Source organism: Sorex fumeus, unplaced genomic scaffold (assembly GCF_029834395.1).
Source record: "Sorex fumeus unplaced genomic scaffold, SorFum_2.1 ptg000030l, whole genome shotgun sequence".
Lineage (NCBI taxonomy): Eukaryota > Metazoa > Chordata > Mammalia > Eulipotyphla > Soricidae > Sorex > Sorex fumeus.
In genome coordinates, this window is record NW_026606087.1 from 11152760 (window position 1) to 11296938 (window position 144179).

Here is a 144179-nt window from a genome sequence, read left to right on the forward strand (position 1 = left end):
TACCTATTAGTCAGTTGCTGGGTTGTTGGGGGAAGAAAAGAAGCTGTAATTGCCTGCAGTTTCTTTTGGAAATTTTTCTTTGTATTCTGGTCATTGTCAAAAGATTCATCCTTTTCTGCTTTCATAGTTTCTTTCTTGTTGCCTTACATCATAATGGTTTTAATGTCTGATAAAATTCTAAATTACAGGAACTTAAATGTACATTGAAAAGGCCTAAAAGAGTTTGTGAAGATCATAAAATGCTTTTCAGAAACCCACTGGTATTAATGTTGGAGAGTGCCAATTTTTGGTCTGTGATCCTAATGGTTTTTGGAGCTACTTATATATAGCAATCACAGAAGTCTCTTTCTTCTGGATGGAGGACGAGACACTTTTCATAGATTTCAACAATAATTTATGCTGACTATCAAATGTTAGGTGAGTCACCAAAACAATCCTTGCTGTGGTTGGGGCATAGTGATCAGTGCTAGCACACTTACCCTTCCGTGTGTGAGGTCCTGAGTTTGATCCATAACACTGCCAAAAAAAAAAAAATCCTTGAGCACAGACCCAGGTGTAAATCTGAGCTCAGCTTGGTGGGCTGGAGAAATAGCACAGCGGGTAAGACATTTGCCTTGCACGTGGCCAACCCAGGTTCAATTCCCATATGGTCTCCAGAGCACCTCCAGGGGTAATTCCTGAGTGCAGAGTCAGGAGTATCCCCTGTGCAATGCCGGGTATGGCCCAAAATGCAAAAAACAACAACAACAAAAAAAAACCCAAAAAACCACACAATCAAGTCCTTAATCTTCAGTTTCCTGATGATAGTTGAAAACATGCCTAGAACAAGCAAGGCCCTGTGTAGTTCCCCTGCATCAGAGTCCTTCTGAACACTAGAGTAACCCTGATGACCTGGTGCCTGAGTACTGCCAGGTGTGGCTACTAGGAAAATAAAAATAAACCAAAAAACAGACACCACTTTATTTTGAACAGGAATGTTATATAGGCCAGCTACTTTTGGATCAATAGATAATTTGTTTTTGTGGGCATAGCGAGAAATAAATCAATTACAGTCTCTACAAACTATAAAGTAAGACTTTCATGATGATCATGCAATTGAGATTTAGAGAGGGAGACGTGAACATGTAATTTTAACAGGCTAGGTAATATAACAACAGGAACTAAGGCAAGAAGTGTGAGAAATGAGATTAGGTAACAGAAGCAAGATATTTACAAAGAGAATCTACATGGTTTAATATGAGAGATAAAAGTAGAAAAATAATTTCACTTCATCTTTTTAAATAGCCTTATTGGGTAGACTTTAGCATTATGAACTAAGTTGGGAATGTAAATTGAGAAGTGAACATTATGGTTTGGGATATGTTCAGTTTAAGATATCTACGGTAAATCTCTGTGAAAAATTTCTCCAAAAAATCAAGGAAGAAATAAAAACTTGCTTTTAGAACTTGACAGGTTATTATGTAGTAACTGAAGCTATGAATGTGAATAGAGTCATTCAAGTTAAGTATTTTGAATAAGAACAAATGCAAAGTCAGGATGCTAGGGTTTGCACCAAAATATAGAGCTGAAGAAGCTGAAGAGCTGAATGAAGAAGGAGGAGCTAATAAAGAGGTAAAGAAAGAGGAAGTGACCTGGGAAAGTCAAACAAGAAAATGCAAGTACTATATTTCCCAGACATTCACTGGCAGTGTGTGGTTTATCAATAGTCATTTCAGCAAAATATTGTAAATTATTAATTATTATGATTTGAATCATGAATAGGAGGTTCAATAGAAAATAAAAGTAGCCTTCTCTTTAAGGAATTTATGTTGTGAGGACTATAACATAATAGAATATCTGCTAAATGAAAAAAACAATAGTTAAAGAAAATCTTGCTTTTATTGTTTGCTTTTATTTGAATTTTTATCTTTGTCACCACTGTGATTTATGATTTTGTAATAATGTCAATGACAAGGTTTCATGAATACATTTCAACACCAATACCTGTCCCAGCAGAGTGCCTGTTTCCCTGCACTATTGTCTCATAGTCCCCACTCACTCCCTGCAATTCCCCTGTAAAATTCCCCCAACACCTTTCTTCACTCTGTCACTCCTCCCATCTCACTGCTATGCTAAGTTCAGTTCTTTGGACCAGTTCTTAGACTCTTGTTGCTTTGGACTTTTTGGTATCTCCCTACTTTGCTTCTTTATAACCCATATATGAGAGAGATTGTTTTGTATTTATTTCTCTCCTCTGGCTGACTTCTCTCAGCATGATATACTCTCCAGCTCCATCCACATAGTGGCAAATCTATGAATCCATCATTTCTTATAGTTGAATAGTATTCCATTGTGAAAAATCTTGTTTTTATTTTCTATTTATTTATTTTTTAATTTTTATTAGCGAAACACCATGAGGTACAGTTGTGGACTTACAAGTTTTTGTGCTTGGGTTTCAGTTATACAATGATAGAGTTGTATCATCCCTCCACCAGTGCCCATTCTCCACCACCAATGATCCCAATATCCCTCTCACCCCCTCATCCCCCCATCCCATCCCGCCTCTGAGGCAGGGCATTCCCCTTTGTTCTCTCTCTCCTTTTGGGTGCTGAGATTTGCAAAAGAGGCATTGAGTGGCAATCATGTTTCAGTCTATACTCTACTCTCAGCATGCATCTCTCATCCTGGGAGGATCCTCCCAACACCCTTTACTTGGTGTTCCCTTCTCTATCTGAGCTGCCTTTTCCCCTAGCATGTGCGGCTGGCCTTCAAGCCATGGAGTGAAGCTCCTGGTACTTATCTCGACTATTCTTGGATGTTAGTCTGCTATTTTGTTACTTTATATTGCCCAGAAAATCTTGTTTTTAAGGTGAAAAATAACTAAGCATGATGAAAAATGTTCTGAGAGATAAAATCTCAGTACAATGATCACTTGATCACTTGACATCCTGTTACTTATTGATTTGCTCTAGGGGGCAACAGTAATGTCTCCATTTGTCTCTGTTGTGTGCTAGTGTAGCCCAATGGCATCTGCTTGCTCCAGGAACACAAAGAGCCTCAAACTGTTCATTCAGGGTCTTGATAAAAAAAGTCTGACAATCTCATAGGTGGGCAGCCATGCGATCTTATGATGTCCCACAAAATCCAGTCAGTAATGGCTCTAGTCCAGTGGTCATCTCCAAATCGTGTCCAGCTCATCTGATTTTTGAAATCTTGGCAAACGAGACAGTGTCCCTGATTCTCGATCGTCAATTGAGGTTGGAACTCTGAATTCCTTCTCTCACTTGAGTGGAGCATGATGCTCTAAGCATAGCTCTTTCGATTCCTCTTTGGGAGACCCAAATAGTGTTCTCATCCAGTTTTCATAGGGCTCAGGTCTCTGAGGGATATGTTAATGCAGGAAGAACAGTGGAAGATGGTTTTGCCTGATCGATGTTGCTGTTGTCCCATAATTCCAAATGGGATCGGACCACTATCTCCTTCGTGCAAAATTCTACTTCATGGAGTGGGGAGAAAGGACTTCAAAGTTTAAGAGAACTCCCAGAATGACCACCAACTGGGAGCTCTTTGGCACTATTGCAGCAACATGGGAAGATGCCGTTGTTGAAGACATTGATGAAGAATACTATCGACTGGTTCAGCACCTCCAATTGTGGAGGAATGCCTAGGGAGAGAAAGCCACAAAAAGATGCCTGTCTTCAGAAACTCTTGAGCTCACTCGCCAACACGACTTGGCATGGGCCTCAGGCAACCACAAGCTAAAGTTCAGTACAATGATAAATTTAAAACGTTAAGTTGTGGCAAAGACAATTCATAAAACAAGATGGAAGTCTCAAAGTCTAAAATGGTTTTAGCCTCGAACATGAAAAAGGATCTTCTTTCCCTGCTTCAGACAGAATGAACAGAGGTGAAGCACAGCAGAGGAAACAATTAACAGATTGAATTGATCATCTAAGAAACGGGAGAAAATAACCAGGTATACATGACCAACTAAGATTTGACAATATGAGTATCCAATGGAGAAAGAATAGACTGTACAATATGTGGTTTTGAAAAAAGTGAAATTATGTACAAAGGCATAAAAATTCTGAATCTTAATTCACTTGCAAAAATTAACCAAAAATATATTGAAGAAATGCAGTGGAAAAGTTCTAACATTAGCTGTAGCAAATACTTTTGTATATGGCACCAAAAGTCTAAGCAACAAAAGAAAAAATAAATATCAAGTTAAAAAGCTTCAAGGAAAATCAACAGAATAAAAATGTAAGCTACGGAATGGGAGAAAATATCTGAAAATTATGTATCTTCTAAGGATTAAATCTAAAACATATAGGGAACTTACACAGAAATTAACATGAAACAAGCAAATAATCTAATTTTTTAATATACAGTAAAGTAAGTAAAGGCCCTCCCGTTGATCATCGATTTGCTCGAGCAAGCCCAGTAACGTCTCCATTGGAGACTTTGTTGGTACTGTGTTTGGCATATCGAATACGTCACAGGGAGCTTGCCGGGCTCTGCCATGCGGGCGAGACTCTCGGTAGCTTGCTGGGCTCTCCGAGAGGGGTGGAGGAATGGAACTCGGTCGGCCATGTTGGCTGTGTGCAAGGCAAACGCCCTACCGCATAGGTACATAAAAATATGAGAAGCACTACAAATCAGGGAAATACCAGTCAAAAGCACAGTGAAGTATCACTCACAAAAGGAAACTGGGGACTATTAGAATGGTTCTCATATAAAAATCTGTGAATAAAAGGAAATTCATTAAAAATTTACTTTTATTGACTTTTATTGATTGAAGTTCTGTGATTTTCAATACTATTATTGGTGTTTTCCCATGCACAGAATTCCAACACCACACCTTTCATCAGATGAGTATTTATATCCCTCCCCCAAAACCCCAACGCCACTATGTTTCAATTACCCACCTCCAACAACTCAATTGTGTGGATCAGTACTTTCTTTTATAGCCTTTGTCCACTTGTTACTACCTTACTGTGCATCTTTAGGTACTGCATATGAGGGATATTATTTTGAATTTATCCCTTTTTGACTAAATTAACATGACATCTGCTAGTTTCATCCACATTGCTACAAAATATCATGGTTTTGTTGAGGAAAAGAAAATTTTTGTGGACTGTTAGGAGTGAAAATAACGTGAGCACCGTGAGAAAGAGTATACATATCTGAATATATATATCCGAAGGAAATGCAATCATTGTCTTAAGCAATGTTCTATTTTCATCAAAACAATATTCACAATTGCCAAGTGGATACAACATAAGTATCCTTACATGACTAAACAGACTTATAAAAACAGGTGACATATACTGTTAAATAACAAAAAGTAGATAAAGGGAGTATATTATAACCATTGAGTACCTGTATTGTAAACCATAATGGCCTGAATGAAGGAAAGAGAGTTAGAGCAAGGAGAGAGAGAGAAAGAGAGAGAGAGAGAGAGAGAGTAAATGAAGAAAAGTGCCTGCCACAGAGCAGAATGAGGCAGGAGTGGTGGGTGGAAGGAAACTGAGGACATTGGTGGTGGGAAATGTAAACTAGTGGAGGGACAGGTGTTGGAACATTGTATAACTGAAACTCAATCATGAACAACTCTGTAACTGTGTATCTCATGGTGATTCAATTAAAAAGATAATAAAATAAAATAATTTTATAAAAGATCAGCAATAGGTTTTAATATCTTCCTTTGGAGAACATAAAAAAATTGCTTAATTGGGGCTGATCAGAAAATTCCATGCTGACTAGTTAAACTATGCCCCAATGAAAGGAAGGGAGCTTAAAATTGCAGTTAGGTTAGTCTTGGTGAACTTAACACAAACATCTCAATTTTTTGTCTGTTATTTTCTTTCTGGGGTGGAGCGATGGCACAGCGGTAGGCGTTTGCCTTGCACGCAGCCGAACCGGCCGACCCAGTTCGATTCCTCCACCCCTCTCGGAGGGCCTGGCAAGCTACTGAGAGTATCTCACCTGCACGGCAAAGCCTGGCCAGCTCTCCATGATGTATTCGATATGCCAACAAGTAACAACAAGTCTCACAATGGAGATGTTACTGGATCCGCTCAAGCAAATCGATGAACAATGGGAAGACAGTGCTACAGTGCAGCGCTATTTTCTTTCTAACAACAAACACGATGTTGTATCATTCATTTTAAAAAAAGATCTACCATTTGTAATTTGACTAAAATTACAAGACTTTATGCTAAGTGAAATAAATTCTGATATGAAAGATTATTACATGATCTCGTTTATATCTATTTTTAAATAAAGCATCTTCAATTTTTAACAAAGCCTAATTCATAATAACAAACTATTATAAAGGTAACCATAAACTGCCATTAGTAAGAGAAAAGTGAAAAACAACTAAAGAAAGAAGAATGGTAGCTGACAGGATGAAGGGGAAGAGTTATGGGGAGTTGCTACTTACTGGGTACAGAGTTTTACAAGACAAATTCTAGAGATGTATGGTAATGGTGACAGTGAATTCAGTCCAAAATGAAGTGCTGGACTCAAAATTAAAATGGACAAACTTCTCTGGACTGGGACTTTGGAAAATATAATGAATATTTTCTTTACTTTGATCTTCCCCAAAAATCTTTTAAGGGAGATGACATGTAGGTTGAAGCCTTAGTCAGAAATATTTCTTAAGATCTATAGATTCATTGGAATATACCCTGAGGATTTGATAACAAAGAAGTTATTGATAAACCTAATGCTTACCAATTTGCCACTTGCCCCTTCTAAAAGACTTCCTTCATCTTTTCCTATATAAATGCTTCTAGGGATAATGCATATTCCAGATAGTTCTGTAAGACCTGAGACCACCATCTTTCAGCCTGTTGGCTTGTTGCTTAATAAAGTATTCTCTACCTGTTTTCCAGTCTCTTAACTGATTGGCTTCATCAAGCATCAGTGGAACTGGATCTTCCAATTCCAGCTCCCCAATGATATGAATACATGTAATAACACCAAACTGTACACTGACAAAGTTAGGATATAAATTTTCATTAGTTTATTTTCATGCCTACTTTGACACATAAAAAGTTGGGGGGAGAGGAAGAGGAGGAGGCGGAGGCGAGAAGAAGAAGGAAGAAGAAGAAGAAGAAGAAGAAGAAGAAGAAGAAGAAGAAGAAGAAGAAGAAGAAGAAGAAGAAGAAGAAGAAGAAGAAGAAGAAGAGGAAGAGGAAGAGGAAGAGGAAGAGGAGGAAGAGGAAGAGGAGGAGGAGGAAGAGGAAGAAGAAGAAGAAGAAGAAGAAGAAGAAGAAGAAGAAGAAGAGGAAGAGGAAGAGGAAGAGGAAGAAGAAGAAGAAGAAGAAGAAGAAGAGGAAGAAGAAGAGGAAGAGGAAGAGGAGGAAGAGGAAGAGGAGGAAGAGGAAGAAGAAGAAGAAGAAGAAGAAGAAGAAGAAGAAGAAAAGAAAGAAGAAGAGGAGGAGGAAGAAGAGGAAGTGGAGGAAGAGAAGGAAGAGAAAGAGGGAGAAGAAGAGGAAGAAGAGGAGGAAGAAGAGGAAGAAGACGACATGTAAGGGTGTGGGGGATGGGAGTAAAACTCTATTAAGCAGAACAGATCATTTTCCATGTTCCTCAGAGAAATCGTCAGTGGACTTCTCACGGCCTTCAAAGTATTGGTACTTTCTGCCTCATGGCCCTCCAATTTTCATTGTAAGGATTTTTTGCTTGCTCACTGTGCTCCTGCCCACCAAGCCCTTGATATTCTTAGCTCTGGCGGCCAAATTCTTTCTAAAAGATTTGTATTTGGATGCTGTGCTGTCTAAAACACACATGTGCTGTTGTCCATATTCCTCTACACCCTCAACAAATACTCCTTTAACATAGCTTAGAATACAGGGCAATTAGACAGTGTAGGAGTGTGTGTAGGGAGGTGGGGAGAATGCCATTAAATCTGTGAAACTATGACAATATGTCTGATCATTGTAAAGAAGACTCCATTGTTATAAATGACTGTGAATTTGAATGAGCCAGCCTCTCTATACATGTAAATTATATGCCTAAAATATGAATTTGAAGTAGAAAGACTTCCCAGTCAGAGGCAAACTCCTGTGGAGTAGCATTCTTCAGTCTGTTTCTGCAGATCTCTATTAACTGAGCTGAAAAATTAAGAAAGTCAGCAGGGATTTCTTTGGAATATTTCTTTCCAAATATGTTTCCTTGATAATAATTAACAAGGTATCCCTCAGATAAGAATTAGAAGGAAGAAGGTGTGGTTGCCATCTGAGAAATACAAGTAATGTATTTCATGACTGAGCCACAGACTGTAAGAACAAATTGAATATTCTAGGTAAAGTAGCCTGTAAGATCAATGCAGAAATTGAATGGATTAACACAGATACAGTGCTTCCAGCTGTGAACTTAGGCAGTAAGAGAAAGTATGAGGTTATCTTAGGGAGTACAAGAAAGTATGGGTTGGCTACTATGCCTCACCAAAACACTGTCCTCCCGTTGTTCATCGATTTGCTCGAGCAGGCCCAGTAACATCTCCATTGTGAGACTTCTTGTTACTGTGTTTGGCATATTGAATACTCTTGGTAGCCTGCCAGGCTCTCCGAGAGGGGCAGAGGAATCAAACCTGCCTCGGCCAGGCTGGCTGCGCACAAGGCAAACGCCCTACCGCTGTGCTATCACTCCAGCTCTCACCAACAGGTAACAAAGTGCTACATGATATTAGAAAAGACATGATTCCTATGAATACAAGGATGTTTTCTTCATTAATTTTATTTATGCAGCAAGATAGAATGAAAGTATATCCAAGCTTTAAAAAATATTACTCACAGGGGCTGAAGAGATAGTAGAGAAAGTAGGGTTCTTGCCTTGCACATGACTGACCCAGGTTCAATTTTCTTTTATAAGGGCTGCTTTTGGGGATGTTCTGACCTAGTTGTGCAGGCCATGTTGCTCAGGTAGCCAGGTGGTGCTGGGGATGAAACTTTGGCCCTTGCACATTCTAGGCCTGTGCTCAATGACTATTATCCCAGCCTGATGCTTACTTTTAAACAGAAAAATGTGCATTCTATTACTACCTGAAGATCTCTAGTCGAGAGGATATATGGAACTCAAATGATTTTATAATCATTTCTTTTGGTTTTGTTTTGTTTTGTGGGTCACACCAAGTGATGCTCAGGGGTTACTCCTGGTTTTTTACTCAGAAACTACTCCTGGAAATGCCTGGAGGACCATGTGGGATACTGGGGATTGAACCTGGTTCAGGCATGTGCAAGGCAAGCACCTTACTATCTCTCCGTCCTTAATAATTTTCAACTTCATAATTATTATAAGAATTCCTCTATGGGAAAAATTCACTTAATAATCCACTCAAAATTCTTAAAAATGGACCAGAAAGATAATATAGCAGAAAGGCCAACCCAGCTTGATCACTGGCCCTGCATATGATCCCCTGAGCACTACCAGTAATGATCCCTAAGAACAGAGCCAGAAGTAAGCCTCAGCACTGCTGTCTGTGGTACAAAAAGCAAAAGAGAAGCAGAAAACTACAGAGCATTACAAAAATCTAAAAGCAAAATAAAAATATGCAGATTTACCTACGAACACTCTCACTCTTTTCTTAGGTACAATGTATCCCACTTTTGTTTGTCTGGCAGTTGAACTAAGTGATAGTCTGAGTAAACCAAGTGAAAGTCCTTACACATTAATAAAAGAAATAGTCTAAAGATGACAGAATAGTAAAAATGGAAAATACATGTTCTTTTTTTATGTTTCTGAATTAACCAAACCTGGAACCGCCTAGGACTGAAGGGATAGCACAGCAGGTAGGGCGTTCGCCTTGCATGCGGATGACCCGGGTTCGATTACTCCATCCCTTTAGGAGAATATCGAGAGTATCCCACCCACACGGCAGAACCTGGAAAGTTCCCTGTGGCGTATTAGGTATGCCAAAAACAGTAACAAGTCTCACAATGGAGACATTACTGGTACCCGCTAGAGCAAATTAATGAACAACGGGAGGACAGTGCAGTGCTACAGTGGAAACATCTATCACCAGCTTATTCACCAAAATGGTAAATACTTAAAAAATTTTTTTCAGTACTGAGTACTGAACCCAGAATTTCACAATAAATCCCTAGATTCCTATTTTTTGGGGGAAGTGGGGACCTCATATCCAACAGGGCTGAGAGCTTACTCCTGGCTCTGTGCTCAGGGTTCACTCCTGATAATAATTAGGGGATCATATACAGTGTTAGGGTTTTGAACTCAGTCAGCCACATGCAAAGCAAGCACTTCACCTCCTGTACTATTGCTTTATCAATCCATATTTTTAAAGCCACATCACATTGAATTTTACCTGTCACTCAATGCATTTTAATGTATACTATGTCTTATGGCTTGTTTTACTTTCAATTTCAGTAGTCTAGCAACAGGTTTTGGGTAATTGAAGTTTTTAGTCATTCAAGTATCTGCCTAAATGGCAATTATCTTTCACTCCGACAATTCTTACCTACTTTTCCTAAATTACCATCATACTACCATGGGAGCGATAGCACAGTGGTAGGGTGTTTGCCTTACAAGCGGCCAACATGGCCGACCCGAGTTTGATTCCTCCACCCCTCTCGAAGAGCCCGGCAAGCTACTGAGAGTATCTCGCCCGCAAGGCAGAGCCTGGCAAGCTACCCGTGACGTATTCGATATGCCAAACACAGTAACAACAAGTCTCATGATGGAGATGTTACTGGGCCCGCTCGAGCAAATCGATGAACAATGGGAGGACCGTGACCGTGACCATGACTATCATACTACATTTGCTATGTTCTTCACAATTCTTATTTTCTAGAGCCAGAGAGATAGTATAGGTGCTAAGGAGCTTGCCTTCCTCCCATGTGACTCCAGTTCCATTCTTGGCACCACACAGCATTGATGAGCACTTCTAGGAGTAATTTCTGAGTACAGAACCCTGAGTACTACCAGGTGTGGCCCAAAAGAACAAACGTCAAAAAGAAAACAAAATATTTCCCGAAAAATTCTGATTTTTCTTCCCTTGTAATTTTTTTAATAGTTGACATATCTAGACTTCTTTCAAGATTAAGTTAAAGTCTTGATCTTCAAGGAGCCTTGCTTCTATGTCCCTGCCCAGGTTCCCTATATAATTCTGCAGTTCTTAGATCTCAGTTTGAAGCACCAGTTGTTTTACTCCTTCATCTTAAATCACTCTGAATGTTTGTAGGGAATAAGGATGGTGTCTTTATATTCTGAATCTCAAGTGCTCTACAACACACAGTAGATGCTTTATCAAATGATAGTTGAAAGAAAGAATATGGGGCTGGAGAGATGGGTCAGTGATTGTGTTTGTATCCATACAACAGGTGTAGCTCTGTAGACCCTGTAGAGCTTCAAACTGTACAGGCATAGTCTTTTTTGTTTCAGGATTCATTTCTTGGAAGTAAGAGTGTTAACAAAGTAAGTTTATTGGTAGAGTCTCTATGTTACTTTCCTATATAGCTGCTTCTATTCTGTCAAGCAACTGTTGGTCTGCAGTAATGTTTACAATAACCTTAAAAATGCCAGAGAAGTTTCACCATTTTCTACTGACATTTTCTTCTACTGCCTTTCTCATTTCATCAAATGCCTTGAACATCATAAACAATGCATTTTAAAATCCAGCATGAAAATATATTCCTTAATAATTCTCTATACTACAGACATTCTTTTGGTGCATCTTTTAGTGACCAGAAATGATTAAAAGTAGTTCTCAAAAATTAGTAACAGTAGAAACAAACAAAACTGAGTAGCAAGAACATGGATATTATGGGTCATCCAACTGCAAAGAATACAGACATGCACTTACTGGACAAACAGTACTACTATAAGACTAATGACTTACTATGACTAAGACCTTTTGAGAGTTTTCCTCATGTCTCCTATGCATTTTTATATGCTAATTCTAATCCTCAATCAATTTCTTACTTGGAAGTTATATTTTACTTGGGAAAAATGGAGAGAATAATTAACTTCAAGACAGTCTTCTGATGGCTTAAGGGACCGGTCGGGATGGGAGATGTGTGCTAAAAGTAGATAAAGGACCAAATATGATAACCTTTCAGTGTCTGTATTGCAAACCATAATGCCCAAAAGTGAGAGAGAGTATGGGGAATATTGTCTGCCATGGTAGCAGGGGGAGGGTGGGAAAGAGGGGATATACTGGGGACATTATTGGTGAGGGATGTACACTGGTAGAGGGAAGGGTGTTTGATCATTGTGTGATTATAAATCAAACATGAAAGCTTGTAACTATGTCATGGTGATTCAATAAAATTTAAAAAAAGACAGTCTTCTGAGCCCGTATCTGAGACACCTTGCTATACCATTCCCTTCTATCTCTCAACTTCACTGATTGATTGTTTACCAATAGACACAGCTATAAGTGTTCAATGTAGAAAACACATTATTTTAAGAAGATGGAGATTTAATGCTGGGAACTATGTGCTTACTAAATTGTTGCAAGGGTCCTAGTCTAGGTTTCCTGAGAAAAATCTCAGAACACTATAAAATTAACCTTCATACGAATGAATACACTATACCTATGATCCAGGGATCAGAAAATTAGAATGGGATTTTACATTCTAATTACATCTTTGTAATTACATCTTTGCAGATACAAAGTTGGTCACCAAGAACTTTTTTCCAGTAGAAAACAACAAAAAGGTCTAATTTTGCTCTTCCAAGTCTTACAAAAACAGCATCAGATTAGTGGAAAATAATTTATCCAAACCTCAGGTTATACCCTTATGCTTAGGAATTGGATATTACAGCTTTCCAGCCTTGCAGAAGCCAGACTTCAAGAAGAAAGCAAGCTGAAGCTTACTGGTCAGTTCATATCATTCACCACAACAACTTACAGTCTATATTTTTACTTATCTGCTCAGTGTGGATAGCAAAAATATTTTTGGGGGGTGGGGTAGGGAATTAGTTCACAGCTGATGGCTTTCACTATCTTGTGCCTAAAAGTCATTATTAAGTGTTGTTCAGAGGAACATGCAGTGTTCGGGGCCAACCACATGTAAGCTAAACACCTTAACTCCTATACTATATTGTCTCCAGTCCAAATGAAAATTTGAATTTTCTAATCCCAAATTCTTTGCTAAGAAGGAGTACCAATTGATATTTGTGGAATAAAGCTCCTGTTTGTTTTGTTAGTATGTTCAAAGAAAAATATGGGTCATGATGGAACCTTTTACTAAGCTGAGATATTCGACATATTCTGAGAAGTAAGCAGAGTTTGAAAAGCTGTTAAGAACTTATATCTACTTTACCCAATTCTAAAGCTTTTACTGCCTATATCAAGTACCTACTTCTCAAATGAAAAGCAAGCATCTTAATAACCTTCTATATTGAAATATGTCCAAACCACAAATGCATATATTTATGTATTTTCCTGAACTCATTTTAATCACAAAAGTTTAGAGAATGGGGGTGAGGGAGAGGGAAGCAAACTAGACAGAAGAATGAACTCGGGGTGGGGGGGCTGGAGTGATAGCACAGTGGGTAGGGCGTTCACCTTGCATGCGGCTGACTGGGTTCAATTCCCAGCATCCCATATGGCCCCCTGAGCACCACCAGGAGTAATTCCTGAGTGTATGAGCCAAGAGTAACCCCTGTGCATCATCAGGTGTGATCCTAAAAGCAAAATTAAAGAAAAGAATGAACTCTGGGTTTTAGGAGGAATATTTTAGTGTAACTGCTAAGCAGTAGACTTTGAAACAGTTATATTTTTTTTCACAAAATCTTTATAAATGTTATAGTCTTAGTACAAATATTCAATGGCTTTAAGTGCATGGATTATTAGAAGATTACCTAGAGGATATTTTTCCCGTCTGGCCTCTGCCTCCAACAATATTGTATCAACCTATCATAGTACTTAAATCCACTAAGAAACCATCACCAAACCTCAGTGGCTTAATATTACAATCATTTTTTCATGACTCAATGGGACCTGAGTTGTTCAGGATCATCCTAGATGGTTAAATCCTGCTTAAAGTAGTTGCTGGGTTTAAGCATGGAAAGATGGTTAGAATAGCACAACCTCTCTCACTCCACTTGAGCCCAGGTCCTCAACGAGGCTTGCCCTGACTTGTTCTTATGTTGCAAAGTCCCAAGAGTGTGAGAGCATTTGCTTCCGAATTTCACACATACCATTTCTACTACATTTTGCTGGAAAAGCTCATCACAGCGCAATGAGCCACATTCAAGAAACAGGGGAACAGACTTCACCTTTTAATGAAAGGAGTTACAAAGAATTAATGGGAATTTTTATCTACCATGTCCACTGTATTCTACCTACTTACTTATAGGAAAAGGAGAGTCAAAAAGTAAGGGATTATTATTTTGTTTGGGGGCCACCCCTTGTGAGGCTCAGAGCTTACATTTAGCTCTCTGCAAAGAGATCTCTCCTAGCTGAGCTTGGGGAATCCTGTGGAGTGCTGGGGAATGAACCCAGGTCGTCTGTGCAAGGCAAATGCCTCACCTACTGTTATCAATCTAGCCTGAGGTGGATTCTTTCTTCCCAAAGAACTGAAGGAAAGCTTTATAAAGGAGTTAAACCTTTATAAAGGTGAGATCTACATATGGATAAGATAGATAAAGATAGATAAATGCCCTCCGGTTGTTCGTTGGTGGATTTGCTCGAGCGGGCCCAATAATGTCTCCATTGGAGAATTTGTTGTTACTGTGTTTGGCATATCGAATACGTCACGGGAAGCTTGCCAGGCTCTGCTGTGCAGGCGAAATACTCTCGGTAGCTTGCCGGGCTCTCCGAGAGGGGCGGAGGAATGGAACTCGGGTGGGCCATGTTGGCTGTGTGCAAGGCAAACGCCCTACCACTGTGCTATCAGATCAGTTAGAAGAAGGCTACTCAGCCAAAGTGGATAAGGAAGCTGTGACTAGAAGAAGGCTACTCAGCCAAAGCGGATAAGGAAGCTGTGACTAGCGTGGAGGATGCAAAGCAGGTGTGGAGAATGCAACATCGAACAAAATAAGACCAGAGTCACAAGTAAAATGAAAGGTGGGAGTAGATCCCATGAGATAGTTTAATTGGAGACCATAAAAAGCAATAGGCAGTAAGGCCGTAGGGTAAATACTAGAGTCAAACTTTTAGACTTCAATTCCCAGTGTACAACCATCCCCTGTTTGTCTTTCATACAGTTGTTCATAGGGTCTGGACGATAATCCAAAGGACTGGGAGTACATACTTTGCACACAGGAATCTTGGGTTCAATGCTCAACACTGCCTCCTCCTCTGAGAATCTAGAAGGGCAGTAAAAGGTGTGGCTCAGAAAAATAAAACCAATCATTCATACTTTTTAAGCTTGAATTTCATCTGTAAAATGGAAATGATAACACCTTTCTCACTTCTTTCTTCTGACTTCTAACCCAATGAGGAATAGATAGGTGCCACATAGACATGAACAAAGTTTCAAACTGATAAAACTGGAGCAGGTGACTGAGGTGAACATGTGCTTTCTAATAGTTGCTCTCAATTCTAGAATTTGAGCTTGATGCACTATGAGAGCAAGAACTGCTAAGAAACAGAAAGAATCAAAGCATTCATCACACCCCACAGATTCTTGCTACTCAGAGTATGATTCAAGACCAGCAGGGTCAGCATTACCTGAGAGTTTAATAAAAATGAAGAACCTCCAGTCCCCACAAAGAATTCTTTGACTAAGGATCCCAGATGATCAAGGGCATATTTAAATGTTAGAATTGCTGCAAAAGAGGTCACTAGAGAAAATGAACCAGGAGATGAGAGATTTTATACACCAAACCTATTAGATACATCACCTTTTTACCCATGAGGTAAAGTCAATGAGAGAAAGAGGAAGAAATTCTAGCTGATATTTCTGTGAAGGTCTAAGTTCCTAACTGGGACTATCAAGAATTCAGAATGGATGAAATGCAAGTGCCCTAACTTTCTCCTGCAAAGTTGGGGTAGTAAGATCACTCTATACTTGTGATTCCAGTGATCAGCTTTAACATTCTCAAGAATGCAAGTGCAGAATAAAGGGGATAGTGGAAAGGAAAGGCAGACAAGCTAGAACCCTATTTATCTTTTTTATGGTCAGTCATTTGAGCCATCTCTTTAGTCTGGAATTTTTTACTATTCTTAGATCCATCCAGACTGGAAAGATAGCACAGCAGTAGGGCGTTCGCCTTGTGCACAGCCGTCCTGGCAGAACCAGATTCAATTCCTTTGCCCCTCTTGGAGAGCAGGGCAAGCTACTGAGAGTATCTTGCCTGCACGGCAAAGCCTGGCAAGCTCCCTGTGACATTCAATAAGCCAAACACAGTAATAACAAGTATCATGATGGAGACGTTACTGGGCCCGCTTGAGCAAATCAATGAACAACGGGAGCACCGTGCTACAGTCATCTAATAGGCTGAAGTGATAGCACAGCGAGTAGGGCATTTGCCTTGCACACGGCCCACCCAGGTTCGATTTCTCCATCCCTCTCGGAGAGCCAGGCAAGCTACTGAGAGTATTCCGCCCACGCGGCAAAGCCTGGCAAGCTCCTCGTGGCGTATTTGATATGCCAAAAACAGTAACAAGTCTCACAATGGAAATGTTACTGGTTCCCGCTAGAGCAAATCGATGAGCAAAGGGATGACAGTGACAGTGACAGTCATCTAATAGGATGCTCCCTGAGAACCTTACAGAAATTCCATGACTGCCACCACCATCTCTAGCACTCTACTCCCTACTCCCTTTCTTTGTCTTAAATTATTTATCTCTTCTCCTAACAATAATACCAGTTCAATAAGGACCTACACTTATTTCATTCACTATTGCTTCTCCAGCACCTATAACCACGTTCAATGACAGGTTCACACTGTCATTGAACAAATAAATTAAATGAATAGGAGTCTGAGCTTTCAGTTGTCTAATAATAACTGAAAATCTGAGTTTGAGGTATATTAAGAGGCATCACTATTGGTAAAAACTGAAGCTCAGAAGCTGAATAAAAGTGTTGGTGGGAATACTACATTTAAGGAAAAGACAGTTTGATTATTTGGTTGTGGTAATACCAGATTCCAAAAGAAAAGATGGTAGCCTTACTGCAAGGCATAAACAAGTTACCAGGAACACTTTCTGAATGCGATAATCTCTTCCTGTTTTCCTTAGAGAAAGTTGGAAAGTTCTTGGAAAGAACTTTTTTTTGTATCACCAGATACAAAAAGTCAACAACAACATTTATCATTTATGGGAAAACACTTTAATAATTCACTGCTTCAATTAACATTTACTGTTAATCAAGATTGCATGTCTGAAACCATCATACCCAAGCTCAGCAGGTCAGTTTAGAATCAAACCCCATCTGTCTATGGTGGAACCCAGTGGGACAGATACAAGGAGACAAATGCCAGGCCTACTTAAAGCTGGAGGTGGGGACCACCTCCTATAGAAAGATGCTCCAGGGGTCTGGAAACCCATGGAGTTAGATAAAGAAACTTCTGCCTCCAAAATAACCCAAACTCTCTAAAGAAAACAACAGTGTTTTATTTACTGAGAGAAAAAGATTAATTAGTTTAACGTCTTTCACATGTGCCCTTTAACATAAAATTTTTTACTTCTATTTTTCATTCCCACAAGATGAACATGCAATCTAAAATGGAGTAAACAAGAGTCTGATTCTCAATTTGATCATTTGTTCTCTGGTCTTTTATTGTCATACGCAAAAAAGTAGCATTTCTCAACTGAAAGGGAAATAAGCAGGGAAGGATTTTTTTTTAAATTTTTATTAGTGAGACACCATGAGGCACAGTTTTAGACTTACAAATTTTATTACTACTGTTTCTAGTAAAAGAAGCATCGTATAAAATGGTATCTTAATAAATTCTGAGTTTGGAGCTTGTGAGATAGCTCAATGGCTTGGAGTACATGTTTTGAATTCAGGTTTGTTTAATTCCTGCTTCCACGTGGTCCCTGAGCATTGCCAAGAAAAAAAACCCTGAGCACTGATCCAGTAGTAGTCACCAACCACTGCTTGGTGCCAAGTACACACACACACACACACACACACACACACACACCACACAGAACCCAAAAAAACTGACATATATGTATGACTCATTGCAATGAAACTCAATGCAATAATATCTGGTAATTAAAACATTTACCAGATATTATTAATCAGATTCTGCTCTTTGACTTATTTAGTTACTCAGTCTCTTTGAGTTTCAATTTCTTTACATATTAAATGGAAATAAAATAATATGTAGCTCAGAAAGTTCTATATTAAACAAAGTACTGAAATAAAGCATTTTTCACATTACTTGATGAAGCAGGTAGGTAGCTTGGGTGTCTGTGTGGGTGGAGGGCTGTAAATTAATTCTTGGCACAAAATAAAATCAAGGTGGGATTTGACATTACACTCTTGTGTAATTTCTTTTTCCTTTAGTTGGTCATTCGGGCCCGCACCCAGGGACATCAGCTGTGTAAAAAAATTCTCACACACGTGCTATGAAATTCCCCACACCTCAGGGCTGTGTAAGCCCCTTACCCGTGTGGGGAGGATTTGTGAAAGGATCTTCGAGGATCTTCCGCCTGCGTTGGGTGCTCTTGAGCTGCTTCTCCACCTGGGAAGGCTGTTGCCTTGGACAGACAAAGAAAGAATGAGGACCAAGCTGGTTACTGATTAATTGCCATTTATTCAATCTCTCGACTCTCCCAGTTCTCTCCAACCCTCTCTGTGTGTGTCTCTCTCTAACCGCACAATTCTTTCTCCATGTTGTATCCATCTCCTCTCTCTCTCTTTCTCTCTCTCTCTCTCTGCTGTCTCTCCTTCAATCAATCCATCCATCCAACAATCCCTTTCTCCAATCCATCCATCAATCCATCCAACAATCCCCATCTTCTCCTCACAGCCTCTCACCACGCCTCCCCAACCACGCCTCCCCACAGGAAGTGTGATCAAAAATGATTTTCCAGACTTCCTCACCATGAGGGCAAAACAGCCCTTAATGTGTGTTTCTCCTCTCCTTAATTAGCATCTTTAGTTTTCCTTCCTAATACTTACCATTCTGTATGGACACAGTAATAGATACTTTTAGGCTTGTAGGGTAACTCTCCTAGGGACATCTTACCACAGACTCAGACTATAGTGCTCAGACTGGATCAATCATTCCTAACCACAGCAGGGTCCAAATCTAGTTATTTTTAAATCATGACAAAACTTGTCCATGACTAAGTTCTTAACTCATTGTTAAGCATTAGGATACTTTGGCCAGGCCCATTTCGATGCCAGGGTAGCTAATAACTCACCGCTTGCCCTGGGTCCATCCAGTCCCTCATTGGGAACCTGCTTTGGGAGATCTAGGGGATCTTGGAAGTAAGGGCAATTGAGGCTTAAATCGAGAGACAGATGTCCAGGAGGTAATACTATCTGGAGCCAATCAACTCCTAAGCCACAGGCTTGTATTTTTAACTGTCTTCCTATATCCTTACAAAAAGCAATTGCTCTGAAATAATAACCATGCAAAAGACATTAAGGAGAAAAGAAAGACAATATTTACAAGTCAGAGTCTGATCAGGAGACAAAGATAATTGACAGGTTGGGGGGCAATCAACAAACACAAACTCCCAGAGGCCAGGGAGAAAGGGCAAACCAATGTTATCCTACACTCTCTCACTAGCCCTAAAGAAGTTAAAAGCATTATTGCTAGACCCACTTTGTAGACACAAGAACTGAGGTCTGATTAAATTCTAACTGGCCCCAGCACAGGCCCAGAGAAAGCTATTCTTACCATCTCTAGAGAGAAGCTGCAGCAGGAACAATGGGTTGTGGTAAGGACATGGAGGTGGACCATCAAAAGTTTCAAGCTTTTCTCCATGACAACACTGTGGTAATAGATTCTTATCTATGTAGAATGCCCTATGTGGGTGGGGGGGTCATTTGGGAGAAAACCTATAAAACCAACTTTGCAAAGGCAAGCAGCGTGCCCTTCCCATTTTGGGTGATGGCCCACATCTCCACCTGAGATGTGTACTCTCAGCTCTCTCTGTCTCTAGAGAAGCCCACATTCAATATCTTAGAAATGTCTCTCTGTCTCTGTCTGTCTGTCTGTCTGTCTGTCTCTCTCTCTCTCTTCCTCCCTCCCTAATATCTAAATAAATCTGTGTGACCTCACTATTCGTATCCTCCCAAAATTCTTTTCTGTGAGGGAAAACTGATGGGTCCAAAGGACCTGGGTAAGTTATAGGACTGACTTACCTTTCCCACAAAGAGAAATTCCTTCCTCCAGCCTGAGTGCATGGCTTCCTGAGAAATCAGGTGGTAGTGATCATTTCCTATACCATGAAGAAGAAATAGACTTTATTTATGGGGCTGGTGAGATGATAACAAATAAGATCTGTAACCAAACAAGGGCTCATAGCAGACTTTCATCCGTCTTAGATTTCCCTAGTCACTTCCCAGGTCACAAATCACCTGCAACACCTGCTTCTTAGGAAACATTCAAACATTTTAACTGTGTGTAACAGATTAAGATGCACTTCATATCCTCAGGGACTAAAGCCTATCTCCCTTATATTCTGAGTGACTCATTTCTGTTGTTTCAGTTATCCAACTTATACTCATTGAATAACTTCTATGTACTAGACACTGATCCAGGAGCTGAGTAGTAAACTCCTACTCCCATGGAGACTACAGTATAATTCTGGAAGAAATACTAAATGAATGAATTCGTAGAGAGCAACTAATGCATTGGTTTACCCATTGGTAATAACTCTATTCTCATTACTCGCTCCAAAATCAGACTATAAACTAGTGCTAGGTCAAAACAAACAAGAAAATTTTAGGTAGTGGTAAATAGTAACTTGATAACATCAGATGAGGGAAGTGGATGTCATATGAACTTGAGATACATGAAAGATTTCTCAGATGCTGTGACATGGAAGACAAGGATTCAGAAGCACAGAGCAGACAGAGGGACTATCTAGGTAGTCCCCAGGTTCTGGGATTTCTTGTTCTTTGAACATTCCTATTCTATGGATTTTCCTGTTTCAGAAAATAAAGTGTTATGTGGTTGGAACATATAGGACAAGAGAATAGCAAGGAATTGGAGTGGGGGCCAGAAGTTTTGGTGCCTTATAGGCTAGTGTGGAAATCTTTCATTTTATAACAAGCAAGACAACAAATCATTAGAGAGTTTCAGAAGGAGAGTGTCAAGATTTATTTATATATTTTTAAAATTAACACTATTCAGAGTGAATCGTATAGGGACAGATGCTCAAACAAGAATTAGCAGGCTAGCAAACCAGGAAAGCAACATCAGTGACCCAAAGTAGCGCTACAGACATAGAAAGAAAGAAAAGCAGATGGACTCATTAAGATTTTAGAGGTAGAGCCATTAAGGATGATTGACAGATTGGAAATGCAAACTAGAAACCCAAGATTTCTGGTTGAACAATTTAAAGAAATCTAGTCTTTTGACTTGAAATTTCCATCATGTCCAAATTCAAGTAATACTAGAAACTCAATTTAAAGGAATCTATTCTGCTTCCAAGAATTATAAAAAGAAAACTGGAAAACATATTCATCCCTTAACCTCCATTGCTTGCAAAGCTATCCAAATATCTCAAAATCTTACTAGTCCCAGAACATCCTATTGCTGACACAGAAAAACCTTATCTTGAATCTCATTTATATCTTGGAAGCCAGGGAGATGGCTCAAAATGTTAGTGTTCATACGTTGCATGCATGTGTTCAAACTTGCACTACATGTCACCTGAGAAATAAGCCAGAAATAGTCCATAAGCACTGCTTGGTTTTCCCCCTACCCTCCATATAAAATGAATAAATATATTTTGGCCAGTACACAAGTACATGCTTAGCCTTTTCCCTAAAAATACCACATCCTAGGCCAACAGATGGGATAGAGCTCAAGTGTTTGCCTTGCATGAACCCTGGCTTGATTGCATATGCTTCCCAAAGCAACTGCAAAAATGACCCCTGAGCACAGAAACAAGAGTAAGTCCAGAGCACTACTGGGTACAGACCAAACACCAAAACAATACAAACAAACAAAAATCCCATACCCTGTTGGGATGGCTGTGCCTTCCTCAAGCACAGGTAGAAGCAGAGTCCATATCCCACTTTAGGCCCCATAGGCTATGCTGTTGCCATAACCTTGTTCACCCAGAAAAAACTGATATTTGGGACTTTTCCACCATTTTTGGCCTGTTTTTTGTTCTCAGATTTGCCATGTAGATGGGCTTCAGCAGATTTTTCCATCAAATTTTATGCAAATTATTCATGTGCCTCTCTGGACTCACAGTGTGAGGACAGGTTCATAGCTTTTTCATAGATATGCATAAAATAAAATGCCATTCATTTGTAAATTTCTGCACAAAATTATTTTCATCCCTCTCTTTATCTTTTTTGTTTTGTTTGTTTTGCTTTGTTTTGAAGCACTGTGAATTACAATACTGTCAATGGAAGAGTCTCATGCATACAGTGTTCTAACACCACACCTTCCACCAGAGTGTCAGCCTCCCTCCACCATATTGACCCAGACCATAGTTTCAGGGTCCCCACAAGCCCCTAGTCTCCAGAATCCACTCTTTGAGAACAGTAAGCTCAGTTTTATATATCAGTCTCATGTTTTGTTGCCTTTGGCCCATATGTTATTTTCTTGTGTTTCTTTATATTCCACATGTGCAGGAGATGACTGTATCTGTCTCTCTACTTCTGGAAGATTTCACTTAGCATGATACCCTCTAGTTTCACCCACATAGAGTAAAATACCTTTCAAACCTAGCCCAAAACAAGATAAGTCTAGTATCCGTACATTAAAATAAATTCACATTTTTGGTCAGAGTGAAGAAAATATTACTAATTGTTATATTCAGCAGCAAACCTAGAAAATTATTATAAACCCAAGTTTTCTATTGTGAAAGTCATTCCCTTATACTAGTAATTCAAATAAACTTATACTTCCAAAAAATTATAGAATTACTGATTTAAGGGGAAAAAATGGGATTTTTTTGTTTTATTTGTTTTGTTTTGTAGAATTGCATCCCAAGCCCCTCAATTTACCCTGAAAAAAATATGAGTAGCAGATAAGACAAATAGGTATGGAAACCAACAGTGACCCAGGAATATAATATAATTTGATGACAGATAGGTACCATGCCATTTTGAGGTGATAGAAACTGATTTTAAAATCAGTGTGCATAATTCATCCTGAGAGCAAAGATAGGGCCTTTTAGAACTATTTGGTTCCTCTGAACAGCAGGTCAAGCTCCAAGATAGCCAAATGCTTCTTAATTCAATAACAATGAGGTTTATTGTTCCAAGATAAGCACAGTCCAGAATCAGCCAATTACAAATTATTTCTCTCTTGGCAGGTATTAAACTTTATTGTCTTTAACAGGAATAATATTCACTCTAACGGGATGTGTTTACACATTAGGTTACATCTTTGAAATCTAGCTTTCCATTTTCTCTTTAGTGGAATTTAAATTAAAGCTAATCAGCCTTCCACACAACCCAGCAATAAACCGAGCAGAAGAAATGTTCAATGAGAACATAGTGGAGTTTGAAAATTACAAAGGATAAAACTCCATGAGGGGTGTGTGTGTGTGTGTGTGTGTGTTTGTGGTGTGTGTGTGTGTGTGTGTGTGTGTGTGTGTGTGTGTGTGCGCGCCTGCGCGCTGGGGATTAAAAGGCAAGTACTCTGCCACTAAGTCACATTCCTTGTCCAGAAAAGACAAAATTTTTCGTTGTAGGTGCAAAAGACTATTTCTGAGTAAAGAGAGGGGCACATTTTTTTTCTTTTTATTTTGGGTCACACCCTGTGGTGCACAGGGGTTACTCCTGGCTCTGCACTCAGAAATTACCCCTGGCGTTGCTCAGGGGACCATATGGGATGTTTTGAATTGAACCCGGGTCAGCCACGTGCAAGGCAAAAGCCCTACCCGCTGTGCTATTGCTCCAGCCCGTTTTGCTTTTTTTTAATGAGAGCAGTAAGGCTCTGGCAGAAGGCCCAGAAGAAGGATTTGCAGCATCCATCTCTATCACAGGGTTCTGTGACACAAAGACAATTTTTTAAAAAAAATTTTATTAGTGAATCACTGTGAGGTACACTTACAGATTTACATATTTTCGTGTTTGTATTTCAGTCATACAATGCTCGAGTACCCATCTCGACACCAGTGCCCACCCTCCACCTCCAAAGATCCAGGCATCCTTCCAACCCCTCCCCCACCTCATTTCCCCCCACACACCCCGCCTCTGCGACAGGGCATTCCCTTTTGTTCTCTCTCTCCCTTTGGGTGTTGTGGTTTGCAATAGAGATACTGAGTGGCCTTTGTGTTAGATCTATAGTCTACTTTCAGCATGCATCTCACATCCCAAGTGGGTCCTCCAACCACACTTTACTTGGTTTTCCTTTATCTGAGCTGCCCTCTCCCCCATCATGTGAGGCCGGCTTCCAAGTCGTGGAGCAAACCTCCTGGTACTTATCTCTGCTGTTCTTGGGACACAAAGACAATGTTTATGAGTTTTACAATACCCATCAGATAATGGGTTAATATCCAAGATATTAAGGCACTGGTAGAACTTTACAAGAAAAAAATTTCAACCGCTCAAAAAATGTGAAGAAGTAATGAACAGAAACTTCAAAGAAGAAATGCAAAAGACAAAAAGATACATGAAAAAATTTTCTACATTGCTATTCATCAGGAAGATACAAATCAAAGCAACAAGGAGATATCATTTTACACCACAATGACTGGGACACATAAAAAAGAACAAGAGGAGCAAGTACTGGTGGGGATTCAGGGAGAAAGGGACTCTCCTTCATTGTTGGTGGAAATGCTGACTGGGTCCAGTCTTTTTGGAAAATTTATGCAGCTGTTAGGAAAAATTAAGTTATGAAATATACTTATAAATGGATGGACACAGAGAGTGTCATGTTGAGTAAAACCAGTAGGAAGGAGAGGAACAGACATAGAAAGATTGCACTCACTTGTGGGTTACAAAAAAAAACATAATATGAGACTAATACCCAAAGACTATAGGAACAAGAATCAAGACCAGTGTTCCACTGTTGGAAGTCTGTCCCAAGTGCTGGGGAAGAAAGGAGAAGGCGGTTGGGATAGAGAAGGAACCACTGTGACAAAAATAATTGGAAATGATCGCTCTGGATAATAATTGCATGCTAAAAGTAGGTAAAGAAACAAACATGATAACTTTTCAGTATCTGTATTGCAAACCATAATGCCCAAAAGGAGAGAGAGAAAGAGAGGGAGAGAGAGAAAAAGAAAAAGAGAGAGAGATTGGGGCAGGGGGGTGGCTTGATGGGAAATAAACTGGGGACATTGGTGGTGGAGAATGTACACTGGTGGAGAGATGGGTGTTATGACTGAAATCCTACTGTGAATAGCTTTGTAACTATGTATTTCAAGGTGATTCAATTTAAAAAAATAATTTAAAAATATTTTTATAGGTTTAGCCCCCATAGATTAATAAATGCCAGCTAGTATCCAGCATTGGCCATCTCAATAAAAATGACCCCAATCAAATATGAAAGTCTTAATTGCCTTCCACAGTCAAACTAAGCTGGGAAGAAAGGACCTATCATATCTGGATGCAAACACAAGATCCAGTATTCCGTTCATTTATGGTCACATGATGGACTGTCCTTTATACTCTTATTTATAGCTTGATAAAACACATGTACTCTAGTAAAATCAGTGTTACAGTTAATTTTTGCAAACTGAATATAAACATTTCTTTTATTTTTGTTATTAATGTAGACCACTATAAATCCAATGGGAAAAGTTTCCAAAGAAGATACTAGCAGGTAAGAATAGAAGGCTTCTGTACATCAAAAATTAATCCAAGACTGAGACAGATGATAAACTTGAGGAAATATGTGTAATCTCACAACTGATCAAGTATTAATATATTTATAGAATAAAAACTCAAATGAAAACAATGATAGTAATTGTTTCCACCACACACTAGCAAAGATTTTAAAATGAAAGTGCTCAAAACTAGCGAGAACATACAATATGATCGTCTCTGGATAGCAATTTGGTAATAAGTCTCAAGAGTTTAAATAGGTTCAAAGTCTCTGATCCATAAATTCACTTCTGGAAAAGATTTTTAGAAACAATACAAAAAGGGTCTAAGATTTAAACATCCAGCCTTCCTTTGAAGCATAACTTTTTTTAAAGTCAATTTGTATTTTATTTTTTTAATTTATTTTTTTAAATTTTTTTATTAGTGAAACACCATGAGGTACAGTTATAGACTTACAAATTTTTGTGCTTGGGTTTCAATTGTACAATGATCAAATACCCATCCCTCCACCAGTGCCCATTTTCCACCACCACTGATCTCAGTATCCCTCCCACCCACCATCCCCCCCATCCCACCCAGCCTCTGAGGCAGGGCACTCCCCTCTGTTCTCTCTCTCCTTTTGGGTGTTGTGGTTTGCAAAAGAGGCATTGAGTGGCAATCATGTTTGGTCTATGTCTACTTTCAGCATGCTTCTCCCACTCTGGGAGGATCCTCTCAACACCCTTTATTTGGTGCTCTCTTCTCTATCTGAGCTTTCTTTTCCCCTAGCACGTGTGTGACTGGCCTCCAAGTCATGGAGCAAAAGTCCTGGTACTAATCTCGGCCACTCCTGAGCATTAGTGTCCCATTTTGTTGCTTTATGTTCCCCAGATGAATGCAATCTTTCTGTGTCTATCCCGCTCTTTCTGACTCATTTAGCTTAACATGATGCTTTCCATGTAGAACCACTTGTATGTGAATTTCATAACTTCATCTTTTCTAACGGCTACATAGTACCCCATTGTGTAAATGTACCAAAGTTTCTTTAACCAGTCATCTTTTCTTGGGCACTCAGTTTTTTTCCAAATTCTGGCTATTGTAAAGAGTGCTGCAATGAATAAACAACTGCAGATGTCACTTCGACTATACTTTTTTGCCTCTCTGGGATATATTCCCGGGAGTGGTATTGCTGGGTCAAATGGGAGCTCAAATTCTGATTTTTTGAGAATCGTCCATACTGTTTTCCAAAAGGGTTGGACCAGTCGGCATTCCCACCAGCAGTGAAGGAGGGTCCCTTTCTCACCACATCTGCGCCAGCACCAGTTGCTTTTGTTCTTTTGGATGTGAGCCAGTCTCTGTGGTGTGAAGTGATATCTCATTGTTGTTTTGATCTGCATCTCCCTGATGATTAGTGATGTAGAGAATTTTCTCATGTGCCTTTTAGCCATTCGAATTTCTTCTTTGTGAAAGTTTCTGTTCATTTCCTCGCTCCATTTTTTGATGGGGTTGGGTGTTTTCTTCTTGTGGAGTTCAACCAGTACCTTTTATATCCTTGATATCAACCCCTTGTTAGATGTGTATTTGGAGAATATCCTTTCCCATTCTGTAGACTGTCTTTGTATTTTGGTCACTGTTTCTTTTTTTTTTTTCATTATTATTATTATTAGTGAAACACCATGAGGTACAGTTGTAGATTTACAATTTTTTGTGCTTGGGTTTCGATTATACAATGATCAAATACCCATCCCTCCACCAGTGCCCATTTTCCACCACCACTGATCCCAGTATCCCTCCCACCCACCATCCCCCCCATCCCACCCTGCCTCTGAGGCAGGGCAATCCCTTGTGTTCTCTCTCTCCTTTTGGGTGTTGTGGTCTGCAAAAGAGGCTTTGAGTGGCAAACATGTTCAGTCCATAGTCTACTTTCAACATGCATCTCCCCTCCTGGGAGGATCCTCCAAACATCCTTTATTTGGTGCCCCCTTCTCTATCTAAGCTGCCCTTTCCCCTAGAATGCCCAGCTGGCCTCTAAGCTATGGAGTAATCCTCCTGGTGCTGATCTCAGCTATTCTTGGGTATCAATCTCATATTTTGTTACTTTATATTCCCCAGATGAATGTAATCTTTCTATGTCTATCCCTCTCTTTCTGACTCATTTCGCTTAGCATGATACTTTTCATGTTGTGCCACTTGTATATAAATTTCATGACTTCATCTTTTCTAACAGCTACATAGTACTCAATTGTGTAGATGTACCAAAGTTTCTTTAACCAGTCATCTGTTCTTGGGCATTCAGGTTTCTTCCAGTTTCTGGCTATTGTAAAGAGTGCTGCAATGAACAAACAAGTGCAGATGTCACTTTGACTATACATTTCTGCCTCTCTGGGATATATTCCCAGGAGTGCTATTGCTGGGTCAAATGGGAGATCAATTTCTAATTTTTTGAGCATCGTCCATACTGTTTTCCAGAAGGGCTGAACCAGTCGACATTCCCACCAACAGTGAAGGAGTGTCCCTTTCTCGCCACATCCGCGTCAGCATCAGTTGCTTTTGTTCTTTTGGATGTGGGCCAGTCTCTGAGGTGTGAGATGGTATCTCATTGTGGTTTTGATCTGCATCTCCCTGATGATTAATGATGTGGAGCATTTTCTCATGTGCTTTTTTGCCATTCGGATTTCTACTCTGAGAAAGTTTCTGTTCATTTCATTGCCCCATTTTTGGATGGGGTTGGATGTTTTCTTCTTGTGGAGTTCAACCAGTATTTTGTATATTCTTGATATCAACCCCTTGTCAGATGTGTATTCGGCGAATATCCTTTCCCATTCTGTAGACTGTCTTTGTATTTTGGTCACTGTTTCTTTTGAGGTGCAGAAACTTCTTAGTTTAAGATAGTCCCATTTATCTATCTCTGTTTTCACTTGCTCGGCCAGTGGCGTGGCATCTTTGAAGATACCATTAGCTTCAATGTCATGGAGGGTTTTGCCAACTTTGTATTCAATGAACTTTATGGATTCTGGTCTGATGTTGAGGTCATAAATCCATTTTGATCTTACTTTCGTGCATTGCGTTAGGCAGAGATCTGAGCCCACATTTTTGCATGTAGCCGTCCAGTTTTGCCAGCACAATTTATTAAAGAGGCTTTTTCTCCTCCCAAGCACATGATCATCTAATCTTCGATAAGGAGGCAAGAAAAGTGAAATGAAGCATAACTTTTAAGAGCAAACTATATGTCCAATATCTGGAGAATGATTAGAGAAATCACAGCAAGTTCATATAGTAGACACGATACAACATACTGTTCAGATGACATTGAATAACATTTATGGAATTTTTTTGGTATGGGAAAATTTATATGAATGTTTTTTCTACAATAAAAATGCAAGACATTACTTAACATTTAACATGTCTTCAACTATGTAGAATTTCATTGCAAAATGTTGAGAAAGGACTATATTAAAATGTTATTAACAATTGCTTTAAAATGGCAAAATATCCACCATCCTCATCCCCACTGCTTCTTTAGACTGTTATGCTATGTCTGCATTTCTATGATAATTTATTAAAATGATAAAAAATAGCATAAATATAGGAATGCAAATTTACAAAAAAAACTATTTTTTGGATAAATGCTAAATTCAAATTTGGGTTATGAGCTTAAAAGTTAGGTCTACAGCATTCTGCTGGTACCAGGAAACAAGAAATATTTCAAAGACTGTTGGAATGGGTCAGACCAAAAGAATAAGAGACCAATTTCAAGAGTCTCCCAGAGCCCAAATATGAGTTTCAAAAGGAAAGTAGTTGAAAGAGATCAGATATGCTAAAAACAATCCTTAAGCCCATAATATTAAGAAAATTTTCTGATCAATTTTGGTGGCTTCTAGAAAACTAAAATGCTATTCAGAATACTGGAAAATAAAGAGAAATTATGAGGCTCTTATTCTATTTTTTTTCTGTTTGTTTTTGTCTGAGGACCATACCTTCTGGTGCTGAAGACTATCCTGGGTTCTCTGCTCCAGGATTGCTCATGGTGGTACACCATGGAACGTGTGGGGTTGAGGATTAAACCCAGGGCTCCAGCATGTAAAGCATGTGCTCCAGCCCTTTGAACTATCTCCCAAGCACATATGCATTTCCTCCCTCCCTTTCTCCTTCCCGTCTTCCTTCCTTTCTCTTTCCCTCTCCCCTCCTTCTCTCCCTTCTTCCTCTTTTCTTTCCTTGTACCTTAAGGCACAACTTCTCAACATTACTGAATGAGAAACATTACTTATGAAGCAAAATTCTAGGAATAAGCCTGAACCTGTCTGTTCTCTATTACTAAGCCACATCCCTTTCCCCTTTTGACCTTTCCCCTACCTCCACTCTACTTACCCATTCTTACCCCCACTCACCAGCATAAAAAAAGTATGCTGCTGGTTTAGGTTTTTTCCTTCATTTTTGCACCAGACTCTGGTGTAACCTTTCCTTATCAAAGAAAAAAATTCCTTGATTCTTGTGTGAGTTCAAAGGCAAGAGATTCTGCTATAATTTCAGTCTGTTTTCTACAAGGACAAGTTGGTCAATCTGGCAGAGGTGAGAATTCTGAAATCTGTCATTCCTTAACTGGGGATTACATTGCAATATGGGGATCAAATTATTGGCTCCACTCATGAATACTATCTCAGTGCATATAACTCCTCCAAAATAGTACCAGGACTATCTAAATTCAAAGGCTATTTATTTTAAAACACATAAATAATTCCAATCCCTTTCCAAATATTCTGGAGTTTAGATAAAGGCTATACATATAATATAACTGTATAAAATCGACAAAAATATTAATCTACTAACAATAACTAGTACTGTGTACTTAGTTTGGGGAACATACTTGGTGTTACTCAGGGGTCCTCAGGGCTGCCAGAAATAGAATCTGGCCTCCTACTTGCAAAGCATACAGTAAGCAATTGAGTTATCTTTCTGGCCCCAGTAACTATTTACTATTTACTTACTGTTTATAATGGAGGTGGGGAAGGGCTGGAGTTTGGGCCACACTGAGCTGTGCTCAGGGCTTACTCCTCATCTATGTTCAGGGATCTCTCCTGGTGGTGCTCAGGGAACTATAAGCAGTGTCAGAAACTGACCCATGGTCGGCCATATGTAAGGCAAGCACTTTACTCTCTGTCCCATTATATGATTTTTAATGATCTACAAGACTTACATTTAGAAAAATGGGGAAAACCTAAATAAACTGTGGAGTTTAGTTAATAATAGTTTAGCAATATTGATTCCTAAACTGTGATAACATAACTTAATGCAAGATATTTATTCTAGAGGAATATGGAAGATATCTTTTTGTTGTTGATTTGTTTGGGGGTCAGCACTGCTCAGTGCTTATTCTTAGTTCTTATTCCTTATTTATCACTTCTGGTGATGCCAGGGATCAAACCCTGGTCATCCACGTGCAAGGCAAATACCCTATCTATTTTACCATCATTTCAGCCTAATCTAGAGGAAATATGGATGAGGGGCACATGGGAACTTCCTATATCTCTGAAACTTTTCTTTAATTCTAGAGTTAGAACATAATTTTTTAAAATTTAAAGTATAGATCATTGGTATCTAATTATAAAGCACACCTGAAACCTATAAAATGCTCTAAATTAACATTATTTTATAAAATTTAAGAAAGTGTGATCAGAAGGGGAAATGTAACTCATGAAAAATAGGAAAATAACAATCTTCCCCATTTGCTTGAATTCAAGTTCATGCTCAGACACACACTAAAAGGATCCTTAGAACAGTGGCTCTTACTTATTCATCATATCTACTTGACTTCTTGGTTAACCATGTCTGAAATTAAGAGACATATACCTTTGACATTTCTTTCCTGAATTTCTAACTACTGGCAGTAACTTCTAATCATTTCTTAAGACAAATAATAGAGTGGGTAATAAGAAATTAGAATATTGCACTTTGAAATGGGAGATATTTCCTCAAAGAATCACACATCTCTTTATAGCAAGTTCTGAATCATTAGTGTCAGATAACTAAGGATAATCAGTTTCCCAGAGAGTAAAGTTCTACCTTCTAGGTAACCAGATCCAAGGACCTGATACCAGGCCTCATGAATCAGAAAACTGGAATGATAAAGGTCATCTTGCTTGATTCGTCAGCCAAATTAATTTCCCCCTGACTCTGACTGCTGAATATTATCAGGTAGGAATAACAGAGCCTATGACTGTAGGGTAGAACTCCTGTTTCAAGAAGTAGCTGCAGAGGCTGGCGTGATAGCACGGAGAATAGGGCATTTGCCTTACACGTGGCCAACCCGGGTTCAATTCCCAGCATATGGGAATATGGCCCTCTGAGTAGCACCAGGAATAATTACTGAGTTTATGAGCCAGGAGTAACCCCTGTGCATCGCCAGGTGTAACTCAAAAAGAAAAAAAAAGTAGCTGTATCCTCCACTTACAGTGTCTCAGTTACTACATTATCCTATGAACCAGCCCAGCTCAGATAGTACAAAATTCTAGGATGTGTATGCCTGCAAATCTTGCCTAGAGCCCTACAATTCATTTCTACTTATGGCATACATGCTGGAGTTAAAAATGGAACAACGCTTGAAACGTTTTAGGATAACGTGGGTTGGATAATGGACCCACCCACCACACTAACCACAGGACTGGAAAATAGAGACAAACCTTCAACAATTTCGACCACATTGTAGAATTGGATGCCAAAAACAGTGTCTTAATTCTTTATCATCACTAAATCCTCAAAGCTGGCAAGATTCATAACACATAATATGTGTTGAATAAATATCATTAAATGCATTGTTTAATTACCTTTTAGTTGGTTAGTTACTAATTAGTTTGCGTATCTTGGTGTATGAATGCACTAACATAGAGGTATCATCAGAGTTGAGTAAGCTAGTCTTCACAAAGTCTTGGTCTCCTTATATCTGATATACAGGATATGTAAGACCTAAAGCCTTACCTATCTGCAGATCATCTTTAGAGTAATTTTCAAGGGATCTTGGCCTGAAATTAGCCAAATTTCAATGTTTAACATCTTCTACTTGAAATACAGTGGAAAAGGGTGAATTTCCTCACTCATCTACTTTTCAGATGGTTAGTAGCCCCAGAAGTTGTGTTTTCATACAGAAAAAGATCAAAGTTTGGAGAGATGAGTGTATCAATTAGGACCGAAGATTCCTGTACACTGAAATGATTATAAATAGGTGTAATTGGTTTCTTGAAAAGACAGAATTTGGATCATACATTGCTCCTTTATCTACTCTACCATTGTGTTAGCCCAAAGGCTTCAAAGATATGAGTAGGGAACTTCCTTCAAACAGCCACTGAAGTCAGTGTGACAACCTGCCACCCTTCATTGTTCTATCATATGCAAGCTGCATTTATTCTGGGCCTGCTCATTTAATCCTCTGTGAGCCATCCACATGTGTAAGGCCTCTGGTCTATTATCGGAGTGTAATCTTTTCACTTTTCAAAATAGCCTCTCTCTGGAGCCAGAAAGCTTAAATAGGGCAGTGGAGTGCTAATCATCTCCTGTCTGTGTGTAGGAATGGCAGGCCATTTGCGTAACAGCCAAAACAGAAGCAAAAGTGGATTCCCTATGTCTGACTCAAGAATGCAGCAATGACACCTTCAGCTTATATTCCAAAAATACTGGTGTGGGTTCCAATTAGTGTAAAAGGGGAGAAAGCAGTGGTAGGATAGGTGATATGTACTTCAACTGTGGATAAATGGAAGAGTCCTCAACACAACTTTCTTTTTTTTATAGTCATTAGACTATTGGTGGCAGAAATCACTTAAAAGTTTCTGGTCTAAAAACATACTTCAACATGAAAGAAAATATTTATTTTGAAATGTTCACTTTTAAAAATTTGATATAGAAATAAATTCATTTCCTTAAATATTTTCCTCCTTAATGAGTACTTATGTTTCTATTTTTATTTTATAATCACCACATCTCTTAAAAATGGATTTTTTAATCAAGAAAAGTCATTAGAATGCTGCAGTTTTATACAGTTAATCCCATTTTCCTTAGATAAACAGTTTCAGGATACGTTAGAAGATATTTCAATAACTTACAATAAGATAACACCTGTTCAATTCTCCTCTAGGGACAGAGTAAGCCTACTAAGGGCCCTGGCAAGGGTACATGCTTCTCAAGTAGAGTCAGCCACGGCAAGTGTCTTAAAAGTGGGTAACATCTAAAGTGATGTTTTTCAGAGTTATTTAATCAAAAATCAGGTTTCTCAGAGTGCTAATGTCCAAAAGCTAAAACATTCCATCTCTCATATTCCACATGTACCACATTCAGTCCAACAGGAAATTTATTTAGTTATACCCTCAAAATATATTCTGAATTATATTGCTTCTTCTTTTAATGTTACTGTATCATACAAGTCATCATTAAATCCTTCCTGGATAATGCTGCTATACTACTAATTGCTTTCTCATCTTCTATTTTTTTTTCCCATCAGCCCCAAGCCATAAACTCAATTATCCTTTAAAGTATTTCAAGATGGGCCAAGAGATAGTACACCAGTTAGGGTGCATGCTTAGCAAGCTCCAGCCCAAGTTCAATTCCCAGTACATAGGGTCCCCTGAGTATTGCTGGGTGTAGCTCCTAAGGCCTCTGAGCTCCACTGGGTATGGCCCTGGATTTCCCTTAGCACAAAGGAATACCCTGAGTAACCCCAGTTCTACATGGCCTGAGTAGCAGCTATAAATCTTTGGTCCCTTGCATTAAAACTGATGGCTTGGTTGGCAGAGGATAACCAGTAGGGGTCCCAGGGTCTCCTGATCATTTCCCAAGAGTCACCCCACAAAATAAAAGCTCAAGATGGTTCTCTACTCAAAACCCTTAAGAGCTCTATTTTCTCATTGAAGTCAGTCCCTATCAAGACATAGAAGACATTATCTATAACATCCTCTCCTTGCCCTCACTCCTGTGATTTCACCTCTTATTGGTATTGTTCCAGTCTTTACACTGTAGTGTATACCCCCTCTACAGTCTGCTCACTAGACAGAAAATTGACTCTTCCTTTCCCTTCCTCCAACACACCTTTGGGTCACCTTATTTGAGCAATCATACTTTATGAAATAGCAAACCCTAGAATTCCAATCCTTCTTATGCCAATTTTCATTTGTAGCAGTCTTGTAAAGTTTATCTATTTAATTTGTGAATACATATTTTTCATGTTTTTCCTCTACTATCCCAACTAACACTAGAAATTAACTATTAGAGGAATTCAAGAGATGTATACCCTATCACAATTTGTTGAATAAGTGAGTGAATGAAAGTTAATTTGGTATTTTATTAGGAGAGGAGGGAAGAATAATAACTAAGAGACAAAACTTAATACTGGACATATAACTAGCAACAAAAGAAGAACCAACCAAAGGCTAGAGGAGAATAAAAACTACAAAGTTCATGGTTCAGAAGCCTGAATCTGGGACCTGAGAGAGAATATAATGGTAAGGCACTTGCTTTTTATTGTGCCAACCCTGGTGACCCTACACGTGATATCTTGAGCTCCATAAGGAGTAACCCCTAAGCACAGAGTCAGGAGAAAGCCAGTTAAGTCCAATACTCCCACACCTCAACCCAGACGCCACAAAACAAAAGTCTGAAGCTCACATTTTTATTATTATTATTGAATCACTGTGATACCCACAGGTTGTTAATGTTTGGGTTTCAGTCATACAATGTTCCTTTCCTTCACCAGAGTATATTTCCCACCATCGATGTCCTCAGTTTCCTTCCCACCACCCTCCCCACCTGCATCACCTCCTGCCCCACTTTACTTCTCTCTCTCTCTTGCTCTCTCTCTCTCTCTCTCTCATTCTCTCTCCCCCTCTATCTCTCTTTCTCTCCTTCTGGGCTTTGGTTTGCTATATCGATACTAAGATTATCATATATATCCCTTTACCTACTTTCAGTACTCAGTTCATGTTCAGAGTGATCCTTTCCAATGATCATTGTCTTACAGATCCCTTCTCTATTCTAACCGCCCGCTCTCCACCCTTCCACTTTTGGCAAACTTCCATCCATAGACCAGTGCTCCTTGTTTAACTGTCCATGGTTATTAGTCTCATATTATACCTTTTATTTTTTATATCCCGTGGGTGAGTACAATCATTCAATGTCTGTCTCTCTCCTTCTGACTCATTTCATTCAGCATGATACTCTCCATGTCCCTCCATCGATAAGCAAATTTCATGACTTTGTTTTCCCCAGTGGCTGCGTAGTATTCCATTGATTCCAGTGCGTAGATGTACCATAGTTTCTTTAACCAGTTTGTTCTGAAACTCTCTTTCATTCTCTACCAGATTTTTTGTACATGGAGTGTACATTTGTTTAAAGTCTGGCTATATGAGAAGTGGGAAGCTCCTAGTTTGGGGAATCTACTTCATTTGCCTTAGGGAAAATAGAACACTTTCTGATTTCCAGCACCTGTCTTGTTTTCTGGATTTTCTCAAGCTCCTGGAAGACTATGTTATGTTGTCTTCATTTTGGTGTTTTCAGTGTTTGAGTTGGTACCAGCCACAAGACACAGTATGATAAATGATTGTTGATATGACTGATCTGTGACTACATTAAAGAAATTCCCTTTCAAACTCTTGGAAGATGGTCTGGTGTTTTTAATGCTCCTCTATCACCATCTGCACTCCTCTCTCTAAGTTCTTGTAACTCTTTAAAACTCAATGCAATCTTGAAAGACAGACAAAAAGCAGGCCTGAGACATCTGCTTTCCCATGAGCCCCAGAAACACAAGTATATGACCTTCAAACAGGGCTCATTCTTCCTCTGAATAAGATATGTGATTTTGTAGCCTGCAGATGAAAACAATGTCTCTTTCACTATTCCCAACAACACTTGTGTAATTCTGGCATATTTGGTTGTACATTTTCCTGGATCTAAGCTTACATGTTATTCAGAATTGTTATTTATTTAATTCATATTTATTTCACTTATATTTATTATCTTTAATTAAATATTTAAAATAAAATTAGATAAAATTTAAAATTAAAACTATAGTTTTAATTACTATAGCTATAAAATAGCACAGTGGGTAGGGCATTTGCCTTGCACACAGCTGACCCGGGTTCGAATCCTCCATCCCTCTCAGAGAGCCCAGCAAGCTACTAAGAGTATCCTACACGCACAGCAGAGCCTGGCAAGCTCTGCGAGGCATATTCAGTATTCTAAAAACAGTAACAACGTCTCACAATGGAGACATTACTGGTACCCACTCCAGCAAATCGATGAAGAATGGGATGGCAGTGCTATATTTATTATCATTCTTATTTATCATTATTATTATTAATATTATTTCTTTCCATTTAATTCATACAGTTGTTATTTAGTTAAACAGTTACTGTCATTGTCACTGTCATTCTATTGTTCATCGATCACCTCAAGCAGACACCAGTAACATCTCTATTCGTCCCAGCCCTGAGATTTTAGCAGCCTCTCCTTACTCACCCTTCCCAATGCTGCCGTATTGGAGGCTCAATCAGGGTCAGGGGAATGAAGCCCATTATTGTTACTATTTTTGGCTATATCGAATACGTCACGGGTAGTTTTCCAGGTTCTGCCATGGGGGCAGGATACCCTGGGTAGCTTGCCAGGCTCTCCAAGAGGGATGGAAATACTGCGTTGCTCTCTTCCAGGAGCTCTGTTTTATAGTCTCTGGATCTTAGCCATTGATGAGATTACACAATGGTAGGGGCACCTTGTGAATGTGGCTGCCAAACTACTGGAAAACTGGGGATCTGGGTGGAGGCGGCCCAGTCCAGATCACAGGCTTGGAGATCCCAGCCACGGGTCCCGTATACCTGGGTCCCTCTGACGGTTCCTTCATGGGTGAGGGTCATTCGAGCATGTGGAGAATGGCCTTGAACATAGCTGTGGCTGGGTTCTGGAGATTTTCAGCTGCTGGGGCTCTGCTTGCTTGTGGGGAGGGAAGCTCAACCCGCCCCCCTCCTAAGGGGCCCCAGTGAAGACAGCCTGGCATGGGGGCAGGAGACTCTGCAGTTAAACAGTAAAGAGTTCATTTAAGGCAGTCTTTGGTCACTCTCTTTCTTGCTTTTGGATCACCCCAGGACTTTTCCTGGAACAGTGCTCATAGCCACTGCTCCGTATGAGGGGTCTAACCTGGGCCTCTTGCATGTGAAGCATGTGCTCCAGATCTTAACCTAGCTATCTGGTGCATGCCCCTCCCCCGCACTATGTGTGTGTGTGTGTGTGTGTGTGTGTGTGTGTGTGTGTGTCTTTCTCTCACTATTTTTTTCTTAAATTTTTATTAGTAAAACACCATGAGGTACAGTTGTAGACTTACAAATTTTTGTGCTTGGGTTTCAGTTATACAATGATCGAATACACATCCCTCCACCAGTGCCATTCTCCACCACCACCAGTCCCAGTGTCCCTACCACCACCCTTCCCGCCATCCCACCCTACCTCTGTGGCAGGGCATTCCCTTTTGTTATCTCTCTTCTTTTGAGTGCTGTGGTTTGCAAAAGAGGCATTGAGTAGCAATCTTGTTTGGTCTATAGTCTACTCTCCTCACGCATTTACCATCCTGAGAGGAACCTCCCAACACCCTTTATTTGGTGCTCCCTTCTCTATCTGAGCTGCCTTTTCCACTAGCGTGTGCGGCTGTCCTCAAAGCCATGGAGTAATCCTCCTGGTACTTATCTCGGCTATTCTTGGGTGTTAGTCTCCTATTTTGCTACTTTATGTACCCCAGATGAATGCAATAGTTCTATGTCTATCCCTCTCTTTCAGACTCATTTTGCTTAGCATGATACTTTCCATGTAGTATCACTTGTATGTAAATTTCATGACTTCGTCTTTTCAAACATCTACATAGTACTCCATTGTGTAGATGTACCAAAGTTTCTTTAACCAGTCATCTGTTCTTGGGCACTCAGATTTTTCCAGATTCTGGCTATTGTAAAGAGTGCTACAATGAACAAACAAGTGCAGATGTCACTTCGACTATGCTTTTTTGCTTCTCTGGGATATATTCCCAGTAGTGGTATTGCTGGGTCAAATGGGAGATCAAATTCTAATTTTTTGAGAATCATCCATACTGTTTTCCAAAAGGGCTGAACCAATCGGCATTCCCACCAGCAGTGAAGGAGGGTCCTTTTCTCACCACATCTGCACCAGCATCAGTTGCTTTGGTTCTTTTGGATGTGAGCCAGTCTCTGTGGCGTGAAATGATATGTCATTGTGGTTTTGATCTGCATCTCCCTGATGATTAATGATGTAGAGCATTTTCTCATGTGTCTTTTAGCCATTCGGATTTCACCTTTGAGGAAGTTTCTGTTCATTTCATCGCCCAATTTTCTGGTAGGGTTGGTTGTTTTCTTCTTGTGGAGTTCAACCAGTACTTTGTATATCCTTGATATCAACCCCTTTTCGTATGTGCATTTGGCGAATATCCTTTCCCATTCTGTGGACTGTCTTTGTATTTTGGTCACTGTTTTTTTGAGGTGCAGAAGCTACTTAGTTTAAGATAGTCCCATTTGTCTATCTCTGTTTTCACTTGCTTAGCCAATCTTTGAAGACACCATTAGCTTCAATGTCATGGAGGGTTTTGCCGATTTTGTATTCAATGTACCTTATGGATTCCGGTCTGATGTTGAGGTCTTTAATCTATTTTGATCTTACTTTTGTACATGGTGTTAGGCAGAGATCTGAGCCCACGTTTTTGCATGTAGCCGTCCAGTTTTGCCAGCACCATTTGTTAAAAAGGCTTTTCTTACTCTACTTCACATTTCTTGCTCCTTTATCAAAGATTAGGTGATCACATGTTTGAGGGGAGATGTCAGTATATTCAACTCTATTCCATTAGTCTGCTGTTCTAATTTTGTTCCAGTACCATGCTGTTTCAATTATTACTGCTTTGTAGTAGAGTTTGAAGTTAGGGAGGTTGATTCCTCCCATTTTATTTTTCCCAAGAATTGCTTTAGCTATTCGTGGAGGCTTATTGTTCCATATCAATTTCAGGAGTGTTTGCTCCAGTTCATTGAAGAATGTCATGAGTATCCTAATAGGGATCGTGTTGAATTTGTACAGTGCTTTATGAAGTATTGCCATTTTGACAATGTTAATTCTCCCGATCCATGAACAGGGGATATTTTTCCATTTCCTTATGTTCTCTTTTATTTCCTGAAGCAGCATTTTGTAGTTTTCTTTGTACAGGTCCTTTACTTCTTAAGTTAAGCTAATTCCTAGGTAGTTGAATTTCTGGGGCACAGTTGTGAAGGGGATTGTTTTCTTCATGTCGTTTTCTTCTCTCTCACTATTTGCATAGAGGAAAGCCATGGACTTTTGGGTATTGATTTTATAGCCTGCAACTTTACTGTACAAGCCCATTTTTTTCTAGGAGTTTCTTGGTAGAGGTTTTAGGGTACTTTAAGTATAGTATCATATCATCTGCGAATAGTGAGAGCTTGATTTCTTCCTTTCCTACTTGGATGCCCTTAATATCTTTTTCTTGTCTAATCGCTATTGCAAGTATTTCCAGTATTATATTGAACAGTTGTGGATAGAGTGGGCATCCTTGTCTCATCCCTGATCTTAAGGGGAAGGCGCTTAATTTTTCCCCATTGAGGATGATGCTTGCTGTAGGCTTGTGATAGATGGCTTTAATTATATTGAGGAAAGTCCCCTCTATCCCCAATTTGGCGAGGGTTTTCATCATAAATGGGTGCTGGATCTTGTCAAATGCTTTCTCTGCATCTATTGTATGATCATATGATTTTTATCTTTTCTTTTGTTGATATGATGGATTATGTTGATTGATTTCCAAATGTTAAACCATCCTTACATCCCCGGGATGAATCCCACTTGGTCATGGTGTATGATCTTTTTGATGAGTTGTTGAATTCTATTTGCTAGGATTTTGTTGAGAATCTTTGCATCCGTGTTGATCAGGGATATAGGCCTCTAGTTTTCTTTTTTTGTGGTGTCTTTGTTTCCTTTTGGTATTAGGGAGATATGGGCTTCATAGAAACTGTTTGGAAGGATTTCTGTTTTTACAATTTCCTGGAAAAGCTTGAGCAGAACTGGCAATAGGTCTTCTTTAAATGTTTGGAAAAATTCGCTAGTGAATCCATCTGGACCTGGGCTTTTGTTTTTGGGAAGACTTTTGATTACAGTTTCAATTTCCTTGATGTTAATAGGTCTATCAGGTACTCTAGATCTTCTTGATTCAGCTTTGGGAGATTATAGGAATCCAGGAATTCATCCATTTCTTCTAGGTTCTCTTGTTTCGTGGAATATAGACTTTCAAAGTAGTCTCTGATTATCTTTTGAATTTCTTTGGTTTCTGTTATTATATCTTCCTTCTTATTTCTGATTCGGTTTATTAGGGTTCTCTCTCTCTCTGTTTCTTTGTGAGTGTTGCTACTGGTTTATCTATATTATTTATTTTCTCAAAGAACCAATTCTTAGTTTCATTGATCTTTCGGATTGTTTCTTTGCTTTCCATGTCGTTGATTTCTGCTGTAACTTTTATGATCTGTTTCCTTCTGCCCGATTTGGGCTCCTTCTGTTGATCCTTTTCTAAGATCTTGAGCTGTGAAGTCAAGTTGTTTATGTGCATCCTTTCTTCCATCTCGGGATATGTTTGCAGAGCTATAAATTTTTCCCTTAATACAGCTTTCACTGCATCCCATAAGTTCTGGTAGCTCATGTCTTCATTCTCATTTGTTTCCAGGTATCTTTTGATTTCGTCCTTGACTTCGTTCCTGACCCACTCGTTGCTTAGCATTGAGTTGTTTAATTTCCAGGCGTTTAATTTGGTTCTCCGTGTCTGTGTGTGATTAATTTCTATTCTCAATGCATTGTGGTCTGAAAAGATTGTTGGTAGTATTTCTATCTTCCTGATTCTATTGAGGTATTTCTTGTGGCCTATCACATGGTCTATATTGGAAAATGTTCCACGCTGGAGAAGAATGTGTATTCTTTCTTTTTGGGGTATAAAGCCCTGTACAGGTCTATAAGTCCTTTCTCTTCTATTTCATCTTTCAAAGCCAATGTTTCCTTGCTGAGTTTTGTTCTTGTTGATCTATCCACAGGTGATAGGGCGATGTTGAAGTCTCCAGCTACTATTGTGTTGCTAGCAATGCCCTCCTTAAAATCTGTTAGCAGTTCTTTTAAGTACTTAACTGTTCCCTCCTTAGGTGCGTTTACATTTACATTTCTTCCTGTTGTAGTATCCCTTGATGAAGAGAAAGTGCCCTTTGCTGTCCCTTCTAATCTTTTTCAACGTGAAATTAATGTTGTCGGATTCTAGTATGGCCACTCCAGCTTTTTTGAGGGAGTTGTTTGCTTGCAGGATTGTTTTCCATCCTTTTACTTTGAGTCTGTTTTTGCTCTGATTGTTCAGATGAGTTTCTTGTAGACAGCAGAAAGTTGGTTTCTATTTCTGGGTCCATTTTGCCACTCTGTGTCTCTTGATTGGTGCATTTAGGCCATTGACATTAAGAGAGATTATTGTCATGGGATTTTGTGCCATGTTTCTGTAGGGGTTGGTTGTGTTTCTAAGTGTTTTCCTTCTTTGTGTAAGCACACAAAAAATAAAAGGGCCGGCGGTCAGGCCGTTTCCCCACTCCACAGAGGTCGATGGCGATGGTCAGGCGAAGGAAGGAAACGAGGCCAAGCTGGTTGGTCTTAGCAGCCGTTTATTACATGGAAGAGATGTATGTCATGGAGGCCTCAGGAATCCTCAAGCACGTGCGCCTTTGTTCTCTCAGCTTCTGTCCTCAGCCCCATCTTCCCAGGTTCTCTGATGCACATGTCCCCCAGAAAGCCCTGAAATCTCCCTTAAATAGATCATAGTACCTCCAAAGGGCACAATATAGTGATGTCATCAAAAGGAGTTACAGAAAGAACATTGAGGGGCAAACCATACATTGTTTCTTTACGTCCACATTGTTTCTTTACATCAGCAGGCCAGGAATCCTGGCCTCACCTTTATAAGCACTTGGATTTGCATCCCAAAGACCAGCGTGGCTAGAGCTGGGAATCCACATCCCAAAGATCAATCCTGGCTAGCACCTGAGATCTGCATATCTAAGACCAGCTAGGTTTCTGGGAGAAAAGGGAAACTGTCTCAATATACTGAAATTATTTACAGAAGACAGTTTGAAGGGGAGAAAGCAGTCTCATCCAAGCTAGTCAGGACACACAGGAAACTGCTTCTAGGACGTGTTTCTCCTCTCCTTGTCCAACCAACATATAAGCATACATAATATTAATCATTTTGTATGGACACAGTAAGAAATACTTTGAGCTTATAGAATTGCTCTCCTAGGGCCATCTCGATCTCAGACCGCAGTGCTCAGGCCAGATATCTTTCCTATTCCTACTCAGCAGGGTCCTAGTCTCGTCGTTACTTTTGGATCATGACATCATTTGCCTATGATAAACCTCTTAACTTATAGTTAAGAATCGTGGCACCTTGGCCTGGCCCATCGCGATGCCAGGATAGCACATAACTTACCGGCTTGCCCTGGTTCCATCCAGTCCCATGTCGGGACCCTGCCCTTGGGGTGCTAGGAAGTGAGGGCAACTGAGGCTTAAGTTGAGAAGACAGATGCCCAGGAGTGAATAATATTCAAAGCCAATCAATTCCTAAGTTACCGAGCATATTAATTAATTGTCTTCCTGTATCTATACAAAAGGACATTGCATTAAAGTAAACTGCTCAAAAGACATAAGGAGAGGAGAAAGGCAATATTAACTTACAGTACAGCTTCAGTGTCTAAGCAGGATGAGACCTTACAAATTGGTTGGGGAAGAGAGCATTAGAAGAGGTTACAGAAAGACAAAGTAATGGGAGTGACTCGGGAGCACTGTGATGGGTGCAACCAGATAAACCTAAGCTCCGTGTACTCCAACACATTTTATCCTACAGGAGCCCCTTTAACCCTTTTTTTAGTTTTGGTTTTGAGTCTATGAAGTTCCTGAGCTGTTGTTTATCTACAAAATGGTGTATAGTTCCATTGAGTTTGAGTGAGAGTTTAGCTGGATAAAGTATTCTTGGTGAGGCATTCATTTAATTGAATTTTTTCACTATATCCCACCATTGGGCTGGAGCGATAGCACAACGGTAGGGAGTTTGCCTTGCACATAGCCAATATGGCTGACCCGAGTTCGATTACTCTGCCCCTCTCGGAGACCCTGGCAAGCTACTGAGAGTATCTCGCCTGCACGGCAGAGCCTGGCAAACTGCCCATGACGTATTCGATATGCCAAACACAGTAACAACAAGTCTCACGATGGAGACGTTACTGGGCCCGCTCGAGCAAATCAATGAACAACGGGAGACCGTGAACGAACCCACCATTGCCTTCAGGCTTGGAGGGTTTCCTCTGATAGGTCTGCTATAAATCTAAGGGGTGCTCCTTTGAACGTGATTTCCTTCTTTGACCTTGCTGCTTGTAGTATTGTGTCTCTGTCCACAGCATCCATCGTTCTGACTATGATATGCCTTGGAGTGTTTTTATTAGGGTCTCTTTTTGCTGGCACCCTTCTGGCTCCTTGGATCTGTATGTCTGCATTCTTTAACTCTGGGAACTTTTCAGCAATGATTTCTTTGACTGTGGCTCTTTCGTTGGGATTGCCTCCCTGCCCTTCTGGTACTCCAATGATTCTAATGTTGTTCCTCTTGGCGTCATCTCCTAGGTCTCTGATTCTCCTAAGAGCCATTTTGAGATCTTTTGCCATTGCTTGTTTTTCCCTATGGGATTTCTGTTGCTCATCTTCAAGCTCGCTGATCCTCTCTTCAGCTGCACTTATCCTACTGCTAAGAGTGAAAGAATCCATATTAGGGCATCAAATTTTTGTGTACTTTAGCTAACTTGCAACATTGCTTTCTGTAAAACTGCTTGGCTGTTTTGCACCTGGGGGAGAGGGGACTTGGAAAGTGAACAGGGCATAACTTCTTTCTAAACCAAGTGTGACAGGATTCAGGTGTATTTACTGTCCCTGAAATGCATTGTCTCAGTAAAGCACCCTGCAGACTTGGGTAAAGGATAACTCAGGATGTGGGTGGTTGGGGGAAATTGCCCTTTCCTGGAATGTATTGTCTCACTAAAGCACCCTGCAGACTTGGGTAACTCAAAATGTGGATGGTCAAGGGGGATTACCTAAGGCTTAATGATTCCGGCTATAACCTTGCTTGTGCTGACAATCGATGTAAGTAAATGCTGATCTTTGAATCTATAGGCTAAGGAGTGAGGTATTTTTAAATGGATTGGTTAAGAAAGTATATGTTGTTACAAATCTATTGGCTATGAAATGCGCGGGCTTTGCTGTAACGGCCAGTGAAGGCCTATATAAGATCCCCTTTGAGGAAGTTCGGGGCTCTCAGCCACTGCCCATTTTTGGGGTATGCTGCGGAGCCCCAACATGCTGGTCTAAATAAACCCCGTTTTTACTCCTGCAGGAATTGTGTCTATCTGGTCTCTCCACGCCTCCCAGGGCTAGGGAACTCCCGATCCCAACAAGAGCACTTACTGAGCTTTTAATTACATCTACCGAGTCATTTATCTGTGACACTTCTTTCTGTAGCTTTTTGGTTTCTGCTCTCATTTCTTCCTGTATTTTCTCGACTAACCTTTCTATTGTTTCTTTCATTTCTTCTTTTAGTTTTCTGGATATCTCTTCCATTGATTCTTTGAGTAGGTCCTTGAACATCCTCTGCATTTCTTCCCGGAGTTCTTTATCGGAGAGAGCATATTTGTAGGTGACCCCGGTTGAGGGTTCAGGAATCTTTTCTTCGTCTTCACCTTGTAGTGGAGATCTATGTTGTTTCTTTATGTTGTTTTGTTTGTCTAGTGGTAAAACCCTGGAATTCACTAGCACTGTTCACTCTTATTGTGGGAAAGGATTCTGGATAAGGCCAGTTGATGGTGGACACCCTTCTCTCTTTCTAGGGTCTGAGCATCTTTTCTGGCATTTTTTCTCTGGCTTATGACGAACATCTAGTGAAGGTTTGTAGGTGGTGTTCTTTTAGTATTGGGTTTATACAGCTTCTATTGCGTATTGGTCTTTTGTTAGAATTAGAGTAGGCCAGTGGATTATTACTGTATTGTAGTGTAGGTGGCTGGAATTTTTTCCCACAGAATTAGATGGCAAGGGCTGGGGTGAGGGTCCAGAGCGCTGGGGGGTGGGAAATATAACTGTGGCCACGTAAGGGGCGGACAGCCCTGGAGAAGGCCACGCCCACTTTGGGGAGGCCATGCCCACTTGCAATGGAGGCCACGCCCCCAGCCAGTCCAGATGCTAGTCCACAGACCTGTTGGGTGGGGGGGCGTGGCGATTACATGGACCAGCGATCCCTGCAGAAGTGGCTGGAGCTGCTGCAGGGGCCCCTCCTCGGGGCCCAGCGGCGGCAGCTGGGTTTCTGGGTCCCAAGTTGAGTTGGGGTGGGGAGTACGCGCCCGCGGTACCTCTCTTTCTCTCTCTTTCATTAATTTATTATCTTTTTTGTGATAGGGAAACACCTGGCTAAGTCAGAGCTTACTCCTGGCTTTGCACTCAGGGATCACTGCTGGTGTGTCTCTGTCTTGAAGTAGTCTGGAGCTGTTACTTCATCTTTGAGTTGGTCTTTAGTATCTGATTGGAAGGCTCCCTCTGCAGCCTCCCTGGTAGCTTGTCTCTTCCTATACATCTTGTTATTACATCTTTCATCTCTTTTCTTTCTGTCCTCCTCTCCGTCTTTCTCTTTCTCTTTCTCTCTCTTTCTTTTCCGCCTAACCAGGTATTGAATATGGTTTGCTGTGCTCAAAGCAAGTGCCTTCCCCACTTTACTATCTCTCTGGTCTCTATAATGAACAAATTGAACAACAAATATGCCAAATATACATATGCAACAAATATACAAAGACTCTCTTTTGATCTACTCTGAAAAAAGTTTTGTTTGTTTTATGTTGAGACCACATCCAGCAGTGCTTAGGGAACCATGTGGTGCCAAAGATTGAACCCAGGTCTCCAGCATGAAAAATATATACAGTAGCCCTTAAGCTATTTCTCTAGCCCTATAGCAGTTTTTATCTAGTTCATTAATGATGTATAGTAATCAGTAGAAACTAGGAAGGAACATGGATAGAATTTCAATAAATTGGGGCCAAATATATAAGATATGAGTTTGGATATTTGGGTTTTGTTAAATGAAATGCCTTAACATTTCTTTTATTAACTAATTCTTTTTCTATGCTTCCCCCCATATATAACAAAAAACTTCTGGAGTTTCAGTCTGTATTTGACCTGTTAATAAGAAGGACCTTGTGATTCCCAGCGTCAGGAGAGTACACTTAAATTAAAGCTACATTAAGAAAGACTTTCAGAAACCATAATGGCCAAAAGTAGATAGAATATGGGGGAAATTGTCTGCCATGGAAGCAGGGGGAGGGTTGGGATGGGGGAAGTACTGGGAACATTAGTGATGGAAAGTACACTGGTAGAGGGATGGGTCATTGTATGACCGAAATTGATAGAAAGTGTGCTGCTGGAAAATTGTATGCATGAAACTATCATTACCAACTTTTCAAAAAACAGTACCTTGACAAAAATTGTGGTGGGTGAAAGTGTCCTCCAAGGAGTAAATAAAATTCAAGGCATATAGTCCATAGGGTTTTAAAGCACTCCTTCACAGCTAGCAATTCTAGCATAGATAAACCATAATAAATACAGATTCTGTTTAAGTGAATGTAGTTAAGCTATTTAAAACTTTGTTTACTCGAAAATAAAAACAAAACATGTATGTTTCATATGACCTTATTTTGGAATTTGCCAAGGTCTCTGGTAAACTTTAGGTCTTTGCATTCTTAAGCTCCTGACACATGACCTGCCTTTCTCCTCCTAGAACTGAGGCTCTGCTGTCTTCTTGTTAAATTAATTATAGGAGATAACTTACCTTGTTAAGTTCATTACAAACTTAACTTATAATTAAGTCCAATATAATGAGCTTGTTAGTTAATTTAGTTAATTCCTAACTAAATTAATCCTCGAACTTGAAGCTTATTTCTGTGACAAGAATTTCCAAATGTCAAAAGCTTGCCCATATACCTCCAATAGTTTTTTATATTTTTCATCACAACACTGCCAACATGCTTAGATACCATGCCTTGCTCTTGGATTTCTTTGTCATTAGATGTTTGGAAGAAATATATCTTTTTGATGTCAATACTATGATGATAAAGGACATAAACTAAAATGTCTAAAGTGTGACTCAGTTGTCAATAAATACTCTATGCAGATAAGAAAAACAACAAAACATAACATATGGACAGTACCACTGTAATGAATTTAAAATATCAAGCTCCAATTATTACTATAATTCTTGATCTGAAATAAATGTACAGGGATAATTTAGCAAACAGGAGAACTACCAAAAATATTTTCCCCCAGAACTGACTTTTATTCATGTTTTAGGGAGACAGTTCTTTTGTCTAGAATATGATTTATTTTTCTAAAGTTAAAGATTTATTGGGATACAGCCATCTACAAGATGGAGTATCTTGTAGATCTAGGGAAATTATAAATACTTCTAACAAAAAATATGTGAATGGAATTTTTAACCCTCATTATACAAGATTTTTAATCTACCCTCGTAGAGATTGCTACCCCCATCCCATCTGCTTATAAATATTTTAAGGGAGGCCAGGAATCAACTAAAAGTTTATGTGAACAGATCATTCCCAGCCAGAATCTATATAACTCCAGTCAGGAGAAGGTCATTATCTAGAATTCTAGGGTTACACACAATATCTATGATTATTTCATAGCATGAGAGAAAATGTTGGAGCGAGTGAGAGGATGACATAGAGAGAAGCCAATGCCAAATGAAGAGTCCATGTTTCAATACCCATCCCTCCACCAGTGTACATTTCCCAGCACCAATATCCCCAGTTACCCTCTCACCATCACCCAAAGTTTCCCATTGATCTTATAATAAAAACAAATTCATTAATATGAGCCCACGCCATGCCTTTCTTTCTACCTTATCTGAACTGAGCAAGTAGCTCCACCATTGCTTTAAGTGGCATTAGTACTTTGCATCCTTGCAACTGTTTTTTTTATATGTATACAAATTTCCTCCTGAACTCACTTTCCTTTTCCTTCTTTGTGTTTTTAACTTTTTGTCTTTAATTATATCTCTACTCAGTTTTTCTCAAAGCTTTGATTTTTGAGACAGAAATTTATTTTTAATTATGAAATTAATCATAAAATCAATAAGTTTCTTTTGGTATTGGAAGGCTGGGGTTACTCCTGTTAGTATTGAGTCCATGCAGTGCTGAGGATCAATCTGGGACTTTATAATGTACATAAAGCATATGCTCCACCCATTTGAACTACCTACCCAACCCCCAAAAGTTGTCAGTGAACAACTAAATAGGAAAAAAATTCTCTGTCCTATCTCAATCTGAGAAAATTTTAATTATCTTCCAAAATATAGAATAATTTGAACTAAATTATTAGATAAGTAAGAGATAAGTTAATTTTAGTATATCTGGCCAGAAGAATTACAGCTTCCTTAAAGATAATATATAATTCTTCAAATACAGCACCTACAAGAGAACATCTACTGAAAGAGGGAAAGCTGTACCTCATAACCCAACTTCCAACCTTTTAATCATTACTATTTGTTCAACACTCCTAAACTTGGTGACAAAAATATAGAATAACCTCACTTTCTTCACTATCTAATATATTTAACTTCTCTTTCTACTTCCTAAAGTTTAGGCTATAGTGGTGACATAAGCTTTTTTAGCTTTTATTTCCTGAAGAGGAAGAAGCTTTTTTTTCTAGGAAAGGAACCAACTCTCAGTTTGTGTTGTCGATATTTCTAATCTTAGTAGGTAATTTATAAGGAGGATGACATGATTTCCTAAAAAAAAAAAAAACTGGGAATAAAAAGTGTGAATAAGAAGTTGAGTTCTAAACTCTCTTTTTTAAATGGTAATTTGCATTAGATATACAAAGTCATAAAACAGAAACTGGATTATCTGGCCAAAACTCTAAAAAAAAAATCAAGATTTGATCTGATGTGCTTTTAAAGATAAGAACATGATAGTCTTTGAAATTTAATCAGTAATAGAAGTTTAGAAAAAGGAAAGTGAAACATTGGTAGTATTCTATTTCAAGGCCAGAAAAGAGAGGACATAATGATTAATTAGGTAATGTATCACATATGTCTTTGGGTGACGATACACTTAGAAATTTTCACAGCTTTTATGGTGAGCACATTAAAATCCCCAACTAACTGCTCTTTTCAAGTTTAGTAAACTCACTAAAAAGACTTCTAATTAATTAAGTTGTCTCCAGAGAAACCATTTGCTTTAAGTTCATATGTTGACTAAATGATTTTAATTAATTGGCAGTCTAGACATTAATCATTGACCTTTTGAACTTGTTTAAAGTAACTCCACTTTGACAATCGAATATAATTCACGTCATACTGGCAATCATATCTTCCAGATCCTGTCCTCACAGCATTTGCAGGTTTTCATGAATTTGCGAAGGAAATGCCCCAAAGCAGGATCTGCCGATATAATCAGACAACTTTTCAAGGTACCAGACCTTATTCTAAGGGATTTTTGTATTGATAAAGGCCCTCCCGTTGATCATCGATTTGCTCGAGCAGGCCCAGTAACGTCTCCATTGGAGACTTTGTTGTTACTGTGTTTGGCATATCGAATACATCACGGGTGGCTTGCCAGGCTCTGCCGTGTGGGCGAGATACTCTCCGTAGCTTGCCGGACTCTCCAAGAGGGGCAGAGGAATCGAACTCGGGTCAGCCTTGTTGGCTGCGTGCAAGGCAAACGCCCTACCGCTGTGTTATCGCTCCAGCGACGAACAATTCCTATGGGATGCTGGCACTTTTGCCCCTTTCTATCACTAACAAGTTATTTCCAGAGAGCTTGGAAAAATTTAATAAACTTAAAAAAGATAATCAAAATTACCTAAATGAAGAGACCTGGTAAGGTGCTTGCTTTGCAAGTGGCAAACATGAATTTGATTCCCAGCCCCTCATACGATACCCTTGCAGGAGTAACTCCTAAGCACAGAGCCAGAAGTAAGCCCTGAACACTGCCGGGTATTGCTCAAATACCCGACCCCTGCCCCCCAAAAGAAGAAAAACAAATACTTAAATAGAACAACAAATGAAACAAAAATAGCCTTAAAAAGCCCACCAAACCAAGCCAAACCAACAAAACATCTGTAGTCTTAGGAAGAGAGGAGATGAGATGAAGGAGAGACTACAAAAACCACTCAATGAAGTAATCAGTGAAATCTTTCCAAATTAGAAAGAGAAATCAACTATAGATTCCCTTGGGATATATTCCAAGGAGGAACATTGCTGGATCACTATATAATTACAATAATCAAAACTGTATGATATTGGAAAAAGGATGAACAAATATAACAATGGAAGGAAATTTAAAAAGTGGAAAATAACTCAACAATACATCTGGTAGGTTTCTGAGAAAATGTCAAAGGTAATAAAGGTCATTCAATAGAGGAAAAGATAACCTTTTCAAGACATATTCTGGAGCAATTAGACACCTATATGCAAAAACCTGGACCCAAGTTTCACACCATTCTATAAAACTACCAGGAAAAAAAATCTTGTATTTGAATTTAAAATGTAAAATTGCAGTAAAAAATTAGAAGAAAAATCTTAAGGCACCATATCTAAGTAAAGAATTCTTAGATTTGTTTTCATGAATTAAAAAAATGAAAATTTTTTGCTGAATTTCACCAAACTTTGAAGTTTTTCTCTGAAAAAAAAAGCCTATTAAAAGGATAAAAATACAAGCTACATAAAAAGAAAATATTAAAAACACATATTTGACAAGTAACAAGCATGTAAACATATAAAGAATTTTCAAAATTTACCAGCAATATTACCAACAATCCAATTATAAATGGAGAGGGGGAGCAGGAATGTGGTTCATCAGTAGCATGCCTTGAATGTGTGAGGCTCTGTTTTCAATTTCTGGCACATGAATAAAGCAGGGTCTCCTGCCCCCGTGTCTGGCTGTCCTCGCTGGGGCCCCTTGGAGGGCAGTGGGTTGAGTTTCCTTTCCCGCTCCGACCAGGGCTCCGGCAGCCGAAGACCTCCAGAACCAGCCACCACCATGCTGAGACCACTCTCCACATGCATGAAGGTACCGGCAGAGGAACAAAGGCATGCGGGTCCCGGGGCTGAAATCTCCAAGCCTGCTCGTATCAGGGCTGAGCATCCTCCACCCAGATCCTCCAAATTCCAGTAGGCAGGGGTCACACCCACCAACTGGCCCCCTGGTGCCATGTAATCCCATCAACGGCCAAGACTCAGAGACTATAAAACCCAGCTCCCGGAACCGTATGGCTGTATTCACAGCTGCGCAACATCTTATTATTTCATTCCTACTTTGGACAAACTGGCAGGCTACCGAATGTAACCTGCCCACATGGCCGAGTCTGGCAAACTCCCCGTGGCATACCCAATATGCCAAATACCAGTAACAATGATGGGTCTCATTCTCCTAAACCTGAAAGAGCCTTGAATATGGCACTTTTTAAAAAAATCACAGGGCTAGGATGAAGGAGACGTTACTGGGGCCTGCTTGAGGCAATCGACGAACAACAGGATGATCGTGATCGTGATCGTGAATAAAGAAAAAAGACAAAGGGCATGAAAACATATTTCACCAAAGAGAACATACAGATGACAAATAAGAGCATGAGAAATGGTCTACAAAATTAGCAGTAGAAAATGAAAATTCTAAGCAAGATATTATAACTCACCTTTCAATGGCTACCAGTATGGCTAAAATTTAAACTATACACCAAAATGGAAGAGAAATAGAATCAGTCTTTTATTGCTGGTGTGAATAAATGATAACTCCTACTTGAAAGATAACTCCTTTGGAGAACAATTTGACAGTGTTTTATAAATCTTATCGGCCAGGCAAGAAGATAGTTCAAAGGGGTGGAGCACATGACGTGATGTCAAGACCTTGAGTTTGATCCCAAGCACTGCATAACCTCTGAATACCAATGTTTATATCATCTGGAATAGCTCTATGAGCTCTGCTATGGAAGGCTCCCAAGTCCCAATATACAACTATCATAAGATTTTGTAATTACAATAACACAAAAGCAATAATACAAAGTCTTTGGCATTTTAGTTGTGATGAAGATGAAGTATATTTGTACACCAAAAAATAAATATTAGCTGTATTGTAATCCTATTACCCATAAACAATCAAAATCGGGTAAAAGGATGTGACAATTGTACTTCTGGGCATTTATCCCAGAAAAATACTATGTACACAAAAACTGTGAAGAAATATTTATATTACTTTATTCTTAAGTATAACAACCTAAAAGCCATTTAATGATGGTTATCTACAATACATTCATATCTTGGAATACTTAGTAATAAACAGGAATAAAATATTAAGAGACAAAAATCTAAAGAATTATGTTGAATAAAAATAACTATCCCTAAAGGATTCCGTATGTGTAACATTCTTTAAGATCACAAAATTACAGAAATGGAAAATTTATTAATTAGCCAGAGGTTATGGAAAGAGTGCTCTAAATGAGTAAACTAATAAAGTAGTTTATACATAATATCTATTATCTTATATAACTGCACATTAATCTGAAATTACCTCAAAGTAGAACGTTTTTAAAAAATAAAATGTTAACTTCATCATCAAAGACAAGTGGAACTTTTTCTCTGTCTTCCTTGCAATTATTTTATGTCTCTTATCAGAGTAAGAACAGTAACATTAATTGAACACATTATGTGACATGAATTTTAATATTATCTCACTTGATGTTCACATAACACCATGAGGCAGGTAATATTACCTTCATTTTATGTTGTGCGTCCCGCTCAGGATTAGGGATGTTAAATAATTTATCCAAAATCATACTTTTGATTATCAAATGACAGTCATTTGCATATTTGCATATTTGACTGGATCTGAAACTAGTATTTCTACACATCATAATATTCTTCAAAGATTATGTTGAGTATCACTTGCGCAGGAATGGAGAAATTGAAGCAAGAGGTTTTTACTGTGCTTTACACTCACCCAGTGTTTTTTCCTTTATCTTCTTTCCTGCACTGTTTCTCTATGCTCTAATGCAAACACAGTTCTTGTATTCCAGGAGCATCACAGGCAAGCTGAGCTTTTTCTGCTTCACTGACTGACCTGATAAAATCCAGTATTTCTTAAAATAAGCTTCTAAATAGCTCATGGAATCATTGTCAGGCATTGCCTGTAGCATGCCGAGTTTGTTCTGCGCTTCTGACCTCTATCACTCTTCCCTCCATCTTCCTGTTCTTGTTGAGAGGTGAAAGAATGGCTTTTAAACTGTACCAAGAAGTAGATTCACCTATAATTATAAAGAATTTTGAGATTGCATGTTCTTCTCTCCTGGAAGGAAGCAACATGAGATGCTCGCCATAGACACACTAAGCTGTTTCACTCCAGGCGCCCCAGAGAGGGGCGAGAGCCCTCCCCACCCCAATGACCCAGCCCCGGCAGCCAAAAACCTCCAGAACCCAACGACTGACATGCTCAAGGCCTCTCCAGACAAGCTCACTTCAAGCCGCACTCACGAGTGAACCTATTTCTGGACCGCATCAAAAGACACTCCCTACTTATTCTTCAAGAGTAACATACCACATTTGATGGGGTTCGAATAGTAGGCAAGCAATCATAAAGGGAAATATATATACACACATATATATATTTACAAATATATATATACAAAAGTTCACAATGCTCAACTTTTTTTTTTAAATTTTCATTAGTGAAACACCATGAGGTACAGTTGTAGATTTACAAATTTTTGTGCTTGGGTTTCGATTATACAATGATCAAATACTCATCCGCCAGTGCCCATTTTCTACCACCATGGATCCCAGTATCCCTCCCACACCCATCCCCCCCATCCCACCCTGCCTCTGTGGCAGGGCATTCCCTTTTGTTCTCTCTCTCCTTTTGGGTGTTGTGGTCTGCAAGAGAGGCATTGAGTGGCAATCATGTTAAGTCCATAGTCTACTTACAACATGCATCTCCCCTCCTGGGAGGATCCTCCAAACACCCTTTATTTGGTGCTCCCTTCTCTATCTGAGCTGCCCTTTCCCCTAGAATTCCCGGCTGGCCTCTAAGCTATGGAGTAATTCTCCTGGTACTGATCTCGGCTATTCTTTGATATTAATCTCCTATTTTGTTACTTTATATTCCCCAGATGAAAGCAATCTTTCTATGTCTATCCCTCTCTTTCTGACTCATTTCGCTTAGCATGATACTTTCCATGTTGTACCACTTGTATGTAAATTTCATGACTTCATCTTTTCTAACAGCTACATAGTACTCCATTGTGTAGATGTACCAAAGTTTCTTTAACCAGTCATCTGTTCTTGGGCACTCAGATTTTTTCCAGATTCTGGCTATTGTAAAGAGTGCTGCAATAAACAGGCACTTGCAGATGTCACTTCGACTATACATTTTTGCCTCTCTGGGATGTATTCCCAGGAGTGGTATTGCTGGGTCAAATGGGAGCTCAATTTCTAATTTTTTGAGAATCATCCATACTGTTTTCCAAAAGGGCTGAACCAGTTGGCATTCCCACCAATAGTGAAGGAGTATCCCTTTCTCGCCACATCCGCGCCATCAATGCTCAACTTTTAATGACATATTACTGATATCTTAAAGTTCTTAATGGCCTTTGCCAAAATTGAACAATCTTCACACTGATTCCTCTATGAACACCTTTTTTGTAGCATTTTCAGCGGTTTTTCATAACAAACAATGCAAAATATATTATTTCGGTTCTGCTTTGGGATAGGAATTGGGGCTTGGGGTGGAAACATCCCAAATATGGTGATGGGAAAGTGTAATGGTGGTAGGATTGGTGTTTGAATATTAAATGCAATCAAATATTGTAAACTACCTTATAAAGTTAAAAAAAAAACTTAAAAAAAGAATTTCACACAGATTCCTCAGCCTTTGATATCAAACAGTTTGTGTATTCATGGTATGGAGTTATTTGATTCATTCAATATTCTATGAAAAGGGGAGGTTCTTTATGCCAGCAATATAAGGTTGTATAGAAATGCCAGTAAACAAAATGTCACACAAACCAGGTATTCCTCGGCAGTAAATTCTCTCAATAAGTCATTTGGAAAAAGTAGAGCACAGCTTAGTTTAGTTATTTACTACACTGTGCTATTCAAAGTGTACAGAATGATTTCATCAAGATGTTGAGTTACTCTATCATCCTCATTGAAGACAGGAAAACAGACTCGGAGAAGTGACTTAAAATCACACATGGGATTGGGTCTTTATATTCATAATCCTAATTGTATTTTGCTACTTTTTCACTTCATAAATTTATCTATTTATTTTTTTATTACTAGTTTGACACAGTGGATTTTGAGGGAATTTTAGAAAGAAGCTGGAGTCAGAAAAGAAAATGGAAGTAAAGAAAGTCTCAGAAAAATTGTGATTTAAATCCCTGTTAAAAAATGTTTCCGGGGGGTATGGTGCCACCAGCAGGTCAATCTGTACCTGTGAGGCGAGTGCATCAGCAGCCTCATGGCGCCTTCAGACTTCCAGATACCCAAAAATTGCTGCTGTGCCTTTGGCCAGACCCCAAAAACTTGGGGAAAAGTTTACCAAGAAAGTAAACGGCCAAAAGTTAGGTATGTGGGAAACACACCCACAAACCACCTCCAGCTCAGCTATATAATTGGAGGCAAGGCCTCTTTGGTTCCTGATTGAACTGCTTAATGGCCATGATCCCAGAGACTCAGAAACGAATCTCGGAATCAAGCGGCCTTAGGTAGAAATGCGTCTGGTCCCTGCAGTAGGCTTACCAGTGCTGGGCCAACCCAGGTGGGAATAGGTTTTGTGCCTTGGCCTGTTTCCCCTGGTGGCCCAGTGGCCGCCATCCTTCAGAGGCCACTGGATAGTCACATTTGGGTCCCCAGTCACAAGACACACAGGGCCTCACAGGATGGAAGTGGAGCCGGGCTTGTCCTCCCCACTCCAACCAAGACCCCAAGTCATCGCCCACAAATGACCTCTCTGGCTTCTGATCATGATGCTTAACAGCCATGATCCCAGAGACTCAGAAACAAATCTCAAAACTCAGTGGCTTTTGGCAGAAATGCGTCCAGACCCCACAGTATGTTACTGACGCTGAGCCACCCCAGGGAGGAAAGGGTGTTGTCCCTCTGCCTGCTCCCTCTTGGCGGCTTGGTGGCTGTCATCCTCCAGAGGCCATTGGACAGTCAGGCTTGGGCCCGCAGTGACGAAACTTGTTGGGCCTCATGGGATCGGGGGTAGCCGGGCCTGTCCTCCCCACCCCAACGAGACCCCAAGTCATCGCCCACGAATGGCCTCTCTGGCTCCTGATCAAGCTGCTTAACGGCCATGATCCCAGAGACTCAGAAACAAATCTTGAAACCCAGCGGCTTTGGGCAGAAATGTGTCCAGACCCCGCAGTAGGTTACTGTCGCCGGGCCACTCCAGGGGGGAAAGGGTGCTGTCCCTTCGCCTGTTTCCTTCTGGTGGCTCAGTGGCCGTCATCCTCCAGAGACCACTGGACAGTCAGGCTTGGGCCCGCAGTGACGAAACTTATTAGGCCTCACAGGATGGGGTGGAGCCGGACCTGTCCTCCTTACCCCAATGAGACCCAAAGTCATTGCCCATGAACGGTTTCTGTGGCTCCTCATCAAGCTGCTCAACAGGCATGATCTCAGAGACTCAGGAGCAGATCTCAAAACCCAGTGGCTTTGGGCAGAAATCCCTCCAGATTTAAGTGTTAAAATTTCAGAATTTCAAAACCACATGGCCCTACTGCAGCCACGCAACATCATATGTTATTCATAACCAGCAATAGAACACAAATTGTCTATTGTTGCCTTTTCAGCAGATCTGAGTGTTGGAGTAAAATCTCAAATAATAATGGTGGGTTTGGTGTTGAAATATTGAATGTGATCAAAGTAGAGAGAGAGTAATATGGAAATCATCTGCCCCACAGGTAGGGGGAGGGTGTGGGATTGGGGTATACTGGGGGTTTTGGTGGTGGAGAATGGGCACTGGTGAAGGTACGGGTGTTTCATTGTTAGACCCAAAAGCTTTGTAACTGCTCTCTCGGTGATTCAATAAATAAAATTATAAAAAATGAAAAAAAAAGTAAGGTCGAGTTCATACACAATTCAATCAGCTAATCAGTGGCTGAATAAATAGCAGTACTCCTACAAAAAAAAATGATTCTGAAGTTACAGAAAGATTGCAAGAATAGTAAAAAGAACTCCAAAATGCCTTCAGGCAGTTTGCACAATTATACACGTACACACACACACACACACACACACACTCACGTACACATGCACACACGCACACATGTGCACATTTTCTCCAAACATTTACTTAAGAATAAGTTTCAGGTGTGATGACCTATTAACTATTATTTCCTAAAATAATCACTGTCACTGTCCTCCCGTTGTTCATCGATTTTCTTGAGCAGGCCCAGTAAACATTGTGAGACTTTTACTGTGTTTGGCATATCGAATAAGTCACGTCACGGGTAGCTTGCCAGGCTTTGCTGTGCGGGCGAGATGCTCTCGGTAGCTTGCCAGGCTCTCCTCTTCTATAATAACTACAAAATTGAGAACATTAACATTGAGACCGTGTGATTTACAAATCTCGTTCAAATTTAACAAATTGTGCCAATAATGATTTATAGTCTTTTTTGATTTGCTTTTGTTTGTTTGGGGGCCACTCTTTGTTGTGCTGAGGCTTGCTCCTGGCTCAGGTACTGAACCTATGTAGCTGTTATAAAAGGATCTTCTAAAAAAAAAAACCCAGGAAATTAATAATAAAATAAAAATGAATAAAACTAATTAAAAAATCTTCTAGTTCAAGATCTAGCTGAAATAAAGTGTTACAATTTAATTGCTACTTATTTTTATCTTTTCAAGTCCAAAACAATTATTCAGTCTTTCTTGGATAATAAACTACATTTTGAGGAGTAAAAATGTTATTTTATAGAATTTTTCTCAATTTAGTTTTACTCATTTTCCCTTAATATTAGGTTCAGGACATGCATTTTTTTGTGCAGAAATTTCCACAGAAATGAGGCTGTGTTCTCCATAGTGTATCTTCTCAAGAACTCAATATTGATTTGTACCATTCCCAGTGATATTAATTTTCATCACTGGATCAAAGTATTATCTATCAAATTTCTTTAGTAAGAAGTTAATTTTTATTTTGTGTTTTCTAAATATCTTGTGTAGAGATCCTTAGACATTACTACCCTTTCCTAAACAAATTTTTACCCACCATTTACCAATATACAGATGATTTTTGATTAAGTAATTACTCTGATTCTGTGAGTCCCATGAAACTCAGATAATAAGAAACTTTATGACCTTGAACTCTGGACTCAACGGGATCCAAGAGCAGAGATCATCTGCCTGTTGCCCCCAGTCTCTGGCGACCCAGGGTCACACCCATCTGCCGACGCCAGATAATCTCCTCATATGGCGACCCTCCAGAACTCATAACTGCTTCTCCCAGAAGGGAACATAAAATGAGGCTCCCATAACCATGCCATCAGACTCTGAGCCAGGTTGTTTCTCTAGGGGTGACCCAGAGGGGGAATGGTGAGAGCCCTCCCCGACCCAAGGGACCCAGTCCTGTCAGCCAACCTCCACTGCTGCCACACTCCAGGCCACTCTCCACACGCTTGGGCCGAGCTTCACATATGAGTGAACATATTCCTGGACCACACGGCCATGTTTGCAGTTGTGCAACACATAATAAGACCCTCCTTACCCATTTTCCATAATTACTACATCATATTTAATGGGATTTAGGCAGTAAGCAACAAATCATAGATAATATATATATACACATGTATATATATATGCATGTAAAAGCTATTAGAGTTCACCCCAAAAGCCTCAATTCCTCTCAGAGAGCCTGGCAAGCTACATAGAGTATCCCACCGGCACAGCAGAGCCTGGCAAGCTACCTGTGGCATATTTGATATGCCAAAAAACAGTAACAATAATGGGTCTCATTCTCCTGACCTTGAAAGAGCCTCCAATATGGCAGTGTTGGGAAGGATGAGCAAGGAAAAGCTGCTAAAATCTCCAGGTTGGGATGAATGGAGACGTTACTGCCTCCCACTCAAGCAAATCGATGAACAACGGGACAACAGTGATACAGTAATACAGTAAATTACTCTGATGTTTATTAATGATGACTTTCTCATCCTATTATTCTTATTATTCTTTTTACATCTATGTGTTGGTATTATACTGACAGAAGAAATATTTTTCCTATATTTTTAATCAGTTATTTCTAGATAACTGATTATCTTATCGCTGGAGCGATAGCACAGAGGTAGGGTGTTTGCCTTGCATGCAGCCAACATGGCCAACCCAAGTTCGATTCCTCCGTTCCTCTCGGAGAGCCTGGCAAGCTACCGAGAGTATCTCGCCTGCACGGCAGAGCCTGGCAAGCTCCTCGTGACGTATTCGATATGCCAAACACAGTAACAACAAAGTCTCCAATGGAGACGTTACTGGGCCCGCTTGAGCAAATCGATGATCAACGGGAGGGCATTTACCTTACCTTTTACCTTATTTTTAGATATTGATCCTTATTTCAATCACAGGATTATATATTCTAATGTAATTACCACTTTTATGTTCAAATTGCTTAATTGTCCTTCAAGCTTTTATCTCTTCCTTGCTTTATAAAAAATAAGATATTCTAAACGCAACTTGTGTATTCCCTTCTTCACCCCTATAATTAAGCAGTTCAAAGAAGCTCTCATTTCATAGAACAGAGAAATAGAACAGGGGTTAGTGCTTTGCATGTGTCTGACTCTAGTTTGATGCACATGTGGTCCCTCTGCACTACCAGGAGTCATTCCTGAGGACGAAGCTAAGAGTAAGCCTGGTGGTACATAGCCAAAAAGTCTCATTTATCTTTAAAACAAAAGCATTGAAGTTGCATAGAAAACCACGAACCAACCTCAATGAGTGAAAACAATAGCACAAGAGGGTTCAGCTAGCACCAACCTGTCCAGTAAATCCTCAGACAAAGAATGAAATCAGGAACACCATTGTGAGATATAAAAAAAATACACATTGACTTTTATTGAACTACACTTTGATAATTCTATTTGCCTTTGTGTAATCACTTGATCACTTGTTCCCCCATTATTCATCGATTTACTCGAGCGGGTGCCAATAAAGTCTCCATTCATCCCTGTTGCGTGCTAGCATAGCCCAGTGGAATCTGTTCATTCTAGGAACATGCAGAGCCTCAAACCGATCATTCAGAGTCTTGATGAAAAAGTCTGACCATCTTGTAGATGGGCGTCCATGCGATCTTTTTAGTCCCGTGGAATCCAGTCAGTAATGGCTCTAGTCCAGCGGTTATCTGTAAACCTCATTATGTGTCCAGCCCATCTAATTTTTGATGCCTTGGCAAATGAGACAGCGTCCCTGATTCTTGAGCGTTGATGGAGATCAGAACTCCGGATCCTATCTCTCATTTGAGTGAATCGTGATATTCCAAGCATAGCTCTTTCGATTTCTCTTTGAGAGACCCAAATAGCATTCTCATCCTGTTTTCGTAGGGCTCAGGTCTCTGAGGCATATGATAATGCAGGAAGAACATTGGAAAAATGGATCTCATTCACCTGACCCTGAATACGGCAGAGCCAAGAAGGATGTGGAAGGAGAGGCTGATAAAATCCCAAGGCAGAAATAGGCTGCCAAAACGAAGACAGACAAAAATGATTGTCTGTACTTTTAATGCACATACGCTGGCATCTGATGCATCTATTGAGGAGCTGATGGTACAAGCGCAAAAGATCAATTATGACATCATTGGTCTGATCGAAATGGGAAGACATCAATCATATCACGCCGATTTCGACACTGACGAACTGTTCCTTGGAACATATGACAAAAGAGGCATCGGTGGTGTCGGTATCCTTGTCAACACAAACTTACCATGAGCATTGATTCATTTGAATGCCTAACAACCCGAATAGGATGATTACACTTGAATAGATGTGGCTCACTGCCGGCAGTTTCTATCTTTGTTGTCTATGCACCAACATCCAATTATGGTGAAAGAGAAATTGAGAAGTCCTACATGGAGCTGGAGAAGTTCTATAAAGAAGATCACACCTTCTTCAAGATCATTGTCGGTGATTTTAATGCCAAGATAGGACCAAGAAGATCAGCCGATGAACTCCTCATTGGGACCCATGGCCTAGAATGGAACGAACAGGGTGAGAGACTGTCTGAGTTCCTCATGTCAACCAAGACCTTCCGTGGTAACTCACAGTTCCGAAAGGCTGAATCTAAATGTAGGACATGGGAGTCTCCCGGTGGACGATTCCACAATGAAATAGACCACATCATATTCAATTGGCGGTTTTGCCTAACCTATGTTGCTGTTGTCCCAAAATTCCAAACGGGATCGGACCACCGTCTCCTTTGTGCAAAATTCTATCTCACAGAACGGGGAGAAAAGAATGCAAAGTTTAAGAAAAGAACTCCCAGAATGACCACCAACTGGGAGCTCTTGGGCTCTGTTGCGGCAACATGGGAAGATGCCGTCATTGACAACATTGATGAGGAATACGATCGAATGATTCAGCACCTCCATGATTGTGCGAGGAATGCCAAGAGAGAGATAACCACAAAAAACCGCCTTTCTTCGAACACTCTTGAACTTATTTGCCAACGTGTCTTGGCACATGCCTTAGGCAACCGCAAGCGAACATCCGAGCTGGCAAAACAATTCAGAGAAGCCATCAAGGATGACCTCAAAGACAGGAGAGCAGCAGTGCTTGTAGATGCGGCAGAAGCCAGGAAAAGCATTCGTAATGCCCGCCTGTCCTTCACCAACTACAAAACCAAGATGACTGCCCTCCGACATCATGATGGATCTATCACATTTTCCAGAAGGGCAATGGAGAAGATTATTCATGATTTCTACTCAGATCTCTTTAATAGCCACATCCACTTGCCCACATACCACATTCCGCATGATGGATATGTCGTTCCCAATGTTCTCCCTTCTGAAGTCCAACATGCCATCTCGTCGGTGAAGAAACAAAGAGCAACTGGCCCAGACAATATCAGACCTGAACACCTGAGGAACTTACCATCAGTACTCATCAATACATTGGCTTGGCTCTTCACACGCTACCTGTCTGAATGCAAGGTTCCATCCCAATGGAAAACCAGCTGGACTGTACTACTATACAAGAAGAGAGACATCCACGACATTGGCAACTATCGCCCAATCTGCTATTGCTGTCATCTACAAACTGTTCACTCGAGTCATCCTGAATAGGATTAGCAGAACACTAGATGAAGGACAACCATGTGAACAAGCTGGATTCCGAAAAGGATTCAGTACCATCGACCATATCCACACGATTACTAAGCTCATTGAGGTTTCTCAGGAGCTCAAGATGCCGCTCTGTCTAACGTTCATTGATTTATAAAAGGCCTTTGATTCTGTTGAGACGGAAGCGGTCATAGAAGTCCTAGCCAATCAGGGCATACAAACTCAATACATCAGGATACTTTGTGAGCTCTATTACGGATTCACTACCAGGATCTCACCATTATACAAAGAAGTAATCATCCATGTCAAGAGAGGGTTTCGGCATGGTGATACCATTTCACCAAAACTCTTCAGTGCCACCCTCGAGAAAGAACATCATGCGACAACTGGAATGGGAAAGAATGGGAGTGAAGATAGATGGTCAGCAACTACACCACCTCCACTTTGCTGATGACATCGTTCTAATAACACCAAACATCAGCCAAGCGGCACAAATGCTGACCGACTTCGACCGTGAGTGTGGAAAGGTCAGACTACAGCTGAATCTTACGAAGACAATGTTTATGAGAAACAGCCTCGTTCCTGATGCTCCATTCGTTCTCAATGGAACGACCATCTCCGAATGCAACAGTTATATATACCTAGGTCGAGAAATCAACATGATGAATGACCTGGCACCTGAGTTGCGCAGGAGGAAGAGAGCGGCTTGGAATGCCTTCAAGAGTGTTGAAGAAGTAACTAAGAGGACAAAGAACCTCCAGCTATAAGCACATCTCTTTGATTCCTCTTTGATTCTTCCTGCATTAACATATGCCTCAGAGACCTGAGCCCTACGAAAACAGGATGAGAACACTATTCGGGTCTCTCAAAGAGGAATCGAAAGAACTATGCTTGGAATATCACGATTCACTCAAATGAGAGATAGGATCCAGAGTTCTGATCTCCATCAACGCTCAAGAATCAGGGATGCTGTCTCATTTGCCAAGGCATCAAAAATTAGATGGGCTGGACACATAATGAAGTTTACAGATAACCGCTGGACTAGAGCCATTACTGACTGGATTCCATGGGACGTAAAAAGATCGCGTGGACGCCCACCTACAAGATGGTCAGACTTCTTCGTCAAGACTCTGAATGATCGGTTTGAGGCTCTGCATGTTCCTAGAACGAACAGATTCCACTGGGCTATGCTAGCACGCAACAGGGATGAATGGAGACGTTACTGGCACCCGCTCGAGTAAGTCGATGGATAACGGGGGATCAAGTGATCAAGTGATACAGAAATATCAGATACATATCATCTGATATTTCCAATTTCAATCTACCAACACTCATTTATTTTTTTCACCCTTCCAATAAAGTATTCTTTCCCCAGCAGTGAGAATCCTGGCCCCATTATTCTATCTAGATATAGAGGTTCCCAAACTTTTTTATCCTATCAGCCCCCTTTCAGAAAAAAAAATCATTCAGTACTCATCTGGAGCACTCACCTGGAAATCTATTTTCTTTAAGCAAACACACAATGTGCTCCTTGATTGCACCAGGGCTACTATTATTACTACAAGCATCCCAAGGCCTCAAGTGTGGGTTATTCTCTACTTTGGGAAACACTATTTTAGATATATTTGCTTATTTGGTAATTACCCCTGTTTACAATGTTTCCTCTACTTCGGTTTAGGATTCAATACTAAACCATCTCTTTAGCTTAGCTATTCAGGTCCCAAAGGAGTAGATACTTCTACAATGAAGCTTTAAAAGAATAATTGTAACATTGTAAATAAATGAGGTCCTAGAACTACTTGTTAGCTAAATAATTTTTTCCCATTTCAGGGGCTGTTTCTGATAAGGGGTTAATATTCAAGATTGAGCCACTGGTAGATCTTTACAAGAAAAAACATCCAACCAATCAAAAATTGGGTGGAAGGGAATAAACAGAAACTTCCTCAGAAAAGAAATACAAATGATCAAAAGACATGTGAAAAAGTGCTCTTCATCGCTAGTCATCAAGGAGATGCAAATTAAAACAACAATGAGATATCACCTTACACCACAGAGACTGGCACACATTAAAAATAACAAGGACAACCAGTGCTGGCACAGATGCAAGGAGAAAGGGACTCTCTGTTGGCAGAAATGCCAACTAGTCCAGCCTGTTTGGAAAACAATATGGGCATTCCTCAAAAACTAGAAATTAAGTTCTATTTGACCCAGCAATACCACTTCTGGGAATATACCCTGGGAGTCCAAAAACAGCAGAAAAGTCATTTGCACGATTATGTTCATTGCAGCACTGTTTACAATAGCCAGAATTTGGAAACAACCCAAGTGCCTGAGAACAGATGACTAGATAAATAGACTATGGTACACCTACACAATTAAATACTATGCCATTATTAGGAAAAATGAAGTCGTTAAATTCATATGTCAATAGATGGACATAGGATCATGCTGAGTGAAATGAGTCAGAAGAGAGGGACAGATATAGAATGACTGAACTCAATTGTGGGATATTAAGAAACATAGTATGCGAGCAATACCAAGGGGCTGGAGCAATAGCACAGCGGTATGGCGTTTGCCTTGCACGCAGCCAACATAGCTGACCCGAGTTAGATTCCTCCGCCCCTCTCGGAGAGCCTGGCAAGTTACCGAGAGTATCTCGCCCGCACGGCAGAGCCTGGCAAGCTACCCGTGATGTATTCGATATGCCAAACACAGTAACAACAAAGTCTCCAATGGAGACGTTACTGGGCGCGCTCAAGCAAATTGATGAACAATGGGAGGACAGTGGCAGTGACAGTGACCCAAGGACAGTTGAAACAAGGGTCAGGAGAAATGGTCCAAATTGCCACAACTGGTGGTAGGGGAAGGAAAGCTAGGATAGACAAGGGACCACTATGCCATGATAGTTGGAAGTGATCACTATGGACAAGAGTTGAGTGCTGAAAGTAGGTAAAGGAACAGACATGATAACCTTTCAATTTCTGTATTGCAAAACATAATGCCTAAAAGGGGAGAGAGAGAAAAAGAGAGAGAAGGAGAAGGAGAAGGAGAAGGAGGAGGAGGAGGAGGAGGAGGAGGAGGAGGAGGAGGAGGAGGAGGAGAAGAAGAAGAAGAAGAAGAAGAAGAAGAAGAAGAAGAAGAAGAAGAAGAAGAAGAAGAAGAAGAAGAAGAAGAAGAAAGAAAGAAAGAAAGAAAGAAAGAAAGAAAGAAAGAAGAACAAGAACAAGAAGAACAAGAACAAGAAGAACAAGAACAATAACAAGAAGAACAGTGTCTGCGGGAGGGAAACTGGGGACATAGGTGGTAGGAAATGTACACTGGTGAAAGGATGGGTGATGGAACATTGTGTGACTGAAATCCAATCATTAACAACTTTGTAACTGTTTATCTCATGGTGATTCTCTCTCTCTGTGTATATATATATATATATATATATATATATATATATATAACTCAAAATGCAATGCAAAACAATTTTAGAATGAGTCATAATCTAAGACTATATATATATACATATATATATATACAATATATATTTACAAGTACTGGAGCACTGTCCTCCCATTGTTCATCGATTTGCTCGAGCGGGCACCAGTAACGTCTCCATTGTGAGACTTGTTGTTACTCTTTTTGGCATATCGAATACATCACGGGGAGTTTGCCAGACTCTGCCTTGCAGGTGGGATACTCTCAGGAGGTTGCCGGCCTCTCCGAGAGGGGTGGAGGAATCGAATCTGGGTTGGCTGTGTGCAAAGCAAACGCCCTACCCACTGTGCTAATGCTCCAGCCCTATACACATATATAATGGAAAAAATGGTCAGAAAAGAGTTTATGTGTAAAGTGATCACTGATGCAACCCTAGAAATTATGGCACGGAGATAATTCAGTGGGTAAGATACTTGCCTTGTAACAGCCAAATCTTTTTCAATCCCCAGCACCACACACAGTCCATTACATAACTTCAGGATTGATTTCTGAGCACAGAGTCCAAGTACAGCTGGGTGTGCCCTCCTCTCCCCTCCTTTTCAAAAAAGGTAAAAAAAGAAAGAAAGAAATTATAGCTGAGAGGAGAGGAAAGGGATGCACATGTCTGGAGATATCAATAGATTTTTTTCTAGTTAGAAAATTGTAAGAAAACTACATCTGCAGTGATAGTTCCAGTAAGATAGAAAGTCATAAAGGTGTATTTTTACATGCTCTGTAAAGAAGTTTAAAAACCAATGGGACAGGGAAACTATTGTCTAGTTTTAACATGGAGAACTAAGATATCCTTAACATTTTCGAAATGTCACCCTGTCTGCAGTGTTGAGATTACAATTTAAATAAGGCTACATTGAAGATGGGAGGCAGTTAAGATACTAGCAAATGCTCCAGGGAAGAAATCATAAAGGTGGGAATGAAAAACGTTCAAGAAATCAAAATCAGTATTTCACCAGTGATTAAAGGTGAAGTATAGAAAAAGAACGGGAGAGACCCTATGATTCAAGCACGGGAGACTGAATTCATGGTAGTGACATTTGTTGAGAATAGTGGGAAGAAATATTTTAGAGGAAAGATGATGAATTCAGTCTAAGGTATGTTGAGTCTGAATCAACTATTAGATATTCAGAAAGACACTGAACAGTAGGTCTAGTGTTCTGAAGACTGAACAAGATTGAAATCTCTAAGACACACCAGGGTATTGATCAAAGTGGAACATACAATAGATTGTACAAACTACAGATATTGGCCTGATCAAAACAAAAAAGAGGACAGTGACAGAACCTGGAAACAAAAATATCTAAAAAGTTCTCAGAAGAGCACCTTGTAAACGGTCCTTTGTAAAAAAGTCTTTCAAAGGAATGATTTGAGAATAAGTCTCAGAAGCAAGTATGACCAAAAGCCAAACTGACGAGAATGATTTCCTGATTTAAATTATTTCTGGACAAACCCCCAAAATGTAGTTTGCCAAACTAAAATAACTGAAGCCAAAAAAGTAAATTAAAATATACAAAAGATTACAATTAAAACCAATACCAGAATTTGTAAGAATCACCAATAAATTTTGTTTATAAGAACCTTCCAGAGTTATTTCATACCACTGGGGCTCAGAGTCAGGGTGCAAGATAATATTTTATTCACAATGAGCTCAACTTCTCAGGAACTTTTCTATTATCTCTGCTCTCATAAATATGAACTTTTCTTTCTGTTTTTCTTTTGTGGATCACACCTGGATGTGTTCAGGACTTACTCCTGGCCCTGATCCTAGGGATCACTCTTGGCCATGCTGGGAATTGAACCTGGGTCAGCCACAAGCAAAGAAAGCACCTTATCCACTCTACTATCTCTCTATCCCCATCTTACAAAAGAGTTTTGTGTTCATATATAATAATATATGTATCTCCATACATAATAATATATGTATCTCCAACTCATCCATTAGTTTGCTCTTTTCTACCAAATACCTGCAGGTTTCTCTCCTCATCACATATGGTACCTTTCATTTCCCCTTCTCAAAGTTTAATATGCATTCAAGTCATTTGGAATCTTGTTTAAAATGAAGGTTCTAACTATGGATACAGTTTGAAGTGCTGCATTTCTAATAAGCCCACAAGTGATATGTTTTAACAAATCTGAGGAAGATACTTTAAGTAGCAATAGTTTTGAGTATTGTGTATGTAACACCCTTGTCTACATGCTTTCCCTCAATCTCTGTACCAGCCCCCCCAATCCCGTATTTTCAATTGCTATTTATGTAAACCTCACTATATTATGCCTTCTTTACCTCTGATCGGCTATGTATCCAGAATTTTTATGCTAGAATTCCATAGAGTCACTATTTTCCTTGAGAGAGGTCCCCAGATTTCCTGTGGACGGCTGGAGAGACAAAAAATAATATCAATAATAAAAATTAAATTAAAAGTTCAGAAATTGCCAGTTTTAATACACAAATTCTTAGTAAGATTGGAGTTCCTACTAAAGAAGTCTGTGATTTGCTCTAATTATTCCTTAAAAGCATGCAGCTTATTATAATAAAACATATGCTTTTGGCCTTATTCTGTCTTATTACTCTAGAAAAAAATGGAAGATGATTTGAAGGAATTGACACTTTCTTTTTATGTAGTTCTAAAAATATGCTAGGATAGCATAATGTAAAAGCAACCAAAAAAATGTCCTATCATCAAATCCTGTCTGAGGCCTATGGGACCTGACACATCACTTCCAGAACAATGCAAGCACCGATTAGGTGATGTTTCTGAAAAAATTTAAATTACAATCATTTGATCAGTTAACTATGTACTCTATGGTGATATGGTGACATTTCTTTCATTTCATCTACAGTGTGAAGAGTTAGAGGTAAGCAATCAATCAACACAGTAGAATTTTGCAACATGGATTCTAGAATATATCACTCTAATTTTCCATAAGCCCAGGAGGTCTACAAAACACTAATTCTGACTTTCTTAATTTATATAAATTATAGTATAGGGACTCAGAAATAGTAATAAGATTTAGGTAGATTATTATGTGTAATACAGTTAAACTTATCTTCTGTTTTCAGAATTAGCAATTTTCAAGAATATCTACCTTGTCCGTGATTCTGGCATTCCGCAAATATCTGTCAAATTATAATTTTTGATTCATATCTAATAATATGAAAGTAAAACTGACTGGAAGATGAGTATATGTGAGTGAAATTTAGCATTGCCTGACTTACAGGTGTGAGGCTGTGAGTTTGGTTCCCAATACTGCTCTAAACACTGAGTGTGATCCTGGTAACACTGCCATTTGTGATCCCCAAGGCCACAACAACAAAATGTGTGACCCCTTGTGCACATAACCAAATGTATATAAGCACTGCTTCTAAGGGGAGTCACTTCAGAGAGAACTACAACTAAAATGTGCAAGTACTGAAGACAAGTGTTTCAACACACAACAAAAGAGAAAGTGGAGGGAAAGAAAATTGGAGGTTAACTTTTCATAAAGATTTCAAATAAGGAAACAAACTATCATCTGGAAGTTATTTGCAACATCTAAAACTGGGAATATATATATTTATATGCATATAATAAAAATTTATATATGCAAGTTATTAAAAAACAGGTGCTAGAGAGGTTTCAGAGTGATAGTACAATGACTAGGGTGCTTGCCTTGCACACGACTGACACTGGTTCAATATCTGTATCCAATATTGTCCCCTGAACCCATCAGGAGTGATTCATGAATGCTAAATCAGGATGAGTAACTGTGACCTCAAAACAACAACTAAAACCCCATAGAGAGAATATTTGCTCAAGTTGTATCTTATTTCTGTGTTAGTATGTAAAGGATTTTAACTTCCACAATGTTCATTAAAAAGTCAGTACTCCTGGAAACAGGCCATTTGAAGATTTTTTTATTCAGTCCTTATATAGTTTTAAACATTTTTCTACTTCAAGTTCTATATTACTGCAACTAATCATAGAACGATAGTACATAACTCATAAACATTAAAACACATAAATTCATATTAAAAAACTGCATTGACACTCCAAAAACAATACTACATCATTACTATGTAGAACTTATTTAAAGTTGCTTCTACATTATCAGTTTAAAGGAGAATATACAAACTTATAGAATCCCATCAGTACTTGTTAATAATAAAGAACCACTCATTTTAAAAACAAATAAACTGAATTCCTACTGCTTATAGCATACTACAAATAAAGTAAAACTATGTTTTTTAAAAAAAAGCCCACAGCAAATACCAGGCATCATCTTATATATTAGAAGCATATCTACTAACTAACAATGGCAAAATTATGTCACTTGTCACTTGTCATCCCATTGTTCATCGATTTACTTGAGTGGGAACCAGTAACAGCTCCATTCACCCCTGTCGCATGATAGTGTAGCACAATGGCATATTGGGGGGATCTTTCAGCATCAGGGGAATGAGACCCATTATTGTTACTGTTTTTGGCAAAATTATATGTATTGTCATTATGGTAGCTGCTAGTTAAAATGAGTCCCATACCCATTCTAGTAAAGAAACAAAGAATAAAAACACACAAAATTTGGTGGGGAAAAAATAGGTCATTTGTACATTGTTTTTGTATTCTCATATATATAAATGGAAAACTGAAAAACTACTGGAAATTTGAGTGCTGAGTAAGTTGGACTTATATATAAAAGAAGTCCACAAAGATTTGCACAGGTAGGTCCCTCTGTGGGTCCCTGTCCTGCCCCAAGCTCCTGATCGCCTGCCACCTGGATAGCTCCCTGAGTTCCACCCCGCACATCTACTCAGCCCCTGCCATTTCTCCAGGTCTGTGGAGTAGCATCAGGACCGGCTGGGGGTGTGGCCTCCACTGTAGGGGCGTGGCCTCCTCAAAAGTGGGCGTGGCCTTCTGTGAGGCCAGCAATGACTCACTCAGCCACAATTATATTTCCCACTCCCAGCACTCTCTACTCACATCCCAACTTTTATCACCTAATTCTGGGGGGAAGTCCTGGCGGCCTCAAACACAATACGACAACAATCCACCAGCCTACTCCAATTCAAACAAAAGACCACTGTACACAAGAAGCTATACAAGCCCAATATAAAAGGGCACTTCCTCTATCCCTTCACTAGATGCCTATCATAAGCCACAGAATAATGTCTAAAAGGAAGGACACATTTTAGAAGGGGAGAAGGGTGACCGCCATCGGCCAACCCTATTCAGAATCCTTTCCCGCAATAAGAGGGAACAGTCCTAGTGAATATGAAGGTTTTACCTCTATATAACCACAATGGCATGAGAAAACAGTGGAAATCTCCACTACAAGGAGAGGATGAAGAAAAAAGTCCCGAACCCTCAACAGTGGTTACCTACAAATATGATCTGTCCAATAAAGAATTCCAGATGAAATGCTGTGGATGTTCAAGGAACTCAAAGAATCAAAGGAGTAGACATCCAGAAAATTAAAGGAGGAAATGAAAGAAACAGTGGAACGGATAGTCGAGAAAATACAGGAAGAAATGAGAGCAGAAATTAAGAACCCTACAAAAAGAAGCGTCACAAATAAAGGATTCGGTAGATGAAATTAAAAACTCAGTGGGTGCCCTTAGCAGTAGAATGTCTATAGCTGAAGACAAAAGTAGTGATCTTGAAGATGAGCAACAGAAATCATATAGGCAACAACAAACAATGTGAAAATATCAAAATAGCTCTAAGACGAATCAGAGAACTAGGTGATGAATCCAAGAGGAACAACATTATAATCATCGAAGTACCAGAAGGACAGAGAGGCAACTCCAATGAAAAAGCCACTGTTAAAGAAACCATTGCTGAATTGTTTCCAGAGTTAGAGAATGCAGGCATCCAGATCCAAGGAACCAGAAGGGTGCCAGCTGAAAGAGACCCTAATAAAAAACACTCCAAGGCATATCATAGTCAGAATGATGAATGCTGTGGGTAAAGACACAATACTGCAAGCAGCAAGGTCAAAGAAGGAAATCACCACATACAAAGTAGCATCCCTTAGACTTACTGCTGACTTATCAGAGGAAACCCTCCAAGCCTGAAGACAGTGATGCTACCAAGAGTATCTCGCCCGCACAGCAGAGCCTGGCAAGCTCCCCGTGACGTATTGGATATGACAGACACAGTAAGAACAAAGTCTCCAATGGAGACGTTACTGGGCCCACTCGAGCAAATGATGGAATAATCGAAAAAAATCAATAAAATGAATGCCTCACCAAGAATACTTTATCCAGCTAAACTCTCACTCAAACTTGATGGAACGATACACCATTTTATTGATAAACAACAACTCAGAAACTTCATAGACTCAAAACCAAACCTAAAAGAAGGACTAAAAAGGCTCCTGTAATTCAAGAAGGAAAACACCCATAAACACAACAAGCCCTAAAGAAAGATGGCACAAAACCCCATGACAATAATCTCTCTCAATGTCAATGGTTTAAATGCACCAATCAAGAGACACAGAGTGGCAAAATAAATCGAGAAACTGAAACCAACATTCTGCTGCCTACAAGAAAGATGAGTAGCTTGTGTCTTCATTCTCATTTGTTGATGAGTGAACAGTCAGAGCAAACACAGACTCAAAGTTAAGGAATAGAAAACAATCCTGCAAGCAAACAACTCCCTTAAAGGAGCTGGGGTGGCCATACTAGTATCCTACAACATAGATTTCAGGTTGAAAAAGATTAGAAGGGACAGCGAAGGCCATTTTCGATTTATCAGGGGATATGTACAACAGGAAGAAATCACACTCTTAAATGTATATGCAACTAATGAGGGACCAGCTAAATACTTAAAACAACTGCGAACAGATTTTAAGGAGGACATTGTCGGCAAAACAATACTAGTCGGAGACTTCTACATCGCCTTATCACCATAGGATAGATCAACAAGAACAAAACCAGCAAGGAAACACTGGCTTTGAAGGAAGAAATAGAAGAGAGAGGGTTAACAGACCTATACAGGGCTTTACACACCAAAAAGAAGGAATACACATTCTTTTCCAGTGCGCACAAAACATTTTCTAAAATAGACCACGTGCTGGGTCACAAAACAAACCTCAATAGAATCAGGAATATAGAAATTGTATCAACTCTCTTTCAGACCATGATGCACTGAAGATAGAAACAAATCACACACAGACGAGGATAACAAAATCGAACATCTAGAAATTAAAAAACTCTTTGTTGAACAATGAGTGGGTCAGGAAGGAATTCAAGGAAGAAATCAAAAGATATCTGGAAACAAATGAGAATGAAGACACAAGCTACCAGAACCTATGGGATGCAGCTAAAGCCACGTTAAGAGGAACATTTATAGCTTTGCAAGCATTACTCAGGAAGAAAGAAAGGGCCTACATAGGCAACTTGACTTCACAGCACAAGTCTTAGAAAAAAGACAAACAAAAGGAAACCAAACCCGGTCAAAGGAAAGAAATAATAAAACTTAGAGCAGAAATTAACGACATTGAAACCCAAAAAACAATCCGAAAGTTCAATGAAACCAAGAGGTAGTTCTTTGAGAAAATAAACAAGATTGAATAAATAAATAAAATAAAATAAAATAAAATAGAAATACTCACAAAGAAAGAGAGAGAAACTGTAATAAACCAAAGCAGAAATGAAAAAGGGAATATTACAACAGAAACCAATGAAATTCAAAAGAACATCAGAGAACTACTTTGAGAGTCTGTATGCCATGAAACAATAGAACCTAGAAGAAATGGATAAATTCCTGGATCCCTGCAATCTCTCAAGACTGAGCCAAGAAGACTAGGAATACATGAATATACCCATTCATATCAAGGAAATCAAAACCATAATCAAAAGTCTTCCCTAAAACAAAAGTCGAGGCTCAGATGGATTAACTGGCAAATTCTTCCAAACATTTAAAGAAGACCTACCTGTTGGCAGTTCTCCTCAAACTTTTCCAGGAAATTGAAAAAACAGGAACTCTCCCAGTTTCTATGAGGCACATATCTCCCTAATACCAAATGCAAACAAAAACATCAATAACTAAAAAAATTACAGGCCAATATCTCTGATGAACATGGATGCGAAGATCCTCAACAAAATATTAGCAAATAGAATCCAACAACTCATCAAAAAGATCATGCACCACAACCAAGTGGGATTCATCCCGGAGATCCAAGGATGGTTTAACATTTGGAAATCAATCAACATAATTCATCATATCAACAAAAGTAAAGATAAAAACCATATGATCATATTAATAGATGCAGAGAAAGCATTTGACAAGATCCAATACCCATTTATGTTGAAAATTCTCACCAAAATAGTCTTAGAAGGAACTTTCCTCAAGATAAAGCCATCTATGACAAACCTGTGGCAAGTATTATCCTCAGTGGGGAAAAACTAAGAGCCTTTCCTCTAAGATCAGGGACAAGACAAGGATGCCCACTATCACCACTTCTGTTCAGTAAAGTACTGGAAGTACTTGTACTTGCAATAGCGATTAAGCAAAAAAAAGACATTAAAGGCATCCAGATAGGAAAGGAAGAAATCAATTTCTCACTATTTGCAGATAGGACTGTCTTAAGAAGCTTCTTTACCTCAAAAGATACAGTGACCAGAATACAAAGACAATCTACAGAATGGGAAAGGATATTCACCCAATACTCATCTGCTAAGGGGTTGATATCAAGGATATACAAAGCACTGGTTGAACTCCACAAGAAGAAAACATCAAACCCCATCAAAAAATGGGGTGATAAAATGAACCAAAACTTTGTCGAAGAAGAAATCTGAATGGCTAAAAGGCACGTGAGAAAATGCTCTACATCACTAATCATCAGGGAGATGCAGATCAAAACAACAATGAGATATCATCTCATACCACAGAGACTGGCCCACATCCAAAAGAACAAAAGCAACTGGTGCTGGCGCGGATGTGGCGAGAAAGGGACTCTCCTTCACTACTGGTGGGAATGCTAACTGGTTCGGCCCTTTTGGAAAACAGTATGGACGATTCTCAAAAAATCAGAATTTGAGCTCCCATTTGACCCAGCAATACCATTCCTGGGAATATATCCCAGAGAGGCAAAAAAGTATAGTCGAAATGACATCTGCACTTGTATGTTCTTTGCTGCACTCTTCACAGTAGCCAGAATCTGGAAAAAATCTGAGAGCCCGAGAACAGATGACTGGTTAAAGAAACTTTGGTACATCTACACAATGGAATACTATGCAGTTGTTAGAAATGATGAAGTCATGAAATTTGCAAACAAGTGGTTCTACATGGAAAGTATCATGCTGAGTGAAATGAGTCTGAAAGAGAGGAACAGACATAGAAAGACTGCACCCATATGGGGAATATAAAGTAACAGAATAGGAGACTAACACCCAAGAATAGTTGAGATACGTACCAGGAGGTCTGCTCCACGGCTTGGAAGCCGTCAGCACATGCTGGGGAAAAGGTAACTCAGATAGAGAAGGGAACACCAACTAAAGGGTGTTTGGATGTGAGATGGGCGCTGAAAGTTGACTATAGAGCAAACACGATAGCCAATCAATACCTCTATTGCAAACCACAACACCCTAAAGGAGAGAGCAAAAGGTGCTACAAAGGTGGTTCAGGGTGGGGGGGTGGGGAGGTGGGAGGGCTCATTGGTGTTCATTGGTGGTGGAGAATGGGCACTGGTGGAGGGATGGGTACTTGATCATTGTATAACTGAAACCCAAGCATGACAGTTTGTAAGTCTACAACTGTATGTCATGGTGTTTCAATAATAATAATAATAATAATAATAATAATAATAGAATTCCACAAAGATAATGATTTCTGTCCTTAGTAATAATGATCAGAAAGGAAAGTGTGAGAAGGTAAACATTCATTGCAGGAAACAAATTTATTAGACAATTAAAATAAAACTTAAAATTGGACACAGAAAATGACTCAATTTCACCTACCCATATGAAAGAAATGCCACTGCAATCTTGGAAGGGGAATAATTAAGAATATCAATTCATTCAAATTTTTCTATAATCTTAAAATAATCTGTTAAAATATAGAACTTGACAAGAATTTGTCATTTCATCACTCAAGAGAAAGGCCACAAGATTTGAGAGATAAGAAAATTTAGACAAATTTGGTTATGCAGAGAAGTCATTGATAGCCAGAGAAAACTTACAGACCAAAACACATTTTTAGACTTCTTTAAGTGACCATATTTATTTTTTTATGTAGGAGTACTGCTATTTATTCAGCCACTTATTAGCTGATTGAATTGTGTATGAACTCCACTTTACTCTTTTTTTTTCGTTTTTTATAATTTTATTTATTGAATCAGCGAGAGAGCAATTACAAAGCTTTCGGGTCTAAGTCTCAGTCATACAATGAAACACCCGTACCTTCACCAGTGCCCATTCTCCACCACCAAAAACCCCAGTATGCCCCCATCCCACACCCTCCCCCTATCTGTGGGGCAGATGATTTCCACATTACTCTCTCTCTACTTTGATCACATTCAATATTTCAACACCAGACCCACCATTATTATTTTAGATTTTACCCCAACACTCAGATCTGCTGAAAAGACAACAGTAGACAATTTGTATTCTATTGCTGGTTATGAATAACATATGATGTTGCATGGCTGCAGTAGGGCCATGTGATTTTAAAATTCCGAAATTTTAACACTTAAATCTGGAGGGATTTCTGCCAAAACCTGCTGGGTTCCGAGATTTGCTCCTGAGTCTCTGGGATCATGGCCAATAAGCAGCTTGATCAGGAGCCAGAAAGGCAATTCGTGGATGATGACTGGGGTCTCATTGGGGTGGGGAGGAAAGGACCAGCTCCACCCCCATCCCATGAGGTCCTGCATGTCTTGTCACTGCGGGCCCAAACCTGACTGTCCAATGGCCTCTGGAAGATTACGGCCACCGAGCCGCCAGGGGGAAGCAGGTGGAGGGACAACACCCTTTCCCCCCTGGGGTGGCCTGGCAACAGTAACCTACTGCGTGGTCTGGACGCATTTCTGCCCAAAGCCGCTGGGTTTCGAGATTTGTTTCTGAGTCTCTGGGATCATGGCTATTAAGTAACTTGATCAGGAGCCAGAGAGGCCGCTTGTGGGCGATGACTTGGGGTCTCTTTGAGTCGGGAAGGACAGGACCAGCTCCACCTCCATCCCATGAGGCCCAACAAGTTTCGTCACTGCGGGCCCAAGCCTGACTGTCCAGTGACCTCTGGAGAATGGCGGCCACTGAGCCATCAAGGGGATGCAGGCAGTGGGACAGCACCCTTTCCCTCCTGGGGTGGCCTGGTGGCAGTAAACTACCACGGAGTCCAGACACATTTCTGGCAAAAGCCACTGGATTTCGAGATTTGTTTCTGAGTCTCTGGGATCATGGCCATTAAGCAGGTTGATCAGGAGCCAGAGAGGCCGTTCGTGGGCAATGACTTGAGATCTTGTTGGGGTAAGTGACCGTATTTAAATGTTGATGGAAAATGTCATAAACTGGGAGAAGATAAAATTTTTTAAAAGTTGAACAGTTTCTTGAACATCTGAAGGGCATTATACACTCACAATAAAGTTAAAATGAATTGAAATTTTCTACACAGATTAACACTCTTTTAATTCTAGCTGAGGGTGGCATAGCAAACATAGTTATTAACTCTAACTCACATTCATCTCCTAATTCTTATAGAAAGCACCAGATGAATATAATGAAGGGGAAAATATCAGTAAAAATGACTAGAGCATTTTATTTTACATGTCAGTAAAATATATTCTCATATAGAGGGGATATGTTGAAAGGTATAATGACTATAAACAGGAAAAGGTGATGTCAAATTGTAATTTTCAGTTAAAGTCAATAAAACCTCTGTGGGAATAAATAAAAAGTAATGCCATAGTAATTCCTAGTTAATCAAAGTTAGTTCCCAGTTGTTTTCACTGTGCCTTTATTTGATACTGAGAAGAAAGCAGACAGCAGTATTTCTGGGAAAGGAGGCCTTTTTAAAATCCTAGTGAAATCTAAAGGGAAATTAGTTTGTTCAAAGAAAGAATCCAGTTCCATAGTATAGATTAATATTGAATTACGGTGGGGGTCTTACTGTATTGATATGTTAAAAAAGGCAATCTGGTCAAGTATCAAAGGGAAAAATGACAAGATAATTTGGAGGAAAATAGGGCCACAACTGGCAACTTTCCATCTCAGTGCTGGTGGGGGGGGGAGGGAGATGTTGCTTTTGCACTAGGGATCCAATCTGGGTCATCTCTCTCCACTCCTGGCTTAAGGGCTATTTGAACCAATCCATTCTTTGGAAAAATTTTTTAAAAAACACAAATTATAAAGACATATGTATTCCATAAAAAGAAATATTAAATATATCAAATATCACCTAAAATAGTAAAAAAAATAATTAGGCAAGATGCAAGTGAAGAATTGTTTAATGTGGTAATATACACCAAATTCTCTGAAGTTTAACTAATTCCTAAGAACTTCTTTGGCTTAAAAATAGAAGAAAAAAACAGAGTACACCTATGTAAGAATTATAAAGAGGATAACTTGTCTACATAAAGCTGGGACACCGAAGAGCTATAGTTTCAGAAATGGTAAGACAGATATAAACTGCCATGCTTTTCTCACATATGAGGAAAAATATTCTTATTGAGCTGATACCATCAAATTTATTGGAAAATGGATATATGAAGAGATAAAGAATTGGAGACAAATGCAAAATAGGAACATCCACAAACATTTTTTGTTGACCAGCTTAAACACCTGTCAAGGCCACCAAATGGGAAAAGCATCTTTGTATGATTCAGTATGATTAAGTACTCTAGATCCAAAGATACAGGATATTGAGAGTGGCATTGGTCCAAAGTGGACATAATGTGGTATTTACAATTGAAAATTATGACAAATTATCATATGCTCATACAATGAAGTACTAGACAGTAATGGAAGTTAACAACTACCTCATTCAAAGCGAGAACAAATTTTTCCAATGAACTGTTGACCTAAAAATGTCCCTAAAGAAAACATATAGTACAATTTTATTCATGTAAAATTATAAGATATTAGACTATAGCTAGATTATCAAAATATAAAGAAAAATCAAAACTATGACTATACAAAAGTCAAAAATAGTTATCTACCAAAGAAGAGAAGATACATTTGTGGAGAGACAATGTGTGTTGGTTTGCGTTAATTAGTGATTGTGTGTTCACTTAACAAGTTTTCCTAGCTACACAAAAAGCTTTACAGATAATTTTACCTGTATTTTTGCAATAAACACTAAAATGGAAACCAGAACGATGATAAAAATAAGAGGAGGAGGAAGATGGCAGGGAAGGTAGAAGAAAATGAATAAAGATGAAGGCAGATGGTTCTCAAGCTTGACTTGTTGCCATAAACATGGAAATCTAAGCTTTGAGCACCTAGACTATGTTTTTACTTTGGCTACTCGTATCTCCATACTACTCAAGCACTGCTAAAATACCGAAGAAGCAGGAATCCTTGCTAACGGCTTCTATGAAGCAAATACTACTCAGAACAGAAAAAGACATTACTAAAAAGAAAATTTCAGAAAACTTTCAAACCAATTTCTCTGATGCACATTAATATTGATAGGAAAATCCTAAACAAAATCCTAGAGACTAAATTACATATCATAATCAAGAATTTAAAAACTGGAAGGTACCCCATTACCTATCTTGGCACCATACTATAAAGCAATAGTGACCAAAAGAGCATGGTACTGGAATACGTAGACTTTTTGACCAACAGATTATAATAGGAGTACCCAAAGATAAATTCCCAGATCTATGGTGAACTAATTTTGACAAAGAAGCTAAATACATAAAGTGGAGTAAAGATAGTCTCTTCAACAAATGGTACTGGGAAAACTGCATATGTGAAAATAAAAAACTGCATCCCTATATTTCATCATATACAAAAGTCAATTAAAAGTTGATACATAGCCACCCCCAGCGCCATCTTAAAGCACACAGCAGCAAAGAAATCTGGCTAGCGGGTTCCACAACTCCCGGAGAATTCTCTGGGCCCCATACTGAGCCTATATCACCGGGAGGTCCCAGATGGGGTAAATGCTATCTCCCCGCCTTCTCCAGATGGAATCCCAGTGACCATGAGCTTCTACAAGCATGGCTCTGGTATGCGGGTACCAGGACTATTCTCCTGAACTGCTCTGCTGCGTTCCTGATATGCAAAGTGATCAACAGAAGGTAAATGAACTAGCGTTTGTCCCTGAAAGACAGACTTGAATGGTGGTGGGAAAATCTGAGCAAAACATAATGCCCAACCAAAATGCATCTGGACTGTGCATTTAACTATGGTTCTATGCTGCCCTTGGAGGGAAAAGATGTCTGTCCCTCCGCCTGCCCCCCCTTGCGGCAGCGGCATGGTGGCCTCCATCTTTAGAGCCTAATGAACATCCAGGTAGGTATGAGACTGCATTGAGGAGGCACGGGGGGCCTCGTGGGATGCAGGGATGGAATCGACCCTGCTCCCCACTATGACAATGCCCCGGGTTGCCACCCACAAACGCCTCCTCTGGCTCCTGAACGACCATGATCCCAGAGGCACACAAACCAATCTCAGAACTCAGGGGCTTTTGGCAGTAATCCCTCTAGGCTTATTACTAAAATATCAGAAATCCAAATTCACGTGGCCTCTATTCTGGCCACACGACATCATATGCTCTTCATAATCAGCAACAGAAAACAAATTATTTAATGATGTCTTTTTGGCAGGTCTGAATGTTGGGGAAAATTCCAAATAATAATGTTGGGTCTTTTGTCATAATATTGAATGTGATCAACGTAGAGAGAGAAAGTGGAAATCTGCCACACAGGTGGGGGGGGTGGGAGGGGGGATATACTGGGGTTCTTGGTGGTGGAAAATTTGCACTAGTGAAGGGATGGGTGTTTGATCATTGTATGATCTACTGAGACTTAAACTGAAAGGCTTTGTGACTGTTCTCACGGTGATCAATTAAAAAAAAGTGGATACATATATCACGTCTACACCACTGTTGTGGTTGAGGCCCCTGATCCCGACCCCTGTTATCTCCCATCTATTGCTTCTGTCTCCCCTCTTGTTTTCTTTCCTTCCCTGTTTTCATTTATATAAATAGCGTCAAGGATAATCTAGGTATCCCTCCTTTAATATCTTGCATTGCTTTCCCTATTATTCTGTATACCACAAATAAGTTATATCATCCGGTATTCATCATTCCCACTTTACTTAACATATCCTCCAGTTCCATGTAATTTGCAGCAAATTGCATGATTTCATCATTTCTTGCAGTTATATAGTATTCTATTGTGTATATATACCATACTTTCACTATCCGCTCATCTGTTACTGGGCACTGTATTGATTCCATATCCTAGCTAACGTGCTGAGTGCTGCAATGAATAATAGTGTGCATATATTTTTTTGAATGAATGTTTTTGTGTCTTCGGTGTATATACCAAGAAGTGGAATTGCTGGATCATATGGCAACTATATTCTTATTTTTCTGAGAAACCTTATTACTGTTTACCACATAAGTTGAACTTATTCACTGCTAGTGAGAAGAATATATATATATGCTACATATAAACATATTTATATATATAACATATTTATGCACGTCTACTACAGATCTAACAAAACTATAAGCATGAAATACAAGATAAACAACCGAACTTAAAAATATGCCTCTAAAGGGGATAAGCTTGTAGGATTGAACTTTGGGGCATTGGTTAAGGGAAGTTGGCACTGGTGGTGGGATTGGTGTTAGGACACTGTATGCTGAAACTAAAAAAAATTAATGATAAAAATAAATACATGTATAGTTACAAAATATTTTCTTTCAAGCTCATTCTATCAACTTTTTCTATTTTTTCTATTTACTTTTTAAACTTAATTGCTAAAAATAAAGACACAAACACACTAATCTAGGTCTACACAGGATTATCATGATTTGTATGACTGTATTCCACCTCCCCAATTCACCCAATTATTGTAGGCAATAATTTGCATTGCGTCATCATCTCCTATGATAACAATGTCTTCTGTTGACTACATCATTAATAACCTGAATGAAAATCTTCTGGAGAAGATATCACTCTTTTCAGAAAGTTGTTTCTTCTTTTCATCATAGTTTAACTTCTAAATAAAAAATAATCACCATACACATTCCTCTTGATTTATAGAACACTTTCAGTGTTGGGGCTCATAGTTTAATTTTTTTAAAGAAACCTGCAGAGACGATGTTTCTAACAAACCCTTTATTATAAATTTCCTTTGGGGCTCTTCTTTTCTTCTCCCACAGGCTCCCATTTTAATTTTTTTTTATTGAGATGCTGTGGTTTACAATATTGTTAATGGTTTAGTGTATACATCATTTCAGAAGCACCATTTTGATATTGGGATAATTACCAGGATTGCTTACAGCAAGAAAAATCTTGAAAGGTATGTTATTCTCCAAATGTTATTTCCCCATTTTGCTGGCATAGCAATTCAGAAGGGCATTTTGGAAAAGGAGCTGGGTCGTCTATATCTTCTGATGAGAAGTGCACTGGCATTTTGTGTTATTCACATACTTTAGCGGGTTCTCATTGTTCCAGGCAACACAGGGTCTTAGTTTGTAGCCTGCAACACTGCCTCCCCAGGAAGATGGTTATCCTGTCCTTGAAAACCAGGCATCAGCTTGTTCCCTTTTTGAATAAAGCCAGACATCAGTGCTAGAATAGAAAGATTTCATCTATATTTGGAAAGTAATTTTCTACTACAATCATCTCATATAGTGTCTTCATATTTTTCAGCTGCCTTTACATTACCATTTACAGATTCAACCCTCACACTTACATTATGTAATAAAAAAAAATGTTTCCACAATCCCTGTACGGCAATCACCTATACGCAGCAGCAAATTCAACATTGTAGTTGGAATCATCTTTTCTTCAAACTGGATAAAAATGCTTGTTTTGGTGTGAGTGTTACGATACTTTAAAAGATACCGTCTGTGTCTTGCCTTCATTTATTAGATTATTACGCAATTATTAGGTTTTCTCCTTAGTAGGTAAGCCCTTTCCAGCTGTGACAGTCTTGCTGCATACAATGCTTCCAACCACTTTGCTCTTATTCTTTAATATTGCAGTTCCACAACTGAATGAAACATATCTGACTGTGAGCATCACTGTCTGGCCGCTGCAGCCGCCTCAGCCCCCACCACCGCGGGCCGGCTCCGCGGTCCATCAGCTCCGCCGCCTTCCTGCCCTCCAGTGCTGCCAGGCCAGCTGCCAAGATGAACGTGGCCAATACGAAGCTGCACGACATTCTGGGCGTCCCTCCTGGCGCCAGCGAAAACAAGCTGAAGAAGGCTTACAGAAAGTTAGCCCAGGAATACCATCCTGATAAGAATCCAAATGCTGGAGACAAATTTAAAGAAATAAGCTTTGCAGATGAAGTACTATCAAATCCAGAAAATCGGGAGTTATATGGCAGATATGGAGAACAAGGTCTTCGGGAAAACAGTGGCGGAGGAGGTGGAATGAATGACATTTTATCTCACAGTTTTGGTGGGGGATTATTTGGCTTCATGGGCAATCAAAGTAGAAATCGGAACAGCAGAAGAAGAGAAGACATGATGTAGCCACTCAAAGTATCTTTAGAAGATCTGTATAATGGCAAGACAACCAAACTACAACTTAGCAAGAATGCACTCTGTAGTGCATGCAATGGCCAAGGCGGAAAGTCTGGAGCTGTGCAGCAGTGTAGTGCTTGTGGGGGTGGAGGTGTAAGCATCATGATCAGATAGCTGGGTCCAGGAATGATAAAACAGATGCAGTCTGTGTATTCTGACTGTAATGGAGAAGGACAAGTAATTAATGAAAAAGACCATTGTAAAAAAATGTGAAGGGAAGAAGGTGATTAAAGAAGTCAGATTCTTTAAGTTCATGTAGACAAGGGCATGAAACATGGACAGAGAATTACATTTACTGGGGAGGCAGACTAGGCCCCAGGAGTGGAACCAGGAGACATTGTTCTTTTGCTTCAGGAAAAAGAGCATGAGGTGTTCCAGAGAGATTGGAATGATTTGCACATGACATATAAGACAGGACTTGTTGAAGCACTGTGTGGGTTTTAGTTCACATTTAAACACCTTGATGGACGTTAAATTGTGGTAAAATATCCACCTGGCAAAATAATTGAACCAGGATGTGTTCATGTAGTTGGAGCTGAAGGTATGCCACAGTACCATAATCCTTCTGAAAAAGGTGATCTTTACATAAAATTCAATGGGCAGTTTCCTGAAAACAACTGGATCAACCCAGACAAACTTTCTGAACTAGAAGATCTTCTGCAATCTAGACCAGAAGTTCCAAACAAAATTGGAGAAAGAGAGGAGGTAGAGCTTCAGGAATTTGATAGCATTAGGGGCTCAGGAGATGGTCAGAGGCGTGAAGCATATAATGATAGCTCTGATGAAGAAAGCAGCAGTCACCATGGACCAGGAGTACAGTGTGTCCATCAGTAAACTCTGAAAATTGCACAGGTGGATTTTCTTGATTCGTTTTCAGTGACCCAGCTGGAGTGTCCAGTCAATTCAGATGAACTGATGGACATCTGTTGGTCTATGTGTAATTTTTAAAATTGGTATAGTATCTACAGAGTGTATAATTTAAACTAACCTCAAAGCTTTGCCGTTTTCATTTTGACTATTCTGTAGCAGAATAAAGCACTTGAAACAAGACTCCCTTTCACATTTGGTTATATATAGGTTGCAGTCCTGATATCTGTTGATTTTTTTTTCAGTTTTGAGTAGATTTTGTGTTTCATATTTTAATTTCAAATCCCACATTGTAAAGTCTGTGTAAAATTTGTCCTGAAGCTTTGTGTTTGGCTGCACTTGCATAAGCTTCTACAAATAGAATAAAGAATTTCATAACCTGTAAAAAAAAATAAAAAATCATCATCACTGACTTTTCATTATTGCAGTGTGACTCACTTTTCATTTCATTTCCAGGTCAATAATTTGATGTGGTATCTTATGGGGCAAATTTTCTATACTTATGGACCACGATGAAAAAAACATCATTAATATTAGATCAGACACAAGATAAAATGATGCTATCAAAATACAAACTGTTGTTGGCATTACTGCCTGTATATTACAAGTATGATGTCATTAGGAGTTTGGGGACCATTGTCATATGTGTATTTGACTAAATATCATTGACATAAAAGTCATTTTGACATCAGAGCTGCTTCCTTGTCCCCCATCCCCCAGGTTGGTCTTTGCGCCTCCCCTCTGACCTGGGACTGGAACCCCACCGCACAAGGGTCTGCAGGCGCGCCCCCCCCCCACGGGGGATCTGCGTCTCTCTGCCTGTTCATTTGGTCCGGCCACCCATCAGAGCTGCTTCCTTGTCCCCCACCCAGTCTTTACTTCCTGGACAAAAACCAGGTATCCGTGGAGGCGTGGCCACTTCAGAGGTGGGCGTGGCTTTTAAAGTGGGCGTGGCCTAATTTGGGGGGACAAAGCTCATGCGGCCGCAGGTAGTTCACTCAAACCAACAAATATTACCCCTCCACATACACAACAACATGAGGAAACAACGCAAATCCCCACCACAGGGAGAGACCATGAGGAAATATGTCTAGAAGCCTCAGTAGGTGCTAGCCACCTTAGGGACCTCTCTGACAAGGAATTCAGATGTGAAGTCATCAAGATGTTCAATCAACTCAATGAAACAGTCACACACATATCCGCTAAACCGAAAGAGGACATGAAAGAAACAATCAATCGCACAATTGACAAAATACAGCAAGAAATGAGAGCCGAAATTGGAAAGCTCCGCACAGAAATGGCACGCATCACAGATTCCATAGATGAAGTCAAAACCTCACTCACAGCCCTCAAAAATAGAACGACCACAGCTGAGGAAAGAATCAGTGACTTGGAAGATCAGCTGCATCAAGCCAACAGACAACAGCAAACAATGGCAAGAGACCTCAAAATAGCTCAAGAGCGAATCAGAGTCCTATGAGATGATTCCAGAAGAAACAACATTAGAATCATTGGACTACCAGAAGCTCAAGGAAACAATCCCAATGAAAAAACCATGCTGAAACAAATTATTGCCGAAAAAGTCCCAGAGCTCCATAATACAGCTATCCAGATTCAAGAAGCCCGAAGGGTGCCAGCTAAAAGAGACCCCAACAGAAACACCCCAAGACATATTATAGTTAGAATGATCGATGCTGCCGATAGAGACACAATACTGCAAGCAGCAAGGGCAAAAAAGGAAATCACATACAAAGGAGCACCCCGGAGATTCACAGCAGACCTCTCAGAGGAAACCCTACAAGCCCGAAGACAGTGGTGAGATATAGTCAAAAAACTCACTGAAATGAATGCTTCACCAAGAATACTCTATCCGGCTAAACTCTCACTCCAAATAGATGGAAAGCTACACTATTTTCTAGATAAACAGCAGCTCAGGAACTTCATAGACTCAAAAGCAAACCTAAAACAAGGACTAAAGGGGCTACTATAAGACAAGACAAACCCTACAACCACAACACACCCGCACAGAAACATGACACAAAACCCCATAACCATACTCTCTCTCAAAGTCAACGGTCTCAATTCACCATTGAAGAGACACAGAGTGGCAAAATGGATACAGAGACAGAACCCAACATTCTGCTGCCTACAAGAAACTCATCTCAACACTCAGTGCAAACACAGACTCAAAGTCAAAGGATGGAAAACAATCCTGCAAGCAAACAGCTCCTGTAAAAAAGCTGGCGTGGCCATACTAGTATCTGACAACATTAATTTCACCCTGAAAAAGGCTAGAAGGGACAGTGAAGGCCATTTTCTATTCATCAAGGGATACGTACAACAGGAAGAAATCACACTCTTAAATGTATACGCACCTAATGAGGGAACAGCCAAATATTTAAAACAACTGCTAACAGACTTTAAGGAGGACATTGAAAGCAGCACAATAGTACTTGGAGACTTCAACATTGCCCCAACACCTCTGGACAGATCAACAAGAACAAAACCCAGCAAGAATCATTGGCTTTGGAAGAAGAAATAGAAGAGAGAGGGCTTATAGACTTATACAGGGCTTTACACCCCAAAAAGAAAGAATACACATTCTTCTCCAGTGCACACGGAACATTTTCCAAAATAGACCATGTGCTAGGACACAAATCATACCTCAACAAAATAAGGAAGATAGAAATAGTATCAGCCATCTTATCAGACCATGATGCACTGAGGATAGAAATGAATCACACACAGACACGGAGAACCAAATCAAACACCTGGAAATTAAACAACTCGATGCTGAACAATGAATGGGTCAGGAACAAAGTCAAGGACGAAATCAAAAGATACCTGGAAACAAATGAGAATGAAGACACAAGCTACCAGAACCTATGGGATGCAGCGAAAGCTGTATTAAGGGGAAAATTTATAGCTCTGCAAGCATATCTTAGGTCTGTAGAAATGGTGCACATAAACAACTTGAACTCACAGCTCAAGTCCTTAGAAAAGGATCAACAGAAAGAACCTAAATCAGGCAGAAGGAAACAGATCATAAAACTTACAGCAGAAATCAACGACATGGAAACCAAAGAAACAATCCGAAAGATCAATGAAACCAAGAGCTGGTTCTTCGAGAGAATAAACAAGATAGATAAACCACTCGCAACACTCACAAAGAAACAGAGAGAGAGAGCCCTAATAAACCAAATCAGAAATGAGAAGGGGGATATCACAACAGAAACCAAAGAAATCCAAAAGATCATCAGAGACTACTTTGAAAGTCTGTATGCCACGAAACAAGAGAACCTAGAAGAAATGGACAAATTCCTGGACTCTTATAATCTCCCAAAGCTGAATCAAGAAGACCTGGAGTATCTGAATAGACCTATTAACATCAATGAAATAGAAACTGCAATCAAAAGCCTTCCCAAAAACAAAAGCCCGGGCCCAGATGGATTCACTAGCGAATTTTTCCAAACAGAGGACCTGCTGCCAGTCCTTCTCAAGCTCTTTCAGGAAATTGAAAAAACGGAAACTCTCCCAAACAGTTTCTATGAAGCCCATATCTCTCTAATACCAAAAGGAAACAAAGATATCACGAGAAAAGAAAACTACAGGCCGATATCCCTAATGAACACGGGTGCAAAGATTCTCAACAAAATACTAGCAAATAGAATTCAACTACTCATCAAAAAGATCATACACCATGACCAAGTAGGATTCATCCCGGGGATGCAAGGCTGATTTAACACTAGGAAATCAATCAACATAATCCACCACATCAACAAAAGAAAAGATAAAAATCATATGATCATATCAATAGATGCAGAGAAAGCATTTGACAAGATCCAGCACCCATTTATGATGAAAACCCTAGCCAAAATGGGGATAGACGGGACTTTTCTCAATATAGTTAAAGCCATCTACCACAAGCCTACAGCAAGAATCGTCCTCAATGGCAAAAAACTGAGAGACTTCCCTCTAAGATCAGGGACGAGACAAGGATGCCCACTCTCTCCACTGCTGTTCAATATAGTATTGGAAGTACTTGCAATAGCGATTAGGCAAGGCAAGAAAAGGATATTAGGGGCATCCAGGTAGGAAAGGAAGAAATCAAGCTCTCACTATTCGCAGATGATATGATACTATACTTAGAAAACCCTAAAACCTCTATCAAGATACTTCTAGAAACAATAGGCTTGTATAGTAAAGTGGCAGGTTATAAAATCAATGCCCAAAAGTCCATGGCTTTCCTATATGCAAATAGTGAAAGAGAAGAAAAAGACATGAAGAAAACAATCCCATTCACAATTGTGCCCCAGAAAATCAAGTACCTAGGAATAACCTTAACTAAGGAAGTAAAGGACCTGTACAAAGAAAACTACAAAACTCTACATCAGGAAATAAAAGAGGATACGAGGAAATGGAAAAATATCCCCTGTTCATGGATCGGGAGAATTAACATTGTCAAAATGGCAATACTTCCCAAAGCACTGTATAAATTCAACACAATCCCTATTAGGATACCCATGAAATTCTTTAAAGAATTGGAACAAACACTCCTGAAATTCATATGGAACAATAAGCCCCCACGAATAGCTAAAGCAATTCTAGGGAAAAAGAAAATGGGAGGAATCAACCTCCCTAACTTCAAACTCTACTACAAGGCAGTAATAATTAAAACAGCATGGTACTGGAACAAAGGCAGAGCTGTAGACCAATGGAACAGGGTTGAATATACTGACGTTCCCCCCCCCCCAAGTATACGAGCATCTAATCTTCGATAAGGGGGCAAGAAAAGTGAAGTGGAGCAGGGAAAGCCTCTTTAACAAATTATGCTGGCAAAACTGGACGGCTATATGCAAAAAAATGGGATCAGATCTCTGCCTAACTCCACGTACAAAAGTAAGATCTAAGTGGATTAAAGACCTCAACATCAGACCGGAATCTATAAGATACATTGAGGAAAATGTTGGCAAAACCCTTCATGACATAGAAGCTAATAGTGTCTTCAAAGATGTGACACCACTGGCCAAGCAAGTGAAAACAGAGATAGATAAATGGAACTATCTTAAACTAAGAAGCTTCTGCACCTCAAAAGAAACAGTGACCCAGCCCCAGAAGCACAAGGGCTTAATGCAGAACCCAGCAGCTTGGAGCAGAAAAGTGAACGGACTATGCGTTGATCCAGCCCATCAAGTCTGCCGGAGGGGAAAGGGTGTTGCCCCATTCGCCCTCTCCTCTCTGGAAAGAAAGATGGCGGCCACATGGGAGCCTTGTGGACAGCAGGTATGAGCCGGGAGTGTGGGGGCGACTAAAACCTCATGGGAAGGGGGGCGTTCCAGTCCGTCCTTCACGCCCTACCGAGGTCACCAGTCACCCCCCACGAGCGGCTCTCCAGCACAGCCACGGCCTCAGAAGCACAAGGACTTAATGCAGAACCCAGCAGCTTGGAGCAGAAAAGTGAACGGACTATGCGTTGATCCAGGCCATCAAGTCTGCCGGAAGGGAAAGGGTGTTGCCCCATTCGCCCTCTCCTCTCTGGAAAGAAAGATGGCGGCCACTTGGGAGCCTTGTGGACAGCAGGTATGAGCCGGGGGTGTGGGGGCGACTAAAACCTCATGGGAAGGGGGGCGTTCCGGTCCGTCCTTCACGCCCTACCGAGGTCACCAGTTGCCCCCCACGAGCGGCTCTCCAGCACAGCCACGGCCCCAGAAGCACAAGGACTTAATGCAGAACCCAGCAGCTTGGAGCAGAAAAGTGAACGGACTATGCATTGATCCAGGCCATCAAGTCTGCCGGAGGGGAAAGGGTGTTGCCCCATTCGCCCTCTCCTCTCTGGAAAGAAAGATGGCGGCCACATGGGAGCCTTGTGGACAGCAGGTATGAGCCGGGAGTTTGGGGGCGACTAAAACCTCATGGGAGGGGGGGCGTTTCGGTCCGCCCTTCACGCCCTACCGAGGCCACCAGTTGCCCCCACGAGCGGCTCTCCAGCACGGCCACAGCCCCAGAAGCACAATGACCTAATGCAGAACCCAGCAGCTTGGAGCAGAAAAGTGAAAGGACTATGCGTTAATCCAGGCAATCATTTCTGCCCAGAGGGGAAAGGGTGTTGCTCCCTTCCGCCCTCCTCCCTCTGGAAAGAAAGATGGCAGCCACATGGGAGCCTTGTGGACAGCAGGTATGAGCCGGGGGAGTGGGGGCGACTAAAACCTCATGGGTCGGGGGGCGTTCCAGTCCGTCCTTCACGCCCTACCGAGGTCACCAGTCGCCCCCGCGAGCGGCTCTCCAGCACGGCCATGGCCCCAGAAGCACAAGGACTTAATGCAGAACCCAGCAGCTTGGAGCAGAAAAGTGAACGGACTATGCGTTGATCCAGCCCATCAAGTCTGCCGGAGGGGAAAGGGTGCTGCCCCATTCGCCCTCTCCTCTCTGGAAAGAAAGATGGCGGCCACATGGGAGCCTTGTGGACAGCAGGTATGAGCCGGGAGTGTGGGGGCGGCTGGAACCTCATGGGAAGGGGGGCGTTTCGCTCCGCCCTTCACGCCCTACCGAGGCCACCGGTTGCCCCCCGCGAGCGGCTCTCCAGCACGGCCACGACTCCAGAACACAGAAACCAATTTCTTAACTATCTGACTTTCAGTAGAAATACTTCCAGGGTCAATATGTAAAATAGCAGAAATCCAAAACCAACATTTAATTCTTGAACCCAACTGTAGAAAGCAAATCACTTCACAATGCTTTTTCAGCATGTCTGATTTGGGGGGGGGCGGTAAACTCTAAATAATAGTGGTGAATCTTTTATTGAAACAATGAATCTAATCAAAGCAGATAGAGTGTTAACTAGAATTCATCTGCCTCACAGGGACGGGGAGGGGTGGGGGGTGGGGTTTTATTGGGGTTCTTCATGGTAAAAAATAAGTATTGGTAAAGGGAAATGTGTTTGATATTTGCATGACTGAGACATAAACCTGAAAGCTTTGTAACCTTTCCCACAGTGATTCAATAAATAAATTTAAAAAAAAAAGTATAAAAAAAAAAAAAAGAAACAGTGACCAAAATACAAAGACAGTCAAATGAATGGGAAAGGATATTCGCCAACTACACATCTGATAAGGGGTTAATTTCAAGGATGTACAAAATACTGATTCAACTCCACAAAAAGAAAACATTCAACCCCATCAAAAAAATGGGGAGAGGAAATGAATAGAAACTTTGACAAAGAAGAAATCTGAATGGCTAAAAGACACATGAGAAAATGTTCCACATCATTAATCATCAGGGAGATGCAGATCAAAACCACAATGAGGTATCACCTCACACCACAGAGACTGGCCCATATCCACAAGAACAAAAGCAACCGGTGCTGGCGCGGATGTGGTGAGAAAGGGACACTCCTTCACTGTTGGTGGGAATGCCGACTGGTTCAGCCCTTCTGGAAAACAGTATGGATGATTCTCAAAAAACTAGAAATTGAGCTCCCATTTGACCCAGCAATACCACTCCTGGGAATATATCCCAGAGAGGCAAAAAATTATAGCCGAAGTGACATCTGCAATTGTCTGTTTATTGCAGCACTCTTTACAATAGCCAGAATCTGGAAAAAACCTGAGTGCCCGAGAACAGATGACTGGTTGAAGAAACTCTGGCACATTTACACAAAGGAGTACTATGTAGCTGTTAGAAAAGACGAAGTCATGAAGTTTACATACAAGTGGTACTACATGGAAAGTATCATGTTAAGCGAAATGACTCAGAAAATAAAGGGATAGACATAGAAAGATTGCATTCATCTGGGGAACATAAAGTAACAAAATAGGAAACTAACACCCAAGTATGGCAGAGATTAGTACCAGGAATTTTACTCAATGACCCGGAGGACAACCACACATGTTAGGGGAAGGGGGAGCTCAGAAAGAGAAGGGAACACCAAATAAAGGGTGTTGGGAGGATCTGCCCATGATGGGAGAGCGTGCTGAGGGTAGACTGTCGACCAAGCATGATTGCCACTCAATGCCTCTTTTGCCGACCATGGCACTCAAAAGGAGAGAGAGGGAAATGCCCTGCCACAGAGGCAGGGTGGGATAGGGGCTGGGGGGGAGGGGATGCTGGGATCCGTGGTGGTGGGAAATGCGCACTGGTGGAGGGATGGGTGTTTGATCATTGCATAATCGAAACCCAAGCACAAAAATGTGTAAGTCTACAACGGTACCTCATGGTGCCTCACTATTAAAAAATAAATATAAAAAAAGTCATTTTGAGGTGCATGACTATATTAAGCGATCAAATGACATATTGATATAATTTGTTTTGGATGACATACAGCAGTGGTCAGGCACTATGCCTTGTAGTACTCAGGAGATCATGTGGTGTTAGGAATTGAATAGGGATTGGCTGCATGTAAGGTTCTATCTCTGGTTTCAGGGATAGATTTTTTAAGTCCCCCTTCTTTCCCTTTTTGTTGTGATGACTGGAAGTTACGTACTCTTGGCTAGTTTTGGTTTACTAGAGACTACGCACTTTCTGTTGTGGCTCTAGGAATCTCAAATCACAGTCCTGAACTTGTGAAGTCATGCTGGGGATCAAATTCGTGGATTCAAGCTTGCTAAATGGTTACATTTTATTTTGTTGTACTTCTGGTATACTAAGAGTTTATATCAAAATAAATATTCAAGTTTTATTAATTTACAGAAACTGTTATTATATTAATAGATTTTACAACATGCATTCCTATATATTAATAGCATATTATAGCACTGTCCTCCTGTTGTTTCATCAGTGTCCTTGAGCCAGCACCAGTAACATTTCCATTGTGAGACTTGTTACTGTTTTTGGCATATGGAATAGGCCATTGGGAGCTTGCCAGGCTCTGCCATAAGGATACTCTCGATAGCTTGCCAGGCTGAGAGGGACAGAGAAATCAAAGCCGGGTCAGCCGCGTGCAAGACAAACGCCCTACCCACTGTGCTATCGCTCCAGCCCAATAGCATATTATATAATTTTTTATTTGGGGGTGGTTTTTGTTTGTTTTGTTTGTCCCCAGGCAGTGCTTGGGTACACTCTGGTTATGTGCTTAAAAATCAATCATTCCCAAAGGTGTTTGGACATCACGTGGTACCAGGGTAGCAAATGGTGTTGGCCACATGTAAGGTAAGCTCCTTAACCCCCGTACTATCACTATCTCTAGTTTTAAAATGTTGCACTATTCAATTTACTATTATTGAGGATATATTTTTATATGTTGGGTGAAAGTTGCCTATATTTTTCATAATTTTCTGTCTTCATCATGTTTTTGGTAGAATAGTTATACTGGCTAAAAATGAATTTGCAATCGACAAAAATATTTGATAATATAAATGAATCATGGGAATTAGCCCTTTAAAATTTTGAACATAACTTACTTTGGAGTTAATTCTTTGACAAAAATTTAAATTGCTCTCATAGTTATTATCCTATTTATATGTATTCATGTAGCCTTCAATCTCCTATTTTTTTTTATTAAAATTCCTATTTTATTGAAAAGAGAGAGGCAGAATCCAGTCAGAATTTGGCCTTAAAGAGGCGGCTCTTTGAGGATACAGAAACAAGAATCATAGGGGTTGAAAGATTGCTACTATATGCAGAGTACCAGAGAAAAGAGTGCAGCACAAATAGACATTTGTAGAAACCTTTGAGAGTATTTAGTCAAATATTTATAATTATGTGTGTGAGGAAATTATTTGAGACTAGGTAAGCATCATCCAAAAGCATTAGGAAAGAAATATATGTGGCCATTCTGTGATGGAACTCACATCAGTCCCGGAAAGTACTTCTTGCCACCATAGTGCATTAATTTTAGATTCACTATCCTGTTGTTCATAGATTTGCTCGAGTGGGCCCAGGAACACTGTGGGGCTTGTTACTGTGTTTGGCATATCAAATAAATCACGGGTAGCTTGCCAGACTTTGCCAGGCTTTGCCGTGTGGGGGAGACTCTTGGTAGCTTGCCGGGCTCTCCGAGAGGGGCGGAGGAATGGAACTCGGGTTGGCCATGTTGGCTGCGTGCAAGGCAAATGCCCTACCCACTGTGCTATCGCTCCAGCCCTCAGTAACTGTTTTTAATTTTGTAATTACTTATCTAGTTAACCAGAAGTGTATCTTTATGCAATTTATGCCCGGTTAATTTAAAGTCATCTGTGCATCATTTGAGGCCTATGAACATGGCTATTCAGAAATGTATAAAATAGGATTTGAGTGTTTCAACATGGCAAATCCTCCCACGAGGTTTATAATCTAACTTTGTTGCTAATTCTTTCCATTAAAAAAAAATGGAGCACAAAATGTTAATCTAAATATATTAGTTACATGTGGGGTGTTTATACCACTAAAAATAAGAAAAATAAGCAAAGCTGTGATATTATGATGGTTATAAAATCCATTTGGGTTAAACCTAAATATCTTAATTTGCTACTGTAGTATATTAAAATGGTGAAATTTTTCATGACTTCCTTATATCAGAGAAATGCTATTTCTTCAGAGCTTCTAGAAAGCAATTTCTCAATTCACTGTTGTGATATATTTTTGGAGTTTTGCTGTCAAAAATATTTCATTGGACATAAAAGGTGAAAAAACATAACAGCTTTATCCAGACCTTGCTTGCTTCGCTTTAGTTTTTTATTTAGGTTCATTTTGGGTTTTCTATTTCCCATCTATTCCAAAGCAAAAGCTTGTTATCCACTGCTAGCATGCAGTGTTTTCATTTGTACTCTTATATGTGAGTTGGATTACAATTGCTAGTTTGTGGTTTTCTTCCTCACTGATCTGAGAGATAATACTCAAAGTAAGAGACCACAGCCAGTATCACATTTTGAATTTTCACCTTTCTGAATTAAGCATGGCCAGTAATAAGGGTTGATTAATATTTACTAAATGAGTGAATGGAAGATTAAGGACAACCAAAAGCTCATTGTGGGGCCCTTTTATATGCTCTGTGTTCCCTTCTCTCCTGTGAGTTGGACATTTTCTCAAAAACCACTAACCATAAGAAAAACTGAATTTCCAGGACATTTAAATGAATATGTGATTACTGACTTGAAGAATTCTTATTCCTATTTGAGTAACACAAAAAATGCTTCCTTCTTTAAGGTCTCTAATTTTGGTGAAAAAACCCAATATAACAAGTACAGAAGATTTAGAATTCACCCAGAGAGTGATATCTGAAGAAAGGGGCTTATAAAAATTAAATATACAAACTAAAGAGAAGGCTAAAACCATGTGCTATGTGTGGCTTCAATAATAAAATAAAACACATTAAAATAAGTATGTTGTAATAATCATTATCTGGAGGCTCTATCAAATTAGAGACAAAATAGAATCGTTCGTTTTGTGTCTTTTAGGTTGTAGGAAAAATAAAAACAGAAAGCACCACAACGTAATGTGAAACCAAAATGATCTATGAGGTTAAAAATCCCAAAGCAAATAAGACAAGTTGCTAGATTTTTGTGGGGACAATATTGAATTAAGGAATAGAATACTATAAAGGAATTTTCTCAAGTTATATCTAAGCAACCGCTACTAGAGAGCAATGAACATGAAGGTAGTATGTGCTCCCAAGATTCTGATAAAACTGAACCTGAGTTTGGATTTAATACAAAGACTTAACAAAGGATTTAAAAAGCTATAAAGAAGACAGTGAACCAAGTTCATGCTTTCATGTGGGAAGCCCAGGTTTGATCCCTTGACCATATGGTACCCTAAGCAAGAATGACACCCCTGAGCACAAAACCAGGATTATTTCCATACCCCAGCATCACCAGCTTGTAGTCCATCACACACACACACACACACACAGACACACACACACACACACACACACATACACACACACGTAAATACATTACCATTCCAATTCACGATTAATTCAAGACTAACAGGTGATTTCAGTAACAGCTGTCATGACTGAAAGATAGGTGCTAATTTCAAAGAAATTAACAATAAGAGTAATTTAGAATAAGCATTAACCAGCACAGAAATGTCATAGCACTGACCCAAGAAGATATGCTGTTTTAACCAATCTTTTTTTAACTTCAGAGCACAATCTTATTATTGGATTTTAAATGGATGGAATGAAACCAAAGAATTATTCTTCAAAACCAGAGAGATGTAAATCTTTATGCAATGAGAGCTGTAGTTAAATGAAATTCCATATTTGAAGACTTGTAAGTCAGTGATAATAATTAGTGATCCACATAGAAAAAATTAGTTTTCTTCCACAATTTCAATACAGAATTAGATTTTAAACTAAAATATCAAGAAAACTGAATATTCACTTGAATCTTACTACAGCAAATATAAACTTAACTTTCAGTTCTCCTGACTTTCCACCACAACTGTATAGGTAGAATTATGTTAGGGATAGAATTTGGTTCTTGGGTTAGTAATCTATACAGATTTAATCTTGGCTATTTATTTTCTTAAGCAGGTTTTTTATATTTTTACTTGAATTCATTTGTAAAGTAAACCTGTATCAGTCAGTAGTAAAACATAACTGGCAAAATTTTAAAATAGTTAATATGGCAAGTATTTTTTTAAAGACAAAGGACATTTCCCCCATCCCATAGCTGTGGTAGAAAACATAAAGGTGACGCCTATAAGGATCACAATAAAGTAAGAAAATGTCTGTTCATGGTTCTTCGTGGATGGATAGCACACACCAGTGGAATCTTATGCAGTAACTTTAAAGATGTAAGATGTTGTTTGTGTTTTCCATGGGGAAGTGTAAAATGATCTTGAACACAATTAATGGTGAAATTAGTGGTTATGTGTGTTTTTCAAAGTAAATTATATACTATTTTAAACTATATTCAACGTATTTCTCATTAAATATTTTCTATAGTTCAAAAACATCAATCTTTATTAATGGAGGCACATTCCACATTTAGTAATTTATTTTAGATCTTCAAGGTCAGAACTTGGATTGACACCAGAGAGATATTGTTCCCTATGCTATGGCTGATACAGGTGACATTTTTCAGGTATCATACATAATTCAGTAAATGGATTCTAGATCTCGAGGCCATGTAATTGGATTAAAAACAGTCTTCTACCCAACTGCTATCTCTGTAAAGTTGGGCAAGTGACCTTCGATGGGCTCAGTTTCCTCATTTATAACATGGATATAACATGTATACCTAATTCATAGGGTCATTATTAAGGCTAAATGAGGTGAATTATCTCAACAGCTGCTCCAAGGAATCACTCAAAATTGTCATTTCTGTCGCTATCATTAGAGTCAGGAAGGAAAAATGAGAGCTCAGACACTTCAAAATTATCTTATCCTCTTTAAACCCTCTTTATTTGAATTCGAAGAATTCTGGGCTAAATAGAATAAATGTTTGAAAATTGTTGCTAGTGTTCTAGTCTTTAGTTTGAGAATATAAAAATATTTTCGTAGTTTCCCTATAGCAATAAGTTTCATTATACTCATTTGAAAATAAAATTGTAATCCATGTATTACTTATCAAAGTTTCACAAACCCCTTCTTATCCAATATTTAAGTAGCATTTTACAACTTGAATTTCGTGTTTCTTCTGTGTGATAATAATACACAATTGGTATTAACCTGTCAATTAAGTTACATTATATGGAAAAGATGGTGGTATGGGGAACAACTATGGAGCGGCTCTTGAGATTAATGTTCTAGTCATTTCTCTTTAGTTATCTTGTGGGGAAACAATGGGAAACACTCAATAGTTTTTAAAAAAATAAGCTATCGTGCTATGAAAGAGCTGATGAGACGGTCACATGACAGAGAGGAAATCATGCATACCTCCAGGAGAGACTGAGGTCAACACTGTGGCTGACAGCCAGCAAGAAATAAGCACATATTCTTATAAGTGTTCTAGATATATAAATATTAATTCTGCCAACAGAATAAGAAGGACGGTCCTGCCGTTGTCATTGATTTGCTCAAGCGTGCACCAGTAATGTCTCCATTGTGAGACTTGTTGTTACTGTTTTTGGCATATCCAATATGCCACAGGGAGCTTGCGAGGCTCTGCTGTGTGGGCAGGATACTCTCGGTAGCTTGCCGGGCTCTCTGAGCGGGACAGAGGAATCGAACCCGAGTCGGCCATGTGTAAGGCAAACACCCTACCCGCTGTGCTATCGCTCCAGCCCAACAGAATAAGTATATATGTATATTTATATATACACATTTTGTTTATGCAAATGAAGATATAAGTATTTCTGAGTCTTATTAAAGAATAAAGTTTTCATTAGTATGCAATCAAATGTACCAATATGCAACTTTTCAGTCTTTGATTGTAGGTGTAGACAAATCTTCCTAAATTTAAAATTATATAAGAACACATTTACATAGTCTTCTAAGTCTTTTGCAGTGTTTTTTTCCTTATACTTAAACAAATTGTAGAGTTCTATAGATGAATAATGGTATAAATGTGCTTAACTCCACCTGCACTCTTAAAAATGATTAAGATGTAACTTTTATATATATATTTTTCAACAATTTGTAAATGTCAAGTCTTATCAAAAGGTTAACATGAACATACCTATATGGATATGTATGTATATGTGTGGATATGTATGTGTGTATACAACATATGTTTACACATACATATATACCCAGTTCATGTCAAGACATTTTTTTCAGCTATCCATGCCAATTTTTCAGTTTCTACTATTCATCTACTGGACTCAAACTGAGATCATATAAGTACATATATACATAACAACACACACAAAACAAACTCACACATATTTTATGTAGTTAGCCAATAGATTCAATACTACTTATATTAGAAATTTTTTCTACAAATTGGAATACTTTTATATATTCAAATATACTTTACATAATTTTTTATACAATGCTCAGTATCTGATTAAATGAAAATTTTCGGTAAACTCTATTTCATTTTTATCACAACCCAAAAGCAGGCACAAGCACCATGTAGTCACAAAGCCTTTATATCTGGAGCTCACTTTATTTCTTTATTGGATTATTACAGTTTACAATACTGTCCTACAATTGCAGAGATACTACACCAACCCCCCACCAGTGTTTCAAGAATCTGAACCATTATCCTATGGCCCTTTCCAGCTCCACAAGCCCTCCATCCCCTTTCTGACAGACAATAGAAAACACAAAGCCACATCTTTAAGCTGCTGGTGCCACCTAGTGGAATATTTTCAAGAATTAGCTTTAAAAAAATAATATTCAAACCTTTACTCCCAATTTTTAGGCAGTGATCTACAATATTACTAATAATAAAGTTTCAGGCATACAATGTCCCACCACTAGAGTATAAACATCCCTTCACCAGTGTCTCAAAGTTCCCCTACTAACACTCACCCCCATCCACTTGATAAGATCAATTGTATTAGGTTGGCTCTCAAGTTCTGTAGTATTTTGGCCATATGTTACTCTCTTGCTATGTCTCTTTATATTTCTACACAATAAAGAGATCATTCTGTATTTATCTCTTGCCTTCTGAACTGGCTTCACTTAGCATACCTCTAATTTCATCCATGCAGCAAATTGCACGGTTTCCTCCTTTCTTTTTTTTTTTTTTTTTTTTTTGGTTTCCTCCTTTCTTACAGCTATGTATAACCGGTTTCTTTACCCACTTATCTGTTCTTGGGCACTTGGATTGTTTGCAGAAGACCGACCATAGCACACAGTGACTTCAGTGAAAGGATTATTTTTTCTTCACAGTCATGAAATACTTTCCTATATCTAGCTTTTTACATCAAACAATTTCTACCCCCTCTGCCCACACCCAGATACTGATGGTTGAATTATCACACCTGCTGGACCAAATAAATCATCTTTGAGGCCTTATATTTTATTTTAAATGCAAAAAGTTTAAGCCTTATTACATACAAGATGATGTTATGCCTCCAACTTTACTGTGGGATTCATCTTTTAGTGACAGGTACAGGGCAACTCAAATCACCAATCTGAACTTGGAAGTCTTAATGCATTCAAATTAGCAGTGGAATACAGTTCATGTAAATGTATTAGTAAAAGGTAAACTAAAAACAAGGAGAGGATAATACTAAAATTAACTACAAATAAAAATAAATGAACCTAGCTATATTTAAAATTAGTAACATAATAAAAACAAAAGATGAGTAGAGAATCAACAGACATTTTTCATTAGTGAAGACCTACAAAGAGTGAGCAGTCATGAAGAGATGTTCGCCGCTTATAATCAGGGAAACACAGATTAAAATATGAATTTCACTTTAAACTGGTAAGCATTATCAAAAAGAATCAGTAAATATTGCCAAAAATCAGGTGGGGGGACTCTAGAGCACTGTTGGTGAAAACATAAAGGGTACAGTCACTACAAAATAAAAATATGGAGGTTCCTTAAAAAAGTGAAAATTACTAGATGATCCAATAATTCTACTTCTGGGTACATATGTTAAGAATGTAAAAACTTTCATTTAAAAAAAAACATGCATCTTTTTTCACAGCAGTGCTACTCACAATAGCCAAGATATGGAACAGGAGGCTGGAGCGATAGCACAGCGGGTAGGGCGTTTGCCTTGCACGCAGCCTACCCAGGTTTGATTCCCAGCATCCCACATGGTCCCCTGAGCACCGCCAGGAGTAATTCCTGCATGCGTGCAGAGCCAAGAGTAACTCCTGTGCATCTCTAGGTGTGACTCAAAAAACAAAACAAAACAAAAGATAAGGAAACAAATGACTGAAAAAAGGTGTGATGTATATATACACAGTGGACCTGACTTTGCTTAGGACTGAATTCTAGCTTTGTGATCAGAGATCACTCCTGGCAGTTCTCAGGGAATGATACGCAGTGCCAGAGATTCAGCAGTGTTGGGTAGCAGAGCCGAGGATAAGGTCAACCATATTCAAGGTCTCTTGCACCACCATTCGGACCCTAAGTCTTGTCATTTGAAACACCATGGATGAACTTGGAAGGGATTATGCTAAGTGAAATAAATCGGAAAACAAATACTGTAATACCTCATTTGTTTAGAGGACATAAAGCAAAGCAAACAAAACAAAACAAACAAAAAAATCAAATGCAGGCTCTGAAAAACTGGTGGTTACCAAAGAGAAAGAAAGGGGTGTGGAGCAAGTAGTAAGGATCAACTTATTAGTAATGGATGGCAAGTAAACATTTGGTGGAGGCTTGTGATTGATACACACAGATACTGAGGGGAGAAACTATGTACCTAAAAGCTGTATGGTATTGTAAATCAGGATTATCTTAATATTTAAATAAATAAATAAATAAAATGAATAACATACACACACTGAATAGGTGCTTCTTCACTTTGAAGAAATTCACCTCTGGCAAAGCCTTTTTTTAAGAATTCATGTTTTCCCTAACCACACTGCATCCCTTTTGGTGCAGGAAAATTTGTTAACCATACACTAGACTGTATCTTAAGAATTAAAAACAGCATCTAGTTCATTATCTTAAAATCAAATAGTGCTAACACTTGAAGAATAACATTATGTGGGGGTATGGTGCTGCCAGCAGGTCAACCTGTAACTTTGAGGCGAGTGCATCAGCAGCCTGATGGCACTTTCAGGCCTTCAGATAACCCAAAATTGCTGCTGTTCCTTTGGCCAGACCCCAAAAACTTGGGGCAAAGTTTACCAAGAAAGTAAACGGCCAAAAGTTAAGTATGTGGGAGACACATCCACAAACCACCTCTGGCTCAGCTATATAACTGAAGGCATGGCCTCTCTGGTTCCTGATGGAACTGCTTAACGGTCATGGTCCCAGAGGCTCAGAAACGAATCTCGGAACCCAAAAGCTTTTGGCAGAAAATGCGTTCTGTTCCTGCAGTAGGTTACTGAGGCTGGTCACTACAGGTGGGAATAGGTTTCGTGCTTTGGCCTGTTCCCCTTGGTGGCCTGGTGACCATCATTCTCCAGAGGCCACAGGACAATCAGGTCTGGGCCTGCAGTGTTGAGACATGCGGGTCCTCACGGGATGGGGGTGGAACTGGCCCTTTCCTCCCCATCCCAGCGAGATCTCGATTTGCCACCTACAATCGACCTCTCTGGCTCCTGATCAAGCTGATTAATGGCCATGATCCCAGAGACTCAGAAACAAATCTCAAAACCCAGTGGCTTTTGGCAGAAATGCATCTGGACCGCATTACACAGCCATGGCTGCAGAGGTAAAAGAACTTAATCCAGAGCCTGACAGCTTGCAGCAGAAAAGTGAATGGACCATGTGTTAAACTACGGCACCATGTCTCCCCGGGAAGGAAAGGGTGTTGCTCCCTTCCGTCTCCTCCTGCCCCCCCAGGAAGCAAGTTGGCCACCGCCTCAGAGCTTATAGGAAAGCCAGGTATGAGCCGGCAGTGACAGGGCAACTGCAGTCTCATGGGAAGGGGGGCGGTACTGGCTCATCCTTCACGCCCTACCGAGGTCCGCCCTACGAGCGGCTCTCCGGCACAGCCATAACACCAGATGCACAGAAACCAATCTCTAAATTATCTGGCTCTTTGCAGAAATCCAAAATTGCAAGGCTGCAATAGCGGCCGTGCAACATTATATGATTCTCATAACCAGCTATAGAAAACAAAGTATTTCACAATGCCTTTTCAGCAATTCTGATTGTGGGGGGGGGGGGGGGATTCTAAACAGTAAGGGTGCATTTTTTTTCAAAATGATGAACGTAATCAAGGTAGAGTTAAGTAGAAATCATCTGCCTCACAGGCATTGGGTGGGGTAGGAAGGGGGGTATATTGGGGTTCTTGGTGGTGAAAAATGAGTACTGGTGAAGGGAAAGGTGTTTGATCATTGTATGACTGAGACTTAAACCTGAAAGCTTAGTAACTTTTCCCACAGTGATTCAATAAATAAATATAAGACAAAAAATAAATAAAACTATGAAAAAAAAAGTAAGGTGGAGTTCATGCCCAATTCAATTAGCTAATCAGTGGCTGAATAAATAGTAGTATTCATACATAAAAAATAGAATAACTTTATGAAGATGACTCTTAAGGCTTATGAGAGGGTTTCAGAACCAAAATTAGATTAATCAAATTAAATATAAATTAAATTAAAAATTAGTTAATTCTAGGGCACTAGATAATCAATGCCAGTTTTCTACGTGCAACACCTGATCTATTCATTTATTATTAGTTTGACCTCAAACTGATCTCGTTTTCTGCCTTTCTTTTTGATTCATATTTCGGCGATTACTTTTTCTGCTCTCCTGGTATGCCTTCTTAGTATGCTAATGATTCTTCTGTCTTCCTTTTCCCTCATCTGGGTGCTTAAACTTCCAACAAAAACTAACTGATGGTAAGAATAGCAATAAAACCTCAGTATCTATTTAGTGAATGGTTACTATATTCCAATTCCTTTAGTGTAGTGTCTCATTTAATATTCAGAGTATTCTAGTTCTTATTTACCCATCACATCTTATTTCAATCTTCGTTTCCTTAATATTCCCAAGCCTTATACCACACCAAATCTTTTTAATGTAGTTTTACAGAGTTCTATGTATCTAATAATTCCTATCAATTAAAAATTTTACCTTTTTAACAATGTATGTCTTCCCTTTTGAACATCAATTCATTTAAGAATTAATGTCTACTTTTGTTCACTGGGATCCAATTAAATAGCTAAGAGAGTGGTAACTAGTTCAAAATAAAGACTAACTTTACAAATACTCTAAAAAAACTAGTTAAAACCCAGTTTTAAAGAAATCAATTGCGATCAGCTCAGACCACAGCTGTCCCCTTAGCTATGATGCCAGAGAAAGGTGAATGCTTCCTAATCATTAATACTCATGAAGCAAATCCTGCCACTTCACTGAAATACTTTAACCCCAACCTTCCAACACCTTTAAGAAGTGCTACTCATAACATCAATAACCTTTGCAATCCCTTTATAGCCTTATAGCCTGCTTTCAGTTCTTCACAGTTGAGCTGACCAAATACCTACACTAGCAGTCTGGGTAATTTTTTTCATTTTTGGTGGGGCTAGTGGGGAGGTTTAGGCCACATCAGGTGGTGTGTAGGGCCTACTCCTAGCACTGTGCTCAGAAATCACTCTTGGTGGTGCTTTATAGACCATATGCAGTGTCAGGGATCAACCCGGGGTTGAACACATGCAAGGCAAACATCTTATTCCCTGTTATATCCATCTACCACTGTGTCTCATTTTTAAGTAGTTTGAGCTTTAGCAGAAAGATTTACTACAAAGGTCTCAACCTTCCAATTCCAACCATGACCACTCAGTGACAATAATTGGAGGTAATGCTGTTCATAATGTATTCCTATTATATGCTAACATATCTATTAGGCAACTCAAAAAATTCCAGATAAAAAAGCTCCAAGTATAGGGCTGTTCTCCTAAAGCTGATGTCAGGTTCTGCCAGATCTCTAGATTTGTTTGGAAAGCTACCAACTGTTATCATGTTGCTGAAAATTTCATAGTACACATTAATTAAGCACCAAAGTATGTGTGCTACTTCGCTGTTTTGCTCTGTTGGTATATAATAAATTTTTATATAATGGATACTACCCAAAGAGTTGCTTAAAACAAGATCTAATAAGTAGACATATAATCAATCTCATAGTATGAGCATTTTAGTTTGTATTTTCTAGATACAGGAAACAAAGTAGTGCAATTAAGTAACCTGATCAAAATCTCATAAAAATTGAATGTCAGACATAAGGTTTTAATTCAAGTCTACCAGATTCCAGACTTGTTGTTCTAGATCACTACACTCTACTCAAATTCAGGAACTTCCCTAGGTGCATCAGGCTCTATCTAGGTCAATTTACAAATGACAGTGAGGATATTCCTAGCCACTGTCAATTACTGTCACTGTCCTTCCATTGGTGATCAATTTGCTCAAGCAGGCCCAGTAATGTGTTTGGCATATAAAATACATCACAGGTAGCTTGCCAGACTTTGCCATGCGGGCGGAATAGTCTCGGTAGCTTGCCGGGCTCTCCGAGAGGGGCGGAGGAATCGAACCTGGGTCAGCCGGGTTGGCCAAGTGCAAGGCAAATGCCCTACCTGCTGTGTTATAGCTCCAGCCTATCCACAGCCCATTCTTTAAAATCCAGGCACTGTCATAGGCACTTTTGTATGACGTATATATTGATGTATAAACCAATTATGCAGACTGTAGTAATTCTAAAGTTCTACAAAATTTGAAGGACTCTGGGTATAAAAATACCTACCTCACTTCAAAATTACTAGGAATGGGCCATTGAGTCTGGATATGGAAGTTTTGGTCACCAGCTGTCTAGAAGAGAAGGCAGAGGCAGAAGAATAAAACAGGGACTTATCAACAGTCAAATGTATCCAAAATTTCAAGGTGTGTGCATGTACTTTGAATAAATGCAACTGTATTATTGAGGGCTAGAGCATAGTATGGCAAGTAGGGCACTTGCCTTGCACGTGGCAGATGAAGGTTCAATTCCTGGCAACTTTTATGGTTCCCCAAACCCTCCCAGGTGTGGTTTCTGAGCTCGGAGCCAGGAGTAATTCCTGATCACCACTGGGCGTAACCCAAAAATCTAAATAAATAACTAACAAATACAGTTCTCCAATTGAACTTCACCGGAGGTTTCTGGTACACAGCAATTTTACTACAATAGAAATAACAAATTTTAAAGTCTTTTGTGCTCTTTCTCTGACCTGTATTGTAATTTTTAATGTTAATTGTTATAAACTGATAGCATTAGTTGCATATGAAAACAATGAAGGCCACTTTTCCCTTTTCTTTTTGGTTTTTGGGTTCCACCTGATACTGCTTCAGGAACAATTTCCTGGTTCTGTGCTTCACAGTCACTCCTAGAAGTGCTTGGAAGACCTTGTAGTTCTGGGACTGAATTTGAGTCTCCTAAATTAAAAAATTGTGCTTCAGTCTATTGGATTATCTCTGGTCCCGGAAGGTCATATCTTTAAGAAAAATGCCCAAGCCATATAAATAACAATGATCTATAACATGTGACTCAAAGATTACCTATTAGTCTATAGGTTAAGTCTTTGCTATGTTTTCCTAAAACCTTCATACTGTTTCCATATTTTTTATTCTTTGAGCATATTAATATGACGGAGAAATGCACTTCATAGATTGGGTCATCACTGCTCTGTAGCTCTATTTTTTGCACTTTATACCTATATTCAATGTCACAAAATATTTAGATTCAGAACAACTCTAAAGAGGTCCTGTACTACAACTGGGAGTTAAACTAGTTTCAGAATATTAAACAGAACATAGATTCATCTACTAACACTGCACTACATGTATGAACTGCAAAGAGTCCAATTTTTCTTGGCAATACATATTTGATATGCCCCAAAGAGAACAAATTAACTCTCAAAAAATAAATTTCTCTGGAGTGAATAAATGTCCTAAAAAAGCTGAGGAAGACCATTAAAAGAGGAAAATTTTTAACAATTTCCTCCTAGGTTTGTGGGGTTTTTTTTTATCTTAAAAAAGGTCTACCCCATTGCCAAGTATAGGGGTTTAGGAACTTGACTTGCACACACAGGTTCCTGTTAGATCCCTGATATCACATAAAAACAGAAATATTAGTGGTCCCCAAAGAGGGAATATAGGCAAAACAGTTCTTCCCCATCTTAGCTGATTCATGTCAAGAGGGAAAAGGAGCTATTACCCTACAGGAAAGTCTATACTCAGCTTTAAGAGTTTTAAGACCCACAATAAGATTCAGGTTGGAAGGAGAGATGGAAGATGCTCAAGCCTCAACTGGTGGAGAAATCTTCAATAATGCTGTCAGTTGCCACAGGGCCAGTTTGGATGCTTGTGGGAACCCTGTTTTGGACAGGAGACATGTGTAGAAAGGGCCTCAGTAGCCTAAGACAAGCTCAAGAAAGTCTACATAAAGATTTTGTTTATGTGATACATTTTCCTGATATTACACCCAGTGGATTGTCCTACAAAACACTAATACATGGTGTTTTTCTTACCATCATAAATTATGAATTTTCACAGATCATGTCCCTCTACAAAGAGGGATGCAAAACACTGAAATTCCAGCTAGTGCTGTGCTAATATTTTATTACAATTTGTATTATTAAATTTTTTAAATGATAGTATGCCAATGAATACAGAAATTAAACATGCATTTCTTTAAAATTTCCATCTTAATAACAGTACTCCATTAAAATCTCTCAAATCATCTTGCTTTCCTTACCATCTTGCCATTTTGTGTATTGCTCCAATTCCAATATTTTATTATATTCAAACATGTAATTTTATTTTTTCACTGCACAAAAATTTTATATTTACCTGTCAAATACACATGGATCTGGTTGATTTATGTGTCTAAACCTCTAGTTGATCCACTTCAGGTAGACTGTTTCATTTTGTAATATTAAAAATGCTGTAAGGAGCAATCTTGCACATATCTCCTTGTGTATACGTACGAGTTTCTCTAGGTCCTCCTTGTAGAGAATTTCTGGGCTGGTAGGGATGCACCATCCAATTTTACTAGGTATTATGAAAATTTCCAAAGTGACTATGCCAATATGTACATCAGAAAAGTATGAATTCTGTAGTCCATTTTTAAAATTGATTTTTAAGTATGCTTTTGGAAGTCATTTCAATGCAAATACCTTCAATCTACATTTCATATTTCGCTTTGCTAATTGTCTTTTGTCCTATAAAACTACCTTATTAGTGTAGAAATTTGTAAAGTTTTCCTTCTAATTTTGTGATTTATCTTTTTTAAAAAGCTACCTCATGACCAGTGGTAAGTACAGTGGTTTAGGTGCTTGAGTTGTTCATGGCTGATTCCTTTTAGATACCTGAACCTGTACGTTCCCTGAGCATCACCAGCTGCAGCAATGCCTGGAGAGCCAGTAGTGAACCTTGAGCAAGCTTCCTGAACACAGCCAGATGTGGCCCCAAACAGCCCCCAAAACCCCGCCCCCCAAAAAATTACATTAAAAAAACAAAACACTACCTGTATGATAAATCTATTTTCTTCTGTGTTTTAACATTTTGATCTTCATATTTGTAATCTTCAAAACAACCTAAAATGCATTTTTAGTGTATACTGTTTGGAGAATCTTAACTGGCTTGCAAACTGCCACTTAAAAAAAAACTTGGTAGGGCAATTGCCTTGTACTCCACCAACCCAGGTTCAAACCCCAGCATCCCATATGGTCCCCTCAAGTCCATCCCGCCAAGAGTGATGAGCCAAGAGCCAGGTGTGGCTCCACAAAAAATAATTTTTTAAATGAAAAAAAAAGTTCATCCTTTCACCAATGACTGAAAGCTATCCCAGGAACGTATTGTTTCCATATACAAAATGGGCCCGTCTTTAGGTCACTAATTTGGTATATTGTATGAATACTTCCATTGATGTTCACAGAGATTATGTCACCAGAGCTTTGTAGGAAGTCTTGATATATGACAGTGAATTAGGCTTACTGTTTTTCAAGACTTTGATTCTTCTTGCTCCTTATTCCACAATGTAAAGTTTTAGGATATTTAATTCTCCCATTAGTTATCTTTTTAACCTGTTTTTAAAAATAATTTGTAAAACTGACATGAAGCTATATCCTTTCAGTTAGCCAAATCTTTTATTTAGTATTCCATCGCTGATCAACAAAATTAAATGGTGATACTAGGAAAAGAGAGGGGAGAGAGTGCAAAGTTATGTTGAGGTCGAGAATAAGTAAGATAAAGTCTTCCCAACCGTGATACATGAATCTCCATTCACATTCAGTCTTTTGTTCGTTAATAAAAATTACTAATCTTTCTATAAAGATCTTAGATTTGCTAGATTGACTTCTGATTTTTTAAAGGCTATTTTTTTGCATTTTATCTTCTAGGCCACTGGTGCAACTTCTATAAATTCACCTACCATATTATTTTGTTGAAACATCATGTTTTGAGAGTTGTGTGTTACAAAATCGTATTTCTTTAATATTTTGCTGCTATTCACTGGATCAAGTGTTTCCTTCGGCAATTACTACACTGAATATGGGTCCTAAAATTTTAACCTGCTTTGGATGCTAGAATTCCTTGAACTTTATCTCAAACAAAAGCGGATTTCCACGGAATCTGGACAGAAAAGATGCCTTACCCTGAGCTGGAGATTAAAAACGGAAGTTATCCACCTTCTGAGCTACTTTGGACTAGTAAATAAAGCCTCTGGTCTTTGTCAAACCCTTTCCCCGACCCTACAGTATAGATAGGAAGCAACCTTTAAATAGATAGGAAGACCCAAGTCCCTTGCACCAGATTGAGATTCTCAGGTTTTGAAATTCTCAGATTTTGAAATGTTCTCAAGAGTTCCTGGAGCTTCTGAGCTCTTTCTGCTTACATCTGATTCCTCCCCCCCACGGGGCAGAAGCTCAATTTTCTCCACAGGAGGCAGCATTAAAATGAAGCTATTATGGTTTCACAAATCCACCACTGGTATATTTTCTATTTGTTTCTTAATTTTTGATAGTAAAATGAACTCTATTAACTGATGTTTTGGGTTTCTTTTTTGCAGCTTTGTGGTCTGATTGGCCAAATCTTTAATTTAGTATTCCATTCTTGTTCAACACTTAAGGAGTAACAGTTTTGGGACCAAGGGAACGGGCGATTCTGCAGATTCCCAAAAGCAAAAAAGGCAAAAAAATGGCCAGGATTATCCATTTTCTTTTGAACGTTTACTGAGTTAAATAGAATTTTCTTTACATAAGCATCTATGTGGTTTTGGAGTTGCCGATGGATCGTTTAACACCGAGAACAGTAAGATTCGGTCTGAAAAACACCTTGTAATCTTAAAATATGCACCAGTTTCTCCCATTCCCTGCCCCCACAACCTCCACCCCCAAAATTTAGTTGATTTGGACAGAAGGGTCCATTTTTCCATTTTAGGAGGGCAGATGTTTGGAAAAGATCTTTAAATGGTCTGTCTCATTTATCAAGACAACGTAGAAGGCAGGAAGCCTTTAGGATAGTTTCTACTTGTAAATACAAGACTAGTACGCAGCAGGTTCAAGTCACACTTTTTAACAGAAGCTTGTTGAAAGAAACGTTAACAATTCCAAAAATCGAACTTAAAACGAGTTTGAACTTTGTTTTCCCCTCTCAAAAGTACAAAAAAAAAATGACGGAGAGGAAGTTAACAAGCAATTCTGAAAAGGCAAAAACAACTCTTCCTTAAAGCAGTCCTTGGGTAGTAGGTTCCCCCGCAAGAACAGGTTCTTCTTTGGCTTCGTTTCTTGGAAAACACACGGACGGGGTCCCAGTCGGTCGGTCGCTCCTTAGTATCTGCTCCGGCCACCCCCTCTCTCCACGCGGCTTCCAAGGCGGCCACCGCCCCTGGGCACCCGGCGACCCGAGCGGCTGTAGGAATCACGCGGGGGAGGGCACCCCCTCTCCATGGACGGAGGGAGCCCGCGATCGCCCCTGCCTACCCGTTCGCGGCCTCGCGAGTAGCGGTCGCTGCGGCCGCCGCCGCCGCCGCCGCCGTAACCATCGCGGCCCCCGCCGTAGGCGTCGGGCGAGCAGCCCCGGTACTCGTCGTAGCGGCCCCCGCCGCCGCCGCCGTAAGATGGCGGGGGGCCCCGCGCGGGGGTGGCGCTCCGCGGGTCCCCGTAGCTCTCGAAGGGGTCTCGGTAGGAGCCTCCGCTCGGGTGATCCACGTAGTCGCGGTCGCGCGCTCCGTAGCCATCTCGGTCGCCGTAGCCTCTCGACGGACACTCATCCCGGGCGTTGGAGTGGCCGTAGTCGCGGTAGGTGTAGTCGCGCGGCGAGGGCGCGAAATCGCGGGGGTCGCGGGCGCTCGGGTAGTCGCGGCTGGAGTAGCTGTCCCGGGGGGAGTAGCCCTCCTCCCGGGGACCCAGGTAGGGGTCGCGGCGCGGCGGCGGCGGCGGCGGCGGCTCCCGGCGCGGCTGCCCGGCGTAGCCATCGCGCCCGCGCGCCGCCGGAGCCCGCCCGCGCATCCCGCCGCTGCCGCTGCGAGCGGGGCCCGACGGCGCGGCCCGCTTGGGCGGCGGCCCGGCCCGGCGCGGCGGGGGCGGCGGCCCGCGCTTCACGGGCATCGGGCCTCGGGAGGGCCTCAGGTCGAAATCACCGGCGTAGCCGCCGTCGTCGCCGGGCCCGCCCCGGGAGGGGGGTCGCCGCGGGTCCCCGCCCCCGCGGGTCCCGCGCAGGCCCCTCGGACGCCCGCGGCTGCGGGGAGGCGGCGGCCCCCGCCGGCCGCTCTCGAACGCCGGCTTGGTGGCCTGGGCCACCTTGATGGCCTTACCATCCAGGGACTTGCCGTTCATGTCGCGGGCGGCGGCCTTGGCGTCGGCGGGGCTCTCGAAGGTGACGAACGCGAAGCCCCGGGACTTGCTGGTTTCTCGATCTTTCATCAGGAGCACCTCGATGATGCGGCCGTACTTGCCGAACTCGGTCTCCAGGGCTTTCTCGTCGGTCTCGAGGTTGAGCCCCCCGATGAAGAGCTTCCCGGGGCGGTCAGCTTCCACCATGTCGGCCGGTCGGGTGGTTCTGCGGCGGCGGCGGCGGCGACGGCGGGCGCAGAGAAGACGCCGGTGCGAGCCTTCGAGTCTCTTCTGGAAAGACGCTCCTACCGGTCGGCTCGAGGGCGCGGAGAGCCGGAACCGCAGTCGCAGCCCCGCCTGCGCAGGCGGAATGCTCGGGTTCGGGCCCTCGGGACTGGTTCCCGCCGGCTGGCCCGGGGGGTGGGGGGGGTGGGGCTCTGCGGCCTGTGATTGGCTGGTCGTCCTCGGCGCGTCGACCCGCCCCCCGGTGGGGAAGGGTGTTGAAGGTCGGCACAGGTTTGTAACTTTCCTTCCTGCCTTCGAGTGCGGACGTGCTTAGTCTGTTCACGCCTGAGAGCTCCTCTGCACACCGCACTGAAAACCGTTACGTTACAAGAAGAAAACGGCCCAACGCCTTCCGACTACTCGTCACGTTCCCCTCCCAGTGGCCCAAGCCGCTTTCGAAGATGCGGGGGATGAAATAAACGGAAAAGATGTAAGAACACCGCTTGCGTGTGAGAGTTGCAAGGACACGAGACTTGTCTGAGGGAAGGAGTTAGGGCTGCTCGGTGGCATCGCTGCCCCGTCCTCCTGCCCCGGCACTGCCCAATCTGAAGCCTTGGCCTGTTTCTTCCGAATGCCGCCAGCAAAACCTTTTGGGTTGGTCCCAACAAAGCACATGATTTTTAACGAGTTCTTTGGGATCATCTCTGATTTGAAATATGCATGGAGTAGAAGTGTATTTCACAGATACTGTGGATAGATTTTGGCTTGAGGTTGTAGGGTTGCTCCTGGTTCTGCACTCAGGAATTACTTCTGGCGGTGTTTGGGGACTATATGGGATGCCGGGGATCGAACCTGGGTCGGCTGTGTATGACGCAAACACCCTACTTGCTGTGCTATCGCTCCAGCCACATGAAACCTTTTCTAAGGTTATGGTGGTAGAGAAAAATGAAAGTCTCAAGGGGAAATCAACGCATATATGTAAGCTTACATGTTCTTTAGTTACTAAAACACGCTGGTAGGTAGTGAACACATTTTAGTATAGACTCTGATGGGAATTTCTTGTTTGGGGCGCCCATATCCCAGGTGCTGTGCTTGGGGGAGCATGCACTGCCCCACTTAAGCCTGGGTCTCCCGCGTAGCTCAATCCCTTGAGTCATTTCCCCAATTTAAGATGGTAAGGTTTTAAGAATTGTTTAGCGTGAGTGAATGAATGTTAAGTGCATCATACTAATTTATGTGATGACTTGCTCCCCAAAAAGTTTCATCGTTAAATCAACATTTCTTAGGTAAACCTACCTGTTTGGATATATTCATTTTTAAATATGTGTTTTGCACATACATAGAAATATAGATTTTTAAAAATAAATGGTATGGGCCTTTTGATCATAGTGAATTTGGCATATTTTTATTTAATGTCTTCAACATCAGGGCCAGAGTGATCGTACAGTCGGTTGGGCGCTTGCCTTGCAGAAGACCAACCTGAGTTTGATCCTAGAACCCCATATGTTTTTCCCAAGCATTTCCAGGATTAATTCTTGAGTGCAAAACCCTAAATAACCTGAGAATCACCAGGTATGCCCCACCCCATCCCCAAATACCAAAAACAAACAAAAAATATTAAGCATTACATATTTTGAGTGGGGGACACCCAGCAGTGCTCAAGGATTATTACTGGATCTGTGCTTAGGGAATCACTACTGGAGGACCTCAATGGAACATAGGTGGTGCCCAGACTGAGCCCCAGTGGCAAGCGCCCTACCATTGTACTCTCTCCAGCCCCTAGAATATTTCTTGATTTGGCTTTTTTGTAAGATATTTTATAGAGAACCTTTTTTACACATTTTTTGTTTTATTTGGAAAGTTTGCCATTAGCCATCATAACTTTAATATTTTTGGTTGCTTTTGTTTTGGGCTCACATCCAGTGATGCTCAGGAATCACTCTGGCCAGGGCTCAGAAGACCATAAGTGTTTCTAGGAATCAAACCCAAGTCGACCTTGTGCAAGGCCAGTGCCCCACCCTCTTTTAACTTTTTGGTTAAGAAATAAAAGTTACCATCCTCTCCTTTAACTTTTTGGTTCTTTCTTTTTCCACTTTTTTTTTCATTTTGGGTAACACCTGGCAATGCACAGGAGTTACTCCTGGCTCTGCACTCAGGAATTATTCCTAGCGGTGCTCGCAGGAACCATATGGGATGCTGGGAATTGAACCCCCGCCACCCGTGTTCAAAGCAAACACCCTACCCACTGTGCTACCACTCCGGCCCGTCTTTTTCCACATTCTCGGATTCAAAGATTTTCCATGTTCTTTGGATTTAGTTTGTAGTATCTTTTTATTCTGAATTTTTAGACAAGACAGTAATATGAAATCAAAAACTTTTTTCCCTACCGTGTATGCATATATGTAATTGTTGTACAACTTAAGTCATAAAGGTATGTATTGATTTTCAGTAACATTTTTTCTAAATTTTTTTAAACATTTTGGCCCTCACCTGGCTGTGCTCTGGGCTCATTTCTGACTGTAAGCTCAAGAGTCTTTCCTTGTGACTCCAGAGATCAAAGATAGGCTGAGGCTAAAGCGAGCATATATACATTGTATCCTCTCTCTCCAGTACCATGTAGCTAACAATTTTTAAATAAAGTGTTCTTCTAATTGTTATATGTAAATTTAAACTGTGATACTAGTGTTGTCATTGTTTTGCACTATCTCATGTGTTTTTTATCATTATTTGTTTTTTGGTTTATGAATTAATTCTTTTAAAATTTTCAACCATTTGGGTATTTTTGTATGTTTTAAAGTTTTTTTTATAATGTCCATTCTTTGCTTTCGTTGATACTTTGTTTTGTGATCTTTGTGCATGTGTGCTATGTGTGTGAGAAGAGTTTTCTCCAAATATTAAGGTTTAATTCTATTCCTATATTGTGACAGCTTCCTTTCTTCCACCTTTTTTTGCTTAGTATAATTTAAAATTATATGTTAAATATATCAAAATAGAAATTTTCTATGTACTCCGACTCATTCATAACATTTTTACCTTAATCTCTTTCTCCAGTACTTAATATATCTATTTTTTTAGATTTCATATTGAGTGCTGTTTACCATGTCTTCCCTGCTTCTTCTCTTCTACCTTTCTTGCCTTCTCTTGTATCAAATGACTTATCTTTATTCCTTTATTTTCCTTGAATGGTATGGAAGAAGTGATGTCTTCCCTTTCTATTCTTTGACATAATTACTTTTGATGTTTTAAGACTAATTTATAAACTTTAAATGGCAGACTAATTTTAAATTTATGAGTTTACTTATAAAATATTAAATTGACTTCATGGTTAAATATTAATAATTGTACAGGTATATAACCATGACCTGCATCAAGATCTTTAACATTTCTATCACCCCAAATATTTCCTTGTGCTTCTTTTTAACCAATAATTTTCTCACTGAGAAAACCATCTTACCATCTTTCTGACTTTTTTTTTTTTTGCTTTTTGGGCCACACTGGCGATGCACAGGGGTTACTCCTGGCTCTGCACTCAGGAGTTACTCCTGGCAGTGCTCAGGGAACCATATGGGATTCTGGAAATTGAACCCGGGTCGGCCGCGTGCAAGGCAAACGCCCTACCTGCTGTGCTCTCTCCAGCCCTCTTTCTGACTTTTAAGCCACCAATAGTTTTTCCTGCCCCTAAAATTAGTATAAATAAGTCAAAATCTTAGTTTTAGTTAAGCTTAAATATTTAATAACTGTTGTGGGTTTTTTCCTCTTGATATAATAAATCATTAGATTCAATGACATTTAGTTTTAGTTTAAATAGATACTTTAAAAGAAAGTGAATTGTAATGAATGGAGATGTAAAGATAGCCAAATATTGCATATATTGGATCTATATTGGATATATATCTGGAGTCACTTGTCCTCCCATTGTTCATCGATTTTGCTCGAGCAGGCCCAGTAAGGTCTCCATCGTGAGACTTGTTGTTACTGTGTTTGGCACATTGAATATGTCATGGGTAGCTTGCCAGGCTTTGCCATGCAGGCGAGATAATCTCGGTAGCTTGCTGGGCTCTCCGAGAGGGGCAGAGGAATTGAACCCAGCTCAGCTGGGCCAGCTGCTTGCAAGGCAAACGCCCTACTGCTGTGCTATCGCTCCAGCCTGGATATATATCTATACTGAATATATGTATAACTATGTATCCAATATAGATAGCTATAGATATCCATATAGCACAGTTGGTATAGAACTTGCTTTTCATACAGCCAACCTGAATTCTACCCCTGGCACCACATATGATCTCTGAGTACAAACACAGGAATAAACCCTGAGCAAGGCCAGGCATGATCCCCACCCCCACCCCAATCCCCATCCTGCTCCCCCATGGCAATACAGTACAGAATAATACCAACAATGGTTTGCACAATCAGACACTGAAAAAGAGTCAGAGCTCCGGCAGCCGAAGACCTCTAGAACCAGCCACAACCATGCTGAGACCACTCTCCAGACACATGAAGGTACCGGCAGAGGAACAAAGGCATGCGGGTCCCGGGGCTGAGATCTCCAAGCCTGCTCGGAATGGGGCCGAGCATCCTTCACCCAGATCATCCATCTTCCAGTAAGCAGGGGTCACACCCACCAATTGGCCCTCTGGTGCCGTGTAATCCCATCAACCGCCAAGACCCAGAGATTATAAAACCCAGCTCCCAGAAGACATCTTATTATCTCATTCTTACTTTGGACAATCTGGCAGGCTACCAAATGTAACCTGCCCACACGGCAGAGTCTGGCAAACTCCCCGTGGCATACCCAATATGCCAAATACCAGTAACAATGATGGGTCTCATTCTCCTAACCCTAAAAGAGCTTTGAATATGGCACTTTTTAAAATCTCAGGGCTAGGACGAAGGAGACGTTACTGGGGCCTGCTCGAGGCAATCGACGAACAACAGGATGATCGTGATCGTGATCGTGAAAATGAGTCAATAAGAGTGAAGTCATCTTAAATATATTAGAATTAAATAATATAAGGACTAGAGCCATTACTGATTGGATTCCACGGGACATCAAAAGATCACGTGGACGCCCACCTACAAGATGGTCAGACTTCTTTGTCAAGACCCTAAATGATCGGTTTGAGGCTCTGCATGTTCCTAGAACGAACAGATACCACTGGGCTACACTAGCACACAACCGGGATGAATGGAGACATTACTGGCACCTGCTCGAATAAATCGATGAATAACGGGGATTAAGTGATGAAGTGATTAAGGAATGTAGGAAAAATGCCTCTAGTGACTAAAAAATGCTTATAAATTACAATAAAGGCAAAATATTTCTTGTAGCATAATATTTTCACTTGTAAAATTTATCTGTATAGAATTATTTTTTTTTATTATATACATAAATTTTGTAGAATGAATGCTTCTGAGTCCAGCTCATTTTACTTACTACATTTTTTGTGATTAATGTATTATATAGAATACACTCTATTATTTATTTGGTACATTTTAGAATTCACTATTTGAGTATGCCACAATTCATTATTTCTACATTCCCATTGATGAACAAAGGGGCTTGTTTTCCTCTTTTCCTTGTTGTTGTTTTCCTCCAGTTCCTGTAGTACCTACTCCCCTCACCTTCATTTGGTCAATCCCCTCTCCCAAAATACATCCAGAATCCATTCTTTTAATTCTTCATCACAACACCATGACAACCTATGATGTAGTAAATACATATTTTATGTATATATGTATGTCCTTCGTCCCTGGTCCCTAGAGCTTACTAACTGTAGAAATTTTATATGAAATAGACTGCCAGTTTTTAGAGTCCAGTGCCTTTTCTTTGTCTTTTTTTTATCCGTATCTTCTCTTCATTGTTGCTGCAATAACAGGGCTCCCACATGGCACCTGGCCATGGTGCTTACACATTTAGTTGTGGTGCTTGCCAGAGGTTGCATACAAGGTTATGGTATTTGCACATTCAACCACAGTGCTCTCCAAGAGTCACACTTTTTTCAGTTGGAGTGCTTGCATACGTGCTCGATAAGGGTCTCATTTGATAGCTGTGGCCCTTGCATATGCTCAAGAATCTCACCGGGGACAGATTTTGATAGGTAAAATTCTGAGTACACTCTTGAGACTGAGGATAGAATTCCAGGATTCTTGGCTTATAAATTATCATTAATTAGAAATATGGAGTGGAGTTGGAAAGATACTGCAGCAGGTGAGGTCCTTGCCTTGTACACAGCTACTGGGGTTCATTGGTAGTTCAAATTCGTATCTTAGTAGGGGAATCATAAGCTTGCCAGGGAGAAAGAGCAGTTGTTTGAAAGACAGACTTGAATATAATTTAAGGGCTGAGGCAGAGCCTGGCAAGCTACCCGTGATGTATTCGATATGCCAAACACAGTAACAACAAAGTCTCCAATGGAGACGTTACTGGGCCCGCTCGAGCAAATTGATGAACAAGGGGAGGACAGTGACAGTGACAGTGAGGTGATAGCACAGGGGTCAGAGGCACACTTTGCCTGTATAAGATCCTTGCTCAATACCCTGTACCTCATACTCTCTTGAGTACCACCAAGTGTGTCCCTCGTGGTTCCCAGCACCAGAGTGTCTGAGCACCAATCCAGGACTCTAGCATTAAATTCTCTGGCCTGATTGGCTGAGTAGCACTGGGAGTGGCTCCTGGCCTCTTGAATATTGCTTGGAGGCTTCCCCTCCCCCAAGACTCCATAAACTGAACTCAATTCCAGTTATGAAAAGGGTGGAAAGTTTTTTCAAGAGTAGAAAAAGGAGTAAAGAGAATTTTTAAATAGTTATTGAAAACGGGGTTTAAGCTAGAGGAATTTAAAGGTTGCCGAAGAGAAGTGTCGAGTGGAAAATTACTGAAAATGCTTGGGGACAACTGATTTGGACAAAATGCATTTTGCAGTAGGGCAGAATTGTGCTTTCCTCCACTTTCCCTGTCTCTTTCCTATACTCTTAGCATTTATTTTTCTCTTATTCCTCTTTATAGAGGCACCCGCAGTGGTGCTGGTTGAAATTTGGAGGCCATTCCTGGAAATACTCTGCTTGACTGTTGGGGTCTGACAGTTCAGGGCTCAGTCAGGACTGGTGCTTGGAGGGTGTTTGGTGTTTCTGGGCACAAGAGGGTAAGATTTGAGGGGATCAGGCTCAGGGCTTCACACTTCCTACTCATAAATTTTACCATTTGAGCCAAAACAAAGGATCTGATACTATTTCCTTGTTTTGTTTAACTGTGTACCACAGATGAGATTATCTGATATTTGTACTTCTTTGGACTTATTATTTTATACATTAAATGTTTCCATTCAAATTGCAGGAAACTCTCTGATTTGACTTTTTTCCTGATTTATAGTGGTAGCCCTCTCCACTCTTTCAAAAACTGGGGGAAAAAAATTTTAAACCGGCTTTATGTGATCATATCTCTATCTTCGATTAGTTGTATTAAGTGGAAGAATATTGTATCTAACTGGAGAATGTTTCCGTTACTTAGTATTGTGAAACATGAGTCATGTAGATTTACCTTAAAAAATATTTTAATGGACTTGTCAGGTGCATAAAAACATGAATGTTCAAAGGACCTCGGGGTCAATTAGGGAGTAAGAAGCATATCCAATCTGCTTAAATCTAAGAGTTCAATTCCCATTGCTACCCTCATGGACTCCTCACAGCACCTGTGGCTCTGTCAACCAGGATCCCCATGCCTCAACAGAGTGTGCCCTTTTGTCAGAACATTGTGCAAATCACAAGTGTTGCAACAACCAGTGAGCAACAGAAATAAAAGCAAGTACTGTGATCAGAAGTGTGACCCGTGATGAGAACATCTGTGAGCACCACAGTGACCCCTGAAGAACACCACAACCAGAATGCGCACAGCACCACAGTGAATAGTGTAACCCCACCCCAAGCCCAACATATGCGCAAGCATTCTTAACTGAAATGTGCACCCATTGGCGAGCACCACAACCAAGCATTTGTGCAATTCCTGTACTTGCAACAGTAGCACTGTAGCACTGTCCTGTAGCACTGTCTTCCTGTTGTTCATCGATTTTCTCAAGCGGGCACCAGTAACGTCTCCATTGTGAGACTTGTTACTGTTTTTTTGGCAGATGAATATGCCACGGGAAGCCTGCCAGGCACTGCTGGTAGCTTGCAGGGCTCTCTGAGAGGGGTGGAGATGGAACCTGGGTCTGCCACATGCAAGGCGAATGCCCTACCCACTATGCTATTGCTCCGTTCATTATTATTAAATAAATTAAAACAGTTATAAAAATGCAGATATACCATTCAGGAAAACAGGAAGCAAGTACAAATTGAAATGTTTTCTTAATCTTTAGGATATGAAATTTTATAATTATTCCGGTATGATTATTCTTTCAACACAACCCTGGTTGAGATCCTTTTGTAGTCATCCTCATCAAACACACATTTCACAGTCTCTGCTTTCTCTAATATGAAATTAATAGTAGCTTTATGAGCTATATTGCCCCTTCTCTCAATGACACGTTCCTCGAAATACCTATCACAAGAGGACATTAAACAGGTGACTGAAGAACCTCAAACTGCAGTATTATTTATTACAAACAATAACATAATTATAATTTTGCATATTCAGTTTTACTTAATTTTCAGGGACTCCTGACCACTTTGGTAGAGCATGGATGGGAATATTCTAGGGTACAGTGGTGTTTCAATAAGTAGGCAAATTACCAGGGTAGTGGGCATAAGTATTAAAAAGGCTAAGAAGATATATAAATTGAAAGCATTGATATTAAATAATTTTATTTGGCTATGTTTTTAAAAATATTGCTGTGGGCAGTATTTTTGTTCTGATTTTTCTGGTATGACATTATATTGTGAGGTTAATATATGACCTTTTTTGGTGTTTGGGCTAGGTTTCCTAAATCTGGATATCTGTCTCACTCAGATTGAAGAAGTTATCTGCTATTATTTTTTAAACAAATAATTGTCATTTTCTCTTTCCTCTTCTAAAATGCAAATGCTAGCTGGAGTAAATAGGATACTTGCCTTGCACCTGGCCAACCCGGGTTCAATATCTGGCATCCCACATGGAACCTCAAGACCCACCAGGAGTGATTCCTGAGCACCAAGGGGTCAGCTCCAAAACAATGTAAATTTAAATGCGAATATTTTCTCTTGTTGATGCTATCACATAGATATCTTTTACTTAATTTTTTTAAAAAGTTTTATTTTGGGGCTATTATTGGTAGAGTTTTATATAAAAAACATTCCAGCACACATCCACGAGTGTCGGTTTTCCTCCACTGTGTCCCTTTGCTGCCACTGCCCCCACCCTCCACACTCCACCCTCCCTGTGGTCAGCTTCCTACTGAAGATCAGTCCGTTCTGACCTTCTGCTACCTTTGGCCATTTGCTATTCCTCTACTATGTTTATGTCCTGTATATTAAAGACATTCTGTATCCCTTTTCTAACTTTCCTCAGCATGACACTATATGCAAGTAGCATGAGTTCATTGTTTTGGGGGACCACACCCTGAGTATTTAGGGATTATTTCTGGCTCTGCACTCAGGAATTACTTCTGGCAGTGCTCAAGGGATTGTATGGGATGCCAGGGCTTGAACCAGGGTCGGCGGCGTGCAAGGAAAGTGCTCTAACCACTGCACTATTGCTCTGGTGCCATAGTTTCTTTATCTAGTCATCTGTTCTTGGACGCTTGGGCTTTTTTTTCAAAATTTGGGCTACTGTGAATAGTGCTGCAATGAATATAGGAATACAAATGTCTTTCTGAGGTTTGGGGCTCTTGGGGTAGATGCCAGGACATAGAATTGCTGGGTTATGTGAAGTTCAATTCCTAGTTTTTGGAGACCTGTTTCCAAAAAGGCTGAATCAATCTACATTCCCACCAGCACTGAATGAGTATACCTTTCCCCCCATATCTATGCCACACTGGTTGATTTGTGATGAATGCCAGTCTGGGTGTGAAATGATAACTCATTGTTTTGATTTTATTTGCCATGTTTTTATCAAATAGAAGAAACTATCTTTAGTTCTACTCCACCCAAGAAATGGAACCCTATTTCCTTATATTGTTTTTCTCTTCTCCTTAAGTCCTTTGCATAGTTAATTCAGAGCACTGTCCTTTTTGTATGGGCACAAGACAGTTAATGTAAACTTTTGTAACATGGGAGTTAATTGACCAGATAATATTGTCTTTGGGCCATCTGTTTTCTTGACCTAAGCCTCAGTTGCCCTTATTTCCTATCACCCTCAAAGCAGGGTCCTGACGAGGGACTGGATGGACCCAGGGCAAGCTGTGAGCTATGTACTACCCTGGGATCAAAATGGGCCTGGCCAAAGTTAAGAGCATGGTTATGGACAAACGCTGTCATGATCCAAAAAGCAGTAACTAGATTTGGACCCTGTTAGGGTTAGGAATGATTAATACGGCCTGAGCACTGTAGTCTGAGTCTGTGGCAAGATGTCCCCAGGAGAGTCACACTACAAGTTCAATGTATCTCTTACTGTGTCCATACAAAATAATATTAAGTAGAATTAAGATGTTAAGTTACTGGACTAAGGAAAGGGGAAAAAAAAAAACACCTTAAGTGGTATTTTGCCTTGAGCAAAGGAAGGGCTTTCTTATGTTGATTTTGCTCCGGATGGGGTGTGATGACTACCCCCAGACACAGGGAGTTGGAGAGAGAAGAGAGGTCAGAGCAGCAAGATGGTGTGTGGAGAGACTAGCAAGGGAGGCAGAGAGAGAAGAGTGTAGGGGAAGAATGCAGGAGATGCGGCCATGACGGGGAGCAGAGAGAGATAAGTGGAAGAGACAGGAGGAGATGGGAACGAGGGGCAGTGAGAGACTGGAACAGGCGCGTGGGGAGAATGGAATAAATGGCAACTGATCGCCGGCTTGGCCCTCGTTTCCTCCTTCATCCACCTCATAGCATGGGGAGTCCCGGGAGGGAATGAGGCCAGAGTCCAAACACGGGTGAGCCACCCAGGCTTCCCCTGGCTGCCCCAGAGATTATACATATATCCAATTAAAACTTCCAGCAAGCTTGCTTTTTCATTTTATTTTTGTCTCTCAACCCTCATATGATATGGAACATTTTATAAAGAAATGACTAACCTATACCTAACAGACACCAAATTTAGTATATACGATTATAGCCCCAGCCTTGTCACTCAAGAGAAATTTATTTTCCGTGAAAAAAAAATTATATTCTTCAAATCAGAAACACTGCCACCAGGAACCATCTCCATTAGGATCATTACAATCAGGCTTAATGACTAAGTGTGGATTGCTAACTTCCACTTCTTCTAGAAGCTTTTGCACGTCCTTACCAAATGCTTCTTTGCACAACCTGAGAAAACAAAGAACATTTTATCCAGTACTTAATTTTTCCATAACTCTGAAGAAATTTTTCTATTGGTGGAGGGTACTCCATACTGAAGTCACCAGGGGTGTATGCAAAAGTGCCATGGGCCCATTTGTGGTCAGGATCTATCCCAGGATTTTGTAAACAATTAAAGCATATGCTGTAACGATTGAGCCACCTTGTCCCAGACCCTGATGAATTTATTTCCTATTAGAGTAGAAATAGTAAAAAGATACTCTCTGGCCTTCTCTATTTAAGCAAAATGGCATAATTAGTGCTGAAACATATACACTGTATTCGTATATGCTAGGAACTGTCCAAATACTTCCTATATTGACCTACGTGATTCTCAATAACCCTATAGGTAGAGGAATCACTGCATCTATTTTATAAATAAGGCAGCAGGGAAAAAAAATCCCTATTGGGAATAACACATTCAAATAAATATATAAATAAGTAGCAGACCAGAATTTACACTTAAAAGTCTGACTGTAGTTCTCAGTTCTTAATCATTCTATAGTATGTCTCACAAAACAGTGTACTATGGGACAAAAACAAGGGCTTAGAAGATACCCACGAATTCCCCCTAAGAAAGAAGTCAATAGATTTACCCTAGAACTTGTAGTTTACAATCAGGAGACTTCAAGGCTGCATGCAACTTCATAATTCCTTCACGCCCTAAGGCATTCTGTGCCAGATTTATTTCTACCAGTTTTTGTTTGCTGCTAAGAGTAGAGGCAAGATCCTTACAACAGACAGAGGTCAAACCACAGCATTCCAATCTGCAGGAAAGAGAGACTAATGATGAAATTAACCTTATCCTATGACAGAACAAATACACAAGAGCTGTGGGAGGATATAACAATTCCAGAACTTAAAGAAAATGAGAATAACTGGTATAAAAACCAAGATAAATTTACTTACTTCCATTACTTGGAATTTATAAGATAAATAGATCCTTTTCTATATACAAATAATGATTTAATTATTATCAGGATAATAAACAAACATGGTATACCAAGGAAAACTATGAAACAATTGACTCTTTTTAACATCATTAAAATCAGCAATATAGTTTTACATTTTAGTAGATTTTAGAAATATAGTTCAGACTTAAGTAAAATATATGATGAGATTTTTACCACCAAGCCCTTTATACAAATAAACTTCACACATTTAAAAAAAATGTATTTGGGGGCTGGAGCAATAGCACAGCTGGTAGGGCGTTTGCCTTGCACGTAGCCGACCTAGGTTCTATTCCCAGCATCCCATATGGTCCCCCTAGCACCGCTAAGAGTAATTCCTCAGTGCATGAACCAGGGGTAACTCCTGTGCATGGTTGGGTGTGACCCCAAAAGCAAAAAAAAATGTATTTTAACATGAATACTAAATCCTACAGCATATTTCAATATATTAGGATCACTTGATAGATGGGAAGGAGAACCAATAATGGACAGACCTAATTACCCAATCAGATGAACAGAGAAAACTCACACAAAACAATGGTAATACACCACTGAGAAGGATGTTAAGCTCAATCTTCTTAACTGGCCATCTCTTCAAGCAACTAACTGTATTTTAATTTTCACCTTACAAATCTTAGTCATTCAACTATTAGTCATTCAACTATTAGGTGTTGAGTATGCAACTTTTTTTCAACTTGTTGCCACATGAAATATTAATTTGGAGCACATCTAATTATGACACAAGATGAATAATAAAAATAGTCTTGGGATGAAAAGCATTTGTAGCATATAAAAGACTCTATTATCTTGAATTTCAAATTACTAATAACAGTTTCACAACAGAAAACAAAACTACAAACTGAAAAACACAAATCTATAAAGGTAAGAGATTTAAACATGGTTTTCTTTCCACATTTTTTTAATATTTTTTCAAGCACAATTAGACACATAAAACAGAAATATAATAGGTAGTCCATGGGTGATTTTCAAATTTCAAACATCATGTTCCCAGAACACAATGCTAGAGAGTAAATTTAGAAGAAATCCCTTTTGTTTGAAAATTAAGTGTATAATTTAAATTTGGTTGAAGATAAGTCATAAAGGAAGGCAATAGAGTTAGACTCAAAAGTAACAAATACTATTACAACATAACTTACAGGATGACTGTAATAAAGTGGATTTGAAGGAAAATCATAACCGTAAGTCATAACCATATGCAGAATGAGTAACCTTGAAAGACAAGGTCATGTCTCCCTATAGAACACAGAGCAGGTGAGCTCACGACTTACTGTAAAATGGTGGATCCTTTTCTCCTGGAATTCAGTTCTAGTGAATATACATATATCTAACTCCTCCACATCAGTCCTGTGGGACTTAGAAGAGAAATTGACAAACATGCTATTTTTTATGCTTCTTTGTCTTTGAGTGGATTTTTTGTACTGAAACCAGCATAGAACAAATTGGCTGAACTTTCTGGTTATATGTAAGATAAAGTTAAATGTAAATACAGAGAACCAATTGACATAGGAAAAAGTGCTTGTTTATCTGGTGATGATGATACATCATCTCACACCAGTAAAAATTGCATACATCACAAAGGCTGGAAACAACCAGTACTACAGAACCAGTGTTCGTTCACTATTGGTGGTTATGTCATCTGGTTCAACCCCTGTGGAAAAGAGTTATGGAGAGTTCTCAAAAAAGTAATAGAGCTTCCATATGACCACTTGTTAGCATCTATCACAAGAATGTAAAAATAATAATGTGTGAAGGTATATACACATCTGTGTTTGTTTCAGCAACCACAATAGCCAGGATATGAAAGCAATGCAAATGTTCAATATCCAGTGAATGATAAAGCTGTAGCATATATATACAATGGAGTATTATATGCCTATAAGATGAAATAATGCAGTTTTCTGCAACCTGGATGAAACTGGAGAGCATTATGTTAAGTGGAATAAGTCAGAGAAAAAAATACTGGATGGTATCACATATCTGTGTTATATACAGAAACAAGAGGGTAATAAATAGAATTGAATGATGAAAAAAAATCTCGGTCTTGTTTTACAAAACTCAGGTTACTAAAGGGATGTGGTGGGAAAAAAAAGGAAAATGAAGATTAAAAATAACATAAGGATAATGAGGCAGAATCTTGAACATTTTGTTGGTGGTGAAGGGGAAATAACTTGACTATCAAAACCATAAACATTAGCACTATTAGAACCATGTTTGCTACTACGAACAATTAAAAATTAAATGTGAGAACACATACACCACCATCACTAGTATGGTAAATATATGAAAACAGTCAGTTCAAAGATAGCAAAAGCAGCACTTTTTAAAATAAGCAATGGAGACATTCCTAAAGGAAACAGCATAATAGTATTTGGGATTCTCATATATACAGAAAATTTCTTTATCCAAGTTTGTATTAATAGAAATAAACTACCCAGATTTTAAAAGAAAATAAAAATGCAAACACAGGATTGAACATAAAAATAAATTAGAACATAGGATAAAGTTTTTTTATTAGAGTGCAATAAAAAATGTTCTCAGTGGAAAGCTAAACTCACCCAAGCCTCTTAATATTACAGTTTGGATGGCTGAAAGCCTCATTAAGAATTTTCACTCCATCATCCCTCAAGTCATTGTTCCCAACATCCAGGCTGTGCAAGTTTGGGTTGTTCATCATAGTAGAAGCCAGATCCAGACAGCATGCATCAGTAAGATCACAGTTCATCAATCTTCAATAAATACAAATAGAAGTGAGACTATCAGTGGTTTGGCCAAATAAGTATATTAAGAGTTATGCCTTGGTAGTTAAACCTCTTTCTTATTCTATATAAAACCCAAGACACACAGGAGAAGGTTAAATATTACCAGAAGGGACATGGATTTCTTCAATGAATAAGAAAAAGTTCGACATACTTTATACCACAAACAAGTTGTTTACTACCAACTTCAAAATTGAGGGTTTAAATGTGTTAACAAATGCCAAAAGTGGTACCAAGAAACTTTTTGGTCTCTCTGAATTTTTTCTGATAATCTATTTTAAATGAAAACACTTCACAGAAATCTGTCCCAAAGTGTTATCTCCAAAGAACACCACTACATATACAAAGACTTTTTTTTGGAGTCTTTTTGTAACTTATGTTTATTAAAAAGCACTGTATTGTTTCAGATTTCTCTACTTTTGTATTTTTCTACTATTCCCCCACTCTACTCACCATGCTTACACACCCATTTCTCCTCAAAATATTTCATACGGATTCCTAATTCTATTTTTCTCCCCCAAGGCATACCTCCTTAGTCAATGTATAATGAAACCCTCTATTGTTTAACATAAACTAACTGCTTCTTCTAAGATCCACCCCTCACTCCCTGAGACTTCAGCTGTTTCCTCAAAACATATATTTGTATATATTCATACTTAGAGAATTTTGAGAGTAACGAGAACATGAGCAGGACATTAGTAATCAACATTAGTCCTCTCAGCATCTCTCTTATTTATTGTAAATATTAGCTTAGAAAACAGTCAAGGCTTCCATAAGAGCTATCAAGGCAAGTATAAAAACAAAAAAATTGAGGCTAGGGAGATGGCTCAAAGGGCTGAATGTCTGCTTTGCTAGCTAGAGGTCCAGGTTTGATATGCCAGCATACAGTACTCTGCTGAACACCACTGGGAGTAACTCCATTCACAGAGCTGGGAGGAGCCCCTGAGTAACACCACATGGGCTCCAAAAGCTAAAAAGAAAAAGCAAAAATTTGTCTATGTGTTCACATTAAAGGAAGTAAAGTAGGATGAGAAACTGCTTAAATATAAAGGTCATTTGGCAATTATATCTCTTAGTTTGTTCAGAGGCATTGGATTTGATTAAAATTACTGAATAAAAATAAACTTCGAGATTCACACAGTAACCAATATCATACGTGTATTTCTAGTGGAAGTGTCGTGATTACTGGACCCAGGAATTCAAACATCTGTTTATAGATATAGCAATGAACTATTAAACAGATTTGGAAACTTAATAATCATGCATCAGTCCAGTCGAGCTAAAGACTGCTGAGTAAACAAACAATTTTGAGAATAGTTATAGAATCTATGGCAGGCTAAACTCTTAAGGACTTACCCAGGCTACTACTTCCTAGTGGAGAAGTCAACTAATGACACCTCTGCCTGCTTTACTCTAATCACTATATTTATATAATGAAATTAAACGTTATTTAAAGTGTTACAAAATAGACATAATGAAAATTAGTCCTATACTAAGTTCCTTCCCATGTGGAGAGTTCCTTTTTCTTTCTCTTCTACTTTTCAATAAACTTTTCTACTTTCCAAAATTAAAAAAACAAACCAATACTACTAAGGAAACCTTAAAGTCCTGCCTACACAATAATCAAAATAACATATGTCATGCATATATATATATATGTCTACCAATTAAACCAAATAGAAATAAAAATAGTTGCTGTTTAAATATTGTTTTTATTTGAGTGTCCAAGAGCAGATGAGGGGATAAAGAAACTATGGAAACTATATACTCCATATATATGGAATGGATTCCATATATATAGAGTACACACACACACACACACACACACACACACACACACACACACACTGGAATACTACCTGGCTACAAGAATAGATGAAATGATGCAATTTTCCCCTACATGGATGGGACTAGAAGGTATTATGCTGAGTGAAGTCAGCCACAAGGAGAGGGACAGATATAGAATGATACCTCTTATATATATGGCTGGAGCGATAGCACAGCAGTAGGGCGTTTGCCTTGCACACAGCCAACATTGCCGACCCGCGTTCAATTCCTCTGCCCCTCTCGGAGAGCCCGGCAAGCTACCAAAAGTATCTCTCCCGCACAGCAGAGTCTGGCAAGCTACCTGTGATGTATTCGATATGCCAAACACAGTAACAAAGTCTCCAATGGAGACGTTACTGGGCCTGCTCGAGCAAATCAATGAACAACGGGAGGACAGTGACAGTGACAGACCTCTTATATGAGGAATATAAACTCAGTAAAGGAAAACAAAGGATCAAAGACAATAGAACCTGAGCACTGGTTTACAATACTGAGCTTACCAAGGTGAGGTAGTGGGGTGGGGTGGGACTGCCTGAGGATGGTTGGAAAGGGACCTTGAGATACACTGGTGGAGGGAAGTGATCCACTGGTGGGGGATAAGGTAGAATATTTTAGTCAGGAAACTCTTTGAAGTATTATAAATCATGGCACTTCAAAAATTAATTCAATTAAAATTAAATTTTTTTCTCTGGGGGTTTACACCTGGCTCTGTGCTCAAGAATCGATCCTGGTGGTTCTCAGGGACTATATTGAAATAGTTTGCTGGACTCAAGGCATGCACTGTCTCTCTGGATCCAATTTATATATTATTGGATTGTAGAAAATTAAAAAAAATTCTCTGGTTTTCAAATGTTGACCTAATTATAACATAAATTTTAAAAAATGAATACATTTTAAAATAATGAAAAGAGATAGTACAATATTTTCTTGCACTTCACTGAGTTAAAAATAAAATCACTGTTGTCCAATATGATGTTTCTGGTCCTCAGTATCAGAGTTAAAAAGATTATTGTAATAACTGCTTAAAAGATTCTGATGAACTTTGACAATTTCCCTTCCATGTCTCAGGCACCATTTGACAGCTACAAATCAGATTTTTTTTTTTTTAACAGAAACTCAGCACTTGTATCTAGCTCTTAGACTTTTCTTTCTAATCTCCCCTGTTTCCACTCCGTAGTTGAAGCCACACAAAAGGAAAGTCACAGAAAACTTACTGCAGTTCCTGAAGACCACTGCATGGATGCTTAAAGACAGCACACAGGAGCTTTACCACATCATCTTGTAGTCTGTTTGATCCAAGATCCAGATGTGTCAGACTATTATTTTGTAGAAGAGAGGTGGAGAGATATTCACCACTAAGTGAAGTGAAATGGCAATTCCTCAGCCTAGAAGAAAGATAATGTAAGGAAGGACAGAATCATTGTTCTACTATCCAGAGATTTTGATCTTTGAAACGCCGTCACGTCATGATCATTACTTTCTAATGTTACTTCAAATCAAACACCCACTTTCTTCCTTGCCTGTCTTACTTGGGAAACAGGTCTGCAACTAAACTGAGCTACATATTGGATTTATTTTTTTTTTCAGAAATTGTCTTACTGTAAAAATATTAACCTATTAAAATTATTTTCCATGACTATAGTGCCTCATTGCAAAGTTTCTATGGAAATGAGAAAAGGCATATTGAGGAGAATGAGGGTAACTACTGTCAAGTACTTTTCATATAAGATGAAATTAGCATTATAGACAAATATACCCTGGGTGATTTGGAGCTCAAACATTTAATATATGGGGAAAATAAGTTAAAGCATAAAAAATTGATTTGAAAAAATTTCACATTTTAAATGTTAAACAATAAAAGCATAATGATATGAAAATGTTTTATGATATATGGCATTAGTAATTACAACATAGATCATAAAAATACTGAAACAGCTTATTAAGAATCAAACATGCTCAACATCAAACAACATTTAAATCGTCATTTTAAACTAATCACGGTCTGGTCTTCCCATTGTTCATCGATTTGCTCGAGCGGGCCCAGTAACCTCTCCATCGTGAGACATGTTGTTACTGTGTTTGGCATATCAAATACGTCACGGGGAGCTTGCTAGGCTATGCTGTGCAGGCGAGATACTCTCGGTAGCTTGCCAGGCTCTCCAAGAGGGGCGGAGGAATTGAACTCAGGTCAGCCATGTTGGTGCATGCAACGCAAACGCCCTACCCGCTGTGCTATCGCTCGATGCTTTTCAAAATTAAAGGTGCCCAGTAATGGTATTATTAAAATGCAGATCCTTAGCTTGCAGAATGAGCTCTAAACCTATCTAGAAGGCAAATAAACCATTATCAAAATACTTTGGCTTATCAGCTTCAGGTCTCAAATTAAAGCAATGAATAAAATAGCTATATTCTGATCCATTCATACAATGGAAAGCTCTATTTCTATTAAGCTGTGTTTACACACACACACACACACACACACACACACACACACACTGTTCTAAGCATCAAATATAGAGTTGGATAAGTCAATGTTAGTCCTGAGTCTGTCATTTTCTTATGAAAATGAGGCATATCTGCCTCAAAAATTTAAGCACACTATAAATGGCAGATAATATTCTATCCTCATCTTCACTACCTTTAAGGATCATAGAGGGAAAATTAAACAGAATGTGTTCATATTTTCACATTTCAGATATATTTTAAAATTTATGTTATATTGGAATGATTAAATGAAAACTAATAGATACTTACACAAGGCTCTGTAGCTTACACTGGGGCTCTTTCAAGGCATCACTCATAAACTTTATTCCTTCATCTCCCAAGAAGTTGTCTGCCAAGCATAAATGTGTCAGCCTTTTATTGCTAATGAGAGCCAAGGAAAGATCCTTGCAACCAGCTACTGTAAAGCCACAGCTTTCTAAGCTGAGTGAGAAATACACATAACAATAGATCAGTCAACTCCCAAAGTTTATGCTTCTCTTTTTCAGAAATTATTTGGTACTTAAAACTATTATTTCTATGCTTCTCAACCCTTCTTAAATCATAATTTTCATTGCAACAGTACAGGAGATCAGATGAAAGAAACATGGGGGAGAAGAGAGGGTAGGACAGGAAAAGAATGAATATAAGACATCATAAAGAACAGTAGGATCTAAAAGTCAGGTACAAGAGAGGAAGTCAAGGAAGAAAATGAACGCATGTAGAGCTTATCCAAAATGATGATTTAAGAAACAAAGCACAAGACTTACGACAATCTCTCAAGGAAACACTCTGGATGTCTTAAGGCGTCACACAACAGCTTCACTCCATTATCAAATAGACTATTGTTTGATAGATTCAGGTATATTAGGCTCTGGCATCCTATTAGAGCCTTAGAGATATTTAGAAAACAAATAGTAGATAGGTTGCAGTATTCCAAACTGAAAAATACAGAATAGAAATTCCAAGTTCTCAGAATAAATGAAATTACCACAACCCATAGAAATAGGGTTCCTCAATCATTGGAACCTATCCTGGGAAATAATCTTTATACAGAATGACAGTTATTTATCATTTGTTTTGTTTGGGGGTCAAGCCCAGCAGTGCTTCAGGGGCTACTTCCAGACTTATGCTTGGGGTTGGGAAACAGTCATACTGGTGGTGCTCTGGGGACCAGGAAATACCAGGATTGAACTAGACATACATTCTTCACCCTTTGAGCTATATCTTTTGGGCTCAAATAGCAGTTATTTAAGAAAAGCATAGGATATAATAGGAAAGGAAGAGTGTAAGGTTGTCTCTTTCATCCCCAGGCTCCCTATTCTCTCTGGCAATATGAGGGGCATTCAAAATATTTTAAGTGATACATTTTTATTTTATTGTTTTAATTATTAAAGTAATTTTGTTAGTAAAGTCAGAGAATTTAGAATTTAACTAAAAACAAGGCTCATGAGTAAGGTTTATAAAGAGAAAAAGATCTTTCCTTTTGTAATTTTCTTGTAATTTTTATTAAGACACCATGATTTACAAAGTTGTTCAGAATAAAGTTGGTACCAGGTATAGAATTTTCCAACACCAATCTCACCAGACACTATTTTTGCCTTTATCATTTCTATAGTCAAATTGATTTTCTCCTTTGTTCCCAGTGCTAATTGAAATCCATCTAAAGATTTACCTTAATTTTATTTTTTTTTGGGGGGGGGTTTGGGTCACACCCGGTTATGCACAGGGGTTACTCCTGGCTTTGCACTCAGCAATTAGTCCTGGCGGTGCTTGGGGGACCATATGGGATGCTGGGAATTGAACCTAGGTCGGCTGAGTGCAAGGCAAATGCCCTACCCGCTGTATTATCGCTCCAGACCCTATCTTCTTTTTAAACTTGAGCCACACCCAGCTGTGCTCAGGGATTGCACTTGGTTCTGTGCTCAAGGATCATTCCTGAGGAACAATATGCAGTGCAGGGAATCAGCCCAGGTCAGCCACATGCAGGGCAAACACCCTATAGGATATACTATCTCTCCATTCCAGATTTCCTAATTTTTGAATGAAAGTTCAGCCTCTTTTTAAAAATTCCCTCTTTTTCCTGAAGCTTCAGAAAACAGCGACAATACTGAAATTCAGAAGGTGTTCTGTAGCAACAATTTTGACTTTTGTAAGAGATTTTATAAGATAACGTGAATCTTAAAAATTATTGCTATGTCTAATGAGAACAAGCTTAAGTACTAATAAATCTAATTTTGATAGACTGATTTAATAATGTCACGCTTGTATTAAATTGACATTAAACCTAAATGTTAGACAGTCAAATCAGATTTTCCTCACATATATAAAGTAACAAATGTAGTGCTGTTTATCTAGTTTCTAAAATTTTGAAGGTGCTGCCTACATTACAGTAATTTAGAATATCAATCACCAAATTCAATCAAAAGGGAAGTGGAGAGTTGAGGTTTCTGCCTCCAAACTGACTTCTAAATAAAACTCAACAAATCAAGAGGAGACATATTTAATTTGGGTCCTGCTGGCAAACCAGCTCAATTCTCTTAATGGTACCACCAAAATGAGACTCTTGAAAGAATTTTCAAAAAAACGCGCATAAAACAGGAACATTATAAATTTTGATGTTCTTATGTGTTGCTGTGACACAGGTCTGCTATTACTAAGTATCACTTGTCACTTTTCATCCCACTGTTCATCGATTTGCTCAAGCGGGAGCCAGTAACGTCTCCATTCATCCCTGTTGTGTGCTAGTGTAGCCCAACGGCATCTGTTCGCTCCAGGAACACAGGCTCTTACTTGTCCTTTCCGATGCTTCTGTAATGGGGGCTCTTTCAGGGAACGAGGCTCATTATTGTTACTGTTTTTGGCATATTGAATACGTCACGGGTATCTTGCCAGGTTCTGCCATACGGGTGGGATACTCTCGGTAGCTTTCCGGGTTCTCCGGACTATACTTAAGTAGCACTGTCCTCCATTTGTTCATTGATTTGCTCGAGCGGGCACAAGTAACGTCTCCATTGTGAGACATGTTACTGTTTTTGGCAGAGCCTGGGAACCTCGCCATGGCGTATTCGATATGCCAAAATTACTATGTATAGTCCATAAAATGGTCTTATGCAGATGATCCAGAGAAAGTAACCCAACCCAGCTGACCTGACGTCAATAACTCCACCTCTCTTGGAGATCCCAGAAAGCTACCTAGAGTATCTCGCCTGCACATCAAAGCCCTGCAAGCTACCCATGACGTATTCAATATGCCAAACACAGTGAAAACAAGTCTCACAATGGAGATGTTACTGGGTCCACTTGAGCAAATCAATGAACAACAGGAGGACAGTGCAGTGCAATGATTTAAGAAATTAAAATAAATTTATCTGATGTACAGGATTTTTATCATCTTAACCCATTGGAGTAAGATTACTGTGTTGCTAGTAAATTAGAATTAGAAACTGACTCAAAAGGCCTCACTTTCAAGAGCTGTGATACTATAGAAAGCAATGATTGCAGAAGAATGGCTGCCCTGGGGGATGTGGTTTCTGCCAGCTCAGAATTGATGTGTGGATGCAGTTTCCTTTTCTCCAAATATTTGCTATGTACTATTTTCAGATTGCCCAAGAACTCTGAACTTTATTTTCTCAAGTGTGAGATTATTTTTCTGATAAAAGTTAGAAATTACAGAAGTTATTTATTGCCTGCAGATCATATAAATCCACCCCAGTGGCAGAAAACTCTGAAGAGAAAGAGTGAAATAATGGATAGGCCTCATGGGCCTATTCTAAAACCCATGTAAATCACTTGTTTGTAAACAGAGACTTAAAGATGGATGAGAGATTTCTGCCTTGTTTTGTCATAGTGAGATATAAAAATGGAAACTTTTGTTTTAAATCTTACAATGCTTTATGTTTCTAATTTAGATAATATGTCTAAAAAGCCAAACTATTAGTTTCCTAAATAATCACTACTTACATTAGCATGTAAAGAAAACATAGAGTAGGTACTATATAGAGAACATGGGCACACTATACATATACATATAATACATATATTAACAGGTAACTAGAGTTGAATGACAAGTGTTTATAAATCGGAATGTAAAAATTTTAGAATGAGAAAACATTGCAAATACTGTAATATGTATGTCAGGTTAAGCATGATCTATAATCTAGAACAGAGCACAGAATAATAAGATTACATGCTCTGCCATATTACTAGTGATTATCCTTAATGTTAAACACATTTTTCAAGCCTAACACATTTTGAAATGTCAAAGTAAACATTTTGTTTTATCAAAATATTTATAGTTTGGGGAGAGAGTTTTAGATGACATTTGGCTATACTCCAAATCACTAAATTAGTCATTGTGTTTACCTTTCAGTATGATCAGGGACAAGGAATGATCTGACTCTTAGCAGGTTTTCTAAAATATTTTTAAATCTTCAAATTTTCTTTAAAATTCTTGCACATGTAAGTGGATTAACATGGAGAGTATCATGCTAAGTGAAATGAGTCAGAAAGAGGGACAGACATAGAAGGACTGTACTCATTTGTGGAGTATAAAGTAACAGAATGGGAGACTAACACCCAAGGATAATAGAGATAAGAACCAAGAGGAATTCTCCACGGCTTGGAAGCTGGCCTCACATACTGGGGGAAAAGGAAGCTTAGATAGAGAAGGGACCACCAAGTAAAGGATGCTTGGATGACCCGCTCGGGATGGGAGATGCATGCTGAAAGTAGACTACAGACCGAACATGATGGCCACTTAATACCTACACTGCAGACCACAACATCCTAAAGGAGAGAAAGAGTAAAAGGGAATGCACCTGCCACAGAGGCAGGTGGGGTTGGGGGTGAGAGAGATACTGAGAACATTGGTGGGGGGAGAATGGGCACTGGTGGAGGGATGGGTACTTAATCATCATATGACTGAAACATAAGCCTGAAAGTTTGTTAAGTCTGTAGCTGTACCTCATGGCAATTCATTAAAAAATAAAAAATAATAAAATTCTTGCACAGTGGGGATATTGTGAGGCAGACTGCAAAGACCTACTTATTATCAACAGTGATAATCCTACCATAATCAGGACAGAGACAAAAACTTCAAAATTAAATTCTAAAAATGACTTAAATGCCCTTATGTTTTCATGAAGAGTATTTGCATGATATATGTATCTCTAATGGATAGAACTTGAGGTGATTATGTAAGGTAATAGTAGGAAGTGAAAGCACCATATAAATGGTTTCATTCATATGTGAAATACAAACAACTAAAGCCAACAGACTAGCAAACAAAACAAACTCTAATTTAGTGAAAACTGTAGTGGCTACTGTGAAAACTGTAGTGGCTACTGGAAGGAATTGTGGGTGGGGTGGAAGGAATGGGCAAGTGACCATTTTTGGTGATAGTATGGAATTATAACCCTGGTAGTGGGAGTGATGAATTTATACACATACAGATGTGCTAAAATATACCCCTGAAATACTGTGATATTCTAAAACAATGAAAAGAGATTAAAAACAAACTGATAAGCTTAGCATGATTTATAGAGAGTAACCATGCCAACCAACTGGTCACAACTCATAGCGTGAACTAGAAATCAAATGCAAAACCGGAACTTCCCCACATGAAATGTTAATATGAGTTTCATAAGACTATTGCTTAACTGTCTAACGCATCTAGTACTACACAATTTAGTAACAAATATATTAAATTCCTATAATAAAACATTTTCCCTAGATAAGGAGCCCTTTTCATTCAGTTTAGACATAACTTTACCTGTTTGAAAGCCTAGTGACGGAATCTATATAAAGGTATCTGTTTAAGACACTGTCAAACCTTTATCAAATATATCTTATCAAGTCTTACAAATCCTACTGTCCAGTGCCAGAGCATTTTGTCTTGGATCCATGGCTCTTACTGTAAGAAAACACCTTTCTGAGAGAGCAAAAGGGAATACCCTCCCACAGAGGTGGGGCAGGGTAGGGGGGCTACTGGGTTCATTGGTGGTGGATAGTGGGCACTGGTGGAGGGATGGGTACTTGACCATTGTATAACTGAAATCCAAGCACAAAATTTTGTAAGTCTACAACTGTACCTTATGGTGTTTCACTAATAAAAAAAAAAAAAAGAAGAAAACACCTTTCCCTCCATTTAAAAGCTTTTTGCTATTTGTCTTGTAGACAGAGGGATCAATGCCCTGCTTCCCAACCTGGGTTTTAGGTAATATTTGCCATTACAAAGAAGACTTCAAGGTGTTCTAGAACTACTTCATAGACAGTAAAAACCATGCCCCAACATGGCTATTACTGACATTTTTAGACATTTTATTATATATTAGACATTAGCAATAGCATAGCATGTAGGGCATTTGCCTTGCATGTGGCAGACTCAGGTTTGGATCCCCAGCACCCTTTATGGTCCCCGCAAGCACTCCAGGAGTAATCCCCTGAGCACAGAGTCAGGAGTAAGCCCTGAGCACCACCAGGTGTGGTCCAAGAACAGCAGCAGCAAACCCCAATTTGTTTTTAAGAATTATCCAGCATCCTTCCAGAAAACTGTCGGTTTCATTCTGTTAAAAACAACTAATGAAATTTTTTCAAAGTTCCAAATGGTAACACTATATGCTTATACTTGTTTTCTACACATGCAGGCCTACTTCAAGCTCCAGTAAGCAGTATTTAACCCCTGGGCTAAGTCTAGATATCACAAAAACATCTGAAGTGAAAACCAATTCAAACAATTTTACTTTCTGTGCTTCTGTTTGTCTTTAGGTTTTGTCATAAACAGCATTAAATAGCTTTCACTGGAAAATCAGGATTTCCTGAGACCTGTCAGAAAATGTGGGAAACAAAAGGAAGGCTAATCCTCGCTTTCACAGAGAAAGAAATTAGGGGCATTGCTAGGATCAGTAAAGGTGACTTGAAGCGGTCACACCCCTTCACAGCTGACAGTTATGATAATGTTTCTCAGCTTTCTATACTAATCTTAACCTGAACTTATCAAGAGATTGATGATCAAAGTAATGAAACCTGTACCCACCTAAGCTCCTGACACCATCAGCACGTTCTTTTCTAGGAGTATTCAAACTAACAGTGAGTATACAAATTCTTATGTTTAAATATGAAACCCATTGCTTCTCAGTCTTTTGGCTAAGATCAAGTGTAGTATCTGTTCTTATCAGTTTAAATATGAAAATGTTTTATTTATAAATTCTGGGTTTACTCTAATTTGTCTTTAATATTTATGAGATGGAGATACCTAACTGTACAATGAGGATATTCAGCAAGCTGTTGGGGGCCTAGGAGGAGTTGAATGTCTAACCAGAGGGAATCAGCCTGAATTGACTGACTGCTGCTATTTCGTTTCATAAAAGTAGATTTAAACCAATTCTGTGATGAGAAAGGCCAGGCTCTAAATCTGTTTTTATAGATGAAGGAACCAATTATAATTAAAATTGCACAACTTACTTCAGATTCTGTAGGTTACACTGCGGGTGTTTCAAGGCTTCACATAATGAATTCACTCCACTGTCTCTTATATCACTCCCTTTCAGATCGAGATGTATCAGATTCTGGTTGGTGGTCAAGAAATGAAATATATCTTGACATCCATCAGGGAAAGAAAGAAATCTCAACCTTCAGAAGAAAAATTTAGGTAGATAGATATACTCAGCTGAAAATTCAAACACTTAATATTCCAATTTATCTTTGAAAATGTTTTTGACATGCCAAGACTTAGCTGTATTCATCTAGAAAATTCCTGACTCAATTAGGGGACAGAACAATTGTATACCACGTAGGACGTTTTCCTTTATATGGCAGGCCCAGATTTGGTCCCCGGAACCCCATATGCTCCTCCAAACACTCCAGGAGTGATTCCCTGAGCACAGACCCAGGAGTCAGTCCTGAGCACCACTACGTGTGGTCCAACAACAACAGAATCCCACATCAATAGCTACAGCTACTACATTCCACACAATATTCTTCCAAACAAGGTACTGATGTTCTCATATCCCCAAAGTTTCTATAGTTTATGTCCTTAGTTACATTATACAGTGGATTTTGTTTGCCACTGGTTTCCAGAATAAGTTTAACTAGGATATGAGTCAAACAAATGATTTCCAATAGTTCTATTAAGGTTTCTCATGCCAGACTTACATTAGTTTTTCGAGTTTACAGTTTGGGCTCTTTAGTTCTTCATAAAGGGTTTTCACTGCTGATTTATAAAGGTGGCCATCACATAAGACCACCTGTTTCAAGTGGTCATTTGTATGAAGCACTGAACAGAGATCTTTCCAGAAATGGGAAATGCAGCCACCATTCCTTTGCCTAAATAGTAAGGAAAAGATCAATGAATATAGTTCAGCTTAGACAACTCTACAATGGAAATGCCATTTCCCTTCAGAGATGGGAAGAAAATTTTAATTTTCACAGATAATTTTAGTGGATGATAAGTATATATTTGTATACTGAACTGTAATATTATGTTAGACATTATCAATAACTCACTATAAACAAATCCAATAAGGATTAAAATAAGTAAACTTAAGCTTTAGAATGGAATGATTTGATTCTCAACTCTGCCATTAATTAAACTAGCACACCGGTAGGGCGTTTGCCTTGCACGCAGCCAACATGACCCACCCGAGTTCGATTCCTCCGCCCCTCTCGGAGAGCCCAGCAAGCTACTGAGAGTATCTTGCCCACACGGCAGAGCCTGGCAAGCTACCCATGACATATTCGATATGCCAAACACAGTAACAACAACGTCTCCAATGGAGACGTTACTGGGCCTGCTCGAGCAAATCAATGAACAATGGGAGGACAGTGACAGTGATTCTTGAAATAGTACTAGTTCATAAGAGATGCAACTTCATGCTAAGGTTGTTGTGAAGACTTAGCAAGACAGTCTACAAAAATGCTTAGCAAATGTTTTAGTGTAAATGCTCACATCAAGTTATGTATGCTTTAATATATAAAAATCTAACATTTGCCTAATGCATAGTTGCAACATTGAGGGAGGGAAGGAAAACAACTTTTCCCTCTGCCTTGTAAGCCTGCCGGCTGGTCCTGGAAATATCTGACAAAATATAAATGAGAGAGAAGAAAAGACAGCTTACAAATATATGCATTGAATACAAGTGGGAGAAATTATGCTATGTGTATTTTAAAGTAGTTAGAATTAGAGTTCCCTATGCCTAACTTATAGAAGAAATGCAGGGGTCAGAAAGGGTATACAGGAAAAGCAATTTTTTTTCTTTTAAAAAGTAAATAGGCCTTAAGGAAAAGAGGTAGGAGATATTTCCATTGTGTGTGACAGACCATCAGGGTGCAGTACCAATGTGTTTTCACAAAAATTTATATCCCTTTAAAACACTAGGTTTTCAGACTTTGGCAAGCAACAATGACAATTCTAGTACTAGATAATATAAGAACAGGTTATAGGAAAGTAGCATGAAGACTGGAAATATAGAGTTCAAAAATGTCTTCAAGCATTTTATTAAATATAAAATACATTTATAATGCCCTGAGCTCAATCTTATCTTTAAATAGAATTAGGAAGTCAGAGTTAAGAAAATGCCTAAAGGACTCCAAGGATAGTTAAGATCATAGCACCCTAGGGTATAGTTCCCACTTCCACAGTTCAAAAGAGAAATGAAATGTTCTTAATTAAGAGGAATTCTTTTGCAGCTGTCAGAAGAGACAATGAGACAGGTTAAGTTGGAAAGCTAAGGACTTAGAACCAAATATGTAGCGTTAATCAAGATATACTTTTATAACTTTTAGTACCATAATACATTAATGAGTAAAATGGAAATATAATCTGCCTAAGACTATTAGGAGACTAAATGAGTTGAGATTAAGAAGACTGTCAGATATGTGCTTGGAAAATAAAAGCTCCCATTTGTTGTGTGCATGAATAACTGTCTAGTTATCTTCTCGGTAAACTTCTCTGAATCTGTTTTGTGATCTTAAAAATACACATAGTTTTGGGCCAGAGAAAGAACAGGAAGTAGGGCACTTGCTTGGCACGTGCCAACCCAGGTTTGATCCCTGGCATCCCATATGGTACCCTGAGCCTACCAGGAGTGATTCCCAAGTACAGAGCCAGGAATAACCTCTGAGAACTGCCAGATGTGGCCTAAGTACCAAAAATAAACAGTATTTGACCAACATTAAACTGGAATATAAACATTCCTTGTATAGCATAATAAGCCTCAATTTCAGTTTATTTAAAATTCTGCAGCTCCGTTCCTCCCCTAGATTTCTGTAGGTAGAGTTAGAAAAGGCAACTGGAGGAGGGGGGACTGGTTTAAATGACACAAAGAAAAAGTGATGGTTCATTTATTCTTTCAAAACATTAATTCAGCACCTACTATTTCTTAACCACATGTACCTCTCTCCATTTAGGTATTATAAAGCGTAGAGACCTCTCAGACCAGAAAACAGCTAACCTATGTCTAGGCAATGGGAAAGCATATTACACTGGAACAGGAGCCTGATATATGGCCTATCGAGTCTGTCAAGTAATCCCAAATCCATTCATTTCAGGAGGTAGGGGGTAGTTACTGTTTTAAATAGTTAAATATACATACATATATTATAAAGGATGCAAGTGCACACTGTGTTGCATCGCTCCTTGAATTCGGAAGCACTCATTCCTTACTTATTAGGAGTATTAAAAGCTAATACCTCTCAGCTAAGAGCATTTACACTAAACCAAGAAAAGTGGCTTCAGTTGAGCTTGTCTCCATTCCTCACTAGAAGCCATGCATGGCTGGTCACTAAGAGGTTTTTAGCACCTAAAATCCTTGCTACAAAGTGGGAAAAACTCTGAAAGCTCCTGCTGGCTCTGGGGCTGCCATTAAATAACTCTTCCCCTCCCTCTGGCAAAAATCTGCTTTCTCATCTTCCTCAGAGTACTCCCAGGTAGCTGATACAAAATACTCACCGAGTTTCACCTTCTGGGATTGAGTCTATCATCTCAGATACCAAATCTATAGACAGTTTAATGCTCTGTAAACGATGGCAATACTTAAGGCAGAACGAAGACACAAGCAAAGGGATTTTCCCACAAATATTAACGGCAATCTTTTGGAAAGATTTCATTGCCATGCTTACAAATGTCTCATCTTGGGTCTCATACAGATACTGAAACAACTCTAGGAAGTCCAGCTGTGATAGAAACTGTTCACTGTTTCCTACTGTTTCCACCCACTCAAGTATCTTCCACTTTAACTCCAAGGACATGTGACAATGCAAACTATCTTCTAGTTGTTTTATCCTATCTTCGTTCAGAAGGCCAAACAAAAAGCATTTCATCTTGGTCAAATGAGGGTCTTTATGTGTTTTGCTTTCAAGCAACAGCTTTACATATTTAGGAGATATAAAGGGATTGTCATTGTCTTCCAGATTATCTTCCAATACGTAGCACATAGCTGCAAAAAACTCCTGTACAAGTACATGGGTGAATACAAAGCAGTTTTCATATTCTGTGTCCTTTTGAAGAATATTCATGTCCAGGAAGCCTGAGATAGCAGATGATGTTAACCCATGCTTCTTGAGATTTTCCTTGTAAAACACATAAGTCATATTCCATACCCCTGTGACAGCCAAGTGACATAGTTTACGCAGATGGCATTGAGTAGGTTGATTAGGAGAGCTTTCATCACCATGGGTGTACAAGTTAGAGATGTAGCAGGTAAAAAGAGCGGTGGTGGTTTCACAGGTGGCTAGGATATTACCGCCTTTCTCCATTTGCTGCTTCAGACAAGAACAGATAACCCAGCACACTTTGGGGGCTCTGCACATGCTAAAAAGCGTCTCATTGTCTTTCAATACACTGAATACTTGGAAGGCACTCTCCTGGTCTTCAAAGAAATGGTAAATATACTCCTCTCGTGCCTCTTCAGACATACCCTGCAGCTCTACAGAGCACTGACTCTTCAACAAAGACTGGAGTTTCTCAGAAGCTACGAGTTTTGT

The 144179-nt window shown here is 39.6% G+C and overlaps 2 protein-coding genes, 1 non-coding gene and 1 pseudogene across 3 annotated transcripts in view; 2 read left to right on the forward strand and 2 right to left on the reverse strand.

Moving 5' to 3' along the window:
- The first annotated feature begins 1536 nt into the window (after positions 1 to 1536).
- On the forward strand, positions 1537 to 85281 carry LOC130025399 (dnaJ homolog subfamily A member 2-like; annotated as a pseudogene).
- A 26257-nt stretch (positions 85282 to 111538) lies between these two features.
- Positions 111539 to 112750, reverse strand: RBMXL2 (RBMX like 2). Its single transcript, XM_056116254.1, has one exon. It carries the CDS (start codon positions 112748 to 112750, stop codon positions 111539 to 111541), a length of 1212 nt encoding a protein of 403 aa, XP_055972229.1.
- An 11249-nt stretch (positions 112751 to 123999) lies between these two features.
- The window catches only part of NLRP14 (NLR family pyrin domain containing 14), a 26264-nt gene continuing 6084 nt past the window's right edge, over positions 124000 to 144179 (reverse strand). The window contains exons 3-11 of the mRNA XM_056116353.1: positions 143146 to 144179; positions 140352 to 140522; positions 139662 to 139829; positions 132968 to 133138; positions 132471 to 132641; positions 130931 to 131101; positions 127689 to 127859; positions 124759 to 124929; positions 124000 to 124132 (exon numbers count right to left, since the gene is read on the reverse strand). The exon at positions 143146 to 144179 is cut by the window's right edge and continues 554 nt beyond it. Of these exons, the coding sequence (XP_055972328.1) occupies positions 124000 to 124132; positions 124759 to 124929; positions 127689 to 127859; positions 130931 to 131101; positions 132471 to 132641; positions 132968 to 133138; positions 139662 to 139829; positions 140352 to 140522; positions 143146 to 144179 (2361 nt within the window). The remainder of the gene's footprint in view (positions 124133 to 124758; positions 124930 to 127688; positions 127860 to 130930; positions 131102 to 132470; positions 132642 to 132967; positions 133139 to 139661; positions 139830 to 140351; positions 140523 to 143145) is intronic.
- On the forward strand, positions 139324 to 139519 carry LOC130025577 (U2 spliceosomal RNA). The gene has a single exon (XR_008792715.1). It is a non-coding gene; the product is annotated as a U2 spliceosomal RNA (small nuclear RNA).

Bases quoted from the DNA above. Each gene is read 5' to 3' on its own strand.
- RBMXL2 (XM_056116254.1), bottom strand. From the start codon at position 112,750: ATGGTGGAAGCTGACCGCCCCGGGAAGCTCTTCATCGGGGGGCTCAAC.